The sequence below is a fragment of the Zingiber officinale genome, chromosome 1B (assembly GCF_018446385.1).
Source record: "Zingiber officinale cultivar Zhangliang chromosome 1B, Zo_v1.1, whole genome shotgun sequence".
NCBI classification, from domain to species: Eukaryota; Viridiplantae; Streptophyta; class Magnoliopsida; order Zingiberales; family Zingiberaceae; genus Zingiber; species Zingiber officinale.
Genome location: NC_055986.1, coordinates 122849926 through 122989365, shown reverse-complemented (window position 1 = coordinate 122989365; position 139440 = coordinate 122849926). Strand labels below are relative to the sequence as shown.

The 139440-nt window shown below is 40.0% G+C and overlaps 14 protein-coding genes, 2 long non-coding RNA genes, 2 other non-coding genes and 1 pseudogene across 29 annotated transcripts; 12 read left to right on the top strand and 7 right to left on the bottom strand.

The window, feature by feature from the left end:
- Positions 1-32191: 32191 nt before the first annotated feature.
- On the top strand, positions 32192-33750 carry LOC121976538. The gene is made up of 2 exons (XR_006110652.1): positions 32192-32384; positions 32487-33750. It is a non-coding gene; the product is annotated as an uncharacterized LOC121976538 (long non-coding RNA).
- LOC121995146 lies at positions 32637-32723 on the top strand. The gene has a single exon (XR_006115848.1). It is a non-coding gene; the product is annotated as a small nucleolar RNA U36a (small nucleolar RNA).
- Positions 32751-32844, top strand: LOC121994945. The gene has a single exon (XR_006115820.1). It is a non-coding gene; the product is annotated as a small nucleolar RNA Z223 (small nucleolar RNA).
- On the bottom strand, positions 33078-37323 carry LOC121976523 (digalactosyldiacylglycerol synthase 2, chloroplastic-like). 2 transcript variants are annotated; one of them, XM_042528723.1, is made up of 5 exons: positions 37126-37323; positions 35233-35611; positions 34665-34931; positions 33768-34117; positions 33078-33670 (listed from the first exon to the last, which is right to left on the bottom strand). In XM_042528723.1, exons 2-5 carry the CDS (start codon positions 35512-35514, stop codon positions 33157-33159), a joined length of 1413 nt encoding a protein of 470 aa, XP_042384657.1. In that variant the 5' UTR covers positions 35515-35611; positions 37126-37323; the 3' UTR covers positions 33078-33156. The 2 variants fall into 2 exon arrangements, with proteins under 2 accessions (XP_042384657.1, XP_042384650.1); XM_042528716.1 differs by having other exon boundaries at positions 35233-35543.
- Positions 37324-52575: 15252 nt separating this feature from the next.
- Positions 52576-57445, bottom strand: LOC121976515 (transcription termination/antitermination protein NusG). The gene is made up of 4 exons (XM_042528706.1): positions 56976-57445; positions 55912-56090; positions 53650-53977; positions 52576-53544 (listed from the first exon to the last, which is right to left on the bottom strand). The coding sequence occupies exons 1-4, from the start codon at positions 57390-57392 to the stop codon at positions 53464-53466; spliced, it is 1005 nt and encodes a 334-aa protein (XP_042384640.1). The 5' UTR covers positions 57393-57445; the 3' UTR covers positions 52576-53463.
- Positions 52735-53034, bottom strand: LOC122041656. The gene has a single exon (XM_042601421.1). It carries the CDS (start codon positions 53032-53034, stop codon positions 52735-52737), a length of 300 nt encoding a protein of 99 aa, XP_042457355.1.
- A 320-nt stretch (positions 57446-57765) lies between the features above and the next one.
- Positions 57766-65764, top strand: LOC121976495 (serine/threonine-protein kinase ATG1c-like). Of its 3 annotated transcripts, none has more exons than XM_042528693.1 (13): positions 57766-58183; positions 58781-58898; positions 59012-59070; positions 59407-59471; positions 60945-61038; positions 61124-61204; positions 61283-61388; positions 62715-62787; positions 62860-63179; positions 63246-63607; positions 64685-64967; positions 65061-65195; positions 65281-65412. In XM_042528693.1, exons 1-12 carry the CDS (start codon positions 57923-57925, stop codon positions 65165-65167), a joined length of 1929 nt encoding a protein of 642 aa, XP_042384627.1. In that variant the 5' UTR covers positions 57766-57922; the 3' UTR covers positions 65168-65195; positions 65281-65412. The 3 variants fall into 3 exon arrangements, with proteins under 3 accessions (XP_042384627.1, XP_042384612.1, XP_042384620.1); XM_042528678.1 differs by having other exon boundaries at positions 57769-58183; positions 65061-65131; positions 65314-65764; XM_042528686.1 differs by having other exon boundaries at positions 57771-58183; positions 63255-63607; positions 65061-65131; positions 65314-65764.
- Positions 65765-66397: 633 nt separating this feature from the next.
- LOC121994301 lies at positions 66398-67102 on the bottom strand. Its single transcript, XM_042548411.1, has 2 exons — positions 66680-67102; positions 66398-66593 (listed from the first exon to the last, which is right to left on the bottom strand). Exons 1-2 carry the CDS (start codon positions 66909-66911, stop codon positions 66466-66468), a joined length of 360 nt encoding a protein of 119 aa, XP_042404345.1. The 5' UTR covers positions 66912-67102; the 3' UTR covers positions 66398-66465.
- Positions 67103-69131: 2029 nt separating this feature from the next.
- On the top strand, positions 69132-74809 carry LOC121976484 (nuclear transcription factor Y subunit B-3-like). 2 transcript variants are annotated; one of them, XR_006110645.1, is made up of 7 exons: positions 69132-69335; positions 69423-69665; positions 69760-69889; positions 70033-70038; positions 70905-71003; positions 71100-71153; positions 74542-74809. XR_006110645.1 is itself a non-coding variant. In XM_042528663.1 (7 exons), the coding sequence occupies exons 2-7, from the start codon at positions 69433-69435 to the stop codon at positions 74542-74544; spliced, it is 522 nt and encodes a 173-aa protein (XP_042384597.1). In that variant the 5' UTR covers positions 69132-69335; positions 69423-69432; the 3' UTR covers positions 74545-74809. The 2 variants fall into 2 exon arrangements, 1 of the variants encoding a protein (XP_042384597.1); XM_042528663.1 differs by having other exon boundaries at positions 71103-71153.
- Positions 74810-75169: 360 nt separating this feature from the next.
- On the top strand, positions 75170-82009 carry LOC121976478 (enoyl-[acyl-carrier-protein] reductase, mitochondrial-like). The gene is made up of 10 exons (XM_042528651.1): positions 75170-75425; positions 75636-75733; positions 76576-76707; positions 76822-76965; positions 77053-77155; positions 78073-78172; positions 78823-78899; positions 79009-79087; positions 81494-81612; positions 81761-82009. The coding sequence occupies exons 1-10, from the start codon at positions 75253-75255 to the stop codon at positions 81852-81854; spliced, it is 1119 nt and encodes a 372-aa protein (XP_042384585.1). The 5' UTR covers positions 75170-75252; the 3' UTR covers positions 81855-82009.
- Positions 82010-85012: 3003 nt separating this feature from the next.
- LOC121976456 (exosome complex component RRP43-like) lies at positions 85013-89486 on the top strand. Of its 3 annotated transcripts, none has more exons than XM_042528641.1 (9): positions 85013-85254; positions 85335-85384; positions 85484-85553; positions 85627-85732; positions 86254-86320; positions 86901-86976; positions 88496-88794; positions 88999-89129; positions 89275-89486. In XM_042528641.1, the coding sequence occupies exons 1-8, from the start codon at positions 85065-85067 to the stop codon at positions 89080-89082; spliced, it is 942 nt and encodes a 313-aa protein (XP_042384575.1). In that variant the 5' UTR covers positions 85013-85064; the 3' UTR covers positions 89083-89129; positions 89275-89486. The 3 variants fall into 3 exon arrangements, with proteins under 3 accessions (XP_042384575.1, XP_042384568.1, XP_042384560.1); XM_042528634.1 differs by having other exon boundaries at positions 89272-89486; XM_042528626.1 differs by having other exon boundaries at positions 88999-89486.
- A 1553-nt stretch (positions 89487-91039) lies between these two features.
- On the bottom strand, positions 91040-96145 carry LOC121976446. 4 transcript variants are annotated; one of them, XR_006110634.1, is made up of 6 exons: positions 95997-96132; positions 95877-95899; positions 94717-94842; positions 94362-94465; positions 93965-94266; positions 91040-91866 (listed from the first exon to the last, which is right to left on the bottom strand). It is a non-coding gene; the product is annotated as an uncharacterized LOC121976446 (long non-coding RNA). The 4 variants fall into 4 exon arrangements; XR_006110627.1 differs by having other exon boundaries at positions 91131-91866; positions 94923-95899; positions 95997-96136; XR_006110633.1 differs by lacking the exon at positions 95877-95899 and having other exon boundaries at positions 95997-96145.
- Positions 91397-95449, top strand: LOC121976439 (putative respiratory burst oxidase homolog protein H). The gene is made up of 15 exons (XM_042528601.1): positions 91397-91784; positions 92154-92316; positions 92391-92439; positions 92537-92650; positions 92726-93142; positions 93229-93615; positions 93697-93792; positions 93887-94002; positions 94071-94173; positions 94257-94345; positions 94428-94578; positions 94654-94797; positions 94884-95012; positions 95088-95166; positions 95241-95449. Exons 1-15 carry the CDS (start codon positions 91397-91399, stop codon positions 95348-95350), a joined length of 2535 nt encoding a protein of 844 aa, XP_042384535.1. The 3' UTR covers positions 95351-95449.
- A 156-nt stretch (positions 96146-96301) lies between the features above and the next one.
- On the top strand, positions 96302-99306 carry LOC121994101. 2 transcript variants are annotated; one of them, XM_042548286.1, is made up of 4 exons: positions 96302-96519; positions 97385-97560; positions 98467-98656; positions 98847-99306. In XM_042548286.1, the coding sequence occupies exons 1-4, from the start codon at positions 96432-96434 to the stop codon at positions 99068-99070; spliced, it is 678 nt and encodes a 225-aa protein (XP_042404220.1). In that variant the 5' UTR covers positions 96302-96431; the 3' UTR covers positions 99071-99306. The 2 variants fall into 2 exon arrangements, with proteins under 2 accessions (XP_042404220.1, XP_042404263.1); XM_042548329.1 differs by having other exon boundaries at positions 96305-96519; positions 98850-99306.
- A 359-nt stretch (positions 99307-99665) lies between these two features.
- On the top strand, positions 99666-101027 carry LOC121993978 (annexin-like protein RJ4). The gene is made up of 6 exons (XM_042548214.1): positions 99666-99756; positions 99834-99979; positions 100059-100274; positions 100363-100581; positions 100647-100736; positions 100819-101027. Exons 1-6 carry the CDS (start codon positions 99681-99683, stop codon positions 101014-101016), a joined length of 945 nt encoding a protein of 314 aa, XP_042404148.1. The 5' UTR covers positions 99666-99680; the 3' UTR covers positions 101017-101027.
- Positions 101028-105084: 4057 nt separating this feature from the next.
- LOC121976427 (pre-mRNA-splicing factor CWC22 homolog) lies at positions 105085-113203 on the bottom strand. 2 transcript variants are annotated; one of them, XR_006110618.1, is made up of 10 exons: positions 111816-113203; positions 111603-111725; positions 111460-111526; positions 110770-110873; positions 110566-110668; positions 110179-110480; positions 108664-108969; positions 108230-108584; positions 105507-105612; positions 105085-105437 (listed from the first exon to the last, which is right to left on the bottom strand). XR_006110618.1 is itself a non-coding variant. In XM_042528586.1 (10 exons), exons 2-9 carry the CDS (start codon positions 112854-112856, stop codon positions 108240-108242), a joined length of 2391 nt encoding a protein of 796 aa, XP_042384520.1. In that variant the 5' UTR covers positions 112857-112886; positions 113010-113203; the 3' UTR covers positions 105085-105612; positions 108230-108239. The 2 variants fall into 2 exon arrangements, 1 of the variants encoding a protein (XP_042384520.1); XM_042528586.1 differs by having other exon boundaries at positions 105085-105612; positions 111816-112886; positions 113010-113203.
- A 6633-nt stretch (positions 113204-119836) lies between these two features.
- On the bottom strand, positions 119837-120400 carry LOC121976418. The gene has a single exon (XM_042528573.1). The coding sequence runs from the start codon at positions 120398-120400 to the stop codon at positions 119954-119956; it is 447 nt and encodes a 148-aa protein (XP_042384507.1). The 3' UTR covers positions 119837-119953.
- LOC121976409 (calcium-binding protein CBP-like) lies at positions 120351-124360 on the top strand. The gene is made up of 6 exons (XM_042528562.1): positions 120351-120493; positions 120869-121465; positions 123557-123603; positions 123685-123860; positions 123957-123975; positions 124063-124360. Exons 1-6 carry the CDS (start codon positions 120478-120480, stop codon positions 124165-124167), a joined length of 960 nt encoding a protein of 319 aa, XP_042384496.1. The 5' UTR covers positions 120351-120477; the 3' UTR covers positions 124168-124360.
- LOC121993491 lies at positions 123222-123399 on the top strand (annotated as a pseudogene).
- Positions 124361-139440: the final 15080 nt, after the last annotated feature.

The window sequence follows — 139440 nt, the reverse complement described above, 5'->3', positions numbered from 1 at the left end:
ACTTAAAGTGTATCAGTGTAATTTATTAGTTAAGATAAACTAATACTTAATTACACTACGACTATACTGATAGTTTGTTCCTTTCTATCTTAGTCGCGAGCAACTGTTTATAATTTATAGAGAACCGATAACATGATCTTCTAAGTGTGACACCACATTTCATGTTGTCTACTATATAAATTAATTGAACAATTACATTTAATAAATAAATGCAGATATTGACCAATGTGATTCTTTTATTTTAGCAAATAAATGTTTACAAAAGCTAGGCTTTTAGTATACACTCTAACAGGTACTCCTGTGAGGGATCATATCCTAAAGATGATAGCTTATCTGAACGAAATACAGATCCTTGGAGGAGAAATTGATGGGGAAACCCAGATCGATATGATCCTCCAAACGCTACCTAGAAGTTTTGAGCAGTTTCGCCTGAACTCTAATATGAATAAGAGGATATATTCATTAGCGGAACTACTGACAGAACTTCAAGCAGCAGAAGGATTATTTTGTCACAATTCTCAAATTCACTATGCTGAAAATGGTTCTACTTCTAAATCGAGAGGAAAGAAGAAGAAGAAACAAGCTGGCTCAGCAAAGAAAGTGAATAAATCTCAGAGTACAAGATTTAAAGCTGGAGTGAAGAAGCCGAAGGGCAAGTGCTTCACCTGCAAGCAGTCAGGACATTGGAAGGCGGACTGTCCTCGTAGGAACCAAAACAAAGGTATATCTCATGCTCTAGTTGTTGAAACATGTTTAGCGGTGTTATCTACCAGCACCTGGTGTGTAGATACGGGAGCCACTGATCATGTCTGTAATTCCTTGCAGGGTTCCAGGAAACCCGACGACTATCTGAAGGAGAGATTACCGTCTACATGGGCAATGCTACTAAGGTGGCAGCTGTTGCAGTGGGAGACATCTACTTATCTTTTAGTAGAAATAGAAATTTGGTTTTAAGAAATTGTCTTTATGTACCCAGTTTTAGAAAGAATTTAATTTCAGTTTCTAAACTGTTTTTAGATAGATATTCAGTTTCCTTTAGTAACGATGTAATTATTAAGAGAAATAAAGTGATTATCTGTTCTGGTGTATTAGTTGGCAATTTGTATACTTTAAATCCAATTTCTCCCACAAAGTAAAACATGGAAATTTATAACTCAACTTCTAACTCAAATAAGAGAAAAGAACCTTCGGAAATAAACCAAGCATATCTTTGGCATCTAAGGCTTGGTCATATTAACTTAAGTAGGATTCAGAGGCTTATAGCCGATGGACTTTTGGGTTCATTAGAGTTGGAAAATTTTCCAACTTGTGAATCTTGCTTGGAAGGTAAAATGACCAAGAGGTCGTTCAAGGCCAAGGGGTATAGAGCCAAAGAAGTGTTAGAATTAGTTCATTCTGATTTGTGTGGTCCTATGTCTGTCCAGGCAAGAGGTGGTTTTGAATATTTTGTCTCTTTTATAGATGATTATTCAAGATACGGATACATTTACCTAATGCACCGCAAGTCCGAGTGCTTTGATAAGTTCAAAGAATACAAGGCTGATGTGGAGAAATGACTAGGTAAAAGTATCAAGACACTACGGTCTAATCGTGGTGGCGAATACCTCTTAGGAGAGTTTAGGAATTACTTATCAGAGGTTGGGATTCAATCCCAATTGTCTGCACCTGGAACACCCCAACAGAATGGTGTAGCATAACGAAGGAATAGAACTCTTATGGAGATGGTTAGATCGATGATGAGTTATTCAGAATTACCAAATTCGTTTTGGGGATATGCTCTGGAAACAGCAGTATACGTTCTGAACTTAGTACCTTCTAAATCAGTTTCTTCTACTCCCACAGAATTGTGGAATGGGCAAAAACCCAGTCTAAGACATATTCGGATTTGGGGTAGTCCAGCACATGTGCTGAAACCAGATGCTGATAAGTTAGAATCTCGTACAGAAGTTCGCGTGTTTGTGGGATATCCTAGAGGAACGAAAGGTGGTTTATTTTATAGTCCTAAAGACCAAAAGGTCATTGTTAGCACCAATGTCCAGTTTTTAAAAGAAGACTATATAATGGATCACAAGCCCAGTAGTAAAGTTATTTTAGAAGAACTAAGAGAGGACACGTCTACTTTAGTACCAACAGTACAAGATGAAGTACCACAAGAGACTGCAACACGTGTCACACATGATACACAACCACAGACAGTGCCTCGTCATAGTGGGAGGGTTGTAAGGCAACCTGAGAGATTCATATTTTTGGGAGAGTCTTCGGACTTGATCCCGGGTAAACATGAACCTGATCCCCGGACATATGACGAAGCACTCCAAGATATAGATGCAGCATCTTGGCAAAAGGCGATGAATTCTGAAATAGAGTCTATGTACTCTAATAAGGTCTGGGAGCTTGTAGAACCACCTGATGGTGTAAAAGTCGTTGGATGCAAGTGGATCTACAAAAGGAAAAGAGGGACAGACGGGAAGGTAGAAACCTTCAAAGCTAGGCTTGTTGCGAAAGGGTATACTCAGAAAGAGGGAATCGATTATAAGGAAACCTTTTCACCGGTAGCCATGCTTAAGTCTATCCGGATACTCTTATCCATTGCTGCTCATATGGATTATGAGATTTGGCAAATGGATGTCAAGATAGCTTTCCTTAATGGAAGTCTTGAAGAGAACATCCATATGAAGCAACCAGAAGGGTTCATTGAAAAAGGTAAAGAGCATCTAGTGTGCAAACTCAATAGGTCCATTTATGGACTGAAGAAAGCTTCAAGATCTTAGAACATCCGGTTTAATGAAGCAATCCAGTCATATGGATTTATTCAGAGTCCGGATGAGTCTTGTGTATATAAGAAGTGTAACGGATACGTGGTGGTATTTCTTGTACTATACGTAGATGATATTTTATTAATTGGCAACAATGTCAAGGTATTATCAGACGTAAGGGTATGGTTGTCCAAACGATTTGATATGAAGGACTTAGGAGAGTGTGCACACATTATTGGGATCAAAGTAATAAGGGATGGCAAGAAAAGAATGTTGTGTCTGTCCCAAGCTTCATATATAGATACAATCCTTGCTCGTTTTAGCATGCAGGATTCCAAGAAAGGTTTCTTACCTTTTAGGCATGGAATAACTCTATCTAAAGAGATGTCTCCAAAGACAACAAAGGAGATAGAAGACATGAAAGCAGTTCCTTATGCTTCAGCTGTAGGAAGCCTTATGTATGCAATGCTATGTACGAGATCTGATATTTGTTTTGTCATGGGCATGGTCAGCAGATATCAGAGTAACCCTGGACAAGAACATTGGACTGCGGTAAAGCATATATTAAAGTACCTGAGAAAGAATAGAGATTATATGCTAGTTTACCAAGCAGACGATTTGCTCCCTGTGGGTTACACGGATTCAGATTTCCAATCAGATAGGGACAACAGTAAGTCTACATCAGGCTATGTGTTTACTTTAGGAGGTGGAGTCATTTCATGGAGGAGTGTTAAGAAGAAATGCGTTTCGGACTCAACCATGGAAGCTGAGTATGTAGCAGCCTCTGAGGCAGTTAAAGAAGCTTCTTAATGGACTTAGATGTGATTCTGGTTTGCTCAAAATCATCACAATTTATTGTGATAATAATGGTAAACTCGAAGGAACCACGAGCTCATAAGGCAAGTAAACATAGAGCGCAAGTACCACCTGATACGAGATATCATGAAGCAAGGAGAAGTTGTCATCGCCAAGATTGCATCAGCGGATAACCTGGCAGATCCTTTCACTAAGGTCCTTCCGGCGAAAGCTTTCGATCAGCATGTGGAGGGAATGGGAATCAGATGTATGGTAGAAGATATGGCAGCTTAGTCATTAGTATAAGTGGGAGATTATTGGAGTGTATACTGAAAGTCTAAGCTTTTGTAAACATTTATTTTGAATAAAGAATCACATTTGGTCAAATTATCTACATTTGTTTGTAGTTGTTCAATTAATTTATATTGTAGATAACATAGTATGTGGTGTCACATGCAGAAGATGATGTTATCAGTATCTTATAAATTATAAACAGTAGCTCACGACCAAAATGGAAAGGAACAAACCATTGGAAGGTCATAGTGTAATTAGGAATTAGTTTATCTTAACTATATAATTACACTAGTACACTTAGAGTGTATTGAGTAAGACCATTAGAGGTCGTTTCTTTTATACTGACTTTATAAAGAAACAAAGACCTCAGTTATTATGGAAGTGTGTGCTCTTAATCCTAATATAATAACAAGCACATATATTTGATATTTATTTCTTTAATTTATCAATGGGTGAGATTTAATTCGATGAATCAATAAGCCCGATAAGTTAGGAAATGATATCATTTATAGTGTGTGTTATTGATTATAGAAGGAAACTGTGTCCTAGAGATACTAGGTTGATAATGTCCCCAAGAGTAGCTCATAAGGATTGTCATGTTAAACCCTGCAGGTGGACTTAGTCCGACATGATGATAAGGTTGAGTGGTACTACTCTTGGACTAAGATATTAATTAAATGAGTTGTCAGTAACTCACTTAATTAGTGGACATTCGATATCTTAAACACAGGGAGACTAACACACTCATAATAAGAAGGAGCCCAAAAATGTAATTTGGGATTGGTGCGGTAGTTCAATAATAGTTTTCTAGTGGAATGAATTATTATTGATAAAATTAAGTTGTGTGTTCGGGGCGAACACAGGATGCTTAATTTTATCGGGAGACTAAAATCAATTCCTCCTATCGGTCCCTATCGTAGTCTCTTATTTATAGAGTACTATACCCACCTTTATACCCATGATAAGGGGGTCGGCCAAGCTAGCTTGTGGTTCAAGCTAGGGTCGGCCAAGCCTTGATTCATGGGTGGCCGGCCCTAGCTTGAACCCAAGCTTAGGTAGCCGACCCCCATTAAATTAAAAAAGAATTTTATTTTTATTTTTTCTTATGTGGAAGATTTAATTTATTGAAGAGAATTAAAATTAAAATATCTCTTTTAAAAGGATCTACAAAAGATTAAAGAAAGAGATTAGATCTCTTTCCTTATTTGTAGATTGGAAAGATTTTTTTTTTCTCTTTGTAAATTATTCACATGTTGAAAAATAAAATTATAGAAATTTCTTTTTATCAACCATGAAGGGATTTTTGAAGAGAAATTTTATTTTTTTTAATTTTCGGAAACAAATTAGGAAGTTTTAATTTGTTGATTGAAACTCTCCTAATTTGCCTTTTTGATAGTGGCCAGCCATTACAAGGTTAATTGGGAAATTTTATTTTATTTTTCTCAATTAATTCATGTCAAGGAAAATTAAGGAAATTTTATTATAAATAAATTTCCTAATTTACCAAGGCTAAGGAATATAAAAGAAGGGGTTGGGGTGCCTTCATGGGTAAACAACCTCTATTATTTTCTCCCTCTTTTCCTTGGTGTTGTGGCCGGCCATCCTCTCTCCCTCTCTTCCTCTTTGTGGTGGCTGAATCCTTCCTCTTGCTTGGAGCTCTTGTGGTGGACGGATACTACTTGGAGAAGAAGAAGAAGAAGGAGAGAAAGTTTGCATCCCTTGGAGCTTGGTTGGTGTTTTTCTTCATCCTTGGTGAAGCTTTTGTTTTGGCCGAACCTAGCAAGGAGGAGAAGAAGGTGCATTGGTGGTTTCTCATCTCGGAAGATCGTTGCCCACACAACGTCCGAGGTTAGAAGAGGAATACGGTAGAAGATCAAGAGGTCTTTCTAAAAGGTATAACTAGTATTTTTCCTTTCCGCATCATACTAGTTATTTTTGGAAATAATACCAAATACAAGAGGCTTACGATTCTAGTATTTCGAATTTATTTTCGATGTAGTGTTCTTATGTTTTCTTCTTTTCCTTGTGATTTGATTGTTCCTTTCGGTTAACCTAAAGTTATTTTAGGAAATTAAATATTAACTTTCCCTAAAAGGTTTTGTCTAGTCGGTGGTGGTTGTTCCCATATCCAAGAAGGTCATGTGCCTCGCCACGTCAGTACTGGGAACCAATTATGGAAATTAATATTTAATGGAATTAATAACTTAGGTGATTTGGATCGAACGTGTTAAGTTCCGCAGGAGATCCAAGTCTAAACCTAAAAGAACAAATAGATTAAGTTTTGGATCAAACGTGTTAAGTTCCGCAGGCGATCCAAAATTTAATTTAAAAGAACACATGGTAGCTAGGAAAAGGTTCAGACCTTTGTACAAAATTTTTGTACAGTGAAACCTCTAGGTTTTACGAGTAGCAACCAACAATATATACATGTATTTTGGAGATGTTATAGCGGTTGATGTATATCACATGAGAATGTGTAAAGAGAGTTGAGTGTTGGATGTTTGAATGAGTTTTTGAGTATATTATTTGTTCGTATTCTTCATGTTGATTACCCCAATGCACTCGTATTCTCTTTGAATTCCTTTGTTGTTTATCCTTCTTGTTCTATTGTTTACATGTAAGGTTTCATTATTCATGATAAGTCCTCTTGATTTATGTGTACTTATGTTTACATTAGTGGAGAATTAGAAAATAAGCAAGCATACGGAATAACACTACCACGCCACACAGCAAACGGAAGGAGTTGGGAACAAGTTGGGCGAGCAGGACGCGGAAGTAATTGCAAACTTTGGTTATGAAAGGGTGGACGGGAAACCGAAGACCGACCACGAACTAATCTCGAAAGAAACAAACTGTGTCGATCGGCGGATCATTAGGCCAATCGGACGGGGATGCTAGAACTATTTCATGGTCGGAAGGGATGTCAAAGGTGTTTATCAAACTCGCGGCATCGCCCGCGTTGAACCGAGTCTCTATTGTAGCATACCAGAGATTGGGAGCAGGGTCGGACGGCTGCGAGGAGCTCGCTATTGCCGAGAAACGAAAAGGTAGAGGGTTCGAGGGGAAAGATGGTCGGAAAACACAGAAAACTGAAAAATACGATGGCGGAAAAGGAGCAGCGGGAAAGCAGCAATGGAGGAGGAGGAGGGAAGCTTACGAGAGGAAGAGGACCACCGCCGGGAGCATGGAATCGCCGCAGCAAAGAGCCAAGGTTCGTCGGAGCAATCAAACGCACAATCGCTGGAGCACACAGCAGACGTAGGACGATGGAGCAGAAGTCGACACCATGGCTTTATAAAGAAGGGCTCGGTCGACCGGAGCCGTCCGATTTAGGGCATGGGGATCGGAACACACATCCGGCCGTTGAATTCAAACTGCCAAAAGTCACATCAGTAGCTGTCACCTCGGATGTGCGGCGGCTGCGGCCACAACACATGACACCCTCCTACAGGGCAGCATTTAATGGGTGTGGGCGCGTGCTCAGCCTTAATGGGGATAATTTATGCGTATCCCGAGGAGATTTGAGTGGTGTCAGCATCGATGGCCTGGCTCACGCCCCTCCGGGATCCATGAGGAAAAAATATCCAAGTACAAAGGCTTGAAGCGTCGATCGACAGAGAAAGATCAGTCTTACATAGGTCGATCGAGGTCCAACCTACCCATAGACCGATCAGCCAATCGGTCACCAGACTACTTGTCCAGTCAATCGGACTTGCAACCTCATTCGACTAGACTTGAGAGGGAGGCACATGATCTGGTGATAAGGTGGGGCTCGCCCGGCAGGAAGTCAAAGTGGTCAACGTCCAAGGCAAGCGTTCGATCGAGCGAACTACCTTCCCGATCAGCAGGAAGAGTAGCCAGTCCGACACTTCAACAGCTCGGTCAAACACCGAGCTTCCGACGCTCATAAAGCTCAAAGCAGGGAGGGACGAAGGCCGACCGGCCGCCCCGCTCGGCTAAGCAGTGGACGCAACCTCGACCCGGTAGACAGGGTTCCCTTGCTTGGCAGGGCGGAACCGAGTAGCAGGTCATCGACCGAGCGGACACTCGGCCCCGCCATTGTATCACCCAGACGACAAGCTGGTCGAGCGGCTCTCCCGCTCGGCCCAGTAACAGACAAGAGGAGTGGTTGGCGATATCTTCCTAGGGACCAGTGCCACCGACGGGCTGCATGGTCGGCGGCATGGTCGGGCAGAGAATCGTACGGTGGAAGCTTCCACTATCACGTCAGGGATATGCTGGGGTTGTTCGGGTATGTTGTCAGATACGTTTTTCTGACATGTCTTTTCCAGATATGTTTTGAGAAGCGCACGCCTCGGGGAAGCATGCACGCCTCGGGGAAGCGTGCACGCGTCTCCCGGTAGCCCTATATAAGGACCCCCAGGTTTTGACGGAGGTATGTTTACTACTGTAGTTATAGTTATGTTGTTGCTCCTTTTTCTCTACTTCATTCTTCATTCGCTTGCCGCCGGTGACTGACTTGAGCGGCAGAGGGTCATCGTCGGAAAACCCCTTCCTGGCTCGGCACTAACGACTTGTGGTTCCAGGCTCAGCTTGTCAGATATCCATGTCATCTTCAATCGACATCCAATCAATATAAGTACCATCTCCTAGCGCCCATCGACTCACTCTCGGACAGGTTCACACATCCAGGCACTCATTTTTGAAGCTCTTTGAATTTTTGTCCAAATAATTATGGGTTACCTTTTATCTCATCAATGACTTCTATTATCCATGACGAATTGGTGACGATCGATTGTCCTTAGAGAAAGGTCGAATTCTCGGAGAATAAAATTCTTCCTATCTAGAAAGATCGATGGGTTAGCATAATTTATTCCTTTTATTTTGCTATGGGGTCGATGATGAGTAATATTCAGAGTGAACAAGCCACCTTTTAACATAAGATGAAGTCTCGTTGATCATTGTCTTTTTATTTTTTTTAATGGATTTATGCTGAATTATATATCAAAGGTTTGATCATATAACAATTATCGAATAACATATAAATATTCAAATCAGGTATCAAAATTTTAAATTTACTAAATCAGTTACCTTATACCTAATTTACCCCTTTTCACTATTCCAAATAGATTGCAACAATGCAACAATTGATTCAAGATATCGTTCATTGATTATTTTTTTTTAAATGATCAATTTGTATTTAAAAAATCATTGTTCTCTATAGTATATTAAATTTATATTTTAGGATATGAATATGATCAGAAGAATTAGACGAAAATATAAGACCTTATTTCATGTTATTTTGAGCTCTCTAGGTCCATCAATCGGTATAGAGAGCTTGGAATAATATAAAACTAAATTATATGTGTTATCTCAATATAATATATCAAATTAATGTTTTAGAGTATAGATATAATCAGAAAAACTAAATGAATATATAATACATGATTTTATGTTATTTTAAGCTCATTAGGTCTATCAGTCAATCTAGAGAGCTCAGAATAATATAAAAATAGGGTTTATATATTCGACTAGTTCTTCTAATTATATTAATACTCTCAAATATCAATTTGACACGTTATATTAAAAACAATAATTTTAAATATAAATCGATCGTTTTTTTAAACAAATAATTGATTACTATATCATAACGATCTATTAAAGTACTGTTCATAATTATATAACTTTACTAAATCGATTGCTACACTGTAATAGTCAATTAAAAATTTTTATTTGTATTAAAAAAATTATTGTCAGTCGATTTCGATCAAAACTGGCTGATGAATTTAGATAGCTCAGAATAATATGGAACAAGATATTATGTTTTCATTTAGTTCTCGTAATTATATCGATGCTCTAAAAAAATTCAATTTGACACATATATTGATAACACTAATTTTTTTTAACAAAATTAATTATTTAAAAAAATTGACAATCGATTCAGTACAGTAACAAAAAGATTTAAATGGTAAAATTAAGACTACATAATTTGAGTATTTTAAAATTTAAGATATAATTTATTGATAATTATAATATTTTAATTTGGTAAATATATCATACAGTTAATTCTTTACAGTTTTTTTTATTGAACCACGCAGGTAAATTTTTGAAATTATCAAATCACATAAGGTAGTTTTAAAATTATCAAACCATATACCTATTTCTGATTTTATCTTTATCAGTATATTTTGAAACAGTCGAATCGATTCAACTCTATGTCGAAACGTCAGAATTTTAATCGAATTAGTACACATAAAATATAGTTTCATATTGATCCTGTCCGAACGCTGAATCAATGGACGCTGGGCACGTGGCACTCTTCGAGTTGCTGACGTAGATCTCCGACCGGTCGTACGGACCTCCGGCGAACCTGCAAGGAAGTCGGGCCGAGAAGGGGTTCCCAGCGACGAACCTCCGACGCTCAAGTCAGGTAAGCAGACAACAAAGAAGTGGCTCCAAATATCGTAGAATCCGTATCTCCGGTGAAGTGCGAGGCTCCTTATATAGAGCTGGGAAGGAGCTCATGCACACATACCGAGGCAAATACGTGTCCTCAGCCCATACCTCAGTAAGGGCTTGTCAGAAAGTTTACCTGACACCATACTGCTACAGTCCAAGCACGTCTTTGATGGGACAGCGGAACCCTCTGTCGTAAGGTTTGGAGTATGGCCTGGTCATAGATCATGCCCGCTGTTAGAAGATGTTCTTTGTCCTTTTCTCTTCTTACTCCATGCCGGGCGTCCGGCCGGTTGGCACTCACCTCACGTCCGGTCGGTCATATGTACTGGTCCACTTAGGAGATTCCCGGTAATGTGCTCTGTGGAGACTGTTCGCAGTATGCTTCTTTATGCCTTCGGCCGAACGAGCTATCCGCTCGGCCATATGACTCTGTTCAACCCGAGCGTCGGAATCCCTAGTCCCGTCGGGTCGTCTTTGGTTCAGCTGGGACCCCGTTCGACCGACCGGTCTCCCCTTCTCCGGTCGGACGTCTGGTACTTTGACCTCCACGTGGCGTTGACTCCCCAGAAAGGGGGTCCCCCCTTCTTACCGCCGGATCAGTTGCCTCCCCTTCAAGTCTAGTCGAAGGAGGCGATTAGTCCGACTGACTGGACCCTCGGTTGGGCCGAGCGGTGCCACCATCCACTCGGAAACAAAGGGGGTAGCCAAAACGCCAATCAACGCCAACATTCCTCAGCGTCTCTTCGAATTTTCCGCCAATCTCCATCATTAAGGTCGAGCACGCGCTCATTAAATGCATTCCAGTGGCTGAATGCCACATGGTGGTACTGCCGTCATCGTACGGCGACGGCGTGGGTTTTGACGGGATCGAGGCGGTTCGAAATGAACGACGCGATGCATGCTCCGATTCTCGCGACATGGATCCAACGGTGGAGGCCGCTCGGGCTCCCCCTATAAAGGCTTCTCTTCTTCCCTTCGCCTCACATATGCTGTCGCGTGCTCACCGCTTCTTCTCGTGTTTCAGCTTTCCCGCGATCTTGCATTTCTGTTTCCGGCGATCTCTGGTGCTCTTCCCTCGATCTTCTTCATTGTAAGGTTCTTCTCCCTTCTCCCTTTGGTTCTAGCATCTTCTTTGCACCTTTTTCCCAAGTTTTCGTCCTCGGAGTACTGTTTCGTTGCCATCTTCTTCCTTTTATACTCTTTCATTTTCTTTTGATTTCGCCCGTTCGGACCATGGCCCAATCTTCCCAACCCGAAGACGAAACCTTCGGCCCATGGTATACTACCATAGAGTCGCGCTTCGATTGGCGCGACGCCGATGTTCTGATTAACAGTTTCGACATCCCCTCCAACCTTGAAATCATCCTACCCACAGACTCCTCTCGGCCAAACAAACCGCCGCGCGGAGTTTTTTGTGTTTTCCGCGACCAGTTCACGGCCGGTCTGCGATTTCCACTTCATCTCTTTATCATTGATGTCTGTAATTTTTTCGACGTTCCGCTCGGAAGCCTAGTTCCCAACACCTTCCGCCTTCTATGCGGTATTGTCGTCCTGTTTAAAATCCATAACATTCCCCTCCGACCGGAGGTTTTCTACTATTTCTACTACCCTAAGCAGTCCGAGCCGGGCACTTACATGTTCCAAGCTCGGCCCGGCTTAGTTTTCTTCAATAAACTTCCTTCTTCCAATAAGCATTGGAAAGAATTCTATTTTTATATTCGCCTTCCCGAGCGGGCTCCCTTCCGAACCCAATGGCAGGTCGGAAATCCACTCTCCCCAGAACTCAAAAGATTCAAGACCCGACCAGATTATCTCCACGCCGCCTGTTGATTGCTACTCGGAAAACCTAGATGTTCCACTGTACAAAAATTTTGTACAAAGGTCTGAACCTTTTCCTAGCTACCATATGTTCTTTTAAATTAAATTTTGGATCGCCTGCGGAACTTAACACGTTTGATCCAAAACTTAATCTATTTGTTCTTTAAGGTTTAGACTTGGATCTCCTGCGGAACTTAACACGTTTGATCCAAATCACCTAAGTTATTAATTCCATTAAATATTAATTTCCATAATTGGTTCCCAGTACTGACGTGGCGAGGCACATGGCCTTCTTGGATATGGGAACAACCACCACCGACTAGACAAAACCTTTTATGGAAAGCTAATATTTAATTTCCTAAAATAACTTTAGGTCAACCAAAAGGAATAATCAAATCACAAGGAAAAGAAAAATAAAAGAACACAACTTCGAAAAACATATTCGAAATACTAGAATCGTAAGCCTCTTGTATTTGGTATTATTTCCATAAATAACTAGTATGATGCGGAAAGAAAAATTACTAGTTATACCTTATAGAAAACCTCTTGATCTTCTACCGTATTCCTCTTCTAACCTCGGACGTTGTGTGGGCAACGATCTTCCGAGATGAGAAACCACCAAAGCACCTTCTTCTCCTTTCTTCAAGTTTCGGCCAAGCACTATGCTTCCAAGAGATGAAGATCTTTTTCCATCAATCAAGCTCCAAGGGATGTAAGCTTTCTCTCCTTCTTCTCCAAGCTAAAATCCGGCCACCACTTGATCTTCAAGGAGGAAGAGAGGTCCGGCCACAAGATGGAGAGAAGAGAAAGGAAGGAGGCCGGCCACACCAAGGAAGAAAAGAGGGAGAAAATAATAGAGGTTGTTCACCCTTGAAGGCTCCTCTACCTCCTCTTTTATAATCCTTGGTCTTGGCAAATAAGGAAATTTTAATAAAACTTCCTTAATTCTTTTGCCATGAAAAGGAAAATTTTATTTAATTAAAATAATTTTTCTTCTCACTAAAACATAGCCGCCACTTATTTCCTCAAATCAAGGAGAGTTTTAATTAAACAAGAATTAAAACTTCCTAATTTGTTTCCGGAAATTTATAAAATTTCTCCAATAATTTTTATCCTTTCATGATTGGTTTATAAAAAGGAAATTTAATAAATTAAAATCTTTCTTTTAAACATGTGGATAAAAGAAAGTTATCTCTAAAAATTAAAATCTCTTTCAATCTACAAATAAGGAAAGATATCAAATCTTTTCTTAATCTTTGTAGAGACTTATAAAGAGAATATTTAATTTTAAACTCTCTTTAAATCATGAATATGTTTAAAAGGAAAGTTTTCTTAAAATTTAAAATCCTCCTTTAATCAACAAATAAGGAAAGATTTCAAATTTTAAACTCTCTTTTAAACATGTAGATGATTTACAAATAAGGAAAGTTTTTACTAAAAATTAAAACCATCCTTTTAAACTACAAATAAGGAAAGAGATTAATCTCTTCTCTTAATCTTTTGTAGAAAGCTATAAAAGGAAATTTTTAATTTTTAAACTCTCTTTTAAAAACATGATATCCACATAAGAAATAATTTTAATAAAAATCCTTTTTAATATTCTAGTGGTCGGCCACCTAAGCTTGGGACCCAAGCTTTGGCCGGCCACCTACATGGCTCATCCACTTGGTCTTGGCCGGCCCTAGCTTGGGTTCCAAGCTAGCTTGGCCGGCCCCATTGGATGGGTAAGAAGGTGGGTATGCGGTGAGTATAAATCTCTATATACTAGAGGCTACGATAGGGACCGAGAGGAGGAATTGGTTTTGGTCTCCCGATAAAATTAAGCATCCCGTGTTCGCCCCGAACACACAACTTAATTTTATCAATAATAATTCATTCCACTAGAGAACTATTATTGAACTACCGCACCAATCCCAAATTACATTTTGGGCTCCTTCTTATTATGAGTGTGTCAGTCTCCCTGTGTTTAAGATAACAAATGTCCACTAATTAAGTAAGTTACTGACAACTCACTTAATTAATATCTTAGTCCAAGAGTAGTACCACTCAACCTTATCATCATGTCGGACTAGGTCCACCGCAGGTTTAACATGACAATCCTTATGAGCTCCTCTTGAGGACATTATCAACCTAGTATCTCTAGGACACAGTTTCCTTCTATAATCAACAACACACACTATAAGTGATACCATTTCCCAACTTATCGGGCTTATTGATTCATCGAACTAAATCTCACCCATTGATAAATTAAAGAAATAAATATCAAATATATGTGCTTGTTATTATATTAGGATTAAGAGCACACACTTCCATAATAACCGAGGTCTTTGTTTCTTTATAAAATCAGTATAAAAGAAACGACCTCAAATGGTCCTACTCAATACACTCTAAGTGTACTAGTGTAATTATACAATCAAGATAAACCGATACCTAATTACACTACGACCTTCTAATGGTTTGTTCCTTTCCATTTTGGTCGTGAGCTACTGTTTATAAGGTACTGATAACATGATCCTCTGTGTGACACCACACACCATGTTATCTACAATATAAATTAATTGAACAACTACATTTATCACAAATGTAGACATTTGACCAATGTGATTCTTATTTCTAGATAAATGTTTATACCAAAAGCTAGGCTTTTAGTATACACTCTAACAATCTCCCACTTATACTAAAAGACTAAGCTGCCATATCTGCTGCCATACATCTGATTCCCATCCCTTCAACATGCCCATCAAAAGCTCTTGCCTTAAGGACCTTAGTGAAAGGATCTATAGGTCATCACCTGATGCAATCTAGGCGGCAACAACTTCTCCTCATTTATACGATTCCTCGTATTGGGTGGTACTTGCGCTCTATTGTGTTTACTTGCCTTATAGACTTATGGTTTCTTCGAGTTTGCTATTGCACCAACATTATTACAATAAATTGTAATAATTTTTGGACAAACTAGAAATCATATCTAAGTCTATCTTGAGGTTATTGAGTCATTCAGCTTTTATGGCTACCTCAGAGGCTTGCCATATGCTAAGCTTCTATGGTGGAGTCCAGAAAAACACCTATGCTTATCACTCTTCCATAGTTATGACTTTACCTCCTAAAGTAAACACAAAACCCCGTGGTTAACTTATTATTGTCCCTATCCGATTGGAAGTCAAAATCCTTGCAACCCACAGGACTAAATTAATCGCCTTGTAAGCTAGCATATAATCTCTAGTGCCTCTAAGGTACTTTAATATATGCTTTACTGCAGTCCAATGTCCTTGTGCAGGGTTACTTTGATATCTGCTAACTATGCCCTTGGCAAAACAGATTTCTAATCTCGTGCATAGCATACATTAGGCTTCCAACAGCCGTAGCATAAAGAACTGCCTTTATTTCCTTTATCTCCTTTGATGTCTACAGAGACATATCTTTAGATAAAGTTACTCCATCCTGAAAAGGTAAGAAACCTTTCTTGGAGTTTTGTATGCTTAAAACGAGCAAGGATTTTTCCGATGTATGAAGCTTGGGATAAGTAAAATATTCTTTTCTTGCGATCCCTTATTACTTTGATCTCAAGAATATATACATTCTCCCAAGTCCTTTATATCGAATTGTTTGGACAACCATACCCTTACTTCTGACAACATTTTGATATTGTTTCCAACTACCAAAAATGTTATCTAAGTATAGTACAAGAAATACCACCACGTTTCCATCACATCTTTTGTATACACAAGACTTATCCGATTACTAAATCCATAGATCTGGATTACTTTGATAAACCGGATGTTCCAAGACCTTGAAGCTTTGCCTCAGTCCATAGACTGATTGAGCTTACACACAAGATGCTCTTAGCCCTTTGCAATGAACCCTTCTGGTTGCTTTATATGGATGTTTTCTTCAAGACTTCCATTAAGGAACACTGTCTTGACATCCACTTGCCAAATAGATAAAAGAATCCGGATAAACTTAAGCATGACTACCAGTGAAAAGTTTCCTTTTTCATCAAGCCTTGCTTTGAAAGTTACTACCTTCCTGTCTATCCCTCTTTTCCTATTATAGACCTTTTTATACCCAACGGCTTTTACACCATTTGGTGATTCTACAAGCTTCCAGATTTTATTAGAATACATATATTCTAATTCTTTTATTCATTACTCTTTGCCAAGATGCATCTTTATCTTGGAGTGCTTCATCATATGGAGAAGGATTCATGCCCTCTAGAGATCGAGTCCAAAACTCTCCCAAAACATGAACCTATTTAGGTTGCATAACAACCCTCCCACTACAATAAGACACTTTCTGTAATTGTGTATCATTTGTGATACGAGTTGCAGCTTTCTTGTGGTATCTCATCTTGTACAGTTGGTACTAGGTTAGACATGTCCTTTATTATTTCCTTAAGAACAAATTTACTTATGAGCACGTGGTTCATTATATAGTCCTTTTCTAAAAATCAGTCATTTATGCTAACAATGACCTTCTGATTTTAAGACTATAAACCTACTTTTGTTTATCTAGGATATCTTACAAACAAGTGAACTCCTATCCAACTTATCATTATCTCTCTTTAACATATGTGCTGGATTACCCGAATCCGAATATGCTTCAAAATAGGCTTACACCTATTCAGCAATTCTATATGAGCAGAGAGTTATGACTTTGGAAAGTTCACTTCCGTTTCCAGAGCATATCCTTAAAACAAATTTGGTAATTTTCTGAATAACTCATCATCTATCTAATTATTCCATAAGAGTCCTATACCTTCTTTCTACTACACCATTCTGTTGGGGTGTTCCAGATGCAGTTAGTTGGGATTGAAATCCAACTTCTGATAAGTGACTCCTAAAATCTCTCAAGAGGTACTTGCCACTACGATTTTCCATAGTGACTTTTTACTTTAACATTTCTCCGCATCAGCCTTGTACTCTTTGAACTAATCAAAGCACTTAGTCTTGCGGTACATTAAGTAAATGTATTTGTATCTTGAATAGTTGTCTATAAAATAGACTAAATATTCGATACTACCTCTTGTCTGGATTGTCATAGGATCACACAAAACAGAATGAACCAATTCCAATATATCTTTGACTCCATTCCCCTTAGACTTAAAAGCTTCTTGGTTATTTTTCCTTTCAAGTAAGACTCGTAGGTTGGAAAGATTTCCACTACTAATGAACACAAAAGTTCATCAGCTACCAATGAATCCTACTTAAGTTAATATAACCTAGCTTTAGATGCCAAAGATATAATTGGTTCATTTCCGAAGGTTGCTTTCTCTTAAAATTAGAAGATGTGTGACTAATTTCCATTTGTTGCATCGTGGGAGTTATTGGATTATAAATTGTCAACCATCATACCAGAATAGATAACTTTCCTATTTTTCTTGATAACAACTTTGTTATCAAAATAGACACAATATCTATAATAGTTTAGAAACTGAAATCAGGTTCTTTCTAAACTTGGTATGTAAAGACAATTACTTAAAATCCATATTTTATTCTTATCAAAGGATAAACATCTCCCACAGCAACAGCTACCACTTTTACAGTAGTGCCCATGTGGACGGTGATTTACATTTCATTTAGTTATTGGGTTTCCTGGAACCCTGCAATGAATTGCAGACATGATTAATGGCATCTTGTATCTATACACCAGGTACCGGTAGATAACTCCACTAAACATGTATCAACTAATGAATAAAATACACCTATATTGTTCTTAGTTCTAAGAGAACAGTCTACCTTAATGTCCAAATTCTATTTCCAATCAATTATAATTGGGACCACTAAGTCTATCCTAAAGTATATCAGCTAGGGTTTGACCATCTTCCTAAGAATCATAAAAATATTTGGTTAAGACCAACTCCTTAAAAAATCCCCATGAATTTTGTATGCCACGTTAGTGTGGACGTATACAAATTCAAAGAGGAAATTTTATCATTTAATTTTATTATCTCGTCAACCTTACTTTATGACGAATAAAATTAATAGTTGGTCTATCTTTAATCAAATATTTGGTCAAGACTCTAAATTTAAAATAATATTGATTCCTCTAACAATACTATTTAAATTTACCAACACCTCAAAACACCGTGAATTTTGCATGCCACGTTAGTGTGGGCGTATACAAAATCAACATTTGTAAGAGGAGGGTTTTACCCATTAACTATCTTGTCAACGTAACTTTATGACAAATAAAATTATCTCAAACACCGTTAATTTTGTATGCCACGTTCGTGTGAACGATACAAAATCAATCATTTGTAAGAGGGTTTTAACCCTTTAATTTTATTATCTTGTCAACCTAGTTTTATGACAAATTAATAGTTGGTTTCATTTGGTCACACAAATAATAGCAGTGACTCCGATGGGAGGATACTATTAGATGTGTCTAAGTGTATACCATTACTTGACACTAAGTCCATTAATAAGATTATGCCCTTCGTTGGGGAAGATCACACGCTCTTAATTAACTTCCTATAGTCATCCAAAATGGAAGTCTTCTAGTGATCCGCAAATAAGCTCATCCGTTATGGAGGAAGGCACTCGAGCCAACGCAAGCTTGTTTGCATCACTTACAAACCAAGATAATGGAGACCATGAGATTTACTTAAAATCCCTCTCCCACTTAGTTATTTATTAATGAGGAATTTTAACTATGCTAGCCTACTAAACTTGTAAACTAACATGCACACAAGACAATATAAAAGCAATAAATAGAAAATCTAATTTTCAACTATTATGGCTTTTATCTCTAGTTGTCCTCCGTGTGTTGTCATCCCAAGCTGCTGCCATATTTGGCCACCGCCACCGGGTCTAGCTGTCGCATCCATCTTGCTCCTAGTTCGCTACGCCTCTGGTCCTTAGAAGGTTCCACGCTTTGCAAGATTCGATCCGCGACATAAATAGAATTTTACAATTTTGATCCTATATTCCATAAAAGGAATGTACATGTATCTAGATCAAAAATAAAATCCTAATAAAACTAAATACAGCTCCTGCTGTATTTTATAATACAATCATGCACACATATAAATGCCCTTGACATGTCCAAGGGTCCAATCACACACATAAAACTATAAGCCATAATAGTTGGATCCTGCATCCACAAAGTTAGCACATCCTACTATTATCCTGCCTAAATTATGTATGACATGTGCATAATTAAACTAATACCAAATACACAGAGGCAAAACCCTAGCTCTGATACCAATTGTTGGTTGCTACTCGGAAAACCTAATGGTTCCACCGTACAAAAATTTTGTACAAAGGTCCGAACATTTTCCTAGCTACCATGTGTTCTTTTAAATTAAATTTGGATCGCCTGCGGAACTTAACACGTTTGATCCAAAACTTAATCTATTTGTTCTTTAAGGTTTAGACTTGGATCTCCTGCGGAACTTAACACGTTTGATCCAAATCACCTAAGTTATTAATTCCATTAAATATTAATTTCCATAATTGGTTCCCAGTACTGACGTGGCGAGGCACATGGCCTTCTTGGATATGGGAACAACCACCACCGACTAGACAAAACCTTTTATGGAAAGCTAATATTTAATTTCCTAAAATAACTTTAGGTCAACCAAAAGGAACAATCAAATCACAAGGAAAAGAAAAATAAAAGAACACAACTTCGAAAAACATATTCGAAATACTAGAATCGTAAGCCTCTTGTATTTGGTATTATTTCCATAAATAACTAGTATGATGCGGAAAGAAAAATTACTAGTTATACCTTATAGAAAAACCTCTTGATCTTCTACCGTATTCCTCTTCTAACCTCGGACGTTGTGTGGGCAACGATCTTCCGAGATGAGAAACCACCAAAGCACCTTCTTCTCCTTTCTTCAAGTTTCGGCCAAGCACTATGCTTCCAAGAGATGAAGATCTTTTTCCATCAATCAAGCTCCAAGGGATGTAAGCTTTCTCTCCTTCTTCTCCAAGCTAAAATCCGGCCACCACTTGATCTTCAAGGAGGAAGAGAGGAAGAGAAAAGATGGAGAAGAGGAGAAGGGCCGGCCACACCAAGGAAGAAAAGAGAGGAGAAAATAATAGAGTTGTTCACTCTTGAAGGCTCCTCTACCTCCTCTTTTATAATCCTTGGTCTTGGCAAATAAGGAAATTTTAATAAAAACTTCCTTAATTCTTTTGCCATGAAAAGGAAAATTTATTTTAATTAAAATAATTTTCTTCTCACTAAAACATGGTCGGCCACTTATTTCCTCAAATCAAGGAGAGTTTTAATTAAACAAGAATTAAAACTTCCTAATTTGTTTCGAAATTTATAAAAATTTCTCCAATAATTTTTCCCTTCATGATTGGTTTATAAAAGGAAATTTAATAAATTAAAATCTTTCTTTTAAACATGTGGATAAAAAGAAAGTTATCTCTAAAAATTAAAATCTCTTTCAATCTACAAATAAGGAAAGATATCAAATCTTTTCTTAATCTTTTGTAGAGACTTATAAAAGAGAATATTTAATTTTTAAACTCTCTTTTAAATCATGAACATGTTTAAAAAGGAAAGTTTTCTTAAAATTTAAAATCCTCCTTTAATCAACAAATAAGGAAAGATTTCAAATTTTAAACTCTCTTTAATCATGTAGATGATTTACAAATAAGGAAAGTTTTTACCAAAATTAAAACCATCCTTTTAAACTACAAATAAGGAAAGAGATTAATCTCTTCTCTTAATCTTTTGTAGAAAGTTATAAAAGGAAATTTTAATTTTTTAACTCTCTTTAAAACATGATATCCACATAAGAAATAATTTTAATAAAAATCCTTTTAATATTCTAGTGGCGGCCACCCAAGCTTGGGACCCAAGCTTTGGCGACCACCTTCATGGCTCATCCACTTGGTCTTGGCGGCCTAGCTTGGGTTCCAAGCTAGCTTGGCCGCCCCATTGGATGGGTAAGAAGGTGGGTATCGGTGAGTATAAATCTCTATATACTAGAGGCTACGATAGGGACCGAGAGGAGGAATTGGTTTTGGTCTCCCGATAAAATTAAGCATCCCGTGTCGCCTGAACACACAACTTAATTTTATCAATAATAATTCATTCCACTAGAGAACTATTATTGAACTACGCACCAATCCCAAATTACATTTTGGGCTCCTTCTTATTATGAGTGTGTTAGTCTCCCTGTGTTTAAGATAACAAATGTCCACTAATTAAGTAAGTTACTGACAACTCACTTAATTAATATCTTAGTCCAAGAGTAGTACCACTCAACCTTATCATCATGTCGGACTAGGTCCACCTGCAGGGTTTAACATGACAATCCTTATGAGCTCCTCTTGAGGACATTATCAACCTAGTATCTCTAGGACACAGTTTCCTTCTATAATCAACAACACACACTATAAGTGATACCATTTCCCAACTTATCGGGCTTATTGATTCATCGAACTAAATCTCACCCATTGATAAATTAAAGAAATAAATATCAAATATATGTGCTTGTTATTATATTAGGATTAAGAGCACACACTTCCATAATAACCGAGGTCTTTGTTTCTTTATAAAATCAGTATAAAAGAAACGACCTCAAATGGTCCTACTCAATACACTCTAAGTGTACTAGTGTAATTATACAGTCAAGATAAACTGATACCTAATTACACTACGACCTTCTAATGGTTTGTTCCTTTCCATTTTGGTCGTGAGCTACTGTTTATAATTTATAAGGTACTGATAACATGATCCTCTGTGTGTGACACCACACACCATGTTATCTACAATATAAATTAATTGAACAACTACATTTATCACAAATGTAGACATTTGACCAATGTGATTCTTATTTCTAGATAAATGTTTATACCAAAAGCTAGACTTTTAGTATACACTCTAACACCGCCAACATGCTGTCCGGTCTGTGGTTTGACATTAACAAGTTCCTTCCAGAAGGGGTCATGTACATATTCGGCCTGAGTCCGATCAGAACCCCACTCCCAGCGGCTTCGGTAAGAATTCCACTTGGTAAATTCATTTTAATTGCTAACTGATTTTCTCTGTTTTCCTTTGCATCGAACACCGTCATGGAGTCGGTGATGGCTGGCATCCTGAAGAGAAAGGTGGCGGCGCTCGAAGCCGCGGCAGCCAAGGAGATGGAAGCGCTCGGCATCCAGCCGGTCGGCTCGCATGAAGAGGAGAGCGGGACTCATGAAGAGTCGGCCACTCAGGCTTCTCATCAGAATGAGGCAAGAGAAGCCACCCCCAGCAGAGGACCAACTATCCAAGAGGAAGGTTCCGCTCGGGAGGAGGAGCAACCTCGACAAAAGAGGCGCCGAGTAGAGACTCCCCTTCGATCGGCTACGTCCGCGGTCCAACCATCCGAGCGGGTTACTGCAACCGCTCGCGGCAAGGCTCCAGAGGTCGAGGCTATTTCCTCCGACCGAACCCCCTCTCAATTGGACGCGCCGGCGGACCCCCTTGAGGTCGTTCCAATCAGCGTCCTTCCGCCTGCTCCCCGTCAAGTCCAACGCTCAACCATTTTATCCCAATTTTCGGCGCCTGCCTCCGATCCTCTCCCATCATCCGCTCGGACGACCCCTGGTCATGGCCGCACTGTCCGGGTTACACTTCACCTTCCGACTGAAGAATTGCTACCCGAGGCTGATCGCCCAACCGCGCCCGAGCACACGATCACCCTGAAAGGGCCCCTAGCCGAGATGTGGGCCGACGCTCGGGCGCGCGTCGCGATGATCCCCCTCCGCAATTTGGCCAACAACCACATGCAAGAACCCACGGGGGTAAGTTCATTTTCTTCCAAGTTTTGTATGCGTTCTTTCCGATCGGCCACTAACAACTTCTATTTTCTTTCTTTTTCGTCAAAGATGGATGGAGGAGATAGCTGTCTCCAACCGCCTGGCGATGGTGGACGAGGAATTGAGACAACTGAAGGCTGCAAGCGGTCCGTCCGGCTCACAAGGCCCCTCGTATGCTGAGTTACAGAAAGAGCTGAAGAAGGCTCAAGATTTGTTGGTGGCCGAGCAGAAGAAGACGGCCGATCAGGCCCACGCTTTGGCCGAGCTCGAGTGGCAAGTCAAGTCGCTTGACCAAAAAATAACCCTGGCCACCACTCGGAAAAACACGGCCATCTCCGATCTGGAGAAAAAGAATGTCGAGGCTCGGGGATTGGAGCAGAAAGTAAAGGAGTTGATGGAGCAGCTCGATGGAGAGAAGGCGGGCCGCTTGGCCGACGCAATCAAGCATAAGGACGAGCTGAAAACTCTGTAGGAATCCCTCGCCGCCTCCCAAGCGGCCTTCAAAGAATATCAAGAGGCCGAGCCAAACCGGGTCGCCGCCCTGAGACAGAATTACATCCGCTCGCCTGAATTTTTGGAGAAGGTTTGCGAGCGGATGTATACTGCGTTTGACCTTGCTATGACCGCCACGATGACATATTTAAAGTCCAAGGGGCAACTTCCCGAGTCCGCCGTCATCCCGGCCGCAGATCAAGTGGCTCTTCTCGACAATATCCCGAAGGATCTGTACGATTATCTTGAATAAGAAATTTATATGTAATTCGGCCGCTCGGGCAAAGACTACCCTTTTTGTAATTTGGCCGCTCGGCCTTAGTTTCTTTAATATAATCTCCTTTTGCTTGCTTTGTCCTTTTGCTAGTCAATATGTATGTTGTCCACTCGCCTCTTATCATACCTCTCGTGTTCGAAAGGGATTTTTACGAAGTATTTTGAGTAAGTATTCCGCTCGGCTGAATATGTCCTGCTTCGACAAAAGATGTTGTTTGCGGATATTGAAGTACCTTTGGGTACTGGGCCGAGCGGAATGTAGAGGTGGTCGAACGATTATCGATGGCGAATACCCTTGGATACTTGTTCGCAAAGTCTTTTTTATTGCCTTCTTCTGCTCGGAGGATTTATAGTCACCGGCTCGACTCCCGATATTTAACGTCGGTGATCGACGATCTTCCGCTCGGAGGGTTTATAGACACCGGCTCGTCTCTCGATATTTAACGTCGGAGCTCGACGGTCTTCTGCTCGGAGGGTTTATAGTCGTCGGCTCGACTCTCGATTTTTAACGTCGGAGCTCGACGGTCTTCCGCTCGGAGGGTTTATAGATGCCGGCTCGTCTCTCGATATTTAACGTCGGAGCTCGAAGGTCTTCCGCTCGGAGGGTTTATAGATGTCGGCTCGTCTCTCGATATTTAACGTCGGAGCTCGACGGTCTTTCGCTCGGAGGGTTTATAGATGTCGGCTCGTCTTTCGATATTTAACGTCGGAGCTCGACGGTCTTCCGCTCGGAGGGTTTATAGACGCCGGCTCGTCTCTCGATATTTAACATCGAATCTTGACGGTCTTTCGCTCGGATGATTTATAGACGCCGGCTCGTCTCTCTATTTTTAACGTCGGAGCTCGACGGCCTTTCGCTCGAAGGGTTTATAGACGCCGGCTCGTCTCTCGATATTTAACGTCGGAGCTCGACGGTCTTCCGCTCGGAGGGTTTATAGACGCCAGCTCGTCTCTCGATATTTAACGTCGGAGCTCGACGGTCTTCCGCTCGGAGGGTTTATATTTGCTTTGTCCTTTTGCTAGTCAATATGTGTGTTATCCGCTCGCCTCTTATCATACCTCTCGTGTTCGAAAGGGATTTTTACGAAGTATTTTGAGTAAGTATTCCGCTCGGTTGAATATGTCCTACTTCGACAAAAGATGTTGTTTGCGGATATTGAAGTACCTTTGGGTACTGGGCCGAGCGGAATGTAGAGGCGGTCGAATGATTATCGATGGCGAATACCCTTGGATACTTGTTCGCAAGTCTTTTATATTGCCTTCTTCCGCTCAGAGGATTTATAGCCGCCGGGTCGACTCCTGATATTTAACGTCGATGCTCGACGGTCTTCCGCTCAGAGGGTCTATAGACGCCGGCTCGTCCCTCGATATTTAACGTCGGAGCTCGACGGTCTTCCGCTCGGAGGGTTTATAGACGCTGGCTCGTCTCTCGATTTTTAATGTCGGAGCTCGACGGTCTTCCGCTCGGAGGGTTTATAGATGTCGGCTCGTCTCTCGATATTTAACGTCGGAGCTCGACGGTCTTCCTCTCGGAGGGTTTATAGATGCCGGCTCGTCTCTCGATATTTAACGTCGGAGCTCGACGGTCTTCCGCTCGAAGGGTTTATAGATGCTGGCTCGTCTCTCGATATTTAACATCGAAGCTCGACGGTCTTCCGCTCGGATGATTTATAGACGCCGGCTCGTCTCTCGATTTTTAACGTCGGAGCTCGACGGCCTTTCGCTCGGAGGGTTTATAGACACCGGCTCGTCTCTCGATATTTAACGTCGGAGCTCGACGGTCTTCCGCTCGGAGGGTTTACAGACGCCGGCTCGTCTCTCGATATTTAACGTCGGAGCTCGACGGTCTTCCGCTCGGAGGGTTTATAGACGCCGGCTCTCTCTCGATATTTAACGTCGGAGCTCGACGGTCTTCCGCTCGGATGATTTATAGACGCCGGCACGTCTCTCGATTTTTAACGTCGGAGCTCGACGGTCTTTCACTCGGAGGGTTTATAGACGTCGGCTCGTCTCTTGATATTTAACGTCGGAGCTCGACGGCCTTCCGCTCGGAGGGTTTATAGACGCCGGCTCGTCTCTTGATATTTAACGTCGGAGCTCAACAGTCTTCCGCTCGGAGGGTTTATAGACGCCGGCTCGTCTCTCGGTATTTAATGTCGGAGCTCGACAGCTTTTAAGGCTAATTTTAACACCGTCATTCGGCGAAGATATTTGCCATCTTTATCATTTTGCTTCCTGCATTACAAGGACATAGGCGACCGAAATATATACAAAATGAGTTACATCAGTGCACCTTTCACCCAGCTCGGTACGGCTGGAGATGATTCACGCTCCATGGTCGATCTAGCCGCCGTCCATCTTCATCTTCCAAATAATAAGCACCCGAGCGGAGCTTTTCGATGACTTTGAAGGGACCCGCCCAAGGAGCCTCCAGTTTGCCAACGTCACCGACCGGCTTTACTTTCTTCCAAACCAGGTCGCCAACTTGGAATGCTCTGGGGATCACGCGCCGGTTATAATTTTGCTTCATCCGCTGTCGATACGCCATCAGCCGGACGGCCGCCTTGTCCCGGTCTTCATCGATCAAGTCCAGTTCCATGTTCCTCCGCTCGGCGTTGTCATTGTCATAGTTCTAGATCCGGACGGACTCGACGCCGACTTCAATCGGGATAACTGCTTCACCGCCATACACCAGATGAAAAGGCGTAACGCCTGTTCCTTCCTTTGGGGTCGTGCGGAGAGCCCATAAAACGCCTGGCAACTCGTCCACCCAGCTTCCTCCCATGTGGTCAAGTCGAGCCCGAAGAACTCTAAGGATTTCTCTGTTGGTTACTTCCGCTTGGCCGTTGCTTTGAGGATACGTCACGGAAGTAAAGTGTTATTCGATGTCATAACTGTTGCACCAGTCTTCGAGCTGCTTCCCGACGAACTGTCGCCCGTTGTCAGATACTAGCCGGCGAGGGATGCCGAACCGACAAATTATATGTTGCCAAATAAATTTTTTGACCATCTGCTCGGTGATCTTGGATAGCGGCTCGGCCTCCACCCATTTGGAAAAATAATCGACCGCCACCAGTAGAAACTTCCACTGATCGGTCGCCATAGGAAATGGACCCACAATATCCATTCCCCACTGGTCGAACGGACAAGATACGATAGCTGCTTTCATTTTCTCTGCCGGTCAATGGGAGAAGTTGTGATACTTCTGGCAGGAAAGGCACGTCGCGACTGTCCGAGCGGCGTCTGCTTGCAGGGTTGGCCCGAATTATCCGGCCAGCAGGATCTTCTTAACCAGCGATCGTCCGCCCGGATGCCCTCTGCACGCTCCTTGATGCACTTCCTGGAGGATGTACGCCGCGTCTTCCGAGCTCACACATTTCAACAACGGGCGGGAGAAAGCCTTCTTGTAGAGCTGGTCTCCAATAAGTGTGAACCGACCGGCTCTTCTTCTTAATAGTTGTGTAGCTTCCCGATCAGACGGTGTCACACCCGAGCGTAGAAACTCTATGATGGGTGTCCTCCAATCGCTCGGAAATGCGAGACCCTCCATCCGGTTGACGTGCGCCACCAAAGACACTTGCTCAATTGGCTGCTGGATGACGACCGGGGATATTGAACTTACAAGTTTGGCTAACTCATCTGCTGCCTGGTTCTCCGCTCGGGGTATCTTCTGGATAATGACCTCTCTAAAGTTGGCTTTGAGCTTTTCAAAGGCTTCAGCGTAGAGTTTGAGCGGAGCGTTGTTAATTTCAAAAGTGCCCGAGAGCTGCTGAGCGGCTAGCTGGGAATCTGAATGGAGCGTCACCCGACCGGCCCCCACATGCGGGGCGGCCTACAAGCCGGCTATGAGCGCCTCATACTCCACTTCATTATTCGTGGCTCTATAATCTAGTCGGACGGATAAGTGCATCCTTTCTTCTTGAGGAGAGAGTAATAACACGCCAATCCCGTTCCCGAGCCGAGTGGACGATCCATCAACAAATATTTTCCACATGGCTTCGGGCTCTGGCATTTGTACTTCTGTGACAAAATCTGCCAAGGACTGCGCCTTTATCGCCGAGCGGGGTTGATATTGAATGTCAAATTCACTCAACTCCGTGGTCCATTTGATGAGCCGTCCGAACGCTTCTGGGTTCAACAGCACTCTTCCCAAAGGGCTATTCGTCCGAACGATGATAGTATGCGCCAACAAATAGGGGCGAAGTCTCTGAGCGGCGAGGACCAAAGCAAGAGCCAACTTCTCGAGTCCAGTGTAGCGAGATTCAGCATCTTTTAAAATATGGCTTAGAAAATATACAGGCTCTTCTCCGCTCGCCCTTACTAGTGTCGAACCGACAGCATGCTCTGTTGAAGATAAGTAAATACAAAGCGGCTCACTTACGGCTGGCTTGGCTAGCATAGGCAGAGAGTTCAAATACGTCTTCAGTTCTTCAAAAGCCCGATCGCATTCTTCATCCCAATGAAACTTGGTAGCCTTGCGCAAGATTTTGAAGAATGGGAGACTCCGATCGGCCGTCTTCGAGATGAATCTGGACAGTGCTGTTATCCGACCGGTCAAGCGCTGGACTTCCCTCAGATTTCTTGGGGGCAGCATCTCTTGTAGAGCTTTCACCTTGCTGGGATTTGCCTCGATGACCCGCTCGGTCACTATGTATCCCAAGAAACGGCCGCCTTTTGCTCCGAACAGACACTTCTGAGGGTTCAGCTTAACTCCATACTGCCTCAGCGTTCGGAAAGTCTCCTCCATGTCTTTTAAGAGATCGGCCGCTCGGACGGACTTGATGAGAATATCATCCACGTATACTTCCAAATTTCGTCCGATCTGCTCCTTGAACACTTTGTTCATCAAACGCTGGTAAGTTGCTCAAGCGTTCTTCAGTCCGAACGGCATCACATTGTAGCAGTAAGTACCGTCGGCTGTAACGAAGCTAACTTTCTCCTGATCTTCTTGGGCGAGCGGCACTTGATGATAACCCTGATAAGCGTCGAGCATGCATATCAACTCGCAGCCAGCTGTGGAGTCCACCAGTTGATCGATCCGAGGCAGAGGATAAAAATCCTTCGGGCATGCTTTGTTGAGATCCCGAAAATCTATGCACACTCTCAACTTGTTGCCCGGTTTAGAGACTAATACGACGTTCGCCAGCCAGCTTGGGAACTGGACCTCACGTATATGTCCGGCCTCTAGGAGCTTCTCAACCTCCGCTCGGATGATGGCATTCTGTTGAGCGTTGAAATCCCTTTTTCTTTGCTTCACCGGCCGAGCGTCCGGTCGGACATGGAGCTCATGCTGCGCTATACTCGGCGAAATTCCGAGCAGCTCATGGGTCGACCAGACGAAAACATCACGATTTCTCTGGAGGCATTTGATCACTTCCTCTTTCTGGGTCGCCTCCAGATCGGCCGCAATGAACGTGGTGGCCTCCGGTCGGGTCGGGTGAATCTGCACTTCCTCTTTTTCTTCATACACCAAAGAGGGTGGTTTCTCGGTTATGGCGTTTACCTCGATCCAAGGCGCTTTCCGAGCGGAATTGGCTTCAGCTCGGACCATCTCGACGTAGCATCGCCAAGCTGCTAGCTGGTCTCCTCGTACTTCTCCCACTTTATCTTCCACAGGGAACTTGATTTTCTGGTGGAAGGTGGAGACGGCCGCTCGGAACTCGCTGAGCGCCGGTCGCCCCAAAATGACGTTGTATGCTGAGGGACAGTTGACCACGACGAAGTTTGCTGTCCGCGTTCTTCTGAGCGGCTCTTCTCCCAGCGAAATAGCCAGTCGGACCTGTCTGACCGGCAGAACTTCATTGCCTATAAACCCGTAGAGGGGGGTTGTCATGGGCAGCAGCTCGGCTCGATCAATTTGTAGTTGGTCGAAGGCCTTTTTGAATATGATGTTGACCGAGCTTCCTGTATCAATAAAAATGCGGTGAATAGTGTAGTTGACTATTACCGCTTTGATGAGGAGAGCGTCGTCGTGTGGCACTTCGACTCCCTCCAAGTCTCTGGGCCTGAAGTTGATTTCGGGTCCGCTCGCCCTTTCCTGGCTGCAGCCGACCGCATGGATCTGCAGTTGTCTGACGCTCGCCTTCCTTGCCCTATTGGAGTCGCCTCCGGTCGGCCCGCCAGCAATAATGTTGATTTCACCTCGGGAGGTGTTGTTTCTATTTTCTTCTTCCCGAGCGGACGGTCTAGGCTGCTCCCTAGACATCCGGGGATTCTCATGCCTCGGAGTATGATGCCGCTCGGGAGTCTGTCTTTGTTGCATGTCGGAAATCATCCGATCGGCTTCTCAAGGTCTCTGTCGCCTGTCAGATGATGGCGATCGACGACCACCACTCCTGGGCACAGGGTGAGCGATCAGGAGAAGGCTCCGACAATCTCTTGTATTGTGCGTGTCCGTCCGGTGAAATGAGCAGAACATAGGGGTCCATTTCTTTTTAGGCTTGGGCCGCTCGGCAGACACTTCTTGAATGGCATGGGATCTTACATGTTGCAGGGGGCGAGCTGCTTCAACTCGCGGTCCTCGGGGCTGCTGATGAGCAGTGTGCTGCTTCCGCTCGGCAATGGGCGCCCGCTCGGTTGGAGTTTCCTTCCTTCGGGCCGCTTGGGCTTCCTCCACATTGATGTATTCGTTGGCCCGGTGTAGCATATGGTCGTAGTCTCGGGGCGGCTTCCGAATGAGCGAGCGGAAGAAATCCCCGTCCACCAGGCCTTGCGTAAATGCGTTCATCATTGTCTCGGAGGTAGCCGTTGGAATGTCCATGGCCACCTGGTTGAATCGCTGGATATAAGCTCTGAGCGACTCTCTAGGCTCTTGCTTCATGGCGAATAAGCTGACGCTAGTCTTCTGATATCACCGACTGCTTGCAAAATGGTGGAGGATGGTCGTGCGGAAATCTTTAAAACTTGCGATGGATCTGTTCGGCAGCCTCCGAAACCACCGTTGGGCCGATCCCGAGAGGGTGGTAAGGAAAACACAACACTTCACTCCATCTGTGTATTGATGAAGAGTAGCGGTGTTGTCGAACTTACCCAAATGATCGTCCGGGTTAGTGGTTCCGTTGTATTCACCGATCGCTGGGGGCACATAGTGCTTTGGTAGAGGATCCCGCAGAATGGCCTCTGAGAATTGACGGTTGATCCTCTCGGGCGAGGCGTCCGCTCGGGGGGCTTTGCCTTTTCTGCTGTCTCGTCTTGGTACTTCATCTAATGAAGACCCTCGATCACGATTTACTACTGCGGCTTCAGGAGGAGTGCGGAATAGGGCCCGATGAAATGGAACCGTGGCCTGCAGTGCTTCCGCTCGGCCTTCTGATGCTGATGTTGCTTGCTGCTCACTCCGCTCGGCTTGCGACTTCTGCCTTTGTTCCACAAGCTGAGCTGCTCGTGTCTCAATCAGAGCGTCGAGCTCCTCTGTAGAGAGCATCACCGAGTGCTGTCGTCCAACTTCGTCCATTGAACGCTGAATCAACGGACGCTGGGCACGTGGCGCTCTCCGAGTTGCTGACGTAGATCTCCAACCGGTCGTACGGACTTCCGGCGAACCTGCAAGGAAGTCGGGCTGCGAAGGGGTTCCCGGCGACGAACCTCCGACGCTCAAGTCAGGTAAGCAGACAACAAAGAAGTGGCTCCAAATATCGTAGAATCCGTACCTCCGGTGAAGTGCGAGGCTCCTTATATAGAGCTAGGAAGGAGCTCATGCACACATACCGAGGCAAATACGTGTCTTCAGCCCACACCTCAGTAAGGGTTTGTCAGAAAGCTTACCTGACACCATACTGCTACAGTCCAAGCACGTCTTTGATGGGACAGCGGAAGCCTCTGTCGTAAGGTTTGGAGTATGGCCTGGTCATAGATCATGCCCGCTGTCAGAAGATGTTCCTTGTCCTTTTCTCTTCTTACTCCATGCCGGGCGTTCGGCCGGTTGGCACTCACCTCACGTCCGGCCGGTCATATGTACTGGTCCACTTAGAAGATTCCCGGTAATGTGCTCTGTGGAGACTGTTCGCAGTATGCTTCTTTATGCCTTCGGTCGAACGGGCTATCCGCTCGGCCATATGACTCTGTTCAACCCGAGCGTCGGAATCCCTAGTCCCGTCGGGTCGTCTTTGGTTCAGCTGGGACCCCGTTCGGCCGACCGGTCTCCCCTTCTCCGGTCGGACGTCTGGTACTTTGACCTCTACATGGTGTTGACTCCTCAGAAAGGGGGTCTCCCGTTCTTACCGCCGGATCACATATCATTTCAAGTTTTCTCTTATGTACTCGCAAGTTCTCCTAATTATATTTGTGCTCCCAACAAAATAAATTTGACACATATTCAGAATAATAATTTTTTTAACAAAATTAATTATTTTTTTAAAAATAATTGATTATTATAGTATAACAATCAATTCGATATAGTAAAAAAAATTAAAATGGATATTAAATATGTAATTTGATAATTTTAAAATTTAGAATAAACAATTTGAGTATTTTAAAATTTTAGATATATGATTTGATAATTTATCAATAATTATAATATTTGAATTTGGTAAATATATCAACCAATTAATTCTTTACGATTAAACCGGGTCTAACTCGAACTGCGGCTGGGCCGCTCTCTCTTCACAAGCCTTGTTGTCCGACCAACAGCGGCGCCGTTTCGCGATTAGGGTTTGCCAACTGGCTCCGAATTGCATCCTTCTGCTCGCTATATAGAGATCGCATGGCGTGCTCCAAACTAGTTTTCCGCTGCTAGGGGCGTTGGTAGATCCGCAGCCTCGATCTGGTATTCTCTGTTGCGTTTCAAGTTGTTTCGTCTATTTCGCTTTATGAACAATCTTGCCTCTCCTCACCTTCTGATCTTTGGGAATTTTCTTTTTGCCCAAAGAGCTCAGTCATGGAGGCGCAGATTTACTCCGCCGGGTTAACGTGGAGGCTGTTCTTCTACGAATCTGTCTCTAAAATCGCTCGCTACATCTCTTCCACGATTTTTATCTTTCGATCTCGTTCATAGAATGAAGTGTCTTCGATGTGAGTTGGGCGATGATTATACCTTACCCGCGCTTCTGACATTAAATCATGAAGCATACGGGGGAAAAATGGTTGAATTTCTTGATATGAGCCCGCGGTTGTATATTATTGTTTTGGTTTCAGTTGGCGATGATGACTAACATTACAGTTTCAACTAGCCAGTTCTGCTTCAGACAAATAATGATCGATGAAACTGTTCGAAACCTGAGCCTTTTCTGTTGTTTTCCTCCTTCGTTTCTAAAGCCCTCTGACGCAAAATTATATCTTTTTTTTTCTCGATTTTCGTCGGCATTTCTCCTTTGAGATATATTATTTTGAATTTGTTGTTGCAACAAGCACTGGAGTTGATGAACTGGGAGATTAGCAGCTGTTGTCATCTTCGTCTCTCATAGACGATACCATGATTCCATCGAGAAACAATGCGGTTGATATCAGCAGCCCATCGAAAGAAGAAAAAGTAATTAAAAGCATTGACTTGATTCGACGAGTAAACAAGGATGAAATAAGACAGTAATTAGTAGCTTGCATCAGCGCTTGCGCTTTTTCTTCTCAGGCAGAACCAAGCCAAGCTCCCTGCATTGCTGCTCATCAGGTTTCAGGCTCTTTGGTATCGCACCGAATGCCCGCCTTGCCACCTCAATTCCAGACATTTTCTGATGTATGTATGCAGAGGCATTTTCCATGTTCCTCTTCAGTTTCTTGGGCTTCAAAGAAGATGAAAACGAACGCTTAGGGGTAGGAGTTCTATCTGCATCATCAATCTGGTCCAACTCTGCAGCAGCTAGAAATCTCTGCGTGGCTGCTTCCCAAGATAACTCATGCCTCAGTTCATCTGATAAAGGAGAAGGCTCTTCGGCTAATGCTTTGAGAGTTAGCTTGACAAATTCCTCACCATCATTGTAAATGTAGCAATTAGGAAACTGCTTGAAGAAATCATTGGAAGGGTGGTTGGCACAAACAACAATCTTTCCCATCGCAAGGGCCTCTGCTGTGGTGGTACAAACCACATCTGTCGTACTAGGATTAATAAACACCTTATAACTGTCCAAAGAGAAATTAAAATCACTGTCATCATTGTCACTAGTAGTAAAAATGCAAATACAGTAATCTAATTTCTAGTTTGATAACTTCAACTTACTCATGGAACGTAGGGTCTGCGTGATCACGTCCTGGGTTAACTGTTACTGCAAAACTTAAATTTTTAGCAGCTTGTTGAACTTCCTCAGAATCTTCTCCGCTGCCATATAAATCGACTTGAATGCCAGAAAATTTATTTTGGTACCAAGTGAGTAAATTAAGAAGCTCCTTGTAGCCTTTGCTCCACACCATCTTTCCTATGTAATAGGCACCCTTGGTGAAGGCTGGCTCACCGCTTTGTAATTGTGCATACTTTGCTTTGCCTACATCAAGAAACTTTGGGTTGACACCATGTACATTGCAGACTATGGATCGTGGGTAATCTTGGGTAGCAGCTGACAATCGGATAACCTATAATTTCACTGAGTCATGTTAATAAAGAAACAAAGTAAAATTAATAATTGCAAAACAAATCCAGCAAAAAAAAACACAAATTAGTAATCCTTATCCAAATTACAATATGCAATTCTGAAGGCTTTTGCAAATTTGGGATAAATGAATTACTCATGAAAAAGCACCAAAAACAAAAGAACAGTGAAGTAGGCCTATAGTAAACCACAAGGCAGTAAACATTAATGCAAGAATAATCAATTTACTTACGAGTAGTTTACATGGAACGAGTGAAAATAATTTCATTTTCCACTTATCACTAGACAATGCATCAAGGGAGCACAAAATATGCAAACGAGAATTTGAATGAATATCAAGATTAAGCAGAAAAAGAGCAATGAACTTTACGTCCTAACTATCAGATATATCATCACTATCAGTTGTACTAACTATTTGGGTTTGCTAGCTACATGAATTTTCTTTCCTAACTACTTTAATTTGGCTTTGGCAGTAGAAGCAACACCAAAAACAGAAGGAAAAAAAAAATCATATTTATCCATAAAATTACCCTGTGGCAGTAGATACGAGTGACCCAACTGTTAGCATATTTTAAGACCAAGGATAGCAATTGTCCATTCTTCTCGCGCTTGACATACTCCAGATAGTTTGTATGAATAATACCAATTACTTTACGAAATTTGGATTTCCAGCGACGACCATGGTGGTACCAATTGAGATGCTCAGGCTCCTCAAGTACAGCAACATCTGCTTCATCGTCAGGAATAGTAATTGTTATATCTCCAACAGGTAGAATGCTCCTTTTATCTCTTGAGAACTATAGGATGGCAACAACAACCTGTGAGTTTCGCAAAGTTGATATAGAATTTTAAAATTAAAGAAATACGGTAATAAATGATCCTAAGTTAGCAGGATTGACAAGCTATTATGATGGGCGTATAAATGAAAAAGGGAACTCAGATATATGCATATATTTTTCATGATTTCAAGCACTATCATGCGCATTTAAAGAATGAATAGTCTACATAAAAACACAAAGACGAAATTAGATTCTCTCTCTATATATATAGCAACATGATTGACGACCAAATTCAGGAATGCCAATCAAACTGTGTTACCTTTGCTGGGTAGAATTTCAAATTGAACATTGATAGAAAATCAATCCTTGTATCAATCCAATGACGTATATAGCCTTCATGTTCTTGTGATGAACTGAAGGTGATATTGTTCGGGTAAACTAATTTTTGATCATCGAGAGAAAGCCAAGGGACAACCAATGTAACTTCTCTATCACCATCCTTTGTAAGATAAGCAGCACGAAATAAAGGATTTACAGCAGTTCCAGTCATCCATGGAAGGCTTGCAGTTGTGAATATTGCAATATGCTGCTTCCTAGACATTATATCATGAATTCATGGGAGAGTGAATCCTGCAGTGATTTCCAACACTCGAGTCATGGAATTATTAAAATTGGAGACCCATAAGATAATTGCTGATCTGAAATAGTTTAAAGAGAGAATGATTAAAATTGCATTAAAATATTAAATATAACCAGATACGAGTATAGGAACCTAAACAAAGTTCTTTAAATTTTCCGAAAACAAGAAGATACAAGTGAGGGCTAGCAAAATGTTGTTTTGGAAAAGAATTGTAGCAAGCTTGATGTTAGTAAATTACTCACTCTTTCAAGAAGGGATGATTAGGATATTGTCATGTGTCCATATGTTTATGGCTGATATTTAGTGAGGGTAACATGGATCAATTTGTGTGTTTAGGCAGCAAGAAAGAAGAAGTGACACGTCTGGTCAAGCCAATCAAATGTCAAAGTTCAAGGGATGGACAAGCTGGATCTGTCTAAAAACTCTGGCAAAGTCAAGCTTTTTCATTGGATGGACACTCACTTTGAGGCCTATAAAATGGGGTCAAGTGTTATGCTGTGGAGGACTTACCCTCAACCTGCTACATGAAACTCAGAGGTTCAAGGCAATTACAAACAACAACTTGTCACCTATGCCATTTCAACTTAAGCTTTGCCCATCTCATTCAAAATTGATCCATCCCGGCCAAGCCACATCTAATTCGACCAAGCTATGCTGCCCAGTCAAACAAATCCAATTTTCTTTCCCAACTCTCGACCAGGCGAATCCACCTCAACCTCTCTCCAATAAACTTCCCTCAGTAAGGAGAGCCACTCTAAGTAGTTGGCAGACTTCTTTATCTATTGTGATTTTACATAACAAAACTATTTGTATAAAGAGTTTATAAAAAAAAAATGTCTGCATGTGTTGTTGATTAAATTTGTGCCACTCAACTTCTCCCAAATAGAATCTTTAATAGTCTTCACAATTGATATTCCATAGAACTTGAAATATAAATTAAAGTTAGCTCAAAAGACCATGACAGAGTTTAAGCGTGGTATGAGATAAATGGATGTTAAAGGGGATGCAAAATGAAAACAACCCAAAACATCATGCTAGGACTAGTCAGTTGAAAGAATTAAGAGCTTGATATGCCAGAAATGGAAATTAGGGTGGAGATAGTGATGGCATATTAAATGAGAATGTTGACAGAATGGGAAAACAGGTCGTATACATAGTTCATAACGAAAATGATAAGTGTAACAATTTTAGTAACAAATTAATGCGGATACTGCAGAGATTGAAGTTGTAAAAACGGATGAATATGGGTAGACCTCTCTACTCTAAAGAAACTTAGCCATTTCAAGCCTCTCAACAAATAAAATCAGACTCGATGAGAAACAAAATTTCAATTCCAACATCCAACCACAATACCTTTTCGAGGAATTCCATGGAAAGGATAGATCTAAACACGAAAAGCAAAAAAAAAAAAAAAAACTTGATTTTATAAGGACGATAACGTGAAGAAACAGGCTCCAGAAAGATTCTTTTCAGCTAATTCAACATCTCAAGCTAGAAGCAACCAAAACAGAGACAATAGGAAATCAACAAAAAGATTAGGAATTTGGGATAGATGCGGATAACCAACCATACCTCAATTGAACAAACATGAAAGACAGTAAACGCCTCGATCACTTCTAACTCGCGGAGGGAAAAGGACCGAGAAGGGCAAGAACGAGGGAAGCGACGCCAACCCACCTCCTGCCGGCACGACCGCACGAGGCGCGGAGAAGGAGACGCACCGGTAGGGAACAAGGGCAGTGGGCACGAGCACGAATCCAAAGTACATGAAGGTTTTAATTTATACACAAAAATAGTCACGGATTTTTTTATTTTTTATTTTGGGGCCTTTTACGCTTGTCCGTTCGCGCATTATTTTGCAAAGGTCCTCATAGTTTCCTAATTTTTCATCATTTGACCCCCAATAATTTGACAGTCCACATTATCCTGAATTAATTATAAAAAATATTTTTAGTATAGAATTAATTATAATTAGGTTGGCGTTGCTTTTTCTCGAAATATCATACTTTTCAAATTATTAATTCAGAATTTGAATTGAATCGAATTTTAATTTTATAAAAAATTTACGAATCTAAAAGTTCATCGATTTTGATATTAGTAAATAAATTATATATGTGATATTTTGAATCTAATATTAAATTTGTATCTGATTTTAAAAAGGTTTGAAATACATTTAAGTTAATTAATAATATTCAAAAATTTATATCTGCAGTGAGTATGAAATAATCTACTTAAAATGTTATTTTGAAAAAGTGAAAAATAATAGTGTGGATGATTAAAAACTTACATTAGAAAAATCTTAGAATTTATACTCCTTTTTGTTAAAAAAAAAAATATATATGGATGTATTTAGTTTAGAATTAAAAAAAGTGTTATTTTTATTGGAATGGTCAAAGAACACTCTTTTATTTATTATCAAAATAATATCTCATTTTATCTCAATTTATTTTCAAAAATACCCTTGATAGATGTTGTTGTAAAAGTTATTATTAATAACTATGAACCATAATTACTACCGCATCAATAATTCATTTTTAGTTAATATTAATCAATATTATATTATAATTATAACTGCCTAGTAACTATAAGATCATCACTATTACAAATTATAGAGTAGTTATTATCTCATAATTATTATAATTATATGAAAATAAAAAAATATTTTTAAAAATAAAAATGAGATATTATTTTGATAATAAATGAAAAATAAAATACACTTTTGATTTTTATTCAATTTTAAAATAATAAAATAGTAAAAAAACATTAGAAAAAGAAAATTTCTTTTTTAAAATTTTTTTGAAATGTCAAAGTATTATGGGCCAAAGTGTAAAGTACCAAGGTAAAAATGGAAATTTTGTCAAAATTTTTTTGACAATCTACTAAAAGATGTACATAGGTTTTTAAATTTATCAAAAGATGTACTTTTTTTATACTATTTTCTTTATTTTACTCTCTTGATAATTTAATTATTTTTTTTATTTTCTCTATCATTTCTCTCTTTTTTATCTTTCCTCATATGCATTCAACATCTATTCTTTTTCCTCTTATCTTTTGTCTCTCTTTTTTTACACGTCAATTCTTCTAAAAATATTTTAATACCCCTGTAAGTAAAAAAAAAATAATGGATAACATATTTGAACTCCTTGCAACCCCAGGAATTCATAGGAACTGAAATGGGTGCAATCGGAGCTCTCTAGGTCCTTCATTGAGTTTTGAACAAAACTCACTTATGGACTTAGAGAGCTCTGATTGCACTCATTTAAGTTCATGTGGATTTTGGGGGTTTCAAGGAGTTCAAATAAGCTATTCATTATTCATTTTAGTTTCACAGAGGTGTTAAAATATAATAAGAAAGAATCGTCAAAATTCTCCACGTTGGGCCTGATATGGAATCATATTAGGTCCAACGTGGAGAATTTTGATGATTCATCCTTATTACATTTTAACACCTCTGTGAAGCTAAAATAAACAATGAATAACATATTTAAACTCCTTGCAACTTCAGAAATCCACAGGAATTTAAATGTTTAAGTGAGTGCAATCGGAGCTCTCTAGGTTCATCGGTAGGGTTACAAGGAGTTCAAATATGTTATCTATTATTCATTTCGACTTCGCAGAGGTGTTAAAATGTAATAAGGAACTTCTTGCAACCCCAGAAATCCACAGGAACTTAAATGAGTGCAATCAAATCTTTTTAGGTTCATCAATAGATTTTCGTCAAAATCTACTGATGGATCTAGAGAGTTCCAATTGCACCCATTTCAATTCTTGTGGATTTCTGATGTTCCAAAGAGTTCAAATATACTATCTATTATTTATTTTGACTTCTCAGGGATGTTAAAATATTTTTAGAAGAATCAGCGTGTAAAAAAAAGAAAAAAATAATAATAATAGATGTTGCATGCATAGAAGGAAAGAGAAAATAAAAATAAAAATAATTAAATTTGTTAGGAGGATATAATAAGAAAAGTACTATAGAAAGATATGCCCTTAAATAATAAAGTAGTGTAGCCTATGCTTTTTAATAAATTTAAAAATTCATGTGCATCTTTAGGTGAATTGTCGAAATTTGTTTGAGGCCAACAATAAAGTAGAGATTCCTTTGCCAGGGAGAAATGTTTACTTAAATTGTTTGTTTTTGTAACTTTCTTTTCCCCCTCTCTCCTAACCGGACAACTTTTTTTAATTGACGTTATATCAAGTTTATGCATGATTAATCATGCAAATGATCGATCTGAAAATTTTTATTGATTATCAGATAAATCACAAAGCTCAGTAACGCAGATAATTCATTAATCCATCATTTTTAATCAATTGTCCATTAAAACAAAGTCATTTGTTAATTCACTAAGACTAATTCTTCATCATTATATAGAAAGTATGAAGATGACAAGTTAAAGATGTAACTGTCGCGCTGATTGGATATAAACTCTGCTTCACTCTGCAATATAAGGTGGTGTTTGGTTTAGAGGTTTGGGAATGAGAGAATGAATTCATTCCCAAACCTTGTGTTTGGTTGATGGGAATGAAATCAAGATTTTGGAATGAAACCCAAAAAATTTGGGTATGGATGAAACTCACCCCCTCCCTTGGGTTTTGATGGAATGGGAATAAAAATTAAGATGGTGTAATTGGTTCTCTCCTAGGAATCGGAATGGGAATGAGTATCATAGTATTGTGGAATGAGAATGAGTATGAGCTTGGGTATCATTCCTAAAAATAATGTTTGGTTAGTTAAATATTTTCAATCAGAATGAACTTAAATTTCTTTTTTTACCCTTAGAAGAAAATAAGAGAAAAAATTAGATGGAAGATAAAGTTGAATGTGAGAGAAACATTGATGAGAGAGAATGATGAGAGAGAAAATGTGATGAGAGAGAAAGTGTGATGAGAGAAAATAAGGAGAGAGTGGTATATGAGAGATTGAGAAGAGAAAAAATATGATGAGAGAGAAAGAGTGATGGGAAAAAATGAAGAGAGAAAAAGTGTGATGAGAGAAAATGAGGAGAGAGAGTGTGATGATAGAGAATGAAGAGAGAGAAAATATGATGAGGGACAATATGGAGAGAGAGAGTATGGTAAGAGAGATTGAGGAGAAAGTAAATATGATGAGAGAGAAAGTATGATGAAAAAATTAGGAGAGAATGATGAGAGAGAAAATAATGAGCGAGAGTGTATGTGATGAGAGAGAATACAGAGAGAAAAATGGTAGAGAATGTGTAATGAGAGCGAATGAGGAGAGAGAGTGTGATGAAAGATGGAAGAGAATGAAGAGAGAGAAAGTGTGATGAGATAAAATATGGAGAGAGAGTATGGTAAGAGAAAAAGAATGATGAGAGAGAAAATATGATGAAAAAATGAGGAGAAAATGAAGAGAGAGAAAATATGAGAGAGTGTGTGTGATGAGAGAGAATACAAAGAAAAAATGGTATAAAATGTGTGATGAGAGAGAATAAGGAGAGAGAAAGTATGTTGAGAGAGAAAATGTGATGATAGAATGAGAGAGAAAGTATGATGAGAGAGAACAAGGAGAGAGAGTGAAATGAAAGAAAAATTGAACAAATATACTAAGGGGTCCTTAGCGTTGGTCCTCCGACGTTCAAGTCAGTCACCGGAGAAAGGAAAAAAAAATGGCGTAATAGTAGACGCAGACATGAATAGTGAATAAAGCGTACATCTGTCGGTGCATGAATCCCCTTTATATAGTGCCCTGGTGTGGGACGTGCACACTTCTCTCGAGAGATGTGACACGTTTTCCAATTGGTTGTGGACATGTTCTCCAATTGATACTATGAAAGAACATGTCGGAAAAGTGTCTCTGACACCATACCTTAACAGGACATACATATCCCTGACAAGACAGTAGAAGCTTTCATCGTACTATATTTCAGAAGGATATTGAGAGATATGACAGTAATCTCATTGCTCTACTGAGCGAGGAAGCCGCTCGGTTGGGACTGCTCAGCTCGGTCGACCTTGGTTGTTCTTCCGTATGATTACTGGGTATAGTAGCTTATCTTCTTCCGCTCGGACATCCGCTTCTATGATCTTAACATTCTGTCGATCTGCAATGAGTGTCTAGTGATCTTGTCCTATTGCTTCGAGCTAGACGAGGATCGGTTTGGACAAACCTCTTGTCGATCGGACACTGTTCGTACCGATCGATCATCATAGTCGACCTATGCTCAATCACCATAGATGAGTTTTTTTGACATACTGACATTGATAATTTTAATTTTAACTTTCTCGTCGACTGTTATCTTTAATTTTAACTTTCTCGTCGATCTTGTCCTATTCCTTTGCTCCAAACTTGTAGTCCGAGCGGAAAGATACCTAAACATCCGACCGGACATCCGCAGTGGTTTACTTGTACTTTGTGGAGACTAACAAACAGGGGTGCTTTATGACTGTGATCGGTCAAAAGGTCAGCTCGGTCCATGACCTTTTTAACTGAGCGTCGGAACCCCGATTTGACAGGGTGCCTACCAACTATAAGTGCAAACCGGCCGGACCCTTCCGGGTACTCGATTCCATCGGCCGGCCGGCAGTCCAGTCGGACCGGCCATCTATGGCCGTCCGTCCGGTCGGACCACACTCTCCTCTGTTCCGGTGACTTCCACTTGGCGTTGACTTTGCAAGAGAAGGGGGGGGCCCGCTCTTACTACCGGATCACTTGCCTTCCCTTCAAGTCTAGTCGAAGGAGGCGCATAGTCCGACTGACTGGACTGTGAGTCTAGCCGAACGGCTCTTCCATGCTAATACTCTCCGCCCGGTCAGCGACAGAGATATCCTTGAATGAATCAATGATGGCTTTCGCCGGATCTCCTCGCGTTCTGCGCCAATCTTCGACATCAATGTCGATCATACCTTCATTAAATGCTCCGAATGATTGACTGCCACGTGGAGCAATGCCATCAGAGTACGGAGGCGGTTGCATGATATTTGGATGTGACCGAAGCAATTCGAAATAAACGGCTAGATGTATGCATTGATTCCCGTGACCTGGATCCGACGGTGGAGGCCGACCGGCCCTCACCCTATAAATTCTTCGTTTCCTTCTCGCCTTCACACGCCTCCGTTACCTCTACTGTTGCTCTCTGCGCTGTGGAGCTCCGGCGATCTTGTTGCTGCCTTCTGACGCTCTCCGGCGCCTTTCCTCGATTCATCTCCCCTCAGTAAGGTTTTAGATCTCTCCTCCTTCCTTTCCGGTATCTAATCCGTATTTCTTCCCCTAGCTCGAGTCTTTGAAATTCCATTCCTTCGTCTTTGGAACTTCCTTTTGGATTTCTCTATGGCCAGTTCTTCTCATCCCAAGAACAATCCTTAGCCCATGGTATACTACCATCGATCTCGTTTCAACAACGGATTTTGATATTTTGGTGACAATTTCAAATCCCGAGGATATCGTTCGCCTTCCGCTCGGCCGCACAACCACCGCGCGGCGGTTTTGTGTCTTCGCGACCAATTTACCACCGGTCTGCGGTTCCCGTCCATCCTTTTATAGCGACGTCTGCAATTATTTGGCGTGCCGCTCGGAAGTTTAGTACCAAACACCTTCCGCCTCCTCTGCGGCGTTGTCGTTTTGTTCAAGATTCACAACATTCCCTCCGACCGGAGGTCTTCTTTATTTCTATTATCCTAAGCAGCCGAGCCGGACACCTTTATGTTCCAAGCTCGGCCCGGTTTGGTCTTCTTCAATAAACTACCCACTTCCAATAAACATTGGAAAGAGAACTACTTCTTTCTTCGTCTTCCCGGGCAGATCCCCTTTCGTACCAAATGGCAGGTCGGACCGCCTACCTCACCCGAGCTCAAGAAATTCAAGACCCGACCGGACTACCTCCAAGCAGCAAATATACTAGCCGGTCTGAAGCTCGACATCAACAAGCTCCTTCCTGAAGGAGTGATGTACATATTTGGTTTGAGTCCGAGCAGGACCCCACTACCGAGCAGCTTTGGTAAGAACTTAACTTATACATTTACCTTGAGTTCTAACTGATTTTCAACTCCTTTCCTTGCAGCGAACATCGTAATGGAGTCGGTGCTGTTCGGGATTCTCAAAAGGAAAGCGGTCGCGCTTGAGGCGGCGGCGGCTAAGGAAATGGAGCAGCTGGGTATTGCTCCGGTCGGCTCTCACGAGGATGAGAGCGCAGACAACGCAGGGGAGTCGGCCGCTCCAGCCCCGCCTACTGAAGCAGTGGGTGGCGCTACCTCCAGGAACCAACGGCCCCGAGGAAGGGTCCGATTCGGGAGGAGGATCAACCACGCAAAGAGACGCCGAGTGGAGACCGCCACGCTCGGCTACCTCCTGTCCAACCCTCGGACCGCCGCCTCATGCGAAGGGAAGGCGCCGGTGCACGAGACCATTTCATCGACCGACGCCTTCGATCGACGAGCCGATCGCCCGGTCGAGGCCACTCCGGTCGACACTCTCCCCCCTGCTCAGTCCAACGTTCGACCATCCATTCGCGGTCTTCTGCGCTTCTGATCCCGGTCGGGCGATCCCTGGTCACGGCCGCACAATACGGGTTACTCTTCATCTTCCGACTGAAGAGTTGCTGCCAGAAGCTGACCGGACGACCGTGCCCGAGCACACTGTTACTTTGAAAGGGCCCCTCGCCGAGATGTGGGCCGACGCTCGGGCGCGCGTAGCACTGATCCCTCTCCAGAACTTAGCCAATAGCCACATGCAAGCGGCTACGGGGGTAAGTTCTTCGTTGTTTTTTGTTTTTTGTTTTACCTAAAATATTTCCGCTCGGCTTCTAACAACTGCGCCTTCTCGTTTCAGAGGTGGGTGGAAGAGATAGCAGTTTCCAACCGTCTGGCTATGGCGGACGAGGAGATAAGGCAACTGCGGGCGGCAGGTGGTCCGAGCGGCTCCCAAGGACCTTCCTACTCCGAGTTGCAAAAAGAGCTGAAGAAAACTCAAACTCTGCTAGCTGCTGAGCAGAAGAAAACAGCTGATCAGGCCCACGCCCTAGCCGAGTCCGAGCGACAGGTCAAGTCGCTTGACACAAAGATAACTCTGGCCACCACTCGGAAGAACACAGCCATCTCCGATCTGGAGAAGAAAAACGTGGAGGCCCGGGGCCTGGAGTTGAAGATAAAGGAGCTGACGGAGCAGCTCGATCGGGAGAAGGCAGGCCGCTCGGCCGATGCGGAGAAGATTGAACGTCTGAATGAGGCCCTGACAAGCTCCCAGGCAACCTTCAAGGAATACCAGGATGCCGAGCCGAGCCGAGTCGCCGCTCTCCGACAAAGTTACATCCGATCGCCCGAGTTCTCGGAGAAAATTTGCGAGCGGATGTACTCGGCTTTCGACCTGGCAATTACGGCCACTATGACCTATCTGAAGTCGAAGGGCCTTCTTCCGGAGTCCACCAATATTCCAGCCGGCGATCAAGTGGAGCTCCTGAGCAACATTCCGAGGGACCTCTACGACTACATCGAGTAATTTTTGTAATTTCGCCACTCGGCTGAACATGCACCTTTTTGTACTTAGGCCACTCGACCTAAGGTTCTAATTTTAATGAAATGCTTTCCTTTCGTGTACCCTATCTTTTTGCCCTGTTCCCTGGCTAACACTTGTACGGTCCGCTCGTCTTCTATCACATCATACCTTGGGCATTCGAGGTGCATTCTTCCAGAATGAAGTGTTTTCCCCAGCTCTTCCGTCCGGCCGAATATCAATCTGGGCTGCTAGCCAGAATCGCTCGCTATAAGCCGATCCGAACCTTTTATACCTCGAGTCCGATCGGAAAATAGCTTCGGTCTGAATCGGCGGGGAATACGAATAATCGCAGTGTCGACGATATTCCGCTCGGATTATTTATACGCCTGCTCGTCTCTTGATTTTTAACGACGGAGCTCGTCGCGGATATTTATAGCGGTCGGCGCGGCTCTCGATCTTTAACGACGGAGCTCGTCGGGCGGATATTTATAGCCGGTCGCGGCTCTCGATCTTTAACGACTGAGCTCGTCGGTATTCCGCCTGAGGGTTTATAGCGCCTGCCTCTTGATTTTTAACGCGGTGTTCGTCGGTAGCGGATATTTATAGCCGGTCGGCGGCTCTCGATCTTTAACGACGGAGCTCGTCGGTATTCCGGCCGGAGGGTTTATAGGCGCGCCTCTTGATTTTTAACGACGGGCTCGTCGGCATTCCGCTCGGGGTTTATAGACGCCGACTCGTCTCTTGATTTTTAACGACGGTGCTCGTGGTATTCGCTCGGAGGGTTTATAGACGGCTCGTCTCTTGATTTTAACGACGGTGCTCGCCGGCGCGGAAAATTATAGCCGGTCGGCGCGGCTCTCGATCTTTAACGACGGAGCTCGCCGGTATTCCGCCGGAGGGTTTATAGAGCTCGTCTCTTGATTTTTAACGACGGTGCTCGTCGGCGCGGATATTTATAGCCGGTCGGTAGCGGCTCTCGATCTTTAACGACGGAGCTCGTCGGTATTCCGCCGGAGGGTTTATAGACGGCTCGTCTCTTGATTTTAACGACGGTACTCGTCGGCGCGATATTTATAGCCGGTCGGCCCTCGATCTTTAACGACGGAGCTCGTCGGTATTCCGCTCGGAGGGTTTATAGACGCCGCTCGTCTCTTGATTTTTAACGGCGGTGTTCGAGGCCACGCCGGTCGGGCCTGAATGTTTAATATTTGTAGTTTCCGCGGTTTCTTACTCTGATATGTTTATAGGCGCGGCTCTTGATTTTAACGACGGTGCTCGTCGGCGCGGATATTTATAGCCGATCGGCGCGGGCTAGACGGCCGTCAAGGCTAATTTTGACACTTCCATTCGGCGTTGCTCTTCGCCTTTCCCCCAGCTTGGATAATGCCCTCCTGGCCGCACGGCTCAGGATCTACTTCATCGAGTATTTTGGCTCGGATAATATACCTCCGTTCGAAGGGTACGGGGCCTTCGATCTAGCGTTTGGCATGACCAATTTAATTCCGGCCGAACGGCACGGGTTATTTGCTTACAAGTCTAACCACATAAACCTCCCGGCCGATCGGCCTGGGGGCCTTCGCGCTACGATGATAATGCCTTATATTCGCTCCTTTGACTTTTCATCTCTGCATTTCAAGTATTTAGTCGAAAAATGAAATACACAGGGTGATTTACAGTGATACACCTTTCACCTATCTAGCTGCCGTCCGTCTTCATCCTCCGGATAATACGCGCCCGAGCGGAGCTTCTCGATGATTTTGAAAGGGCCTGCCCATGGCGCTTCAAGCTTGCCGACGTCGCCGACCGGCTTGACTTTCTTCCAGACGAGATCGCCGACTTGGAACGACCTGGGAATTACGCGCCGGTTGTAGTTTTGCTTCATCCGCTGACGGTACGCCATCAGCCGAACGGACGCCTTTGCCCTCTCCTCTTCTACCAAGTCCAGCTCTATGTTTCTTCGTTCGGTGTTGTCATCATCATAGTTCTGGATCCTGGCTGACTCAACGCCTACTTCGACCGGTATGACAGCCTCACCGCCATATACCAAATGGAACGGTGTGACTCCCGTCCCTTCTTTTGGCGTCGTTCGGATAGCCCACAAGACGCTCGGCACCTCGTCCGGCCAACTCCCTCCCAAATGGTCGAGCCGAGCGCGCAGAATACGAAGAATTTCCCGGTTGGCGACTTCAGCTTGACCGTTGCTCTGAGGATAGGCCACGGATGTGAAATGTTGCTCAATGCCGTAGCTTTGGCACCAATCCTCCAACATCTTCCCTGTGAACTGCCGCCCGTTGTCGGACACCAATCGGCGAGGGATGCCGAACCGACAAATGATGTGCTGCCAGATGAATTTTTTAACCATTTGCTCAGTGATCTTTGCCAGCGGCTCGGCCTCCACCCAATAATCTACCGCCACTAGTAAAAATTTCCTCTGCCCGGTCGCCATCGGAAATGGACCCACAATATCCATTCCCCACTGATCGAACGGACATGAGATGGTTGATGCCTTCATCTCCTCTGCCGGTCGGTGGGAGAAGTTGTGATACTTCTGGCATGAAAGGCAGGTAGATACTGTCCGAGCGGCATCTGCTTGTAAAGTTGGCCAAAAGTATCCGGCCAAGAGGATCTTCTTGGCTAACGAGCGTCCGCCCGGATGACCTCCACATGATCCTTGATGTACTTCCTGGAGGATGTAAGCTGAGTCCTCCGAGCCTACACATTTTAGCAGAGGACGCGAGAAAGCTTTCTTGTAAAGCTGATCTCCGATGAGTGTAAACCGACCGGCTCTTCTTCTGAGGAGCCGGGCTGCATATTCATCGGATGGTGTGGTGCCCGAACGGAGGAATTCTATAATAGGTGTCCTCCAGTCACTTGGAAACGCGAAGCCTTGCATCCGGTCGACATGCGCCACCATCAGCGTTTTTTCAATTGGTTGCTGAATGGCGACCGGCGTTATTGAGCTCGCGAGTTTGGCCAACTCATCGGCCGCCTGGTTCTCCGTTCGGGGAATTTTCTGAATAAGCACTTCTCGGAAAGTAGCTTTGAGTTTTTCAAAGGCCTCAGCGTAGAGTTTAAGCCGCACACAGTTGATTTCAAAGGTGCCGGAAAGTTGCTGAGCGGCCAACTGTGAATCCGAATAGAGAGTCACCCGACCAGCTCCCACATGACGTGCTGCCTGTAATCCGGCTATAAGGGCCTCATACTCTGCCTCATTGTTGGTGGCCTTGTAGTCCAGCCGGACGGATAGGTGCATCTTTTCTTCTTGCGGTGAGATAAGCAATATCCCAATCCCGCTTCCGAGTCGAGTGGAAGACCCATCCACATATATCCTCCACAGAGCTTCCGGCTCTGGCCTCTGCACTTCGGTCACAAAATCAGCCAAGGATTGGGCTTTGATCGCCGGGCTGGTACTGGATGTCAAACTCGCTTAATTCATCGTCCACTTGATAAGCCGTCCGGACGCTTCGATTCAACAGGACTCTTCCGAGTGGACTGCTCGTCCGACAATGATTGTGTGGGCCAAGAAATACGCGTCGAGCGGCTAGAACCAATGCAAAGGCCAACTTCTCGAGCCCGGTGTGGCGAGATTCAGCATCTTTCAAAATATGGCTCGGAAAATACACTTGCTCTTCGCGTTCGCCTCACAAGTCTTGAGCCTACGGATGCTCGATTGACGACAAATACATATCTGTGACTCGCCTCCGATCGGCTTGGCCAGTACAGGCAGGGAATTCAGATATGTTTTCAACTCTTCAAATGCTCGGTCACACTCTTCGTTCCATGGAACTTAGTAGCTTAGGATCTTAAAGAATGGCGAGCTCGGCCGGCGGTTTGGAGATGAATCGACAAAGCTTATCCGACCGTTGCACTTCCCTTGTGTTTCGGGAGGAAGCATGTCTTGCAGAGCTTTCACCTTGTTGGGATTTGCTTGATCCCCGCTCGGTCACTATATACCCCAAGAAACGCCCTCCTTTAGCTCCGAACAGGCATTTCGGGATTTAGCTTGACTCCATATTTGCGCAGTGTTCGGAAGGTTTCTTCCATATCCTTGAAAAGATCGGCCGCTCGGACGGATTTGATAAGAATGTCGTCCACGTAAACTTCCAGGTTCCGCCCGATCTGCTCCTTGAATACCTTGTTCATCAAGCGCTGATAGGTGGCCCCGGCATTCTTCAATCCGAACGGCATCACATTGTAGCAATATGTGCCGTCGGACGTTACGAAGCTCACCTTTTCTTGATCTTCGCGGGCGAGCGGTACTTGGTGATAGCCCTGGTAGGCGTCGAGCATGCAAATTAACTCACAGCCGGCCGTAGAGTCCACCAGCTGATCTATCCGGGGCAGAGGATAAAAATCTTTGGGACATGCTTTGTTTAAGTCCCGAAAGTCAATGCAAACTCGCCACTTGCCGCCCGGCTTGGAGACCAATACCACGTTGGCTAGCCAGCTCGGGAATTGCCGGCCTCCAGAAGTTTCTCTACTTCCGCCGGATTATGGCATTCTGCTCGGCGCTAAAATCTTTTTTTCTGCTTTACTGGCCGAGCGTCAGGTCGGACATGCAACTCATGTTGCGCTAGGCTAGGCGAAATTCCGGGCAACTCGTGTGTCGACCAAACAAAGACATCATGATTTTGCTGGAGGCATTGGATCAGCTTCTTCTTCTGTTTTTCCTCTAGATCTGAGGCGATGAAAGTGGTGGCCTCCGATCGGGTCGGATGGATCTGAACTTTCTCCTTTTCATCATAAATTAAAGCAGGAGGTTTCTCGGTTATGGCGTGTACCTCGATTCGGGGGACCTTCCGAGCGGAAGAAGCTTCTGCTCGGATCATCTCTATATAGCAACGCCGAGCTGCTAGTTGATCTCCCCGCACTTCTCCAACTTTGTCCTCCACGGGAAATTTTATCTTCTGGTGGAAGGTTGAGACAACCGCTCGGAATTCGCCGAGCGCCGGTCGTCCCAAAATGACGTTGTAGGATGAGGGAGAGTCAACCACCACGAAGTTTGTTGTCCTGGTCCTCCTGAGCGGCTCTTCTCCCAGCGAGGTGGCCAACCGGATTTGTCCGACCGGCTGAACTTCCCGTAAACCCGTAGAGCGGGTCGTCATTGAAGCAGCTCGGCTCGATCAATTTGCAGTTGATCGAACGCCTTCTTGAATAGTATGTTGACCGAGCTCCCTGTGTCAACAAATATGCGATGAATGGTGTAATTTGCTATTACCGCTTTAATGAACAGAGCGTCGGGGGTACTTCACTCCTTCCAAGTCTCCGGCCCGAAAGTGATTTCCGTCCACTTGCCCGCTCTTGGCTACTGACCAGTATGGACGCCCGCCTTTCTTGCTCGGTTGGAGTCTCCTCCGGTCGGCCCACCAGCAATAACGTTGATTTCGCCGGAAGTATTGCTCCTGTTTTCTTCCTCCCGAGTGGATGGTCGGGACCGTTCCCTGGACGTCCGGCGACTCTCCTGTCTTGGGGATCTATGCCGATCGGACGTATGGTGATGTCGCCTCTCTATGCGGGTCCGGTCGGCTTCCTGGGTCCTTTGCCTCGTGTTGAGGGGAGGAGACCGTCGTTCGGCTCTCCGGGGAACAGGATTGGACACAAAGGGAAGGCTTCGGCAATCCCTCGTGTTGTGCGTATCCGTTTGGGGAATTTGCAGAACATTGGGGTCCACCTCTTCTTTGGCTTGGACCGAGCGGCAGCCACTTCTTGTGTGGGCTTCGACCCTCGGTCCTCTAGGTGGTTGCTGAGCGGAGTGCTGCCCGCTCGGCATGAACAAGTGCACGCTCGGTTGGAGCTTCTTTTTCCGAAGCGGCTTGCGCTTCTTCCACGCTTATGTATTCGTTGGTCCGATGTAGCATGTGATCATAGTCTCGGGCGGCTTTCGGATGAGCGACCGAAGAAGTCCCCATCAACAAGGCCTTGTGTGAAGGCGTTCATCATCGTTTCCGATGTGTTGGGATGTCCATCGCCACTTGGTTGAATCACCGGATGTAAGCTCGAAGCGATTCTTTTGGTTCTTGTTGATGGCGAACAAGCTAACGCTTGTTTTCTGATAACGACTGATGGCGAAGTGGTGGAGGAAGGCCGCTCGAAGTCAAGCTTGTGATGGATCCGTCCGGCATCCTACGGAACCACCGCTGAGCCGATCCCGAGAGCGTGGTAAGGAAGACTCGGACTTCACTCCATCGATGTATTGGTGGAGCGTGGCAGTATTATCAAACTTACCCAAATGATCATCCGGTCCGTTGTTCCATTATACTCGCCGATCGTAGGGGGCACGTAGTGCTTGGGCAGAGGATCTCGCAGAATGGCTTCCGAAAATTGGCGGTTGGTCCGCTCGGGAGATGAGTCCGTCCGGGAGCTTTCCCCTGTCATCCCGCCTTGGCATTTCATCCGAGGAAGATCCTATATCTCTTCGGGTGCTTCTGGGTGCGAAATAAGGCCCGGTGGAATGCGACGGTGGTCGGAGGCTCGGCCCCCCGACGCGGACGTTGCTTGTTGCTCCGCCTCGGCGGATGCTTTTTGCTTTGCTCCACGAGTTGGCGGCCCTTATCTCGACCAGCGCCGAGTTCCTCCCTTGAAAGCGCCACTGCAGGCCGCCGCCCTCGCCCATTGTCTCGCCGGATGCGGGAGCTGCTCCCAGCACGGCGCCATTTGATCCTCGTCCGAACCGAAGTCAGCACGTGACGCCCAAGGCTCTTGATGTAGGTCTCCAACTAGTGTCGAGATGCTCCGGTTATCCTGCACAGAAGTCGAGCCGGGAGGGTTTCGACGACCTCCGACGCTCAAGTCGGTAAATCACGATGAACAAGGTGGCTCCAGAAGTCTCAGAGTACATACCATAATCCTCTGTCGATGAAACCTGAGGTTCTTTATATAGAGCTGTGAAAGGTTTGGGCACGCGTACCAAGGTGCATAAGTGTCCCCTGTCCTATCCTAGGTATGCGGCTGTCAGAAAGCTTACCTGTCCTTTATCGCTACAGTCAAAGCATGCCCTCGATGGGACAGCAGAATCCCCTGTCACAAGATTTGGAGCATGACACACACGTGAAACCTACAGGTTGTCAGAGAAAGAAATCCTCTGGCCCTTTCCTTTGCTCCAAACTTGTAGTCCGAGCGGAAAGATACCTAAACATCCGACCGGACATCCGCAGTGGTTTACTTGTGCTTTGTGGAGACTAACAAACAGGGGTGCTTTATGACTGTGATCGGTCAAAAGGTCAGCTCGGTCCATGACCTTTTTAACTGAGCGTCGGAATCCCGATTTGACAGGGTGCCTACCAACTATAAGTGCAAACCGGCCGGACCCTTCCGGGTACTCGATTCCATCGGCCGGCCGGCAGTCCAGTCGGACCGGCCATCTATGGCCGTCCGTCCGGTCGGACCACACTCTCCTCTGGGTGGGCGGCTGTTCCGGTGACTTCCACTTGGCGTTGACTTTGCAAGAGAAGGGGGGGGCCCGCTCTTACTACCGGATCATTGACTATTAATCGATGCAAATTAATTTAATTAGGTAAACTATCGGTGACAGTATATGCAGGATAAATTAATTTAGGGCAATTAAGACGCGATTAAAAATATATGATAATTAACCTTTTCGAGTTGGAATCACAAGTAACATAACATAGAAGGAGCAGGAGGAAGAGAATGCAGTAGCAGAAGCTCCCCCGCAGCAACAGCGCCACAGAGGGACAATATAGACTTGCAAATGGGAGGAAATTAATAGATCATCAGTTCTTAGCGAACAGACCTCCGAAGCCGCCGAACTTCTTCTTGGGGACGGCGACGGAGGTGGTGCCGGAGGATTTCCTGGAGCCGGTGGCGGTGGTGGAGGTTGCCTTCTCCGCGACCTTCTTGAGGATGGGGTCGGTCTCCACCAGCTGGTCCTCCTTCTGTAGGCCTCCCAGAATCCAGTCAAACAGCCCTTTCTCCCCCCCGGCGCCGCCGCTCCCAGCTCCTTTGGCTGCCGCCGTCGCAGCGAACATTCTCGCGCCGGCTGATCCGGCCAACGCCATGCTCAGGGATGCCATCTCGGTTAGCTCTGTGCAGCTGCAGGTGGATGGTAAGAAACTTGCGGGTCGCGTGGCAAGAAACTTGCGGGGCTACGTATATACGTGCTTATGCGACCCGGGTGGATGGGTTAACGTAGTCCACACGTTTGCCATCGTCGGGTGCTTGGAGCACGCGGTGGAATGGCGTCGCAGTGCTCTCCACAAGCCTCTTATCCGGACCAAACATCCAAACCGGATCGGACCGGACTGGTGCGTTCAATCAATTGGATCCGCAAGCTTAAGCTAAATTAGCCTAAGCTTACGGGTCAACTAGACAGGGCCCATCGGTGTCAGAATTACGGACAATCCGATCCGTTTAACACCTATGTATTTGCATTGGAAAAATATAATAAATGTTTGCCGATCAATAGTAATGTATAATGTTTAAAAAAGGAACAGCATTCTATCTCATGAGGCTTCTAAAACGAGTTGATCGACCTCCAAATCCACAGTGGTGGCTGTGCCAAACAACTGCAAGTTCACAGAAACCTGCGTGAAAGAATTAAGAACATATAATCAATTGGTAAAATTAACTTCTGGCTTTAACTATACTGACATTCCATTATTGAGGTCATACAACAGCACACCACATACCTTTCCAGTTTGCTGATTCAGCTCCTTGATGCAGCCAGTGAATTCAGACAAAGGTCCAGACAGAATGCGAACAGTTGCACCAGGAGAAAGAGATTTGGGACCCTCTAAACCCACCGGACTATTATCGAAGTTCTCTTCGACTTTCTTCGGCTCGCCAAGCTTAGTGTTCACAGCAGATTCTGTATTGCCTCCAGAATCATTGTCTACGGTGAGATCTTGTTCATCTTTCGATTCTTTATCAGCATTATCCTGCTCCTCTTTAGCTTTTTCAAATATAGCCTCCATTTCTTCTTGTGGAACAGGTTTCGGCTTGTTTATCTGCCGCTTGCTGGAAAAAAAACAATAAAGAAAATAGCAGGTTAGGAGTATATCTGGTAGAAGAAATATGATTTCTTTTGTGATCTCATCTAGCTTTCTAACAATCCAGTTGTAACTACTACTAACTAAAAAACAGTTGAAAGGCAAACAGATACCAGGCAACTTTCACTGCATATAGAAGTTATAAGCTATATATCTATATATTTACGAAGCTCCATAAAGATAGAGAGTAACTTTCTTTCTGGTTTATAACTATAGGCAACAGAGTAGCTCAAAACCTTCTAAGAATCCAGTTGTCACAACTACTAACCTTGAAGTAACTGAAATGGAATCAGTTACCTTGCAACTTCCATACAAAACGAAGTTATGAGCTAGAATACACATGTCCATATCTTATAGGAAGCTCCATAAAAGTTAGAATGACAATAATTTTCTTTCTCAACTGTCCTTACTGCATTTCAAAATATAATATGCTAGAAAGAGAAAACCAAGGACTCCGTAGTCTGATTAAGGTTCTTATTATAATATGTTTTATTTCTATTAGCTCTATTTTTTAACCAATAAAATGAACAAAATTCCACATCTATTATAAGGTGAATAAGATAACATCTAGAGAGGTGATCTAAAACTGGTTGGAAAAAGAAGAAGAAAACAGAGACTAGAAGAATAGAAAAAGTTGGGAGAAGTGAATCTGGAGGTGGGGATTAAGTAGAATAGAGAAAGAAGGCTAGAGTTTTCCATTTAGATACAGTTTCTTACTAAATGGTACCAAAGGACCCCCTTTACATAATTACATGTAAACTCAAGTAAAGTCTCAAGATTTGCATTTACTCAAATTATAATTACATCAACCTGCATACATAACTTACTCAAACAGGACATTCCATCAAGTGAAGGTTACTGGATAATTATTCAATGAAACAAAAATTCACACACATTCCCTCTAGTTCGTGATCTGTACAAAGTTATCAAAATCTTTATAATGAAACTCAAGTCAAGTCTCAAGATTTGCATTTACTCAAATTATAATTACATCAACCTGCATACATAACTTACTCAAACAGGACATTCCATCAAGTGAAGGTTACTGGATAATTATTCAATGAAACAAAAATTCACACACATTCCCTCTAGTTCGTGATCTGTACAAAGTTATCAAAATCTTGGCTTGATTATGCAGTCTTATGCTCATAAGAAACAAGCTCTTTACATATCTCAATCTCTCATCATACTGATAAAAAAAGCTTAGACTTAGGCTGATTAAATCTAGAAAGCATGGATATTTGAGTAGAGTAAGGTAGTCATGTTTAATATTTGGTTGTTACCATACACCAGCATTGACTAGGTGCAACCTTATACCCAGTCATTGTCATTGTTTAAATACTTTAAATTGTAGAAAATCTTGCTAGTTCAGTTTAGAAGCATAAAATGAATAAACATTCAGAAAAAAAAAGACTAAATTTTGTCCACTGGCCCACATATGAAAGAAATGTTTGCTATTTTATATTCATAAAACACATAAGAGAAAAATGGAAGTGCCCAGTTTCACATTATTAAAGAGGCATGATTATAGCTGTTAGCACAAAGGGTAGCTTAGAGAAATTTAACCTGGAACCTAGTACTTTTTGAGAGCTGAAGCACTAATAAAAAATATTCATATTGTGGTTAAATACTCAATTGAGTACACGCAAAAAACTAACACGAAGTATAGGCGGCATTATGTGAAACTGATTTAACTAAACTTTGATGTCATGATCAATTGAGCATGTTTTCAGCATAAATATTATCCATAAATATAAGCTTACCAGCATATAGTGCCGTAATTGCAGTGCAAAACCTCCAACAGGAATCCAGTTACAATTTCCTACTACTAATGACAGAAATAAAATAGAGAAAAAAGAGACTATTTAAAAAACACTTCTCGGTGAATAAAATACCACGTACGTGTTTCCAACTTTGGATCCCACAAAGCCACCAACACCATCAACTTCTCTAATGAAGTCATGGATCTCCTTGTTCAAAATACAATTCAGGAAGACACAACCAGGAAAAAGGGGTTTGAGTTTCACAGATTCAGATCCAATTTTACTTTTCCTTTTCAGTCGGACAGCTGGAAAATAAACCTGCAGTTTCAATGTTTGCATGCCAAGTCAAGGTACCTCCATCTAATTTTCAGCAATGACTGAATCAGCATAAAACAAGCATCAAAAAGACAAAAGAAGAATAATTTAGCGGATACAAATGGTAGTTTAACAATGACCTGCAACATAATCATCTAAAACCTGACATTCATAATAGTGTATAATTCCACACAAATAGAAAGATACCTACATTATTTAACTTAGCCAGACATAAGTTTAAGTGAAACATATAATAACAAAATGCTTAGACATACATTGAACAGCTAAAGTAGTTAAAACCATATATGCTAAAGTTGTTAATGTCAAGAGACATGTATGCCAAACATGTTGATATCATAAGTGCCTCTTACATCACTAGATAGGGATTGGAGACAGCTCCGCTTGTTACATCACACCACATCAAAATATATATTTCAGAACCAAAATGCAGTGGGAATTCCATATATATTTTTGTTAGATTATAGTAGAATCCCTTCTCCTTCGTTGAAATCATGGGTTTGCTCGAATTCATCTTTTTTGTTGATTATTCCGTTTTCCTAGTTTTCCGACACCCTCCTTCACATTTGATTTCATCATATAGGGGATTACAAGGAGGTATCAAGTCTAACCAAGAAGATTAGAAAAGAAGAGTAGGCGTTCAGAAATAACCGAGACATCAAGGGAAAATGTTTTCCTTTCTATTTTCATGCCAAACAAACTGAAATGAACTCATTGTTCGATTAAAATAACATCGCTAGTCTATACACAGAAAATATATACTCGGATTCCTTTATTCTGTTATTTGAATCAGCCAACAATTGTACTCTTTCTCATGGCTCGAACAGCATAAGATACTTTAATCAAAATCAAGGAATGAGAAGCGGAGACCTTGAACTCCAACGAGGGGTAGCTCCTGGAGAGCCGGCGCGCGAGGCGGTCCGCGGTCTCGTGCCCATTGACGCGAGCGACACGGATCACCCACCACTGGGGGCCGAGGCGGGCGAGGTGGTCGAGGTTGAGCTCCTCAGTCCAGGAGGCAGGTTTCCGCTTGCTTTTGGATTTGTGTAGAAGCCGCTCCTCCACCTCCTCCCGCCAGCCGACGCCGCCGGCCCTGCTCTCCCTCTTTTCGTTCTTCAGCTGCCGCCTCTCCCGAGCGGTCAGCTCGCTGCCCCCGGAGGCTGACGCCGACGAGACTACGACCGATTTCCGCGCGGCGAGATCAAAGCGAGAAAATTTGGCGGTCGGGGACGGAAGGACAAATGGCGGAGGATGGGAGGCGCTCGGAAGCAGCAGGCCCCCAATCATATTCTCTTCGCCCTCAAAATCGAATGGGCCGGATAGGTTCTTACCGGCTTACCCTTTTGTTTTTCCTTTTAGAAAATTATCAAAAAGCTTCCAAAGTTTTTTAGTTCTTGCATAACGCCCTCTAAAATTTCGTTAATTTGCTACTGGACGTCCTTTATAGATCGAATATATCTATTTATATTCTTTTAAATTACAGTTTATAATATTTATTTATAAATATTAACTTTAAAATATATATTAAAAGTTTTTTTATTTAACTTAATGAGTTATTAAATTTACTCATTCAATTGAAATCGAATAACCAGGAAAGCTTTAAAAACTAGGGATCAATCTGCAATTTGATCAAATTGAAGCGTCAGCGACGGAGAAACCTTTTCTTTATCTGACCTCAATTTCATGAACGCGGCGTTTCGGGATCTCTCTGCTCCAACGCGATACTTTCTCGATTCCTTATCCTTGTGGGCACAGATACGATTAACCAGGGAGAGTGCCAAAATTCCTTGCCTTCTTCTCCCAGGGTTCGTCCCGCGATGGGCAGCACCAGCGAAGGCCGCGGCTTCCCGAGATTCGGCCGCGTCGTCGGCGACTACATGATCGGGCAGCAGATCGGGTCGGGTGCCTTCTCCACCGTTTGGCGAGCGCGGCACCGAGTGCGGGGGACGGAGGTGGCCGTCAAAGAGATTGCCATGGATCGACTCTCCAAGAAGCTGCAGGAAAACCTCCTCTCCGAGGTCTTTATCCTCCGGCGAATCAACCACCCCAACATCATCGCCCTCTATGACTTCATCCAGGTCTTGTCTTCTCTTCTCTCTGTCTCTCTCTTATTTTCTCTTTCTCTCCTCCTTTGGATTTCTTTTCCTCGCTTTCGTACTCGTCACGGATGTTACGTGCTGGAATTGAGTGATTGGAACCCATGAATTGCGGTTGCTTGGAGTTGTTTTATATTTTTTTCGTTACCTGCTGATATGAACTTAAATTCTCAGAACTGAGTGTCCTGTTGTGAACAACCTTCTAGAGCGAATTATGACGTATTCTGTTACATTTGAGTGTATGTGCATTCCCTCACATCATTCTTAAATCTTCAATGTGATCGTGAGGCGTATATTAAGTTTGAGTTTAAAACAATTAGTTCCTTTCTGTTTTGAGTTCAAAAGCGTACTGCTAGCATGACAGCAGACATTGATCATATGACTTGTTGGAGGTCAAGTACTACAGGCTCTTACACGAAAGAGAAGCTCTTCAACTAATTTTTACCACACCTAGCGTAATGGAAAGAAGAATATTAGATGACCAGTGCAGGATTGTTAAAAACATAGACATTTAAGATTCAGTTGCTGAGTTTGCTTATAAATTTAAGATTCATACTTCGTGCATATCATTTGTATCAGACATCTGGAAGGATCTATCTTGTATTGGAGTACTGCAAAGGTGGTGATTTATCCGTATTCATTCAGAACCATGGGAGAATTCCAGAAAATATTGCAAAGCATTTTATGAAACAGCTAGGTATCAATAATTTGTCCATTGGAAATACAGTGTTAAATGTTTTATATTCTCCCTGGCAAGATTCATATGGAATTTCTGTAAGAGTGATGAAATAATTTTTTTTCTTTATACAGCTTCTGGTTTGCAGGTGCTACGTGACAACAATGTTATCCATCGGGACTTAAAGCCGCAGGTTTTTTTGTTTTTCCTTGTCATACTTTCTTTTCTATATGGGAACTTTTCACATTATTTAAACTTGATAAATATAATCATTGTATATCATTATGGTAGATTGTAGCTATGATTTAGTTGTTTTGCAGATAATGAAGGCCCATTGAGAACTTTTGCTTGCAGTTATTTATTGGAAACTTGATCATGGAGACATTCTCTTTAGCTTATATAATTTTGTTTTTAATGATTTCTGGCAGTCTCAATTGGTTTTGCTTTGCCTAGTTAAAATAATTATAAATTTCTTAGTAAAATAACCTGCTCTGATTACTTTTTTAATAGTTTCCTCCATTTTTGTTAGAATCTTCTCCTCTCAACATATGAAGAAAATTCTGTCTTGAAAATAGCTGACTTTGGCTTTGCAAGGTGAGTTTTCTACATCTGATGATCAAATGATTCCTGCACTATATTAATATTTATTTATTCTTAAAAAAACATGATTTCTAGATGTAGTCTAATGCCTCGTTATAGTAACAACATATCCTTGTGTTGCAAGTACTGAATAGATATTATATTTGTATATTGTTGTTGAATAATTAGCCATCTAGTATGGTATATTAACTGTACTTGTAAATCTTTCTTCCTAAGATATTTATCTCTGATTGGTTGGTTATGTTGTTAACTTCCTCAACATGTTAACCATGGATCTTTGGTCTTTACAGTAGTGAATGTGCCCTTTTCTATTGATTGAATTTTGTGTTGATTTTTAATTTTATTCTGCAGTAATGTTTGCAAAATTGCCGACCCTACCTAGTGGGATAAGTCTTGGTTGTTGTTGTTGTAGTAGTAGTTATGTTTGCAAAATGTGTTAATCTAGGTTCTTTGTTCTATATGCTCTGATCGAGAAGATCTTTATCCAAGGATTTTCTCAGTTTTTCTGCAAATGGTTGTTTCTCGCAGTGAAAATATCCAGTGTTTGGTATCAATACCATATCATTCATACCCTGAAAGAGATTATGCCAATCTCACTCTTTGTTTCACTTAGTGAAGTATGAAATTAATCGTGCCATTCTCCAGCTGACATTGACATGTAAGAATTTATAGGTTTTTTTTATCTAATAGTGGAGCACCTCTGCTAGATGCCTTATTTCTCTAAGTTTGTGTCAACTATGCTGCTCATATACCTATATATTTTGCCTCACGAAGCTGTGATTGCCCCAATTTTTATCCCTCAATGGAAATAAGGTTAAGATTCAATTTGATAGGTTTTTGAAAACTTTAACGTTGGATGTCTAATGCAACCTTCAGTTGTTCCCGTTCATGCTTGACACTGGCATTGTCGGTTTTATTGAAACCTTTCTTCTATCAAGCGCCCTTTTTTAGAGTGGCAGCTGTCCTTCAAGGAAGTGAATGAAAGAGTATATATAGTATGTTAAAAGAAAAGGATAATGAGGTAGAAGACAGGAGCAAAAAACTATAGTAATTCTTAAAGAGAAATTTTATTATGTTAAAAATTTATCTATGTCTAGCGATCACATTTGTGTATAGACTTTTGAGCCCTTCTTTAATACAACCTCCTTGGAGTTGTCTGTCTTAATGAGATTATGTTGGATTTGCCGAGTTTGAAAATTTATCGGCTTCTTATTTGTCATTTGGGCTTCATCCTTCTAGAGTTATGAAAAGGAACTTAACCTGCATAAAATTTTTCATCATTTATTCATTGTACTTATTATTATTTTATTGTCCTGTGAAAATTTATGATTTTTTTATGAAATATTTTTCACTTTCTTTTTTCCCCCTAATAGTCTTTTTCAGATTTCAGTTTCTTGTTGGATTTTGTTGAGGAAAATATTGTGATATGGTGCTTGTTTCTAACTTTCTTCTTAACTCATTTGGCAGATCTCTAGCACCTCGTGGCCTTGCTGAGACTCTTTGCGGTTCTCCTCTTTACATGGCTCCAGAAGTAATGCAGTTTCAGAAGTATGATGCAAAGGTTTGAGTTAATAAGGCTTATCACATTATAATTACCATGCATATTTGGAGCAATCTTGTATGATGCCATTCTACTTAACTAATAGGCAGATCTTTGGAGTGTTGGCATTATTCTCTACCAACTTGTGACTGGAAGAACACCTTTTACTGGGAATAGTCAAATACAGGTAGGCCTATACATTTCTTCTGGTGTTTTTATATGCAAGAAATTGGCTTCTTCAATAACAAAAGCCTTTCTTATACAGTTGCTTCAGAATATACTCAAAACAAATGAGTTCTGTTTCCCTTTGGACTGTAATTTGAGTGGTGAATGTGTTGATTTGTGCCAAAAATTGTTGCGCCGAAATGCGGGTATGTTCTGCTTGTTTTCATTTCATAAATTACTTGTGCACACATTTTTGTACCCTATAGATGGGCCAAAATTTTTGCTTCTATTTGCAAGGGTAAATGCAGAATATTATTTGATGGATGGAAGGACCATATTACTTGTTTCTTTAATTTTATGGAATCAAATAGGGAAGTTCATGAATACTTAAAAATTGAAAAGAAAGGAATTTTTTTTCTAAGAAAAACTCTTATCTTGATAGACTTCAATAGAACTCACTTCAGGGCTTGTTCATTTGTAATAGTTGATTTTTGTATTTTGTATTCCTAATTCCTTCCATATTGCTTTAATGATTGCACATCTTGTGCAAACGCCTGCTCAGTGAGTTATCTAAGGATGAAATTACTAGTTTGATATGACCAGGAAAGATAGATATCCTTGTCATGTATTGGCCCTCTGACGGGAGGTGCAATGATAAGAGAGCTAGATCAAGGGCTGGGGCTCTCATAGGGTTTGAATAGGTATCTCATAGAGCTTCTCTGTGCATTCATATTGCGGTATAGTGTTTTTCCATGTAGATATCCATAATAGAATGGTAGGGCCTAGTAGAGCTAAGGATAGACAGAAAGAATGGGCCGAGTGATGATGTCTCGGCAACATGACTAGTCTTGCAATGTTCATTATTCTCATTCCTCATATAAGGACTATTAGCGAGCTGGCAAACCAGATTGACTTTCTTTAGTTTACTAGATCAGCATAAGTCGTCCTTAACTGCTTGCCTGAATCTTGCATTAGCTTCTCTCTTCTTTTAGAACTTACTGGCTGTGTTATACAAGACATCACCTTTTAGGATTTTTCTTTTTGTGAATGAATTCAGCTTAATTTTGCTCAGGTGTTCCAATGCTTTAGTCTATTATGAAGTACATTTATAGGATTGGGCAAACATCATAAAGGCAACACACATTTATTATGAGGTGCATTTTAATGATTGAGTCATCCTAAGTTGAATATTTTAAGTTCTGGGTTTTATAATGTCCTATATATACAATGTAATATGTGTCTCTTTATTGGAATAGCTGTTGCATTATTTTCCCCAATTAATGACCTAATCAAATTTATTTGGCAACGGAACAAAGTGCCATTTGAATCCTCTCAGTATATTGCAGAGAGCCTCAAATAAGGATTCAATACAGGTGCAGTTCTTAGGTTACCAAAAGAACAAATCAAGTTTTTAACTGAATTTTCTGGATACTGATCACTTCATCATTTAACAAGTTGTCATCGTACTTTTTTTGGGGGTCAGAATCTTGTTATATGGTTCCAGTTTTTGATAATATGACAGTTCATTCCAGTTGAACGATTGACATTTGAGGAGTTCTTCAATCATCAATTTCTTTCGGAGCAACCAACCATTGACACAGCAAGGTGATAACAGTAGTGCATATTCTTCAATGATCACCAAGTGCCATCAGAGAAATTGATATTGTACATTTGCAGGATTAAATCTGAAATAAGAGATGACATTACACTTGAATGTAGTCAAAAGAGGTTATCAGGAGAAATTTCACATGATGACAGTCTGCCTTTCCCTTTAGATGAGGAAACTAATGTGCAGGAAACAAGTATTCCTGATCCCCAGAACACGGGTTCAGTGAGACGTACTACTGGGTTTACTATTGGTTCCGAACATAAAAATCTATCTTGTAGTCCATTAAAAGATGTTGCTGTTCCTTCCAGATGTAGGGGTCAGACACATGATTTTAGCATGTCTCCTCCACGAATTGCTAAAGAACAGAAGCCTTCTAATTACTCCAATGGTCTCATCTAATTTCACACTTGCTTACTATTTAATATTTAGATCTACTGCTAATCTGTCATATTAGATTCTGCAGTTGTGGATTCCTTGGAATTTGTTGATCAAGATTACGTGATTGTTCCTAGACCCCCGTTGGATATGTCACCCAATTCAGTAAGCCCCAGTCCAAGCAATTCACCTCGCAAATCAGAAAATTCACCCGTTGCACCTTCTAAAGTTAATGGACTAAGTGCACCAGTGCCAATAATTGGTGCAGCAGGTGGTAATAGCCATGCCATTGGAACCCCGGGAAGTGGTTCTGCATCATTAACTTCACAGGGTTCCATGGACGTGATTGATGCTATAGAGCAGCCATTGGGTCATTCCATGGTGAGGATTAGATCATTGCAGCAGTTTGCATCTGTCATAACAGACATTGTTAAAGAAAAGGTAAATTTTTTGAAATTGTCAGCTCGTTTTCATTCTTGTTCAGGAGCATAATCTTTTTGAATGATTAGATTTCTTCAAATCATTCTGAATTTGTCCAAGGAAGGACATTGATTCTTGTCACTGATAGTTATCTTTTTGTTTATAAATGATTGGAAATAGAATATATATTTTAACATACTGGGTAGTACGCTGGATTTATCATGCATCAGTGACAACAACTTTGGTTTATCTATGGTTACCTTTTTACAGTCATACTGGGTAGTGGGTAGTACAAGTCATGCTCTACTATGCCCACCCAATTTTGGTTCCCAGCTGGTACATGGAGTTATTTCAGTGAAGGCTTTAGTTACTACTGTTAAAAAATTAAAAGAGTAATGCTATGATTAGTTCATGGAACTGGGTTGACAGGGCGTCGAATAGAAATATATATTCTTTAGTTCATGGAATAAAATAAAAGACAATTACCCTAGGATACCCCTAATAATCTTAATTCCTAAAAGAGTTCATGGAGTTATTTTAGTGAAGGCTTCAGATTGCAATTGCCTTCCCAAAAATACCTCCATGGGGAATTGTAATTGCATGGGAATTGGTATTCCAAGTTACTTTTTAACCAAAATACTGATTCCATGGGAAATAGTTATTCCATTGAACCAAGCAATCGAGAACTGTCTTCTTATATTCTGCTGCTCCTGTTTTCTACTGAAGAACAATTATGATGATTAACATTTTTCTAAAAAAGAGAGCGATGTTTACCAGAGAACCACTTTATGAGCAAAAAATCTTGTTCTCTTTCAGTATAAGATACAGCCTTTTTAGGTTTCTCTTGACTTCAATTCACTTTTGCAAAAAACTGGAACGTGTCTATGGGAATTACTAAAACATTGACATGGTTCTCCTATGTCTCATCTGATACTCCCACAATATTGCAACTTATGCTGTATTTTTGTTTACCTGCTTCCTTCATCCTATAGACTGTTCTGCTGTAATTTTTTTGTTTTTTCCCTATTTTTTTTTTTAACTCATGTGTGGATTAACTTGCTATCTTTCTGTTTTGCATTTTGCTGATCCTACCTAAAGATTGCAAATGGTCAACAACATGAAGCATTCTCAGTCCAGCTATTGGTTCTTGCTATCTGGAAGCAAACACTGCACATTTGCCATGCAGAGGCTTCATCCACACCAGATGTCAGTCCATTTCGAGAACTAAAAAGCCTAAAGACCTGCATTTCCAACACTGCTGAATATTTGAATTGCATAGACTCTCAAGTGTCAAATTCAGTTTGTTCTGAGATCGAGAGGAATTTCCTCCTTGGCGTTGAGTATGCCGAAGAACTTGCCTTAGACATCAAACAGAAGACTGGTACAATACTACAATTGAGAAATTTTTTCGTGATTCATATTTAAATGGAAATGTGAAATGCTGTTTCTGATGCTTAAATTCACGATCACGCAGTACCTACTGAACTGCCGGATGCAATTGAGATAATATTCCAATCGGCCCTTACATTGGGCAGACAGGGTGGTGTAAGTAAAATATCTTACCTCTGGCGATCTCTCTAATAATTACATTGAACTTTTGTCGATATAGTGAAGTTTTAACTTTTCGTGAGGCCTGTTTTCTGAGGACACCTCAATGAAAATACTGAAGCAGAATCACTTTTATCCTATCTTCTAACACTAAACCATTGCCCTCTTAAAACGACCAGGTTGATGAGATGATGGGGAACATGGAGAGGGCATCATGTCAGTATTCAAAAGCAGTAAGCTTGTTGTGTTTTCTTCTAGTGGAAGCTCCAACTCTAGCGCTCAGCCCACCGTTTTCGCCCACCAATTCAGACCGCTATCGTCTACGTACGTACATCGATGTGCTCCACAATAGACGAGGCCAGTCCTCGTTCCAAAGGAAGGGTGATGATCGAGGAAGTCCTTAAACATTCTAGATCATGCAGTTCCAATTGTTTGTACTGATTCTTTAGGCTGATGTGTAGAAGATGTCATTATTATCAATGCATCCGTCCAAACTGTGAAGTAATTAGTTGGTGCAGAAACGCAGTCATCCAAATGTTGATAAACCGTATGGCTCAGTGAAAGAGAGCAACTTTGATTGTGCTAACTAATTAATTAATTAGTTTTTTCTTGACGCTTCTAGATTGATAATGATCTCCGTGTAGACCCTGCCTGTCTCGTTTCATCTGCATTTATAAATTGTTTTATTCCCACGCCACAGCTGCTTTTGTTGAATGAAAAGGCACCACCTCCACCAGCAATATTCGATTTTTTTTCTAGCATCTTGTCGGATGCACGCCTCTCCAGCAATTATCCAATATATTAGGCAGAGAAATGCCCGTTGATATGGTGTACGTTTTTTTTTTAATATTGTAATTACGGTCAGATTGTAATCACAATTTGATCATAATTAATTACGATTGATTTTCCTATTAAAATTATAATCGGATATGAATGAATAATCTCTAGAGGTTATTCTCATTTGATATCCGACAACCTGGCTATTCACCGTCGATGATCTATTCTGACCTAAAATATAATTTGAGTGGAAAGATGAATCAGAAAAGAATCTCTATAAAAAAATTGAATAAGAGGATCCTCTTTGGTTGATTATCGAGGATAAATTCTTTTACTTAATAGTATAAAAATTACTAAAATAATAAATTATTTATTTTTATTGCATTTGTGTTTTATCTCCTCGTACGCAATGATTACTTCGTCAATCATTTAGAATCGAAGATTAAATATATTCAGAGATCTTCAAGCGATTCAGCGTGAATCCGGTGAAAAGGAATGATCAGCAGTACTATTGCCAGAATATACAGAAGATTTAAAATTCGCCTAAAAAAAAATCACAAGTATTTGAAAGGATGGCACTCTAGTTTGGCACAAGGCGATTCCCAATCGCTCCGGCATTCACCTCTCGCCCCGTCGCAGCACCTGCACGACATTCCCAGCGATTCCAACACTCTGATATTCCCTGCAACAATCCAAAATCGATCCAATCAACAACCGACAGCTAATAAAAATATAAAAAACACATCACAGGCCAATGTGCTCCCTTACTTTCTTCCTTTCCCGACGGCAGTGTCCTCGCCTCTGCGTTCCCGCAGCCATGGACATGGACGGAAACCAGAAACACCAGCACAGTGAAGAACCGAACCCTTCCCCGAACATCCATCACTAGGGAGAAAATCGATTTGGACACAACCTGAAACCAGCGATACATATAGCGACTGGGTATTTGGACGACGACAAATAAACCTGGCCACTTTTTCCGCCCCCTCGACAGCTGCATGCGTTCTAGAACTGCTGCCTATATCTCTGCTTGTGCATGATTGATTCTCGAGTCGTCGATCGAGTCTACGTCGTCGGGTCTTCGCTCAGGGACATGCCAATGAAGGTGCGCATTAACTGTACGCACACAGAACCTTAACGACTAAATAATATCGACGAAGGAAATCACGGATCGTGGTAACTGGTGTGAACGAGAGAATTTAAGAGTTATCTGATTGGGGCGTCTGGTTTACGGCTTGTTGGTGACGTCGCGAGAATATAATTCTGTAAAGAAATTGGCGTTCATACTCGCCGTCTAGAACATGAGAAAAGTAAAATTATTAATTCCTTAGCAAAAGGCCACACCGTTAACATTCCAACGAAGCAATGCCCACACGTTAACATTCCAACAAAGCAATGCGATGGATTGGAATGACGAAATCGATCGAAATTATTTGTCCAAGCGTTTGCAAAGGGAGAAGTTGATAGGTAGATAAAAGGATTCACATGCCTTAACTTGCTTCGTTTGGATTGAGGGAGGAAAAGGAGAAAGAAAAGAAAAAGTTAGCCTTGAATATCTTGCGGGCACGTGCAAGTAGAGGTAGAGCTCTCGAGCCGTTAACAACCTGTCATCTGATGGGATGGGATGGGATGGGATGGGATGGGCTGGCCCGTTATACTGACGGACTATAAAGTCTGATGGATGGGCTGGCCTAGTTGGGCGACGGATTAGAATTCTCTCACCCGCCCCCCTTTTTTCCCCCCAAAGCCCTAGCTTCTCAAAAGACCTAAATGCCCCTCTACTTTCTCCTATCTCCTTTTCTGCCCCTTACACAACCGGATCAATAATATTTTAATTTCAAGAAGAATTATTTATCCTACCTTTAATTTTATCCTAATCAACTTAATCTTTTCTTATCATGCATACCTTATAATATGGATTAGACAAGTTAATTTAACCCAAAAAAAAAAATTTCTTATAAATCATTAAATTTAATAATTTCGGAAAAAACCTTCTTAGAGGCCTATTTCTGTTTTGATTTTTTTTTTTTTTATCATTTTCTTCTCAACTTGCCGGGCAACTCGAGAGCATGTCGCATCTTGCAACATTATTTTATGTCCATTTTTTAAATGAATTAATAAAATTTTAATTTAATCTATTTAAATTATTTGAAAGGCAGGACCAATACGATACCTAAATTGATGTCTTTGTGAACAAACTCTATGCCCAATGAGATCACGATTGAGGCCACCCTGTAAACACCCAAGATTATGAGCTAACTCGTGCCCTCATTTATAGCTGTAACTATAAATGAATTAAACATTCATGAACAAATTTGATGTTCGATTTGATAAAAATTTATTTATATTCATTCAATATACACAAAATTAATTAAATAAATAAGTTTGGACAGTTTGTTGAACTAAATAAATAAGTTTGAACAATATGTGTTCAGCTCGTTAATATTCATGAACAATATTTATAAATAATATTCATGATATTCATTAATAAAATTCTTTTCAATATATTAAAAAATAAATAAATAAATTTTAATTATCAAATTTAATAACCAATTAATCATAAATAAATCAAACTAAGTTTGAATAATCATTCCAAAGGTGTGGATCATTTTAAATTCGACTCAGCTTAACTTAGATAATTATCTTATCAAATAAACTTGAACACTCTAAAATTTAATTTAACTCGATTCATTTACCGCCTTAGAGGTTGATATCGTTGGAAAAGATTTGTGATAGATTTTTTTTTAACAAAGAGGAAGACAAGTTTGTTAACTTTGATTTCAACGGATGATTTTTTTTTAAAAAAAAAATTAGTGAACTTTTATAATATATGATAGATAAAAAACAATTCAATTTTTGCAAACATTTTCACTGTTATTTTGTTATTAGTATTTTTTATTTTCGGCGTCCCAAATCAAATAATTTCAATTTATAGTCAATAAGCGAAGCGGAATTCAATTTCTTTTTTTTTTTTCAAAAAATAGAAAATAAATTCTTATTTTAATGATTATGATCAGGTAACTTTTGAATTCTTAAAATAGTTTAAAGCAAAATGGTAATTTTCCAGAATTTCCAGGAGCATTTTGATGAATGAAAATTTGATTTAAAATAAAATTTATTTATTTTAAAAAAAGAAGAAATTAGATAAGTAAATTACGCTTTCTACTATCCGCTTTGAGTGGGGAGGGTGGGGCCCGTCCTATGTCACGTTAAAGTAGGGGCGACGGACGGTGCAGATACCCAATTATCGTATTCGAGCTCCGATCCCAGTCGTCTCCTCCGCCGCCTACTCTCCAGCGTCCGATCTCCTCTCTTCCCCCCTCCCACAGCCCATCGCCGCCGCCGCCTGCTCCTCCTCTTCTCCCTCCCTAGGCGCGCCTCGATTACAAAATCCTCCCTCCCTCTCTTTCCCTCTCTTTCTCAGGTATCATCTTCCTCCCTTTTCCTCCGATCTAGGGTTTCGTACTTTGACTGTGGCTTTGACTCTCGGCCTCGGCCATGGCTCGCGCAGTATCGCGCCCATGTCGGAAGTCCCGGCAAGTCCTACCGGCGGGGCCGGTGGTGGCGGTAGTCACGAGAGCGGCGGCGACCAGAGCCCCCGATCCAGCGTCCGGGAGCAGGACCGCTTTCTCCCCATCGCTAACATCAGCAGGATCATGAAAAAGGCGCTTCCTGCCAACGCCAAGATCGCCAAGGACGCCAAGGAGATCATCCAGGAGTGCGTCTCTGAATTCATCAGCTTCGTCACCAGCGAGTTCGAGCCCGCCTCTTAATTTCGCCTTTTTATTACTCTTATTGTCGGCTAAGTTAGCTAAGAGGTCAGGATGTTCGGATGCTTTGCGCTGTAGGGCTAGTGACAAATGCCAGAGGGAGAAAAGGAAGACCATTAATGGCGACGATCTGCTCTGGGCGATGGCCACGCTGGGATTCGAGGATTATATTGAGCCACTGAAATTGTATTTGCAGAAGTACAGAGAGGTCAGCTTCTCCCTCTTTCATTGTTGTCCACTTGATAACTCAGAGCGAGTCTGAAATGCTACGCTTCAGAATATAATGATAGCAAAATGACGTTTTTCCCTGTTTCTTCTTCATGTACTCTGCTGCGGCTAATGCTGGTCCAGATGGAGGTAAGGAGCCTTCTTTTTAGTTCCTTAAATAATTCATTGGTGCTGTCTATTCTTATCTCTGTTCCAGATATTGAAAGCCAGGAGACCTTTAGTCTATGCTACTGCTTAAATTGTCTTACATTATTATTTTGGTTTAGGTAATCAATTCAAATTTTCACGTGGTTTTTATCAATCCTAAAAATTTAATCACAAAAGAAAACAGTTTTTTTTTGCCCTTTTCCCTTTTTGTCAATAAGGTCGCCTTTAGAAGGTGGATGCTTTATAAAGACAGGCTGGGGTGATGCTTAATGGATGCAAGCATATACGCATTTTCTCTTAAATTGGGAACATAATATTTAGCAGACAAATTATAAACAAAACAAAGTGTGTCAATACCTCTCAAGTATTTAGCCTTGGATGAAGCTCAAAGATATTTTCATCTTTCAAATCAGCTGTTGGAAACAAGTAAATTTTGAGTTGCTCACTGCTAAAGCAGTTAATACCTCGTCAAATCTGTGAAAACCCACATGACATGGGCAGATGTTCACTAATTGACCTCATGACAATTATGTGAGAACAACATAGGTTTTCAGCTCCTCACTTAAGGTTCCAACAAGAGGCGCACTAAGTTTTTAGAGGGCAAATGAGTCTTTCTCATTTGAGTTGCCTTTTGAGTAAAGGACAAGAATCATGGGTCTCACTCCTGGAATACCCCGACAGGCCTGTGGGCCACATTCAGAAACTGACCTCATCAGGTTGTTTTTCGACACTTTCATTCCTAGTTAAAGTTTTACTCGTATTGTGCTAGAGACATTGGGATAAAAGGCTTGTTAAATGCTAAACAATGATTTTCTATTTTTCATTATACTTTTGAGTATGTTGAACAGGGTGACAGTAAGGTGTCTGCCAAAGGTGGAGACAACTCTGTTAAGCAAGATACAACGAGTTCTCACGGTGGAGTTCAGCCTGGTTCAGTCTCTCAAGGGGTAATACTGACCTCATTTTTCTGCTAATCAACTACAATTTTAGTGTTTTATCCCTAACATTTATAATACAACTTAACTACTCCTAAATGAAATTAGTAGATAGGTCATCAAGGATCTTTTACACAAGGCATGGGCTATTTGCAACCTCAGGTACCATTCTTTTTACTTGATTTTTGATATACCATTCCTTTTTACTTGATTACAACTTGACTACTCATGGCTTAATTGTTCACTTAAGTTCAGAAATACCATTCTTGTTGTTTGGTTTTAAGACTGATGTGCTTACATGCAATTCCATAAGTTTTGAATACTTAGGAAGAGATACATTATAATTTGGCAGCTTATCGTTGTAAAAGCATAAATATGATAACTTTTCAGTACGTTCAAATTAGAGAAATATTTTCTTGCACGTTAATTTATTGTCATTCTTTCAAAACTGTTGATGTGGGCCTCATATGCATATGCAGACTCATTATGTATGCTTTACAACGATAAAATTAGAGATTATGTGGGTTATATTGTGCTTATGTGGTCATATTTTAGGTTGATCTTTAATTTATTCATCTAGACCAAGCTAATTTTTCAGTTTGAACCAAGCTACTATGTGCGAGAAAAGATTAAATGCAAATATTTATTTTTTGTTCAATTTAATATAAATCTAAAGAGCCAATTATTTGAGATTAGAAGTGTTGTTTAGAGCTTGTATTGAATAATTTATATTTTTTACAAGTTTGCTCCTTAACTTTTGAAGTTTATTTATAGTCTATTTTGCTTATTGGTACCTTGGGAAGTTTGTACTCATGCTGTCATTCATAGCATATGCGCAATACAGTGAGAAGCATGCTGCTTGCATACACTTTTCAAGACCTTTGTATTACTCTCTGGAAATGATTGATGTTTCATTGACTCTTTTTCTTGCTTGAATATCTTCTTGAAAATTGCTTACTTACCTATAGATTTTTTTTTTTGTTTGGTTTCATTAATTTGCCTTTTTCCTTGATTTGAAGGGAGACATTTTTCCTTAGTTTAGGAATATTGTTAAAATTATTTTTCCTTGATTTCAGAATATTGTAAAACTTTTATGATTTTTCACCTAACCTTAGGATTAATTTTACGATGCAATTGCTGTTTCTTTCAAGAATATTAACATTCCTTGGCTTGATAATCCTTGAATTTAACTAGTTTTCAAATACAGTAGCAAGGAGTATGCTGAGTGATGCAAGAGTGATGCAGTATTTTTTGAGCTTTTGCTTACCTTTATTGTTTCTTTCTCTCCAGATATTTTGTAGGAATATAGCAGGCAGTAGAGAAATTTCATCTTATATTAATCACATAGATTGCCCCAATCTTAGATTGTGTAGTTTAAGTGTAACTGATCTGGCATTTTATGACATTAAATCAGTTGGTGTTCACATTAAAAAAAAATGTGGTTTTGTTTCATATGTGATTCTGAATAAAGTCGACATTTTTGCAAGGATGATGATTATAGACATCTCAAGAGTTGCCAAACAGAGAGGATTACACGATTCTCGCTCGGCATACCTAGAGACTGCTTGGCTTCATGTTGTGCACATTGTGTTGGTTGGTGTGCCAAGCTCAATTTGGCTAGTACCTGGGTTGTGCTTAGGATGACTCTTGCTAGGCTTGACCCACAAGCTGGGTTAGGCATGGTCCTCTAACTGGGCTAGGTCCAACATGTGTCTTGAACAAGAACCAATCCTATCGTCTAACTTCTTTTCCCATAAATTGCCTAAAATACCCCAAATATAAATAATAAGAGCATTTTAGTCATTGTATTATCAAAATAATTAAAATTCCTAAAAAACTCTCATAAATGCCGTCCATCCATCAATCTAAATCCTCATCTCTTCATTCTCATATTTTTCTCACATCTCTTCCTTGTGCTCCTCTCATTTTCAGTTTATACCCTCACTTTATCTCTAAAATTCCTAGTTTCTATTTTTTTTTTTTTTTTGCTGTTTAGTAGGAGCTAAATCAACATTGTGCGAGGATGATGAAGGATTGTGGTCATGTGGAGGCTATACACTATGGCTATAATGAAGCATATAGTTGCGCCACTTTTGTGTTATAATCCTCAAATCTCAAGCATATCGTGGGTAATATACCCAAGTCTTTAGCTCAGTACATATTCTTTTGCCATCTCTTTGAGCTGAACTGTGGATGTCCTATTTAGATGGTGGCTAAATGAGGACAATGTATTCGAAAATCTCAATCAGGGACATGCTTGTTCTTTGTTGTTGGCTAGTTGAACCAATGATGTTTAAGCCCTTTACAGGATGTTGAAGGATATTAAATCATCGATCAATCATTCCCAATGGATTAACATCAGATTCCATAGACCATGGGCATCCAAGGTTGTAAAAACATATATTCATCACTTGGCAACATATAATGGATAGGAGTTAGACAATTGCAAATTAGAATGTATATCCATTTATTCATGTGTTTGTGTTCATTTGAATTGTCTAAATCTGTGCAATTTTTATATCATGTGATTCTTTATATTAATGTATATTTTTAATATTTAGTTTTTTTCGACACGACTGATTGAGACCCCTAGATATCCATCCTGTATCAACAATGCAAGTGAAGGTGCCAAGTTATTGAGTTGGTAATAACCTAAGAAGTTATTGTCAAGGTTTTGGTTCAACATCCAGCTTTACTGAAATCGGGGTTTGTGTATACATAGACAAGGGGAAAAAATGGGAAATGAAGGGATCAACCAGTGTCATAGACTTAGATAGTGTTTAAGTAGACTGAAGAAGGGGTCTATCACATGTAGAAAATATGACATTAGACATGTCAGCTGAGGTTCTAAATACCATGCTCATATCTAATAAAAATAGAGTATAATTAGAACATAGATTTTCATGACCTTAATATAACGAAATAACTACTACAAGAGAAAAAGAAATTCCAAGGTGCCGAATAGAAAAAATGGTTCCCTGGATATGCAAGAGGAGAAGACATTGTAACATTAAGAATAGGCAAGTAAACACTATTTGCAAGATAACAAGATGTGACTCCACCACAACTATCTACAGTGTATATAATATTAGTGAACAGATAAATCATGCATAGCGCAGAATGTTTTTCGTTCCATTGTCCTTAGATGGAAAATAAGAGAGAGAGAGAGAGAGAGAGAGAGGGAAAAAAAAACTTGCAAAATTATACATGGAGCTCATTTTTTGTTACTTTCCTCTTCTCCCTCGTACTGAATTGTAGGTAGAATTAAGAAAGCTGGGCATTTGGTTTACAAGGAGTTTTGTTTATCAAAGCTTGGAAATCATCTTACAATTGTATTCACGTTGTTTGGAAGATTCACCATTGTCTTTTGCTGATCCTTTACGCACGCTATGGCACATGTTAAACCATTTATGTTTTATGCATTTTCTTTTTTTCATTTTAAATATCCCTCATTATGTTTTCTGCTAAGAGATGTTCATGGGCAATTCAAATTTGGCTTTCTGTTAATGAGAAGGCGAAATTTTCTGATTGCTATTTTTCTGTGGCGCAGTGACTGGATCTGAACCTCGTAACATCTGGAAGTGTGACTTTTAGGCGGAAAAGCTTCGTTGCTTCATGTTATCACTAAGCTTTGTATTTGATGCTTTAGATTGTAAAGTAGTATGAGTTGTATCAGTCTAAGTTGGGTACGAAATTCATCTTTGTTATACTTGCTGAATTTTAGGTGGCAACACATTGCTTTGTATGAGCCTGTTTCATTCTTACTTATCTATACACTGATAAGTGGGCTGACTCACCACTTTTTATTCGTATTGCAATTATAGCTTGATTCCCCAGGTCGATTGTGTTGAAATGTTATCAACTGATTTCATTGTAGCTCGACTCTGCATTTTATCGTCACTTGATACATACACGGATGATGGAATCATCAGTTCTACATGTCTGACTTATAAGTATCCTTATCAGTTTTTTTTTATAATATTTCTAAAATTTAAAATAAATTATTTATTTTATTAAATTTAGATAACTATTTTTTACTTACATAATACCTTCTTAATTTTTTTATTATTATTTTCTTTCGATATATTATCTATGTTTTATTATTCAATTTATTTTTATTATTTTTTTCTTAAATTAAATGATATATATATATATATATATATCATGTCGGTGTCAAGGGGGGAAGGCAACCCACTGCAGGCGACAGCCACCGATCTCTCCTTCGTTCGCAGCGAACGAGTGCCTAAACGGTCGCCCATAAATGGTGATTCCCAGGCTGTTTGTAGGATCGCTCAACTCATCCCCGCTTCGTTCCCAGTGCTACCGCCTCTCGCGCCTCGCGTCGAGCAGCTTCCGAGCATTCGCCACTAAGTTATCCCCGCCGTCAAAGGCCATCGTCTACGAGCAGCACGGGCCGCCGGATCAAGTCACCAGGTCATTTGCGCAGTCCTCTGTCTCTTGATTATAGAATTTTAATGTCGTAGACTTCTGTGGATAATCTGGTGGCAAGCTACTGACTTCGTTCCCATGCTCTTCAAATCGCTTGTTCTCATTGTTGACGGGGTGATTAGGGGCGTTGCTTAGAGATATACAATGCCTTTTTTTCCCCTTTTGGGCGTTGAGACAAGATTGCTATGTTTTCAGGTTGATTGATCTACCACCAGTGGAACTGAAAGCAAATGATGTGTGTGTCAAGATGCTCGCGGCTCCAATCAATCCTTCGGACATCAATAGGATAGAAGGTTCGAGTTTTATAAAAAGTTCTAGTTTCTGGATCTACAACGAATCTATGAGCAGCATTATGCAATGCAAAACAATTTTATCTTGCCAATTTTCCCCTTTGCTCTTATATCGAAGGAAGCTTGGTTACTTGCAAATATGTTTTCTGTGTCACATGAATTTTATTTTATTTTTCTTAGTGAAATGCATTTGTTTTTAATATCTCCTCTAATAGGCTAGAAGGTTGTTTGTGATTAACATGGAAATGGAATGCCTATTTGCCTTATATCCAATTGGTTATTTGATATAGTTGATGCATCCCTCATGCTTGTGTATGTTAATTTGTTATAGTCAATAGGTATACCTGTTTTATGCTTTGAGAAGAAGCAGGTAGCTGAGCAAGAGGCTGAGAATTCCAAGTTCTTTGTTAATGTTACGTGCACGAGCAGTATTATCACGCTGCTGTAATCCATGTCAAGGGTGAAATTGAGGCTGCCTCCTGCCTTAAATCACTACCACCCTCTTGCCTTGTCAAGATATTTTTGTAAGCGAATTCTTGTCTTGGCTTAGGTCCATTGGACAAACCCACCATGACAAAGAAGGAAAACCCAATGCATGAAACTCTAGTCAATATGGTTAATTGGCTATCCTAAATGTTCATTATCATTCAGAGACCAGTTCATTGCACTGTTAATTTGGTTGATGCAAAGTAATATGCAGTATGATATTGTCCTCATATTGCATTTGTATTATTCGCCACCATGTTAAACTCATCTTCTTTTCTTGATTTCATAGTAAGGGTTATTTTACCTTTTTGATTATGTTTCATATATGGATTTTCTGATTATTTGATACATACTTTTAGGTGTTTACCCTGTTAGGCCTCCAGTACCTGCAATTGGTGGATATGAGGGGGTTGGGGAAGTGTACTCAATTGGATCTGGAGTGAGTAACTTCTCAGTGGGTGATTGGGTCATACCATCTCCTCCATCCTTTGGTAATTAATTCTTGCTTTGTATTATAGATTCATCTCTTCGAATTCGAGTATAAATGCTCTTACAGTTTGTGACATTTTTTCTTCACGAATGAATAATTTTATTATGCTCCTCAGGAACATGGCAGACTTATGTTGTGAAAGAAGAGAATGTTTGGCACAACATAGATAAGGGTGTTCCTATGGAGTATGCTGCCACTGTTACTGTAAATCCTTTGTCTGCTTTGCGTATGCTGGAAGATTTCATTAAGCTAACCCCTGGTACTTTCTCATTATCTTGTTACATTACAATGAGTCTTGAGTTCTATTCTTTTTTTTAATATCCTCTTGGTCACTAAATGCAATCAGGTGATACAATTGTGCAAAATGGTGCTACTAGTATTGTGGGACAATGCATCATTCAGCTTGCTAAAAACCAGGGTGTTCATAGTGTGAATATTGTGAGGGACAGGTGCATGTGAACTTTTATCTGTGTTTTCCTGGATTGTATACATGAATTATCACACAACTACTAGTCTAATTTTATGAAAATGTGTTGCATGCTAATGTATTTTATGTTACCATTTCAATCGAAGACCTTATATTGAACTATAGGGTCATTTTAAACCAAGGCTTTCCAACTAAACTAAATTTATTATGATACCCACACATTATATCTGTTTTGATAGAGTGATTTTGTACTTTGACATGCCATCATGATCTCCAATTATTTGAGTGAGACTGTTTTAATATGGTACTAAATAAAGATGTGATTTTCAAATTTGTTTTTGCTTGCTTCATATTTGTACATCCTGTCTTTATGTAAACCCAACATCTACCTTTATTTTGATTGTGTAAAAATGAAACGAAGTTTCTGCAAGATCACATATATTATGTTACAGAGTTCAAGTAAACTTTAAATACCAAATATCTATAAACCTGGATTAGCTTTACAATAAAGCTCTGTGCCTTACAATTGAAACTGATCATAGTACCAAGTCATAGGCATAATACAGTGGTAGGTTGGCTTGCACAAAAAACTCACTGAAATGTTAATTAATTTATGAGGATATTGTTTATTTGCTGTGATGTGGTTAAGAAATTGTATTTTTTTGTGTCTTGTATTTGTTTGTATATTCCTTGTAAATTGGTCAAGGACTCACTATTTCATGTCATCAAGAGGTATATTTTCTTTGAAACTTGCATCAAATCAATTGTTGATGTGCTAGTTTCTGAATATTCTGGTAGCTAAAATATTATTTACTGCATTATATGTGCTGTGCGTATATTCTGTTGTTTCAGATATACTTTTATATGTTCTCAATGTTTGTTTTCATAACTATGCACTGATTACATTACTTTTCTACCTTTTATTTTGTACATATGAAGAGTTGGAGCAGAGGAAATTAAAGAAAAACTTCAGAATCTTGGGGCAGATAAGGTTTTCACTGAAAGCCAATTAGAAGTGAAGAATGTTAAGAGTCTCCTGGTAAAATAATGATCTTTAAGCTAGTTACTAACTAAGTTGTTTAAGATTGCATAGGTAGCTCTTCTCATTTGCAATGGCAAATTTCTCAAAGGGTGTACCTAAAGTTGGGAATTTAACGTGTGGCCCAAGTTTTCATTTCTTCTCAGAAGGCACACTTTCTCTTCCCAAAGTTGGGAATTTACCATGGGTGGTGCAAGTTTTTTTTCTCAAAATGTTCTTGATGTTGATGCTGTGAATTTTAATTTTTGTTCTTTTATATTTTCTTTGTGAGATTGTATTCGTGTTGGTGTTATGATACATTGATTCCAGTTTACATGATGACATGTTTTAGGTACATCAAGGTGGGTTAGGTCAAATCACCTAGATGTTTCATGTGCAAAACAGACGTGGAATTAAGGGGTATTTTAGGAATTTCATAAAGGGGAAGTCTGCCCTTTGGGGAGAAACAAAACTTGAGGTGCTCTATGAGAATTCTAACTTTGGACCTTTCCTTTGAAAAATTTGCCTTCGATAATTAGTTTGGAATGATCATGTTGTTTTTTTTGGACTTGCCATTGTCAATTCATTTTCTTCGGAAGATAAAAATCATTGAATTCTTTTTGTTTGTTTAATTACTTTGTACTAATCTTAGCTCAATCATCATTTACTAGGGTGATTTGCCAGAACCTGCCTTAGGATTCAATTGTGTTGGGGGAAATGCTGCCTCACTGGTCCTGAGGTTCTTGAGGTGATCCAATAGAAGAGTGCAATGCATGATAGAACAGTCACTTGTATTTGTTATGATTTATATTGTTACATCTTATTAAACATGTGGAAAATTTAATTTTCTTCTCCAGGCATGGAGGCACTATGGTAACTTATGGAGGCATGTCAAAGAAACCTGTTACTGTTTCTACTTCATCATTTATTTTTAAGGTTTGTTTTCCTAATCACTGTCCTGACAGATAATTTTATTTCTTTCAATTGCGTGATATTATACATGTTGACTAAAGAAACGTTATGCTCATTTGACTTGCCTGTGACAAATGACATCTTGGAACTCCTATTGCATAAGGTTCACACCAATCCTAAGCCATTAAAGACTGTGAATATACATCTTTTCCTTGCATAACTAGCAAGGTAATGGTGTTTGCTCTTCCAAAGCTTATCAAGGCAATTTTATTCTTATCCCTAGCCCACTTGATGATAAATGATCATGCAAAGTTACTTCATTTACAATGATTTATTGCACTTATGGAGTGAGTGCTATATTTGCAATGCTTCAGGAAGAAAAAACACTGTCATTATATCTTATGTTTAGCTACCTAACAGTGCATTTTAGTAATCAAGACCTTGTTTACTTGGGAAATGGAGAGGGAGAGAAGGGAAAGGCTAAGGTAGAATGATAGTATTATTTTATTCTTTTTGTTTGGAAGGATGGAAAGAAGAGGGGAAGGGAATGCCTCCATCTACCTCTAACTCTGATTTCGATTTCTCTTCCTTACCTTGAAGTGCTCCACCAAGTGTGCCCTAGTGACTATCTCTTCGACAAAGCCTTGCTCCTTGATCCTGTCCAAAAATTGTAAAGAAGGTTGACTGGGGATGTGGCTTCTGGGTTGACCGCTTGTAGACCTCTCTCTGCTCTGCAATACAAGAAACGTCAATGTCGAGCCAGGGAAGGGGTCCCCAACGTTGGGCCTCCGATGCTCAAGTTAGTTATCGGAAAAATGGAAGGAAGCAGAGCAACAGTAAGCATAGGCGTGAATAGTGAATAACGCGTACCTTCGTCGATGCATGGACCCCCTTTATATAGCGTCCCAGCGGGCGACGTGCATGCTCCTCAAGGCGTGGGCATGTTTTCCAAATTGTCCTATGAAAGGACATGTCAGAAAAGTGGCTCTGACACCATACCTTAACAGAATACGCAAATCCAGTAGAAGCTTCCGTCTTACGATCCACCTGTTGACCATGCCTCGTTATCCCCCAAAGGGATATCAATGGATATGAGAGGGGTCCCACTGCTTGGCTGAGCGGGGGAGCCGCTCGGTTGGGGATCCCCACTCGGTAGACTTTTGCTGCTTCCCTACAATGACTTGGTTCGGTAGATTATTTCTGCCCGATCGGGCGAGTGCTCCGGTCACCTTAACATTCCTCCGCTCCGTGATGAGCACCTGATGTTCTTGCCGTAGTGCTCTTGGTTGTACGAGCATTCTGCTTGGACCAGCCATTCGTTGATTGGACACTTAATGCTCGATCGACAACTACAGTAGACCTTCGCTCGGCCCACCTTTGGTGAGCCCATTGGTTTTCTGGCTTTGACCATCCTAATTTTGACCTCCACGTTGGCTGTAATCTCCGCCTTTGACCCTCCTTGGTGGGCCCCTCTTTTATCACCGCATCACTCTTCTAACTCCACCTTTTCCCCAACAACATCAACTGAAACTGGGTGGAAGTTACAACAGCAGCAGAGGCCACGAAGCTCATGTGGATTGGCACAGTAGTCGAGTTGATGACCTTGTGGTCACCATAGAACCAGACTTTGGTCATTCTCGTCAGACAACATTATTGTGCACCATGTGGAGTTGATTTTGGAGTCTTCTCGCACTTAGTGAGGAATTTTGTGTGAGGAGCAGTGACTATTTAACAAGCGCGTGGTTGCCATGTTGGTGCTTGTGTTTAGTACGATAGCCAACTGCATGTTTCTGGTTCAGATCAGGTATAAGAGGGTATGATTTGATTCGCACAATTCCCAATTTAGTGAGTAGTAGGCACGACTTGGATGGGAACAATGAGCGTAAGAACAGAAAGTGTCACAGCTCTTGCATGCTATCAAGCACCCACCACCATCTAGCATGTGCTTGGGTATTCACAAACACCCAATAAAGCACTAGTTTCTTCCCTGAAGCGGACCAAGCATTGAGAGCTTGTCACGTCCATGTTTGCTCTCTTATTCTCCCACTTTGGCGTAAAGATGATGTCACAATCTTCTTCCCTTCCCTCTCCTCTTCTTGCAAAGTAAATTGGAGATTTGTATTTTTCATTCCCCTTCCTCTCCCTTCCTTTGCATACACTCTCCATTTCTTCCTTCAAAGTAAGTATGCTGTTATTGTCATATGCTATTTGTTTGTTTTTTGACATTTTAAATAATTTATGGTGCTTACTTTGGGGAGTATGTCACAAGCCCTTGATTACTGAATTTACCTAGAAAAAATTTAGTCATTGCAACATTACTGAACCCAAATTCAAATATTACTGGGTCTTGAACTTTTAAAGTTCGAATATGACTATTTGAACGATTATTTCTGTCAGTAACATTTACTTTTTGAAATGCATATGCATTAGGATCTTTCCCTGCGGGGATTCTGGTTACAGAAGTGGATGAATTCAGAGAATGCAAAAGAATGTAGAACAATGATCGACTACATTTTGCGCTTGGTGAAGAGTGGCAGTTTCAAATACGAGTATGTTCCATATATTCTAATCTAATATTTTCTTTGAACTTTCCTCTTGCCAGCAGACGCCCCTTCTTTGTCTCTTGTACTGGCATCAAGCCTCCTTATTTTACCAGTTGGAACTCTGGACTGATATCAGGTTCTATTTGTTTCTCAGAATGGAGCTGGTTCCTTTTGACGATTTCAATATTGCCTTGGACAAGGCACTTGGGAAATTAGGCAGCCATCCCAAACAAGTTATCAAGTTCTAATTTTCAGAATGCAAACAAGTTCCTCTATTTCAGCGCTCCAAGTGTTAGTCAGAACACTAAGCATCTTGATATTTCACCACTTCAGAAGTTGAAAACGTTGTAGCATCAATATTCAAGGTTGTTTCAATTCTAATCTAAATTTTTATTGTTCTTAATTTTATGGTCCTTTGTCATTAATTTTCTTCACTCCTTATAGTCCGTTCTCAAGTTATATGAAAGGAGATAAATCACTGGGTCAGTTTATATCAAACCGCCAAATCAGCCAAGGGGTGAGAGGATTTTTTTTCTCCGAGTGCATGTTTCCATCGGAAATTGATCTCTTATCTCATTATAACTAGTTTGTCACCCTCTATTCAACTGAGTATTCCGTGGGGACGTCATTACTTTTCTTTCCATTGTTTACATGTGATTTGTATCAAATTATAATTGAAATTTGAGCATAGAGCAGGGATATGAAATTGTAATTGGGGATGGGCTGTGAAGGATATGAGGTGAACGTAATTATCTTTTCCTAGAGAAAAAAATAAGAAATTGAGTACCCTAATAGCTCTCGGAATCAATTATCAGTGGATGCAAAGTGCTTTGCTGGGTATTTAATTTTTCCCATTTAAAAGACCACTGTGCTAGGCAAATGTTCTCGGTAATTTGCTCCCTTTTAAAGATTGTGGGATCATCTTAAAGGAGCAATTAATATGATGATTTCACTTTTTGTCCTGTAGAAATAAGGAGAGAAGATTTTCTGGTCCACAAAAAAGTGGATCAGGGGATGGTTTATTGCGGTCAGATTGTAATTATGATCCAGTCGTAATTGGTTGTAATCCCTTCATGAGTTCACCGTTCCTATCATGTTATAGTTTGGGTCGAAGTAGGGGTCAGATGCCACCGGAAGTGGGCAAGTGTTCAGGTTGCAAGGCGCTGAGCAAGGGGCGGCTTCCGATCGTCCGCTCCGACCCAAATTATAATCTGGTGAGAACGATGAACCTATGAAGAAATCACAACTAATTACGGTCGAAACACAATTACGATTTAGTCGTAATTAGGAGCGGACCATTCCCTGGTCCATTTTTTGTGGACCAGGAGATCTGGTGTCAAGAATAAGAAATTGAGCATTTTCTCAATTTAATTTTTCAGCCGACCTATTATATTTATTTTTTAAAACACTTTTTTCTCAATGTTCTAAATTAAAATAAAAGCCCTCTGGCGTAGCAGAGATGGTGAGCACATGACATCTCTGGCGTAATGATCAGGGGTCGATTCTCAGGAACTAACGATCTGAAGTTGATCCCACTATACGCCTATGACTTGTGTACTTATATTTATGTCTCTTCCATCGATACTAGGGGGTCGCTAAGATAGCAGATCTATTTTTTTTTTCTAAATTAAAATAAAAAATTATTATTTATTTAAATTGAATAATCTAATCACGAAAAAATTTGAAATTTAAATATAAAAGTTATTAATAATATTAAAAATTCATTTTTTTTAAAAAAAATACTCATTAAAAATAATGATGTACTCAATTTATTTATGTTTTTAATTTTGAAACTTTAAAAAAATTTAAAAATATAAATGATTAATAAAAAATTAAATAATAAAATTCATGATGATCTCTTAATTTTATAATAAAAAATAAATATTTTATATTTGTTATTAATATGTTTTTGCATTTTAATTTTTTTTAAATAAAGCTCTAAAATTAAAAATAAGTTCAGTGTCATTTAAAAAAAATTAATGAATTTTCTGATAAATTAATAATATTTTTTTCATTTTTAATTCGGTTTAAATAGTAATAATAATTTTGTTTTATTTTCGATGATCCAAATATCTAGTTATTTAAATTGATTAATTCTAAAAATAATCATTTTTACAAAATTTTATCCACCATTAGAATAAATTAAGAATATTGATCGTCTTAGAATTATTATTCTAGCGGAGAAAAATATCATCAAAACTTCGCAGTTGAGTTTTCAATCCTTCGACGCATTAACCGTTCAAAGGGTCTTGTATTTTAAATTAAAATATGATCAGCACTTTGGGAAATCCAAAAAAAAACTGAGGGGGCGTTTGATTTTTTTCTAGGAATAGGAATTCGAATGAGAATCATTGTATTGTGGAATGGGAATGAGTATGAGCATGGATATCACTATTAAAAGTAATGTTTAGTTAGTTGCATATTTTCTATCGGAATAAATCAAAATTTCCTTTTTTACCTTTAAAGAAAAATAAGAGAAAAAATTAGATGGGAGAGAAAGATGAATATGAGAGAAAAATATGATGAAAGAGAATGATGAGAGAGAAAGTGTGATGAGAGATAATGAAGAGAGAGAAAGTGTAATGAGAGAAAATGAGAAAAGAAAGTGTGATAGGAGAGAGCATGATGAGAGAATATGAGAGAGAAAATATGATGTGAGAGGATAAAGAGAGAAAAAATGTAATGAGAAAAAAATGAGGAAAGAGAGTGTGTGATGAGATAGAATGAGGAGAGAGAAAGTATGGTGAGAAAGAAAATATGATAAGAGAAAAAGTTTGATGAGAAAAAAAGAGAACAGTGAATATGATGGGAGAGATTGAGGAGAGAGAAATTATGATGAGGGAGAAAGTATGATGAGAGAGAAAATGTGTTGAGGAAAAAAAAGGAGGGAGTGTGACAAGAGAGATTGAGAAGAGCGAAAATGTGATGAGAAAAAAAAGAGAAAAGAGAGTGTGGTGAGAGAGATTGAGGAGAGAGAACGTATGATAAGAGAGAAAGTATGCTGAGAAAAAAAGAAGGAAGAGAGTGTGATGAAAGAAAGAAAAAGTATGATGAGAGAAAGTGTAATAAGAAAAAAAAGAGGAAATAAAGCGTGATAGGAGAGATTAAGAAGAGAGAAAGTGTGTGATAAAATGACGAGAGAGAACCAGGAGAGAAGTGATATAAAAGAAAAAATAAATAAATATATTTTGATATTTAATATTAAAGGAGAAAATTTTAATTTTAGGTCAAAGATATTTTTAGAATAAGGAAATATTTTGATTGATGAAAATAGGGTAAACTCATTGAAGGGGAGATATATTTGTATTCCTATTCCTATAATATAAATATTAACAATGACAATCTTATTCCCCATTCCTATTCCCCTAAATCAAACGCATTTTAATAAATTTAAAGGACAATGGTCGAGTGTTGTTTGGTTTTAGGGTTTTAGGTTTTCCGCTTCGTTTACATTACGTATGGCAGCAGCGACGTCAACGGCTTTTGGCGGCGGCGAGACTGGCGGCGGCGGTCTGGCGGCAGGGGAGATGGAGGTGGAAGCTTACCGCCGCCTCTTCCCCCTTGCTTTCTACGAGCGCCACCTCCGCGATTCCGTCCGCCCCGACGCCCGTCCCCTCCATCGCGCCAGGGATACTTCCATCGCCCTTGGTTGCCCTCTTTCTCTCTTCCTCCGTTCGACAACTCTGTATTGCGCATTAGCTAATTCTGTCTTTCTATCATCTCAAAAGGCCCTGTTGCTTCTGCCGATGGTTCCGCCTTGGTTAAGATTGGCGATACGGTGTGCCTTCTCTTTCTTCCTATTGCTTTCTTGTTGTTTGCTTACGGTTCCTTTTTACGTCTATCGCCAGTTTGGTGAAATGCTTCTGCTTTTTGGCAGACGATGCTGGCAGCTATCAAACTTGAAGTTATGACCCCAGCTACTGACGCGCCTGATGAAGGCTCCTTAGGTCTAACTTGCCGCTCTTTCAGAGGATCCATTGTTTTCTTTTTGTAGCAGCCTCTAATTTGGACGTTATGCAGCTATTGAGTTCTACATGCCTCCGATATGTTCACCGACTGTTAGGCCTGGGAGGCCTGCTGAGGTAGCACCTGTTATTTCAAAACAGTTATCAGATACTATAATTAGGTAATTTCCATTTCCTTCATTGTGTGATTGTTTTTCTTTATGACAAAACAGCACCTTTTGCAACTATTTGTATTGTATGGGACTGTTTGTGTGGATTAGTACCAGACTGGGTGATGTTTTCTTGTTGAATGGAGTTTCAAGTGTTTTCTGCTTGATTACTCATTGCAATGTGTTATTTATCAACAATGAACATTATTAGCTTTTAGAAGAATAAAACTTTTACATTGTCAATAATTTATTATGTCAACTGCGAGGGAAATTTTTTTGTGTTGTTCAATAACGATGATACACTAAATACATCATGTATTACTTAACTAATAACACAACTATGTTTACTCCAAAACTATCATTTTATTAACCACTATAGCTATGAAGATCCATATGCAACCATCTTAATCTCTTTTTAAACCAATGCTTATACATTGGAAGGGCCAATATACTATCATTTTATAATTTTTTTTTCCTTTTCTTTAATTTGCTTATGTATTTGTGTGGTTTGTTTAAGTTTTGAATTGTTGCAGTTCTCAGATGATAAACTTAAAAGAACTATCTTTGGTTAGTGGCAAAGCTTCATGGATGTCCTATCTGGTATGAAGATTTAATATGAGATTTCTGTCTTGATTTGCATGATTATTTTTAATGCCTTTTGGAATTGTTTGAAATTTCCAAATATGGTGAAAGAATATTGTTAAATGTAGTGGTTAAATATGTGTCTGGCCATGGTTTTTAAATTGTACTTAGTTGGTATGCAATCCATCCATTGCATAGTGCATATGTGTTCTATATAAAAAAATAATTAAATAATAATAATAAGACAACAGTATCATATATGTATACGGAAGAGTATTATTTAATCTAATATATTCATAATTTCTCAAAAGATTATGTCAATACATAACTAGTATAATTGAAAATCACTATTAATCAACATAAGCAATTTATACATGCCTTCGGATTAATGTGTACACCTAGTGGGATAAAGCTTAGTTGATGTTGTCAGAATAATGTGTACACGTCCATGCATAGGTGGTGCACCAGTTTCATTGGCGGATCTCTTTTATAAATATGCAACCGCTTATTGCCAAAATCATTTTAAAACATAGAATGGTAATGGTGCTTTTTCTCTTCTTTGAACATAGTAATAGGAGCATCTTCTTTCCTTTTGCAGGACATTTATTGTCTCAATGCTGATGGTGCTCTTTTTGATGCTGCATTACTCTCAGCAATTGCTGCATTTTCTCACTGTAAGTCACAACATTTTATTTCACAAGCAAAATGTTTACTGGCTTATTATCAACAAAATTCCTGTGGTTAAAATGATCGAATAAAATGTTTACAGCCTTGCTACATAGACCAACAAAATCTAGTTGTCGAAATGCCTATTTCCTCCTAGCCCGCCCCTTTAGTGCTATGTTTGCTTTTCCACAAAGATCATCTTGTTGTCCTTAATTATTAGTTGCTAGAAATATAGTTATCAGTAAGTTCTGTATTTACTTGTCAGATTGGTGGTGGATCAATCTGTCAGACCTCTTGCATTAACTATTTGGAACTCCATTGCTGATAATGCAACATCATACATACACTAACAACAAGGTCTTGTCATGAGCGATGACTCACAAATTCAAAGTACAAGCTTATACTGCTCTTAGGAAAAGGTGCTAAAGTATCTCAGTTTGAGTCTGAGTAACACCATCCTACCAAAACATATCAATAATCATCTAAAAGGATACAATGCAAAACTATAACGTATCCAAATCTGGATTTCAATTCTTCAATAAGTCTCCTTTCATTGATATCTTATTACTTAAGAAAGTTAGATATTTTGTACACGAGTACATCATGACAAGGGATCCCCAAAGTTAAATGCTTATATAGCTAGCCTCTAGAAACAAAGTTTTCTGGAAAAAAAAACTGTTTTTGATAAATCTAGATCAGATACTCCTCTTCTCCTCTTTATGTTTCTTGGATGAGTTCATTGGTTCATATTCTCCATTGCGATTCTCATAAAATCAGTCTAGGCTCCTAATCTACTCTGTTGTTTTCCAACATACTCTTTATTCAATCACCAATTATAGGTTCTTGAACTGTTGTCCTTCCCCTACTAGTGTTATTGCTTTGATAACGATTCTCTTACTGTTTTTATGGTTGATTTGGAAGCTAAAGAGGAAGAAAATTACTGAAGGGTGTTTCAGGATTCAAAACACTTTCTTTGAATGGTAGAAAGAATTTTAAGGTGGACTTTACCTTCATCTAGTTGATTAGTACTGCCTTTCTTTAGACTTCTCATTGTTTTGTATCGCTATACCATTTATAATTTAGTCTCAACTTTGCCTTGACAAACATGCCTATTATTAATATACTGCCAAAGTGGTTGAGGTGGCATTTCCATCTTTGTCAAATACTCATGGTTATTCCTTTTATCATGAACAACTATGCAAATTTCCTGTTCGTCGTGGACATTTTTTTTTTCAATAATAATAATCATTAGTTAGTCTTCTTTCTCTATTTTAAGGTGCTGATGCACTTAAGACATGTATTGTGCCACTCTTTTGATTGGGATCCCACAATATTTTTATTGACTTGAAACTTTCCTTTTATATTATCTGTAACTTTTAATGACTCATAGTCTATTTGATTTGTAAGATAATAATCAGTATAGAATATTTTCTACAACCATTAATCATCTAGCTTAGAAGATATAAAAATATTAATGTTTAAGTTCCAATTGTGGATCTTTCATGATATAATTGTGTTATTGGTCAGTGCAAATCCCTCTTGTTTCTCTCAATGATGATGGCAAAGTAATTACTGTTTCTGAGGAGCTACTTGAAGGAAAACCATCGGTTGAGTTGGTTAATAAAGAAAAGAGAAAGCTTCCGCTTCAAAGGATCCCGTTTTCTTTGACATGCTTGCTCCATGAAAAGTACATCTTGGCGGACCCAACTGCAGAGGAAGAGTCCGTTATGGAAACTTTTGTAACTGTAGTACTTGATTCATTAGGGCAACTGGTGTCAATCTATAAACCTGGTGGGGCAGTCCTCGCTCGCAGATCGACTGTTAAGGTTTGCCACATTATCCTTTTTCTTCATAATCTTCCATGCAGTACCTAATTTCTTTCTGAGCTACTATTGAAAATGAAGAAATTGAATTGAACCAAGTTGTAGGCAACTTATTCCTCATAGAACAGTTAGAAACCTTGTATGAAGTATTGAACTTGGAGCCTTTTTTTCCTTGTAATGCAATGAACACACTATTTTTTACTGTAGGAGTGCATCCGTCTCACAAAGCAAAGAATCGACGAGCTTAAGAATATATTAGATGAATCAGCATCCGCAATGGAAGTGGCCTAGTTCTGGTTTGGCAAGCTGTCATTTGATATCCATGGGACGTCATTCAGGTAAAACTGCTCCAGTTCATCTTCATGTTTTTTGTCTCGATTTCTACGTTATTTGAAGGCTAGGATTAAAAGCCGAAGCTAGTTATTCTTGCACTAATGTTTCCCCGGCACAATTATTATGAACTCCATTCATTGAGTTTAGCAGGTTAAAATTAGACAATGTTAAAATACACACTGAAATCATCGGGAAGAGGGGCGACCGGAAAGGGGACACCGGGACAGATGACGAAGGCATATCGGAAATAATACATCACTTGAAGTGTATTTTTGTTAAATAATTGAAAGGGTGCCTCTTTAAAAATTGGTAAAATTAAGACAAATAAAAAAAACAAATTTCTTTGGAATGCCTTTTATTCACGAGTTTAGTGTTTTTTCCCTTTTTTTCTTGCAATTTAATGGCTCGATTCAAATTTGAAGGGCTCTTAAAACTGCTCACGATGTGGATAGAGCATTTGCTAGGAACAAATAAAATTCAAGAGCATTTAATAATTAATATAAATTGGAGTGCTCTTTGATGGCATATTTAGCTAGTTGCCAATATTTGGCATGTTTGTGGTTGGAAACCAAACCATTATCTTGCGGTGCACGGGTAGGTCCACATGCGTATAGATTCTCAGACTCCCTTGATAAGCATTTAATCTTACTTAAGTGGCAGTGGTAAATTTCCGTAGAACAGGCTGTTATCCGGCCGGTCATCTCAGGTTTGATATTATTTAGTCTGATTAATTATATTTTAAAATTTTTATGGGGCAATGGGGCCGTCCATTGTTCTAGATTGGGTATTATTCATCATTTTTTTTATTAACGATTATGTTCTAATTCCATTTCCAACAAACCACTCAATCTCAATCAATGGCGACCTTCTAATGCGCGTCGCCTAACTCATACTTAAATAAGCATATGCATGAATCACGCCTTTAATATTTTTCAATATTCTTGTTTGGGCAAATGTTGTTTTTTTTTTCTTTCTGTTTTTTAAAGGATCATTTTGCTATATTCTTTTCCAAGATGGCCCTGTTTCAATTCCACGTGATTTATAAATAAAAAAAAATAGTTTGACTGTTTAATTTTAGATACAGGCCATTTTATAAAAACAATTTACATAGTTGGAAATTACACACAATCGTCTGCATAATACTTGGATGAAGATTAAACATCAAGTTCCTTTTAACCAAATTAAGAGGTCGCTAATGGGTTAATTATGCACAGATTGGCATAAATTTGTATGAATAAATGAACGTAATGTTTCAGCAAACATTGCAGATGGACGATAGGTGAGACGACACTTCAATCCATCTCTCGATGATAAGCACTCATCACCAAACACATGCTCAAGTCGTATCTGCCATTTAAATTTAAATTATTATTATTATTTAATAATTCAGATATCTAATTCTTTAAGTAGCTTAATTTTAAAGATGATCAATTCCATTTTATAAATTTTTTTTACCGATTATCAAAGCAAATAAAAAAATATTCATGAAAATTCATCTTAGCAACTAGCGTTTTAGGACTGTTATCTCACTGTATCTCAATTAAAATTTAACTCTTAAACATCTAATTAACTACTTGATAGCTTAACCACTATACCATTATTCAGGGCAAATTTAAAATATCATTGCTCTATCAACTAAGTCCATGCAAAAGGATAAATGCAATTTGATAATCTGTGGCAATGAATACCTTTATATGATAACAATGACAAATGAATATTCTACAGAGGATTATTATAAAAATAAATATTAATTTAAATTAATAATTAAAAAAAAACTTACGGTAACACTTGCCGTGCAACTGATGCATTTCTGTTATTTTTTTAATGAGGGTACCCAACCGTTCAGGCAAACTAATACGATCGGTTCGGTCGTATGAAAGTAAATCCGAAAGTATTTCCGATAAATTCGAAAGTCTGGAGGGTTTAAAAGTCCAGTATTCCGTCGCAGGGACCATCTCTTGAACAATTATTGTGGACAGCAAAGCGAAGTTGAGCTATCAACATCATGAGCGCACCACATGTTATACTGCTATTAGACACACCGCTCCACAATACGATAGCATCCACTCAGATATCTCCAAGCGCTGCCAACGCACAAAATCATAATTAACACTGACAGTAATGCTAGGCATTTCCATATACCAATCTTCATCTCTACTTTCGATTGTAACTTGTAATGCACCACGGTTATCCTACGTGCTCAATCCATTCTGCAAGACTTAAATAGCAGCTAGGGTACAGCACGCTGCATCAGGATATCTTTCATCCAGAGATGGAATCGCCGCATCAACCTGTGGATGTTCCAGAGATCGATAATTCTGCACACCAGCTCCATGCTACTAGTTCTCATGGAGAACCAGACCAATCAGCTCCAGCACAGCAGCTTGTGCTTGAACCTGACGTTGAGCTGCAGGACATCACCCCGAAGCATGGCCAGCATCTTGTGCTTGAACCTGACGTTAAGCTGCAGGATATCACCCCGAAGCCTGGCACTGAAAAGCATCAACATCGTAGGACGAGAGGGTTTATATCCGGTGCTCAGATCAAGTTCCTCGACAAGACTTTGGCAGGGAAGGGAGGCTGGCATACGATCGAGAAGCGATTTGAAAAATCTGCAGTGGGCGGCAGACTTCAGAAGGAGAATTTTGGACCTTGCATTGGTAACTGACTCTTTGTTTAATTCTTCATGCATGTGTTGCTTTTACTTGCAAAATCAGTTCTATTTGGGAATACGGCAATTTCCTGCACAGAAGTAACCACAAAATATGAGTATTTCAAGTTATCTCAGCACGTAAATCAGAGAAGATCAACACACTCTATAAACTTTTTGAGGAATAAATCATCAATATTTTTACAAAGTCTCTTCTTGCAAATCATTTTATGGTACAGGTTGAAGATTTTACCTAGTTAAGTACATTGGTAGGCTGATTTTACTATACTGCAGCAAAGCAAAAGAAGCTAGAATTAGAGGTGACATTAGAATGTACAACACATGCATTAGTTTATAAGCCTAATTTGATGATTGTTAGGTATGGCTGATTCAAAGGAGTTTTCTGGGAAGCTATACGATGCCCTTGCAAGACGAAGGAATTTGGATCCTGCATCTGGAGTAACTAAAGAAGAGCTAAATGAATTCTGGAAAGAAATGACAGACAAAAACTTCGACTCTCGACTACGGATATTCTTTGACATGTACTATACTAATTTCTAGCTAATGATATCGTAACATCCATTTGACATAGTTTTATCTCTTCTTATGGCCTAAGGGTTGACAACAATGGAGATGGACAACTCACTGAAGATGAGGTCAAAGAGGTAGGAGGTAGTTTCTAATTAACCGGCAGACTTCATGTCCTAGAATGCTTCTTTGCTTAAATGTGACACCAGATTATACAATTGATGCCATTGACAGGTGATCATCCTGAGTGCCGCAACAAACAAACTTTCGAAACTCAAAGCACATGCTGCGACCTATGCAGCTCTTGTCATGAAGGAACTTGACCCTTACAACCATGGCTATATTGAGGTAACATAATGGAAATCTAAAGAACCATACAGATCTAGTAGACGACGCAGAGTAATGTACAAACTTCTATAACAGATTTCGCAGCTGGAAACTTTGATTCAAGGCCTCGTTAGCTCCCAAGGATCTGAGAGAACATTCAGACGGTCACATGGGCTTGCAAAATCAATGATGCCAAAGATATACAAAAGAGATAACAAATTTGTGAGAAGGGCCACAGATTTTATGTACGAAAATTGGAAGAGGATTTGGGTTCTTTCGCTATGGATAATCGTGAATCTAGCACTAGCAGCTTGGAAATTTGAACAGTACAGAAGGAGGTCAGCTTTCCAAGTAATGGGCTACTGTGTTTGCATAGCCAAGGCAGCGGCAGAAACCCTGAAGTTGAACATGGCTCTCATTCTCATCCCTGTTTGCAGAAACACACTTACAAGACTCAGAAAAACTGCTCTTGGTTCGATTTTCCCATTTGACGACAACATCAATTTCCACAAGGTATTAGAGGCATTTTCACTAGCCAATGCCCTTCAGCTTTGCTTATTTATAGCTCATGCTTTATGCTAAGCAAAAAACCTCTACAGATCATTGCGACGGCTATAGCTATAGGGGCAGCAGTGCATACTCTTGCACATGTAACATGCGACTTCCCAAGACTGATAACTTGTCCAAAACCAAAGTTCATGACGACATTGGGACCATATTTCGACTACAAGCAACCAACCTATCCATCTCTACTGGCCAGCATTCCAGGAGTCACTGGTATCCTCATGATTATCATAATGGCCTTTTCTTTCACACTGGCAACACATTCCTTCAGAAGAAGTGTCGTAAAGTTGCCATCACCACTCCATAATTTAGCGGGATTCAACTCATTTTGGTATGCCCACCATCTTCTTGCACTGGTGTATATTCTTCTCGTACTTCATTCCTACTTCATTTTCCTCACCAAGAAATGGTACAAAAGGACGGTATGTCATTTCTCCTTCTGATTGAAGTTATTTTAGCTCCAGAAATAATTGTAATAATAATTGGTACTTCCTATTATGCAGACATGGATGTATCTAACAATTCCTATCCTCTTTTATGCCTGCGAGAGACTTACTCGAAAAATTCGTGAAAACAACTTCCGGGTGGATGTCATCAAGGTAAGCTATTCATCATATACAACTAAAGATTTAGAGAAGAATAAATCTGATGAGTCAGTCATGAAAAAAAAAACTCCTTCCATGTGATATACAGGCAGCAATATATCCAGGTAATGTACTTTCGATCCATATGACAAAGCCACCAGGATTCGAGTATCATAGTGGAATGTACCTGTTCATCAAGTGTCCAGATATATCACCATTCGAATGGTACGTCTGATCTCATATTCACAGAGAAACTGTGACCTTTTATTTAACTTTTGTTTTGATTCTACTAGGCATCCCTTCTCGATCACGTCAGCACCAGGAGATGACTACTTGAGTGTTCACATCCGCTCCTTGGGAGACTGGACAACTGCTCTCAGAAATTGTTTTGGAAAGGTTTGATTTGAAGATTGATGTGTTCTCTCTTTTCCTCAAAATCTATATCCACATTTCAAGAATAACATGACACTTTGAAACAGGCTTGTGAGGCTGAAGTTAAGTCCAAAAAGGCAAATTTAGTTAGGTTGGAAACAACCATCGTAGCAGATATTGAACTTCAAGATACACGGTATAAAATTGCTCACCAGTTATCTCTACAAGATTTTCCGAAGTAACCAAACTCTGAAGATGAATTACATTTGTCATGCAAGATTTCCAAAGATCTTCATCGATGGGCCTTATGGTGCACCTGCTCAAGATTACAAAAAGTATGACATTCTTTTGCTTGTTGGACTGGGAATTGGGGCAACCCCGTTTATCAGCATATTAAGGGATATTTTAAACAACACACAATCAAACAAAGTAAATTTCCAGCCAAAGTGGTTTTGGAAACTTCTTTTACATGAACCAGCATTCATAACCTCTATATTAATGCAGGAAATGGAAAGTAAAACTTCACAGAATGAAACCAACAATGGAGATGGTCCAGGAAGGGCTTACTTCTATTGGGTGACCCGGGAACAAGGTTCCTTTGAATGGTTTAAAGGTGTCATGAATGAGGTTGCAGAAAGTGACCACAATGTATGTCCAAACCCTTTGTTGCTTCTTTTCTTACTCGTTAATTTTCTGAGGAAGAAAAAAACTGATGAGAGTAAGTGCATTATCAGAATATCATCGAAATGCATAACTACTTGACAAGTGTTTACGAAGAAGGCGATGTTCGATCGGCGATTATTGCAATGGTTCAGTCACTTCAATACGCAAAAAGCGGAATTGATATTGTATCTGGAAGTCAGGTAATTGCCCTCTGTTAGGAAAGTTCAAACAATAGAAACTATATGCCCATTTTGACTGATGCATGAAATTGACAGATAAGAACACACTTCGCGAGACCAAACTGGAGGAAAGTATTCTCCAACTTAGCAAGCACTCACAAGGCCTGTTCAATAGGTTAGCTCTCTGCAACTAAACCGATACTACGATATTCCTATTGCTTACGCATTTTTACATATTTGGAACTACAGGTGTTTTCTACTGTGGACCCTCAAACCTCGCAAAACAACTGAGAGATCTTTCAATGGAATTCAGCCATGACACAACGACCCGCTTTGATTTCCACAAGGAGAACTTCTAGCAAAGGACTCTAGAAATACGAGATTGTATGATAATTCAAAGAGTGAAAAACTCAGATGTTTTAAAAGAATCCATAATAAAGTTGTGATTGTTGTAAGTACATCTAGCAATTGGCCTGCATAGAAGGAAAAGGAAGAAACTTATTGAGTTGGCTGGAAAATATCTCAGATGTTAAGTTGTGATTGATTTGAATATTACTAGTTATTAAACCCAACATATATCTCAAAAGATAGATAGATTCCGTAACCAATCTCAAATAAGTATTAGGTGGGAAATGTAGACTAGCCTTTTTAGATTGCCTAATTCTTAGCAACAATTTACAAAACAATTTGATAATTTTTTCATAAGAAGGACATATCTCAATACAATTAAATGATTTAAACAAGTTGTGACTAAGCAAACGATTATAGTTTTTTAGGTCTAGTTTGAAGAGGAGAAACGATCTTCAAGTCAAAGAGGAACTAAATAACAATGATGAACACATCTAATGCAGAATCCGTTGTTCCCCAAGACGAGGTCATACTTACAGTATTTACAGCAAAGAAGGAGACTGCCGGGCTCGGAGGATATTTTCCAACAAATCAGACTTGCTAAAGATGAGACTCAAAGTCCCAAATCAACCAACAAATACAGCGAATTCATCTCACCAGGAAAGTAGATGGCTAGGGAAGCTCGACTGGATGCGGACGGGCGCGGCGCCAGACGGAGTACCGAAGACGGGGAGGCAGTCGGCGACGGTGGCTCCGGAAGGAGATTCGATCGGCCGGGATATGACCGTACCAAGATGGCATTTCTTAAAATTGTGAGGGCAAAATAGACAGACGCTAATTAAAGGGTCATTTCGTAACATTACCAATCTCATTGGGCATTAAATCCATTTTTTTAAATAGCAAGGGGCAAAAATCAAAATGGCGCCCTGAAAAGTTCCTAACCACACATGGGGTCCACCTCGTCTCCGTCATTTGGAATTACTTCTGCTCCCTTCTTCCTCAATATGTGGATCTTCGCTTTGTTCTTCATTCCCTGCGTCGCGATCTTGCAATCCCATTTTTTGTTCTCTTTCAACTCGTTAATTGATACGTATGAAGACACGACGGTATCTGCTTCTTTCCGCTGTCTCGCTAGGGAATGTTCTTCTCATTGCATCTCTCATTTTTTGCTCCATCCCAGGTAGAGTAGTCTCTCAAATCGTGCTCAATGAATGAATTTATCTCATGGTGTGGCTAGATGGCTGGATTTACCATCGAGACGTGTCATTTATTTTCCAAGATCATTGTGCAGTACAATAATTTGCCTTTGATGCTGGCCATCCGTGCCCCCGGATCTTTCTTTGCATGCGCCTTTGATAGTTAAATTTTGGGCCAGACTGTAATGCTGATAGTTAATGAACCTAGTGTTTTACTTGCTGGTTGAGATTATGATTAGATATATCAAACAAAGAGATGCAACTTGTTTTTCCATTTTTCTTTTCTGGAGAATGGAAGCCAAAAGTGGGGTGGAATATTAATCTGGATGATTAATGATAAATGTGGTTTATCTACACCATGTGAACTAGAAAACAGAATTAGATGTTAATTCTTCTGGAAAAAATTCTCCCAAATCAGTAGCTAATTGGACTATCGGAATGGCTTGGACAAATCATTATTTATTTTGATTTAGTGCTATTATTGAATTAGGTTTAAGCCCTTTTCCAAGGCATGGTAAGGCTTTAGAGAGGGTTGCCCTCAGATACCAACGATTAGGGATGATTCTAAACTATGAATTAAAGTTTGTATCTTGACTATTATGATCAACTATTAAATGGGGGGAGATTGTAACACCCCAATTAACTCTCATATAATGAATTGCAAGCCAATAGAGAGTCTTTATAAGTTTAGATGAGATAGTTATTATTAACTTGGGCTTAAGTGTGTGCTTTGTGCAAAGCTATATCACTAGTAATAAACTAATCCATTAAGTCATTTTGATTATATGGTTAATGTTTTCCTGATCTTCCTTTGCTTTTCAACTTCGTTTTGTTTCTTTTTGTTTGCAGGTAGTTTCTCAACCAGGGCTATTATACTCAGATCAATTCAGATCTACAACACTCATGAGTTTCTTGCTCCACACCCAACAATCTACTTCTTTTGCAAAGGAGAGAACAAAACAATTTTGCCTGATGTAAAGGAGAGACATTTTTTCTATAATTTCAAAGGCAAAGAATCCTGGCAGGTCAGCATTTTTTTTTCTTTCTTAAATTGTCAATCTCCGGTATATCTTACTTATGGATCTTCTTGGATATTGGTCAATTCTTATATTTATAAGCTATTATGTTCATCTTATCCGATATATTAAAAGGCGCTATGTTTGCAATCTTGAAAGACAAAACAGCTTTACTTCTACAGGTTGAAGCACGAGAAAGTAATTAAGTATGAAAATACAACTGCAATCATTGGTCTATTCTTTATTTCTTCAAAGTTTTGCATGGTTGTAATTAGGAGTAAGTGCCACTCAGTGTCTTAGTCGATAAAAATGATTTTAAAATATGAATTATTTAGAAGTTTTGCAGTTTGAAGATATAATTGGTAGTGTTCTTTCATGATGGGCTAATTTAATGTAGCTTGTCTACCTTTAGAGGTTCATTTTGTCTTGCATTTTGTATAGGAGCCAATTTATAGGTATCCAAACTGTTGTCATCCTTAGTGAGATATCCTTATGGATGGTCCATTCGACAATGTTTGATAGTTCAGTGAAAATTAAGATTTAATGTTTCATTGTCTGCTAGGATTTGGTCCCCGGATGAAATGGTAAAGTTTCATTAGCCTATTCGCTCTCAGCTTGCCTTGCCATACATAGAAGTAGAGGTAAGAAAAAAATTAGGGAAAAGAAAAAACAAAGGAGCACTGTGTTTTTTATATCATACAAGAGGCGCCCTTTTTCTTAAAAACGTCAAAAGGGTGCTCTAACCGAAGTGTTCTTCTATAAATGCCTTCAAACTTACCAAAATCCATCACCCGCTCGTCTAAAAGATCCAAATTGATTGTCTAACCAGCTAATGCGCACGTCTAAAGAGACCTATGTAGCAGTTTTGTTTATCTTTCTTTGAAGTAGTAACTCTAGTATATACTTTTGTTTCAGCCGTTGACGGTGCTGTCACATAACAAGTGCAAGAGATGCGGTTTGTATGAGTCCGACAGATTAAAATCAGATGATGTGTTTGACGAATGGGAGCTTTGCCCAGATGATTTTCTTACTGGAATATCCATACATTATAAGTCAAAAGAATTCAATGCCACACTGGAATGTGATGAATGCAAAACTACCCACGGTAAGAATCCTGCTCCTCAATATATACAAGGAATACTTATTCTCACAATTAGCATAATGATATTTCTGTTTTGTGAAATATTGTTCTTTGTCGATTACTCGCGCTACTGTAGAATTCATTCATACTTTTTACCACAGCTAAATTGTTTCTGATCTTATTTGTGTCTTTCCATATTGATTTTTCCCCTTAGTAGATCCTGCTCAACCCCCCAAAGCAAGTGGAGTCCCTTACAACAAAAAACTGGTTGCTGGTATAGTCATAATCACTGTATTTATCTGCATCATGTCCACTCTTATAGTAGTATCTGCATACAAATATTGGCAAAGGAGAAAAAGAGAACGAGACCAAGCGCGATTTCTGAAACTATTCGAAGATGGCGACGACATCGAAGATGAACTTGGTCTGGGACTTTAAAAACACACAGCTGTTGCTCCGCCAGAGCCATTCTCGGAGGACAAGCGCCATTGTATCGTGCGACAAAAGCTTCCGAGGACACCTACATCTGAGGAGAACATTGCTAGAACTACTCAGGGGTTGTGAAGAAGGAAGGAAAATTCTCTTGAATTTGCTAGGCAGGGAAATCAATATTAGCCTGTGTTTTTTTTGTAAACATGGTTTATTTGCATCCTTAAATATCTTTTTTCCCTCCACTCTGCCTGCCGTATCCTCATAATTATCTAATGAAGTTCAAAACTTGAAATTCAGGAACGTTTTTAGAACAATAGCCATCATTGAATCTCAGACTAAAGAAAAATGAATTAAATGAATGAAACGGACAAATGACAGTAAACGACAACACTCGGACAGTTCCCAAATTAATCATGCTAATTAAGCAAGAGAACAGGCAAAGCATTAACACATAGCTTTCTGTTTAATCCAATTGCCAGCAAAAAAGTTTCCGTAACGTATCCGTTTCCTGGCATTTTCTTGCCAGTCCTCAAATGTTCAGTTAAGTCAGTCGATGCATCATCCTCTATAAATTCTCATCAGAATTCTGTAGAAAGAAACACCAAGAGGTAGATCAATGGCAACTTTCACGCTTCCTGATCCTGTTCCTTCTCCACATGAAGACGCCGAGCACATCTGGAAGGCTTGCCATGGTAGTTCTCGTCAGTCAGTGATTTCCATTTTTTTTTTTTTATTTTACTTAATCTCGATCTTGCTCATGATTCTTTAGGATGGGGAACTGATGAGAAAGCAATAATCGACGTATTAGCACATAGAAATGCAGCTCAAAGGAACCAAATACGATTGGCTTTCGAGGAGCAGCACAACGAGAATCTCATCAAACGACTTGAATCAGAATTAACAGGGGACTTCGAAGTACCCATCTACATAGCCTTTCATACTTTTTCTTTGCATATCTTGATCGACTCCCATTAATTCTCGGCATTCCTTTTAGAGAGCTGTATATCGATGGATATTCGAGCCGATCGAACGGGAGGCTATGATGGCAAAGATTGCACTGAAGAAGAAACTCAACTATCAAGTGATCATCGAAATCGCATGTGTGAATTCCCCCAAGGAACTCTTGGCAGTCAAGGACGCCTACCAGGCTCGTTACAAACATTGCTTGGAAGAAGATGTGGCAGCTCATACTGCTGAGGATTTTCGTCAAGTAGGAGTTTTTTTTGTTTCTTTCGATATTAATTTGATTTGGATGAGCACAAATAAACTAAAGTGTTCATATCAACAATTGCTTGCAGCTCTTGGTTGCACTAGTGAGCACATACAGATACGATGGAGAGGAGATCGACATGGGCTTAGCGCATTCGGAAGCTAAAACAATCCAAAGGGCCATCGAGGAGGGCGTCGGCAGCTTCAACCACAGTGAAATCATCAGAATTTTGAGTACTCGAAGCAAGGCACAACTTCGTGCTACGTTTAACCATTACAAAGATGAATATGGTGTTTCTATTACAAAGGTAATAACAGTCATTTATTCTGTTTTTGAAGGATGAACTGGGTAGTGATCGTAAAAATTGATTAGGCTTTCGCTGCTGATCCTACAAATGAGTTTGCACACGCACTGCGAACGGCGATACGATGTATCGTCTCGCCGTATAAGTACTTTGTAAAGGTGAGTAGGAAGAAACATGAAAAACAATATTGATTGAAGTCCATTTTGGGGTGTTAATTAGATGATGAATTTTGATTTGTAGGTTCTTCGAGGAGCAGTCTCCGGCAAAAACACTGATGAGGATGCGCTCACTCGGATAGTTGTGATGCATGCAGAGAAGGATTTGAAGTTGATCAAAGAGAAGTTCTATGAGAGGACCAATGTCACACTGGAAGATGCAGTTGGCAACGAGACTTCAGGGGACTACAGGGCCTTTCTGCTTGCCTTAATAGGGAATTAAATATGAATGTCTAGTTAATTACTTTATCAGAAATCTTGCTATTAATAGTGTCGGAAAAAGTGAAGAAGAATTGAGAGTCATGATGTGTGATCGTGTTAGTTGGGTTATGGTACAATGAGTACGTGACAAGTTCTTCCTATCTTAATTAGTATTACTAGTTTCTTTGTTTTTTAATCAAAATAATATTATATTGATTCTGTCAATAGTTTCTATGTTCTTAGGAGAACCTTAATATGTCCTCTTGGTTAGCACATAAGGTATTACCATCAATAAAGTATGGGGTTCAAATCTTGGTAAAGTCGAGATAAATGTCTCCCTTATATGCTAGTCATTATTCCAAAGGCTAGTAGTCACCCGTGAATTACCTCCTCCATGTTGATTCTGGGACGGGTTGACGGGGGCGCTGGGGGCGAACGTATTCGTCTTTTACCACCATTGGGAGAACCCTAATATTAACATACCTTGATGGATGCTAAAGATGGAGGTGATGAGTTTTGTCTACCAAGACATACAAACAAAGCGATGGATCCATCTAGCAAACTATACGAGCGAAGAGATGGACAAGGAGGTTTCTATTCGACACAATCGATCTTGTCAAAAGGATTTTACAGAATGTAAGGTCTACCTAAAGTAGTGGGACAATCTTAGTGATCAGGTCTATGTTAAGTGGGGAAAAAATCTCCAGAGTGCAAATCCTGACCATAGGAGATGGTTGGATTTTTCGTCCATTCTACTGTCTACTTGGAATAATTCTCAAGGGACGGATTCAGTGAACACGGGCACAGATAGTAGGGCAAGGTTCGGATTCAGTGAACAAGGGCACAGAAAGTAGTGCTGAACCAAATATTCATGGATAAATTTGATGTAGGATTCAATAAGAGTTAATAAGAATTTATTTATATTCGTTTAATATATACCTTATCAAATAAATAAATAAATAAATAAATGATATAGAGTGTTATGGGTGACCTTGAAAGTAAAATGAGGTCAATGGTTAAGGTGAGATGACAATTAAAATTAAGATGAGTTGACGGTTAAAGTCAAGGTGAGATGATAGTTAAAGTTAAGGAAGTGGTCAGGATATACGTAGCTGGACAGGCTACTCATCTTATGGGACTTAGCCCCCTATTTCTCATATGCAACCTCATTCCAGAGCTCAGTTTTTCATTCCTCAGGGGCAAGGCTTCCCTGGCCGGTCGGCCCAAAGTGTCAGTCATACCTCCGGGACTCGGTTTTTCACTCTTCTAGGGCAAGGCCCCCCACATATAGTCGGTCGGCCAAAGAGTCGATCGAACCTTCCGGGACTCAGCTTTCCACTCTTCAAAGGCAAGTCTCACAGCATATGGCCGGTGAGCCAAAAGTGTTGGTTGGACCTTCCGAGACTTAGCTCCCCACTCTTCAGGGGCAAGTCTCACATCATATGGTCAATCGCCCAAAAGTGTTGGTCAGACCTTCCGGGACTTAATACTTCACTCTTAAGGGGCAAGGCCGCATATGGTCAGTTGGCCAAAAGAGCCGATCGAACCTTCCAGGACTTAACTTCTCACTCTTCAAGGGCAAGTCTTACAGCATATGGTTGGTCAACCAAAAGTGTCAGTCGAACCTTCCAGGTCTCAACTCCCCACTCTTCAAGGGCAAGTGTTACAGCATATGGTCAATCGGCCAAAAGTGTCGGTTGGACTTTCCTGGACTTAGTTCTTCACTCTTAAGCGACAAGGTCGCATATCGTCAGTCGACCAAAAGAGTCGATCGAACCTTTCGGGACTTAGCTTCCCACTCTTCAAGGGCAAGTCTCACAGCATTTGGCTGGTCAACCAAAAGTGTCGGTCAGATCTTCTGGGACTCAGTTCTTCACTTTTTAAGGGCAAGTGGTTGGTCGGCCCAAAGAACCATTTGGAGCTTCTGAAACTTAGCTCCTCATTCTTCAAGGGCAAGTTTCACAGCATATGGTCGGTCGACCCAAAGTGCCAGTCAAATCTTTCAAGACTCAGCCCCCCACTTTTAGTGTTAGAAAATCATAACAACTTATTATAGAATTACAATCATTCATCAGGGAATATTCTGCTACCCTGACATATGCATGTAATGGAACCTTCCTCTAAAGGTAATTGTACCTTTGCTTTTATTCAATATATTATGATACCAGACATTCTCTGACGTCTCATTATTGTAAAGGTTATGACGGTCAGTATAAAAAGAGGGCTCTCTCCGTTTGTTAGGTATGCTCACTTACGCTTACTTACGTTAAAACACACGCACTCACACGCATTTATTGTTCTATTATTCATCTTCTTCTCCAGTTTTTGCCACAGTTCTGACTTAGCTTGATCATTGGAGTGTCTATGCCAGAGACCCCTCCCTGGTTCTCGTTCTAATGTTTATATTTGCTCTCTCTGCGGTGTGCGTAGAAAGAATTGTTCTACGTCATCCCTAGCCAACTCAGAGTCTTCTCACGGTCAACAGTGGAGCCACCTACCTAGCACTCCATCTTTCTCGATTTCAAATAGGATCAATAAGCTTAAACAATTCATTGAATTAAGCAAACAAACTTGAACACCTATATGCTCAGCTTGTTAATATTCATAAACAATGTTCGTAAACAACATTCATGAATAATGTTCACGAATCATGTTCATCAATAAAACTCTTAATGCACTAAATAAACAAAGAAGTATTTAAAATGAACAAATAAAATTGAATTATCAAGCTCAATAACTAATCAAAAAAGTAAATCTTTTAAATAATCAAATAAACTTGCATTGAGTGCTCAATAACAAAACTCAAATTCATAAAAAATAAACTAAATCAAATTTGAACCATCATTAAAATGACTTGATTTATTTTAGAGTCAGCTAGACTTGACTCGATTATCCGTCAAACAAGCTTGGCAATCTCAAATCTTAACTCAACTTGACTTATTTACCGTCCTAGAATCAAGACCAAAGTTCTAGATAAAAGTCGTGGAAGAATATATTCTCAGTGAGCAAATAACCTTCCTACCCCAGTTAAGTTAGAAAGATTACTACAAACTGTTTAACCAATATGTAAAACAAAATAACTTCTCTTGGCACTAACAAGCAAGCTAAGCTAGATCTTTCATTTTGATTCTGATTCTTTACATGAGCTGCAGTTATCTCATATATTACAAACATCGATAGGTTTTGTTATGATTTTCCAGCTCTCTTCCATTGCAAATTGCAACTATAATGGATTTATGTTTTACCCATATCTGTAATATAGCCTACATACTCGCTTGCTACAATAGTTACATGGATACAATTATTAGGCAAAATTACAGGTACATGATATACTAATTGTATGTCCTTTAACAGTTAGCATATAGCCCCAGGGTTATGGTGTAGCGGTAGAGTATTTAGGTTGTCACCCAGGTATTTGTGGTTCGAGCCTCAGCTATAACGAATTTATAAGAATTTTTCCTCCAAATGGGGCACACAATTAAAGGATGCTAGGCTCCTGGTCTGCGAGCGCTTCCCGATTAATCCTGGTGACCGATGATGTTACCTGATTAATTATTTTTTTAACAGTTTGCATATATTAAAGGATACAAATTTATTATAATAGGGAAATAATTAATTTTTGATTGACGCAAATGAAGTCCCACTTCTAATCATTTGGCGGATATAAATTAATCTAATAATTTATCTCCCTTCGTATAATCTAAGGACGGATGGTATAAAGAGCATCTGGAAGGAACATAATCAATTTTTTTTTACTATAATTTAAAAGTTTTCATATCCATGTGGAACCGTCACATCAACAGCCCCGCTAATCCCAAGTAATGACACCCCAAGGACACGAAATCATCCCCCCAGATGTGCTACGCCATAGGGACAAAAAAAAAAAAAAAAAAAATATCATATTCATTATCATATATATGTGCGTTTTAAACTTTTCTCATTCCAATGCCTTACAACTTTTTTCTCTCTGAAAGAAAGATCGTAAAATTTTCATTTAAAAATATCTTTCTTTTTCAGATAAAAATATCTTCACTATGAGATCCTGAAACTCGTTCAGAACATCGGAGAATTCTGCAAGAACAAGGAGAAATCACAAGAACACATTTTGCTGTGCGACTTATAGCGAATCAACCAAACGCCTAGGCCAATATCCAAATTCTCTAGTATGAAAATTACAATGGTCATTTCCTGGGACGAATTTGAAGCATATGTAACCCTACAAGCAAGTTGCTGATTCTGAAATCCCTCCGATCAGAAAATAATATCACAACACGATCATACCTCAGCAAGGCATCTTTAAAACAAACAGCATATTAAACTTTGAGGGGTAATTTGAGGTCAACGCTCCGTTGAGAGATGACAAAATCTGATGCATCGACTTTTCTTGGAGAATCCTTCTCTAACTGTAATCCTCACTTGAGCAGTTCAAGCGTCCTCTTCTTCCTTTATGGAAGAATTTGTCAGAAAATCAGATAACCGACTGAAATTTCCAGTTACTAAGATATAACATACTATCAATAATATCTGGAGAACACCCCCTCTTGACTCATCGCTCGCATCCATCTTCCCACGACTTCACAAAAAGATATATAAGCTTCTCCACTCCATTTTCAGTTATCTGATCAAAAAGGTATGGATGAATTTATTAAAGGAATGTAGATGCATTGTTCAAGTATCAAATTCTAAGAGAACTGATCGTTACATGTATAACAGAACTTGCTATATTCAGCATTTCAAGCAACCATTACGAATGGACTTGAGCAAATTAAATGACAGCTACAAACTATGGTAAGTGACAGCAAAAGTTGACAATACAATGGCTGTGAAAACAACTTGATAATTCATACCAAAAAACAAAAAATCCATCAGAATGGATGATACTGTTTTTTTTTCCTTAGATCAAGAAATCAAAAGATCACAGTCAAGATCACATCCACCACTACACAATCAAGGTAGATACATGCCCCAGAAATCAGTAAAGATCAGCCAATCTTGATCCAATTTGGTCAATCTGTATCAGGATCGGGTAAGTTTGCCAACTATGGTGAATAAACAACATAGTGTTGCCTCTGGTGTAGTGGAGACAAAAAGGTGTGAAACGAAATCTCAATAAAATTCAAGAGAAAATAGTGGTGAGTGGTGACGATTGAAACTTCGAATATTCAAGAAGAAAGATGCACTTGAAAAACTTAAGGATAATTTATCACCTAAAGACAAGATATAAAGAAAGCAAGTGCACCTACATACAGATGGCCGAGGACAATATATGTTTGAGAAAAGAGAATAGAGAAAGAAACTTATAAAAATTGTAATATTTTCATATTACAATTTCATTGAATTAGAAAAAACTTATAATAATCTCAAGAAAAATTATATAGAGGATTGAGGTGGAAGCATAGCATATATTAAAAAGATGTGTTAGTGTAGCATATATTAAACTAATTAAAGATATATATGAGGATGTAACAATTAGAGTGAAAACTTCAGATGAAATAATGAAGCATTTCTAATAAAGATAGAGTTATATCAAGAATAAGATCTAAGTTCCTAACTTTTTACAATATTCATGAACGAACCCACATTCAACACATAGTCTGTGTGCATGTTATTTGTACATGATATTATTTTGATAGATGAGACGTGTGAATAAGTAAATACTAAACTAGAATTTTGACAGGAAAAGGTGAAAGGTTTTAAGTTTAATAGAGTAAAGACAATATATGAAATTTAAATTTAACAACATTAAACGTAATGAGACAAAAAAAAGACAGCAGCACGTGTGTCGCCCAGGGCATAAGGGGCATGATGACTTGACGTCATCCTCACCTTCCTCCGGCTTATCACCGGCAGTCTGTTCAGGGTTCCAAACTCAATGGTGGCAACTAAACACGAGGGTTGCACTCGTTGCGGGGTCTCAGGTAAGGATCCATTGTACGCAGCCTTACCTTACTTTTTGCAAGAGGCTGTTTCCAGGATTCGGACCCGTGACCTTTTAGTCACATGGCAACAACTTTACCGTTGTGTCAAGACTCCCCTTCATTAAACGTAATGAGACAATTGGTAACATAGAAGATGACGAGTTAAGTATTTAGAATCATTTTTTGCAAAATGCAGGAATTGAGCGAGATGTCTTACATAGAATACAAGCATGATAATTGAAATAGACATTAGCGTCAAGTATTTTATGTGATCGTAAAATACCTCTAAGGAAAATTCTACAAAACAACGATTAGACCTGTTATATTATATGGCGTTGAATATTGAGCTTTGACTTGAGCACATAAGCAAAAGATGAAAGTTGTAGAGATGAGGATGTTAAAATGGATGTGTGGAGATACGAAGATAGACAGAACAAAAAATGAGAACATTAGAGAGAAAAACGGAGTTGCATCTATTGAAAAAAAACTTTGAGAAACGTGTTTAATATAGTATGGACATATACTTAAACGACCAATAAATGCCCCAATTAGGCAATGTGAAATGACAAATACGTACATCAAATCAGGAAAACTAAAAAAAGACTTGGTTAACAACAATAAAATAAGATAAAATTTATTTAAATATAAATAATATAATAGGGAATAGAGCGTAAGGATCTATATAGTCGACCCATTTAGTGGGATAAGGCTTGGTTATTGTTGTAAAATTTGATTTAAGATTTCTAAGATGTTTTACAATATGGCTTGGTAAGAAAATGTTAAAAAATAGTACATACCTGCAAAACATTTGCCATGACCACTAACAAACAAGCTTAATCATATCTTTAAACCGCATTATTATTCATGGAATATGATGCTCAGTGGTATTTAAGATATCCAAAATAAAAGTCACATGAAGATTGAGAATGATAATGAAGTTATGCTCAATGGGAGCACTTGTTGGAAAAATCATAAACCTCGTATTTACATGTTTGATCTAATAGCATTTTGTCATGTTGGTATATGCTCAAATGATGGTTCTAAGATACCAACTTAATAGGCAAGGTAATTTGCATTTTGTTGAACACCGTTAAACATGGAATCAAAAAATAAATATGGGTTTTCCCAAATAATAATCAAATTAACAAACAAATTAAACTCAGTTATTCTAGAGACAAAAGATTTACTAAAGCACTACAGCTAATGCCATCAAGACAAACTAACACATTTTTAAAAAAAAAAAGTAAAAATAACCTAGTTATAGCTATATTTTACAAATTACAAAGAATGTGTAAGAACAGGAAATAGTTTGTTCACCAGATATAATTCAGTTCCTGTTCTGCTTCTTGGAGCGTCTCCTATTTCTTTCACTTTCATCTGAACTAGATCCCGACTCAGAATCTGACTGGGAGCTTGAGTCGCTAGAATTTTCAGGTTCATCTTCAGAATCAGTTACTGATTTTTGTTGTTGCATAATTAGTCTTGGCATGTTCTTCAAATATTCTCTCAGGTTTTCAGTGATACCACCCAACCCAATCGATGTGAAAAAGTTGATGGAAAATCTTGTATTTTTAGGGTTATCCTTGGGAAATATAGACTCAAATGAATCTTGCATAGTAGTATCATTGAGTCTCTCATTAAGTAAACGAATTCCTAAATGCTCAGACAATTCCTGCAATGAAAATTTTATGACTAAATACTGAAGATTCAACTAGATACCACAAACTTATTACACTGAAATTTACACATACCTGAAAGAGAATCTTAATGAAGATTCGAGAAGAGGAAGTTGTGTCTTCCTCAGTCAACCGTATATAAGCAAGCACATGCCAAGGAAGTGCATCCGTTCCAAGCAAGTGAGCAAAGAATTTTGCTACATTGCGCAACTTATTAGTTTCAAGACGATGTATCATAGAATATTGCTGAACAAAGCATTTCTCAAAATTTTCTTGATGAACTTTGTTAATCATGCAAAATCTCTGCCCAAGAAGACCATAATATCGTAGGTATGTTCTCTCTTGGCTGCAGCATTCCAGCAACATAATACATAATTCCATCTGTGCATAAACAAAATAAAATAATAAGTCCATTTATTTTAAGAACTCTTAAAAGGATGTCAAACAAAAATGATATGAGATATATTATATGGAAACAAGTTAAAAGAGATGCCATGAAAAAGGTATCACATGAGAAAACATTTAGCAGCCATATGATCATGAACTTAACTTTCCAGAGACAAGAGGAAAGATCAAATTTTGACACACCTCCCTACAGCTAATACAGCAAACAATACTAAAAGCATGTACAGGAAGCAAATTCAATTAAGAAACTGACAAAAGAAGAAAAACTATGCGAAACAGAAAATGCAAAGTATTGTGTTGTCGTCATTGTAAATACTAAATACCATGGTTGAAACAAAATGCACCATTTTCCACTTCCCCTTGTATATCTTGTTCAAGATCATTAATGAGTTTTGAGAACCTAAAGAAGCTTTGAAATGTCCGTCCACATTTTGCATCAATGCTGAAATCTTGACAAAAGTTTTTGTGTTGATGAAGAATAGCTCATGGCATTGTCGCTTCATGATATCTTTCACCAAATGATGAATGGCCAAAGAAACTTTTAGCAGAATTTTCCATGAGTATAACTTCAAATCTTAGCTAGTATTATTGTGATATTAAATGGAACCACATGGACTGCTTTCTAAGACATGGCCTTACTTTGAGGGTCTATTTACTTCCTGACAGGAGCAGTTTGCTGAATAAATGGGCACAAACTACATACACAATTTCTTTCTCAATTTAAATAAAATGTGGATCACAATTAACAAAATGGTTTATAAACTACAAAGGTAATTTTGTACTTGCCATTCCACATCGACTGAGTGAAGCTAGTATTTCTTTCCCAATACTTTCGTAAAACACTAACATTAGCATTCTAGAACTTGATAATTGAAGCATAATTAGGTCTATATTATACCATAAAAAATATGTATTAGATTAGTAAACCAATTGAAGCAATCAATACTTCAAAATGGAAATACTAGTTCATTCAATTGCATACAATACTTGTCAGAGAAGAGTACTATTATAAATGAAATATGCTAAAGGCATCAAGCTTCACTGTACAACCAACCAATAAATGCACAAAAACAGCCTCCTATCATGAAAACGTAATGATTAAAAATTTTAGTCACTGAGTGAATTTCAAGGATAACCATGGCGATATATGATAGATCAAAAGAATATCCAGCACTAAATACTTACCTCCTGACCAGGCTCAAGTTTGATTTTTAACAATTTATGTCCAGCCTCCTCAAAATCAACACTTGACATGATTGTAAGATATATAGTTCTTCGCAAATTGACAAGATTTGTCTCGGTTTCATCTTTTATCTTCATCATCTCATCATCCTCTTCCTCAGATTCTTCTTCATCTTCATCTTCATCCTCTGAAGCTGCATCAGAATCTTCTTCATCATCAGAAGACTCATCCCCAAGAATGGTTTTCTTCAGATTCTCATATGCCTTCTCGTCTTCAAGAAAATTAGGATTTGCCTTAAAAACATCTGCACAGATAGAGAAAGAATTATGAGAGCTTCATTTATAAATGTGAAATGATCTTCGGAAAGGATTTCAATCCAACACTATTACCAAGATTAGTCTCCGGATCAATCTCTTCATCAAGTGATATCTCATGAGTAAATTGGTCCTCTTGCTCAACAAGATCCAGTTCTGGACGAATAGCAGGAAATCCCTGAACAACAATTTGATCAAATGAAATACTTCAGCCACTAGCATATATCAAGGTTGGCCAACAAATATGCACATTCAAGCATCTAGGTTGACAAACTCTACCTGAAATTTTGCTTTTCGTATAGCAAAAAGGCCTTCAATCAGAAACTGGACCCTTTTATCAATTTCTCCTTCATGAAGTATACCACGAAAACGTTCAAAGATACCTGCATTAACATGTAAAACTTGTGATGGTAAGAACAGCACTGACTAGAACAACTGACCCAAAATATGATTGCAGGCAACCATATTTTGCCAGAAGCATTTAGTAAAATGGAATGTGACACTTCAAAAGCAATTAATATACAGATAATGGATAAAAAGCAGAATGTTGTAGTTTGAGAAAGCATATGTTTAATAGTCATATGACAAGGAAAATGAGTATTATTATAACACGCCAAAGGAGTTAAGAAGCTGGAAATATTGACAGGTTTAATCTCAGCAAATTGCAATATGATCTAATGCGCTAATCCAAAAACCTTCTCCAAATTTGAAATTATAATACATTATAAGCATTCCCCATATCTGAAAACTATTTATACTCAAATTTTAGTAACATTTATTCATGATAATATTTATTTATTTAATTGCCTTTCTTTCTCAGGTAACATCCTAACTAGTTCACCTTTAAGATCGAGTACAAATATACTTCCTAATGACCAAAAGACCAATCACTAAAAATAGTGCAAAAAGTACCAACATGCAACAATTAACTAAATCTACAATTTTTTTAGTAGAAGAAGAGTAACTTACCATGGAGTCCTTGAGGCGAAATATCTTGAAGTAATGCACCACATTCCTTGATAAATCCAACAGCTACCTGAACAAGAATTAACCAAACAATAAGATTAATTCAAGAAAAGCACAAAATATGTCAAATAACATGCTATATTTACCTCTACACTGTCATCTGTAGGGTTTTCCAATAATATAGTGAGAAGCTCCAGAGCAATGATCTCATGTGCCACCAGTTGATTCACAAGATGGGCAATGAACTTAGTCGCAGCAAGTAGTTGAGGCTGCAAAGGAATAACATCAAAATAATATAAGAACTGTTTTAAATCTGATCAAAACACAAGAGAACTAAACGATCAAAGATAAGTTCTTACCTTGTCATTCCTTTTATAAGCCCTCTTGAGTTGCAAGACAATTCTCACCACAAGAAGCCTACCAATCTCTGGAAATTTAGTATTAACGACGGCAACCAATGCAGAAAATACATCAGTAAATCCAGGAGAAGCCATTTGAGACTTCATGCATGATCGGCAGAAAAGCCCCCTTCCACGAATTAAATTCTCAGAGAAGAGCTCAGGAATAATGTTCTTGATATTGGTAGCATTGACTTTATTCACCAAACCATTGATACTTTTTCTGAGAGCGTCCCAGCTCAGTCGCTGGTAAGCTTCACTACTCTTATCCTGCACTTCTCGCATCAATTGCGCCATTCTGTGAGGAGGGATGTAAATACCCCCCGTCCTTCCCATGTTAGAATCTGACATAGGTGGAGGCTGACTATCTAGCTTCTTTATCTCCTGGTTAGGTAACTTATCTCCCTCTGCAGGTTTTTCTTCATGGCGTTCATTGCGTTCCTTGTGATTTTCCCGTCTTCGTGTACCTTTTTCCTTATCCGACCAATCACTTTCTCCTTCACTGTCTTCACGCCGAGGGGTACCCTTTCGTACTCTTGAGCGGGCATCTCGTCTCCGAGGTGGACTATCCTCTCTCTTCTCCCTGCGGCGGTCATCTCTATCACGGACTCTGCCACCATCTTCATGCTTACGTCTCCGCGGACTCCTGTCTACATTCTCAGAGCGCCTTCTTGCCCTCTTTCCCTCCTCTTTGTCTTCTTCACTTCCACGCCGTCTCCTGTCCCTCTTATCAACGCCATTGTCCTCATCATCTGCAACGCGCCGCATCCCTTCCCTCTTCATCTCGCCGTCGCTCTCGCTATCTCTAGCACTCCGCCTTCTTTTCCGTCTCCTCTCATGATCACTTTCTTCTTTTCCGTCAGATCTTTGGCGGAAGGGTTTTGAAACCCTAGCAACCGGTGGACTGTAGCCGTTCCGACGGTCATAACCCGCGGCGACAGCTCCGTGACTTCGATGGCTGCTTCTGCTATCATAGGAATCCTCGGAGTAACCGGCCGCCATGGTATAGGAACCCGCGGACGAATATAAACCCTTTTTTATATAAACGAGAGATTAACTGCCTCAGGATTCAGGCGAACCACTTTAAAGATTCGGATGAGAGGATGTTGGATCTTTCCCAGATGTAAAAGCAAACTTAAAAACGAAATCTCGTACCGTAGTTGGAACGAGAAGGGACGCCGACGGACCGGAATATGCACAAAGTGAAGGCAAGAAATCGATCGGAGGTGTGAGAGGTACCTTGGAGGCGACGAGAAGGAAGAGATGAAAAAAAACCCTAACGCAAGCGACGGCGCGAGGAGGAATCAAGAAAAAGCTTCGTGAAGGTTTGGAGAGATTTTTTTCAGGCGATAATGACTGAACCGGCCGGACGCAACGTCAAATTATAGGCCGTGAGCCGGTGTCTCTGAGCCGGACCGGTTCGCGAGGGTTAGTATATGGTTGTGTCGGATAGACTTGTGTGATTATTCATTATGACATAACATAAACCTTCCACTCTTTATTAGGAAACATATATAAAATTCGGTAAAAATCAAGGGCCTTTTTTAAAAATATACATCCTTTTTTAAAATATATTTTAATATATTTTTTCCCTAAAATATTTTTATTTTAATTTATTATACCATCTATCAAAATATACTAGTATTGTGTAATATAATACATTAAAATCACATTGACCATTTATAATTAAATTATATTAATTAAAGTATTTTAGTATTAAAATATTAAAGAATTATTTGGGTCTTTGAAAATCCGAATTGTTTGGATTTTCGAGTGTCACCCATACGGTTTTCCTATAAAAAAAATTAATTTAATTTAATATTATACTTATCTTAGTAAAAAAACTAAGAAAAGTATATTTTTAACATTATCGGCCTAAAATATTTATAAAAATTTTTTTATCATAGTATTTTCAATTCTAATATGTAAGACTAAAGAAAACTATATTTTTTTATATAAAACAACCAGAGAAAATTAATGATAAAAAAATTCATAATAATATAAAAATTCATAATATTTTTTTATCTTGAACTCTAGATCATTGATTACTTCACTTGTGGAATTACTAATAAACCTTGGAATTATTTTTAGTGTGAATAGAAAAAACGGATATATATTAACGTAAATTTATTTTATGTTTCATCAAAGTTAATTAGTAAAGGGAGAAAATTTTTAATAAAATAGTAAGAAGTAAGATTTTACATTCGCTGCTAATAAAATAATTTTCTAATTAAAAATCTACATTATTCCACTAAAAATTTAAAAACAAACTTAATTAACTCGATAAAAATTCTAACCTATTTTTTACTCCCGCCTATTTCAGAAATATCAATTTAAATTAATGCATTTATGAAAGTGTGCGAGTATTATATTATTCCCTTGACGATTGAGATAATCTTACTATCTTACTATTTTATTAAAAATCTCTCCTAATTTTGGTGAAGCCTAAAATAAATTTACGTTAATGTCCTATTTTCTATTCACACTAAAAATAATTCCAAAATTTATTAGTAATTTCACAAGCGAAACAATCAGTGATCTAGAGTTCGAGACTTAGCTACGACATATTATTATGAATTTTTCTCATCATTAATTTTCTCTGGTTGTTTTATATAAAAAAATATATAGTTTTCTTTAGTCTCACATCTTATAATTGACAACACTATGATAAAAAAAAGCTTTTATAAATTTTTAGACCGACGATGTTAAAAAATATATTTTTCTTAATTTTTTACTAAGATAAGTATAGTATTAAATTAAATTAATTTTTTTTATAGGGAAACCCGTTATATGGGTCTGAGAAATTTTACCCGAATAATTAATTTTTTATTCTTGAAATTATATTTAATGTCGATCACTAGTTTATTATTATATAAAGTGTTAGGGTCAAAATTTAATGTGTCCGAACGTATTTTCTTTCATGCCTTATTATTTTTTCATTACAAAATATCTCATACCAAAATTCTTATTTAAAATTTAGAATTAAAAAATATTTTATTAAATTTAAATATCTATTTTTATTATACAATACATCAACTTATTTATAATTTACCATAATTATTATTATTTTTTTCTCTTATCTATAAAATGAAAAATAATATTTTAGTATTTAAAAAATGAATTTCATTCTTTCAATTTAAATACAGAGTATGCAAATATTTTCACATAGATGCTCTAATATAAAGATTAACACGAAGATGACGGCGCTTGGATTTCGATCTGTGCTCTCTATTATCGAAGGGTTTCGAAACCCTAGCAACCGGTGGACTGTGGTCGTTCCGACGGTCATAATTCGTGACGACAGCTCTGTGACTTCTTCTTTCACGATGGCGGCTTCTACTGTCGTGGGAATCGTCAGAGTCATCAGCCGCCATGGTATCACTGACTATCTCCCGCTTTGGATCTTACAATCAGGGTTTGAGATCATGAAAGAGGAACGACGTGGACGAATACAGACTCGGCTCCTAATCTAATAAGCCCTTTTTATATATATAAATTTTACATTTGCTACTACTAAATTAATTTTCTAACAAAAATGTACATTATTCCACTAAAATTTTTTTTTAAAAAAAAAAAAACTTAATTAACTCCATAAAAATTCTAACATATGTTTTACTGCCCGCTTATTTCAAAAATATGAATTTAAATTAATGCATTTCTATATAAAATCTAGGAGTCAAAATTTAATGCGTCTGATCATATCTTCTTTCATGCTTTGACTATCTTTTGTACTACAACTAGGGGTGATAATTCGGTTGATTCGGTTCATAAATTAACCGAATTAACCGAAAATCGATTTAATGTTAGTTAACCGAATCAAATCAAAATTTTATTAAAACTGAATTAACCGAATTGGTTATTTCAGTTAGTACTTAATTAACTAAATTTATTTAAAATAATAATAAAAAAAATTATATAAAATTAATATCAAATTAAGCGAATACTCATCCCTAACTAAAAGAGTATCTCATACCAAATTTCTTATTTAAAATTTATAATTAAAGAAAGAATTATTTTATTAAATTTAAATATTCATTTTTAGTATACAATACATCAATTTATTTATAATTTACCACATTTTTTATTATTTTTTTCTCTCATATATAAAATGAAAATAATATTTTAATATTTCAAGAATGAATTTCATTCTTACTATTTTATTAAAAATATCCCCTAATTTTGGTAAAGCCTAAAATGAATTTACGTTAATGTCCTTTTTTTCTATCCACACTAAAAATAATTCTAAGGTTTATTAGTAATTCCACAAGTGAAACAATCAGTGATCTAAAATTCGAGACATAGCTACGGCGTATTATTATGAATTTTTCTCATCATTAATTTTTTTCTGATTATTTTATATAAAAATATATAGTTTTATTTAGTCTCACATCTTATAATTGACAACACTATTATCAAAAAAGTTTGTATAAATATTTTAGGCAAACGATGTTAAAAAATATATTTTTCTTAATTTTTTACTAAAATAAGTATAATATTAAATTAAATTTATTTTTTGCATAGGAAAGCCCGTTACATTTGTTGCTGGAATTCTCTAGCGTCACTCTTACATTATTGTACTATTGCATGGGTCTAACGAAATTATATTATATGCCGATTACTAGTTTATTATTATATAAAGTGTTAGGAACATATTTTCTTTCATGCCTTATAATTTTTTATTACAAAAGTATCTCATATCAAATTTCTTATTTAAAATTTAGAATTAAAAAACTATTTTATTAAATTTAAATATCCATTTTTATTATACAATGCATAACTTATTTATAATTTACCATAATTATTTTTTTTCTCTTATCTATAAAATGAAAAATAATATTTTAGTATTTAAAGAATGAATTTCATTCTTTCAATTTAAATACAGATTATGCAAATATTTTCACGTAGATGCTCTAATATAAAGATTAACACGAAGATGACGGCACTCGGATTTCTATCTGTGCTCTCTACTATCGAAGGGTTTCGAAACCCTAGCAACCGGTGGACTGTGGTCGTTCCGACGATCATAACCCGTGGCAACAGCTCCGTGACTTCTTCTTTCACGATAGCGGCTTCTACTGTCGTGGGAATCGTCAGAGTCACCGGCCGCCATGGTATCGCTGACTGTCTCCCGCTTCGGATCTTACAATCAAGGTTTGAGATCATGAAAGAGGAATGATGTGGACGAATACACACCCGACTCCTAATCTGATAAACCTTTTTTATATATATATAAATTTTACATTTGCTACTACTAAATTAATTTTCTAACAAAAATGTACATTATTCCACTAAAATTAATAATGTATATGGTATCAGCATATATATATGGTATGGCTCCCGCCTATATTTTATATATATATATATATGTTTTACTCTCCGTCTATTTAAAAAATATGAATCTAAATTAATGCATTTATATATAAAATCTAGGGGTCAAAATTTAATGTGTCCGATCATATCTTCTTTCATGCTTTGACTATCTTTTGTACTACAACTAGGGGTGATCATTCGGTTAATTCGGTCCATAAATTTATCGTCGTTGTCCTCATCATCTACAACGTGCCGCATCCCTTCCCTCTTCATCTCGTCGTCGCTCTCGCTATCTCTAGCGCTCCGCCTTCTTTTCCGTCTCCTCTCATGATCGCTTTCTTCGTTGTCAATCTCTCGCCTCCCGTCAGATCTGCGGCTCCTTAATCTTTCCTCAAGATGACGGCGCAAGGGTTTCGAAACCCTAGCAACAACTCCGTGATGTCGGCTTCTGCTGTCGTAGGAATCATCGGAGTCACGCCCATGGTATCAGGGTTTGAGATCATGAAAGAGAACCACGCGGACGAATACACAGCTCCTAACCTAATAAACCCTTTTTTATATAAATTTTACATTAGCTACTAATAAAAAAAAATTCTAGTTAAAAATCTACATTATTCCACTAAAAAAAAACTTAATTAACTTGATAAAAATTCTAACATATTTTTTACTCCCCACCTATTTCAGAAATATCAATTTAAATTAATGTATTTCTGGAAGTGTGCGAGTATTATATTATTCCGATTGAGATATAATCTTACTATCTTACTATTTTATTAAAAATCTCCCCCTTTAATAGTTAATTTTGATGAAGTCTAAAATAAATTTACATTAATGTCCTTTTTTCTATTCACACTAAAAATAATTTCAAGATTTATTAATAATTTCACAAGTGAAACAATCAGTGATTTAGAGTTCGAAACTTAGCTACGACGTATTATTATGAAATTTTCTTATCATTAATTTTCTCTGGTTGTTTTATATAAAAAAAATATAGTTTTCTTTAGTCCCACATCTATAATATTAAATTAAATTAAATTAATTTTTTGCATAGGAAAGTCCGTTACAGTAGTTTATTGCTGGAATTTTCTGGTGTCACGCTTACATTATTATACTATTGCATGATTTGACGAATCTTATCCGAATAATTAATTTTTTGTTCTTGAAATTATATTATGTGTCGATCATTAATTTATTATTATATTATATAAAGTGTTAGGAAAACTTACTGTCCGAACATATTTTCTTTCCTGTCTTATTATTTTTTTATTACAAAAGTATCTTATATTAAATTTCTTATTTAAAATTTAGAATTAAAATACTATTTTATTAAATTTAAATATCCATTTTTATTAAACAATACATCAACTTATTTATAAATTTACCATAATTATTATTATTATTTTCTCTTATCTATAAAATGAAAAATAATATTTTAGTATTTCAAGAATGAATTTCATTCTTCCAATTTAAATACAGATAATAGAAGTTATGCAAATATTTTCACATAGATGCTATAATATAAAGATTAACATGAAGATGACGGCGCTCGGATTTCGATCTGTGCTCTCTACTATCGAAGGGTTTCGAATCCCTAGCAACCGGTGGACTGTGGTCGTTCCGACGGTCATAACCCGCGGCGATAGCTCCGTGACTTCTTCTTTCACGATGACGGCTTCTACTATCGTGGGAATTGTCGAAGTCACCGGGCGCCATGGTATCGCTGACTGTCTCCCGCTTCGGATCTTACAATCGGGGTTTGAGATCATGAAAGAGGAACAACGCGGACGAATACACACCCGGCTCCTAATCTAATAAACTCTTTTTTTATATATAAATTTTACATTTGCTACTACTAAATTAATTTTCTAACAAAAATGTACATTATTCCACTAAAACTTTTTTTAAAAAAAAAACTTAATTAACTCGATCAAAATTCTAACATGTTTTACTCCCTGCCTATTTAAAAAATATGAATTTAAATTAATGCATTTCTATATAAAATCTAGGGGTCAAAATTTAATGCGTCCGATCATATCTTCTTTCATGCTTTGACTATCTTTTGTACTACAACTAAGGGTGATCATTCGATTAATTCGGTTCATAAATTAATCAAAAACCGATTTAGTGTTAGCTAATCGAATCAAATCAAAATTTTACTAAAATCGAATTAACCGAATTGGTTATTTCGATTAACACTTAAATAACTAAATTTGTTTAAAATAATAATAAAAAAATTATACAAAATTAATATCAAATTAACCGAATACTCATCCCTAACTAAAAGAGTATCTCATACCAAATTTCTTATTTAAAATTTAGAATGAAAGAAAGAATTATTCTATTAAATTTAAATATTCATTTTTCAGTATACAATACATCAATTTATTTATAATTTATTATATTTTTTATTATTTTTTTTCTCTCATATATAAAATGAAAAACAATATTTTAATATTTCAAGAATGAATTTCATTCTTTCAATCTAAATATAAAAAATGGAAGCATGCAAATATTTTGACATGTATACTTTTCGGTTTTAATATGTTTGATAGTTGAAAAGATACAAGACAACCCTCAAGCTCAATATAATGACAAAGCGATTGGTCCATTTTTCTATTTAAGTGTATTTGGATTAAACCTATCTTTTTAAAATTAAATAAATAAATTATAAATGCTAAAAATATAACGAGTTTACTTTTTATTTCATCGCTTAATTAGGTTACAATTTAAGGGAGCACGAGGAAGATCGAATTAGAATCAGCAGAAACCACTTGAGAGCTTCAACTACTTCAGCTCCCCCCCGTTCGCCCCTCATCGGCCCTCACCTCCTCCTCCTCCTCCTCCTCCTTCCCAACCGCCGCCGCCGCCTCCTCCGTCGCCCGATCCGCCTCCAGGAACCGGAAAGTTCCGAACTTGGGCGTCGTCTCGATCGGCGACTGCCCCTTCGCGTCGAAGAAGAATGAGAACTCGCCTCGGACCGCCCCGCTCGACTGACCCTCCTCCTCCACCGCTGCCGCAGCCACCGCGGACGAGGCCGCTGTCTCGAGCGCCGTCGGGCAGGTCCGCCGCCGCTTCGATTCTCTAGGGCAGTCTTCGCTATCCGCGGCCTCCTCATTCCTCTCGATCCTTCTCTCCTCTTCGAGGACGCGTCGCGCCTCCGAATCTGGGCGGGGATCTGGGGGATCGATCGGAGTGGCGGCGGAGACCGGTGGCGCGTCCCCCGCTTTAGCCGCCATGGGGAAGGAGAAGAAGAAGGAAAGCGGATGGAAAGAGGGACAACACAGAGAGCGGCACTAACTAAAAGAGAGCAGAGATGCCTTTCGCCAGTGGTAACAATCCACTTATAATTATGTGCAGCGAAATTGCAAATATGATCTGTGCATGAATTTGACATTGTCTTGACTTTTCAAAAGTATTTTTTTTAATTATATTATTCAAAACAAAATATTATTTAATAAAGGGTCATCCCGAGGGGCGAGGGGACAATTTTGTTTTTGTAAAGGGTTGAATTGAAGATGAATGTTGAGGATAATAAGGGTTTATTAGTTTATTCTCTTAATAAGGGTTTCAACGGCAACGGGCCCTGCTTTTCTATATGTGATCCTCATTATTTTCCTTTTTTACAGAAAAAGATAATAATTTTTGGAGAACCCACTTTTTTGTTTTGGGGAATTTGAAGGGACCATTTTGAATTTTGGCCATAGAACGAGCGATCGTAGGAGAGCTACGTGTCCACACTCGACAGGCGCACGCGGTTTCCCATCTACCGAACCCGAACAACTCGTATTGCAAAATACGCGGAGTCTCCGTCGACTCATCGGCGATCTGGTTCCAGATGGCTGGCTATCCTCCCGGCTCCGGTTACCCTCCTTACGGCGCTCCTCCGGCGGGACAACCCTACGCCTACGGCAGCCCTTACGGCGCCCCCCCGCCTCCCCACGGATCCTCCGCACCTTCAGCGCCTCCGGCGGGCGCGAAGCCGCCTAAGGAGGGCAAGGCCCAGAGCTACGGACAGCCCGGGTACTACGGCCACTCCGCTCTCCCGGTAGCGTCCGCCCCGCCTCATCCTTATCCGGCACCGTATGGCGCCGACCCGTTTGCGTCGCTCCTTCCGTCGGTGTTTCCGCCGGGGACGGACCCCAACTTGGTGGCGTGCTTTCAGGCCGCGGATCGCGACGGAAGCGGGATCATCGATGATAAGGAGCTGCAGCAGGCGCTTTCGTCCTACAACCAGAGCTTCAGCATGAGGACCGTCCATCTCCTTATGTACTTATTCACCTCCACCAACGTCCGGAAGATCGGTGAGTTTCCTTCTTTCTCCACCTTCCTGATCGAAATTTTCTTCTAAGTTGTTTCCTCATCGCAAAATCGGCCTACATCTTTAGTTAAAACGCTGTATTTTCTTTTGTTCTCCCTCTCCGAACTGTCGTGTTCTGAACCCTAATTCTGGCGGTTCATGTTTTCTTTTTCTCTTACCTGATTGTTGCGTGCCTAGAAACCAGTCGATTCTTGAAACCTCTACCCATTGAACTTTTTGCCGAATTTGAACAATTACAAGATGAGCAAAGCTTAAATGATCTAATTGGCTCACGAGGGAACAGTAGCTGAAGAAGGCCTTTAGGAGTTGAGTGCCGTAGTCATTCTTCAGACAAACTAAGCTATCACTACGTTTATCAAGTTACCGAACTCGATATGTATATCTGATTTGATCAAAATTATGTCTGTAAACGAACTCTCACAAGTTTCCCTTCCAAAAAAATGATAAGTAACCCATCAAGCCCGATGAAGCATTCATCCCTCACTGTTTGCATTATCCTTCAATGTTATGACAATCCAAACCTTTGAAAATTGCACTGATAAATTTTTTTTGTACGATTAAATAAATATATATAATTTTATTTTAGAGGTTGGATGGCTACTGATTAGGGTTTGGTCTGAGAAAGAGGAAGAAGAAGGGAGGAAGAGGGAGGAGAATGGGGAAATGGGGGAATTTGGGAGGAAAAACATGTGAGCCTTTTTAATTCCCTTTAGCCTCTGTTTGGATGGGGTGAGGTAAGATTCATTAATGGAAGGGGATGGAAGGGGAAGGGAGGGAAAGGAAAGGAAAGTAATATATTTTTCTTACCCTTATTTGGAAGGGAGGGAAAGTTTATATGAGAGGAAAGGGATGGAATGAAGGTTAAATATACAAATTTACAAAAATATCCTCTTATTTTTTTAATAAATCTGCATGTGAAAAAATAAATAAGGATATAATTGTAATAATTTCTCCTTACCCTTCCTTACACCCCAATTTGGGGTGTAAGGAATTTCGCTTATTCCCGAGCATGCAAGGGGAGGCTTTACCCTTCTCTCCCCTTCCCCTTCATAGCTCACTCTCTCCCAAACAAGGGTAAAAATTCATTTTACCCATGTTTACCTTTCCCTCCCCTTTACTCACCTCCTCCCAAACAGAGGGTTAGTGGAATGACGTTTAGTGGGGGTATTAAAAAAAAAAGTTCATAAATCAATTTTTTTTTTTAAAAAAAAAAACTCTTCTTCTCTGGCAACCCACAGTCATAATAACCATATTAGACGGTTTTGAGGGACTCATGGGGGCTAAAGCCCCGCCTCCCATGTATAGTTCCGCCATTGTCTATTTTTTGATATGTTGTTGACTTTGCACTGAGCTTTCTGTGCTTGAAACTGGCAATGATAATACTCACCCTTTGTCAAATATATTAATTTTCAACCATGGGATCTACTTTGTAGATCTTAGACTTTGAAATTCATTGCTCCTTCCTCATAAGCATATTTGTCTTTCCCTATAGGCAGAAGTGTTCTTATCTGGATCTTGGACTCTTTAATAATTAATTTTAGTAAAATTCAAAATTAAATTATGTTAATGTCTTTTTGTCTTTTCATACTGAAAATAAATTTAAGACTTATTAATAATTTTTTCTGTTTTTTCTAATATAAAAAATATGTATCATGGTTCTCTTTAGTCTCACATTTTAGGATTAACAACACTGTTCGAGAAGCTTCTATAAATATCTTGGGTCGGTAACATTAGAAAGCATACTTTTCTCGGCCTTTTGGCTAAGATAAAATGTAATATCTGTTTTATCAGTTTAATATTTGATATAAACAATAAAATTAATTTTTTATGATGGAGAGTCCGTTACAGTAGTTTACTGTAGGAGTTCTCGAGTGTTGTTCTTGCGTTACACTACTGTATAGGCTTGGCATACCCTTACCTAATCCAATTTATAGATCTGAGGCACTAATTTACGTATATTCATATATTACATTGCACTGCGCGATGGATGTTAAGTTTTAAAGTGAGAAAAAGTATATCAATTTTCTCTCTTGATCAAACTAAATTTACATCATTTCTGATTCTCTGCACACAGGGCCAAAAGAGTTCGCATCTGTCTTCTACAGCCTTCAGAGCTGGAGGGTATAAAAGCCAATGATTTAACTTTGTTTGTTAGTTGGCTCTTAAAGAAAAAACTTGTATTGATGATTTTTTTTTTCCCAGGCTATCTTTGAGAGGTTCGATCGTGACCGCAGTGGCAGGATTGACACTACAGAGCTCCGTGAAGCCCTTCTGAGTCTGGGCTTCTCTGTTTCCCCATCAATTCTCGATTTGCTCGTTTCCAAGTTTGACAAATCCGGAGGCAAAAGCAAAGCCATTGAATATGACAACTTCATCGAGTAAGTGATACTTAAATTTAAGATTAGTTTTGTTGTTAGCAGAATTAATAACAATTGTGAAATTGTTTGCCCATGTTTGTTTTGGTGGTGATGCAGGTGCTGTCTCACAGTTAAGGTGATACGTCGTCCAGATGCTTTTACAAATCTTCTTCTTCATTTCTTCATTTTCCTTCTGAATGAATTAACAACTGGTTTTGTTCAGGGCTTGACAGAGAAATTCAAGGAGAAGGACACCAAGTATTCAGGTTCAGCAACTTTCACTTATGAATCTTTCATGTTAACCGTGTTGCCCTTTCTCATTGCGTAATTGCAATTGCCTTTAGTTACCGATTGGCAAAAGCTCTACTACTTTTTTTTTATATGTTGGTTGTTAGCTGTTTGTGAGCATCTTCCAGGTAGCAAGTGAAAAGTGTTGCTTTTGATTGGCATGTGCTTGTGTGCTAGTTCTGAAATTATAGTAATAATTGCAAAAATATATGAATCCTAAACCATGGTTGCCATGTGTGTATCTTGACTTGTGAATGTAGATTATGTACACATCATCAAGTCTTAAGCATCATACCATGAGATTCATCTCTGACTTCATCTTTGGGGGTAAAGGAACAGGCACATAATGTACAGATACAAGATAAGTTACTTGAACCAGAACATCTAAAAGCCTTCTGATTACTGCCAGGCCAGTGGTGGCGGCAGCGGCGGTAATCTTGGAAAAGGTGGTTGGTCTCCATAATTTAATCCTTCTGATGCTCGAAGAAAACCATACTGATCTCCAGCAGTTGGGTAGGGTGGAAAACCAACCATCTGGTAGTTTGGAAAAGAGGGTGCAGGGGCATATCCATAAACACTTGCTGTAGTTAAATCAGTGAGGGGTGTGAATGCAGGTGCTAATGGCGCTACTAGAGGTGGTGGTGCAGGTGGCGGTGGAAATGGTGTTGGCGGTGGCGGCTCTACACTTTGGGTAGGTAACAAGTGCAGGTAGCAGCTGCAGTGAAGGCTGATTCAATGTATCAGGATGCAGTGGTGGAAAAGGCAGTTGGAGCTGTGGTTGAGATGGAAATGATGGTGGCTCATTCCCTAGTTTCAATCTTTTATTATTCAACAGAAGGTCCTCAATTGTGCGCCCGACAATGTCATCCTGACAATGACTGAGCATAGCTTCTTATCTGAGCATAGATTGTTGAGGCTGCAAGCCGTGGCTCACCTGAAGCAGCTTCCAAAGTTGAGGATGTTGAAGCTGCAAGCTGTGGCAGAGTTGAGGATGTTGAAGTCTCTGCCTTCTGGCTCCCTTCTACATGGTCAAAAACATAATTGTTTGAAAAGCCAGGAGGTCCATGACCGGGCGATTCCAGAAGTCTTGGATCTGGTGAGATATCGATATTAAATTGCTTGCATAGGTTGACAGATACTCGATACCCACATTGAGCCGCCTGGTTAACAATTAAGAAAACAGGTTATGAAGAAATCTACAAACTTAGCTGTAAAACATTAGCTTTTATAGAAGTGTCAATCGCTGTAAAAATCTAGTGTAGTCATAAATAACACAAGAGGCTTTGCCAAAAAACTACACCAAAGCTTACTATATAAAACCATCACATTAATGTGCAAATGAGATACCTTTAGGTGTCGGCAAACTTAGCTTTTCTTCGTTTCCTGTCGACAAATCAATTGAGAAATATTTAGTACTTACGGAATAAGCAACAAAACATGAGCAAAGCATTCAAAAGTATGTACTAGCACATGACCTGCTCAACAAGCACCTCTCTTAAGCAGGCAACAAGAGTTGCCCTTGCCCAGCATCATAGAAGTTCCCTGTTAATCCAATATAAGAATAAAAAGACAATATACGAGTCCAATACGTGAGAAGGATGCGAGAACAAGTCGTGAGGCCTAGGATGGAAAAGAACATGGTTTGTGATGTATTGCGAACTAAATTTCGCACATTATGGGATTCATGTTGCTACCGAATACTAAGACAAATAGACAAAGCGCAGACCAGATATTTAAAATTTAACAGAGAAGAGCATGGAGTTGGATTACCTTCACTCGTAGCATGTAGGCCGAGAAAACCACTTGCTACAAGTGAACTGCAGCTAATACAAAGCACTATAGCTGCAAATCCAAATGTGATGAGAAACACGGCCAAAGCAAAGATAGAAACTGAATATGCCAGCACGAAAACTTAATTTTGGGAATCAAAAAGAACAAAAATAAAAAGAATGTATATTGCTTCAGTTTTATTTGAACTAGTATTAGCTACCAAGGACAATAGGCTTTTACTACTAATAGAAGATATATCGTTGTAGTTTTAAGTCTATCAAATCCCTTTGTAATCAGTTGTAGTCTCACCGTCCTTTTATCAAAATTTTACCACGATTATAAAAGTATATTAGAAAACAAACGACAGAAAACATTAAAGCTGAGAGGCTAAAGTAAGTTTTATTTCCTAAAATAAGTTTAATTCGGAACAAGAAGTCAATTTGGCTCCTAAAATTGTCAGGTATCTAGCACTTTTTTGCCAAATTGTTACTGCCTTATCAATCATGCAAGCCGCTGCCAACCATGTCCACCATAGTTGTGAATGACCTTAGATAATGATAATTATTTTGGAATATCAGGGGCCAGATTAATACATCATGGACTGAATTGATACTCATTTGATAGCCAAAATGGAGACAGGCAAAACCGATATAATTAACTAACAAGTCGATTGAGATTTTTCTCTTTTTCTTAGTTTTTGAAACTTCATGAACCAAATAGGAAATTGCCCAAACTAGAAATTGTAAATAGTATACATTACATCAGATTAATGACTCTGTTCACCCAAACAAAAGGCTCCAACATTATCAGCATCATAATTGTGTTTAACTTGCATATGTACAAAAATACAAAAGAAATAAAAAACTAAATTTCTTCATGTAATCTGAGATATTTAAGAAAAATGCCAATTTGGTTATGGTTATGTTGATTATCATTCAATAAATTTACCAGAATTAGCTAAATCAGAAACTTAATTATCATTCAATAAATTTATGGGAATTATCTAAATTAGAAACTTACTTTGTCTCCAAGTGTCCTTCTCAAGCCTCTCAATAAAGCTGATGGCAGCTTGACAATTCTAAGGAAAATCCAGATACATCACCATACGCTGAAACTAGTTTCTGTAGCTGCTCGTCACCTGGTTGTTTCTGCAAATGAATAAACAACATGTCGGTGCATATATCCTTGATGAAATGGTTATGGCATATGAAGGTCACCATTGCACAAGTGTGACTATGCAAGGGGAAATGATTTAGTGTTAGTACTTTACCAGTTTGTATGAGATTCCCTTTTTGTTTCTATTTCTACTATCGATTTTTTTTGTCAATATATCTTGTTTCAAGGATTCACAAGAGCCAAAGACTTTGCGTTGTTCCCATCTATCGATCTGAGATTATTTAGAAGAAACAAAGGATGTCAAATGTTCAGTAAATAAATGAATGAGTATAAAATAACATATCTCCCAACAGTCCAATTAAACTTGATCAGTGTAAATCTTATAAACCCAAGCCTACAACACAAGGCTACAACTAATATCAAGTCCAGGGAATCATCAACTTAAGTAGCCTTACAGCAAACAAAAAGGCATCTGGATGAAAATTTTAAGTGGCAGCAGACAAGGCAATAAAGAAATGATGAAAAGAACACAGCATCATTGATCAGGACATTCTTAATATTTTGCAGATAGAGACTGGAAGAAACTTTTTTGATTCAAGTGTTGTCAAAATGCTATGGGAACTTTGTCTGCCTTTTAATTATATGAAGCAAATGAAGCAATGCCTTCTGTCTAAACCTCTCTGGTCTTTTCTTGAGCTTTCATCCACTTCAACGTAGCAAAGTGAGCCAAGCCACATTTTTTTAGGAAGAAAATTTGAAGAATCAATCATGATCTTATGGTTTTCAATCTAAAGCTAGCAATACAAGAGACAAATCAAGAAGAAGACACATCCCTACTTGAAATCTTAAAAAGAGAAATTCATTTTAAAAGCTTTAAAAACATTTTATGTGATATAACTTAATTCTTTCCTTAGAGAGAGTATACACAATTTTTAAAAATGCAATCAGTTTTATGTTATTTTATATAGCTTTATATCAACACAATTAACACGATACAACAAAAATTGTCACCCTTATTTCAAGCATACATACAAACACTCCTCAGGTCCCAAGTTTCTTCACAAAACAACCCCTACGCTTGACCAACTCTCAAATTACTTGTTGAAACTCCAATTTGTTCCCTCATTTGACTAGGATTTTGTGAAGAATGAGATGGGACTCTGGACAATCATAAGTTTTAAGTTGCATAATGTTTATAATTTTACCTTTTTGTTAGCATAATCCAGCTTGTTTAAGTAAATTCTTGGTAATTTACTTCTATGACATCTTGATATGCAGTAAAATGCATGAAATTTGTTGGAACACATATGAATAGTACATGATATCCTAAGACCTGAAAAAAAAACTACTTATTAATTCAAATAAATGCTCCTTGCAGCCCTAGTTACTCATCTTTGTTTTTATCACTTCTTCACGAAGCAATTATATAGTTCCTAATGAAATTAAGAAAGGATGAATAGGGCCCATATCCTCACACCCTAACTTCTCTAATCAATTTGAGATACCTTAAAGTAAGCTTACATAGGATAGGAAGTGCCATAAACCAAGAAGAGCCTCTGAATAATTTCTTTAGCAAAAATCTCAATGAGACTTCACTTGAACAAACTTGGGGGGAAAAATCAAATAAAATCATACACCATGATTGACCAAGATTGTCAAATTGAGGCTTGCATCGCAGATTGATTCATTGAATTTTCAAATTGAGAATTGAAAGGATCAACTAAGTAAATTCCTACCTTACTTTAAATGAACAAGTAAAATAAGGTGATATCCTATTCTAATGCATAAAGCATTATTGAAGCAAGCTGGTCTTAACCCCTATATATATATATAGATCGAGACCCCGTGAACACTTAATGTGATTTTTTTGTTTGAAATTTTTTTTATGCTTAATACTAAACCCTAATTGGCTAAACCGTAAGCTAAAAAAAAACACTTAATGTGATATGTTCCACATTGTTGATAATATAATTGATGCTTGTTATGAGTTTTACATTGCATGGTTGCACTAGTGAGTTCAATAAAAAAAAAGATATTTGATTTATTGTGAAGGCTTTGGAATCTTAGTAAGTCCTAGTATCCCATGATAAATAGCAAGTAACTTCCTTTTTACAAGTTTACAAACATGTAAGATCCATTTGCATGTTTGGCATGGTCGACTCAATAAGACTCAACTTTCATTTAAGTCATTAGGTCAATTTACTTCATCAAAGAGAAGGGAAAGCATGATAGAACAACTCCTTCCCTCCATTCACTTCTAGTGGAATTGAGCAAAAGTAAGAGATTTAAGACTCTCATAAACTCAATTTGCCTATGATTTGCTTTCACCCTGCAAAGGGAAGGTGAGCTGAAATAAAAGAACCACTTTACCCTCAAAAGTATTCCCAAGACATTCCGCCTCTAAACCACCTTCGTGAGTTCTCAACTTGTCAACTGGCATCTCTCCACTAGAGGAAGCAAGCACAATAGAGCAATCACCAACATCGACAAGTGCATTCTAGTTAATTTCGTAAATGTCAAACAAGTTTGTGAACTTGCTAAGAATGGAAATGGGGTTATGTCACAAGTCAAGGAGTTCAATTGCTGGCATCCTCACATCTATAGTCACACCCTATTCTCTAGCCCCATCTTTGTCGACTAAATTCGAGGCACAAATGACATCCAAAGCCCTAGCGCGGACACACTCGCCTCCATAGGATTATTCCTTCATTATGCTTTTACAAGTCGTTCTCCCACTCCTCCATTAGTTGTTTTAGATTGTATGGTTACATTAGTTAGCATAATAAACAATTGACTTAATTGTTCAAGTAATATACCTTATATACTTGGGCCAAACACATCTTAATAAGGATAATGCTCACAATGTATGGTTACACATATTTTTCTTAAAGTATTATTGATTAGATGATGTTGAACATTACACTTTTCCGCATATATATATATATATATATATATATATATATATATAGCAGGCATTGATCATTATATATTTTCGATTTTTTCGATATGGACCTCCTCATTTTGTGTCCATTTAACACATGCATTGTGCAATAACCAGATATGATAACGTCTTTGGAATTCAAAATCTTATAAGACCTAGTATCTTATGATAATGACAAACATTTAAGATCCATTTGCATGTTTGCAAGATCATTTTCATAAGACAACTTTCATCTCACTCATTGGATCAATTTAATTCGACAAGGCAATTCTTGTTTGCAAAAATAGGAGAGAAAGCATGATAGACAATTCCTCCTCTTTGTTTACTTTAAGTGGAAGTGAACAAGAGATGAAGATTGAAGATTTCCATAAACTCAGTTTGTCAATGATTTGCTTTTGCCAACAAAGAGAACAAAAAATAAAACAAAATAATCGAGGTATCCTCAAAGTATACCCAAGTCATTCCACCACTGTGAGCACCTTTGTCAAGCTCTCAACTTGGCATCTCTCGCAACAGGAAACAAGGACAATAGTGCAACCAACAAGTTTACTAAACTCATTTTTTTTCATTCGCCAATTTTGTACAAGTCTACGAACTTACTGAGAATGGAAACAAGGTTATAGTCACAGTCGAGGAGCTCAGCTTGATGATGAGGTCATTGATGATGCCCTCACCTTCCACTGCATCCTTCTTCTCTAGCCTCATTTTGCCACTAAACTAAAGAGACCAATGACATTGGAAACCCTATAGCAAACATGCACACTTCATATTGTAAGTTCAAATAAGTGAAACTATCATGTAAACTTGGTACCTCTCCCATTAAATTGTAGTTGAACTTGAGTTCACAAGCCCCCTAATTTCACCCTAAGCTAGCCAAAATGAGCTCATCACATCTCAAAAGAATGCCAAATTGACTAACCATAGAACCAAAAATCAACCTCTTCTTTAAATTGCAGCACCAATTCTTGCAATTTAAAATGCTCAAAAAAATATTTTTAAATTTTAGAGACTCCATGTGATTCTCTAAAAAGCAGAAACTTTGAATAAAAGAAGTTACTTTTCACAAAAAGAATTTTGAGATGAATGAGATCTAACACACTGATGATACTTCTTCCTTCATGTTGTCTGATAGCAATTTTCACCTGAAAGTTGATTTACACTTACTAAAACTAGCACGTTCTTAGATAAAGTAAGAACCATGACTCAACTATCACAAGGCTTGGAAAACAAATATGAGATGTTAAATTTCCATTGCACAAGACAATAAAAGAAAGTGCAAAAGAGTGTGAATACAAATTTAGAATGATTTACAAAATTGTAGCATCTTAAAATATGAACACTAAGGTAACTTTTCAGGGATAGGAAAAAAAAAGAGAGAGAGAAATCTCTTATCTTCACTTACCAATCTATCGACAATGTGTTTTTCAACATCATCTCCAGTTTCAAGAATACTGTTGAGGACATTGGGAAGAACCTTCCAATATTCCTCGATATATTCTAAACCCTTCCTCCGGCTATTTTGAAGAATATCATTCGCTATAAAGAGAAAAGATATTCTCTGATCTCTTGAAGCCAAATAAAATTGAAGTAGCCACATTTCCACAACCTGCTTTGCTTTGTTTCTATGGGAGATACACCAATGTGACAAAGCTATTAAAGTTAAGCCAATTCAACAAGTCCTACGATGGATGAGTAATTTTAATACAGATGTGATTTTTGATATAAAGGCGATGCAAATGATAATGCTCTCAACAAGTAGAAACAGACAGAACATGAAAAAAAAAAGAGTCAATGCTAATCAGTATTGTCATGATAATGCACAAATGAGAAAAAGTAATCAAGAACTTGCAATCACAATTGAAGCAAGACTGTATTGTTTCTATTACATGCTGAATAATAGTTTTTTTCTATAATAAAGGCTTCAAGTAAAAGTGAAGAGTGAGGGCCACTTACCATATATACAGAATAAATCTTTGCTAGCATTTTTCTTAATTGGCTTGCTCATAATATCTTCTGCGATCTAGAAGAAAATGAGCAACCTATTCAAACATAAACGAAGTAATGCAAATATTGGAACCCAATAGTGTGACAAAATTATAGATATATACAAACAACTGCCTAAAAAAGCATCAAGAAAAAAAATCATACAAAAAGAAAGTTGAATTAGATATCTGTTTGATATGAACCCTAAAGGAAGTCACACATAGATACAGCTTTCCCAACTGGTGGTCCTGAAGCCAACCTAGACAGAATGCTGATGATCCTGTCCGAATCAGGAGTCAAGGGACGCTGGGCACGTGGCGCTTCCTGCGGAGTCCTCGAATGCTCCGGTGAACCTGCAACAAAACCGAGCCGGGAGGGGTGTCCCGGCGACGGTCCTCCGACGCTCAAGTCAGGCGAGGAATAACAAAAAGGTGGCTCCCGAATCAAGATTTCGCTTACCTCTGGTGGAGAAATGGAGGCCTTATATAGACCTCTGGAGGAAACCTGGGTGCTCCAGTCAAAGCAACCACATGCCTTTGACCATGCTCAAGTATGGGTCTGTCAGAAGGGCCATGCCTGAATCATGGATCTGTCAGGAAGACGTCCATGAGAACATACTGTTACTGCGCCAACCTTCCCATGATGTGACAGCAAGATCTTCCATCGTGCGATTTTGTGCAAGGCATAATCATCGGACGTGCTCCTGCTGACATCCCATAACCCATGCCGAGCGCATAGGCCGCTCGGCCACCTTTGTACCCTCGCCTCTATCCTGGCCGAATGGACCACCCGATCGGCCCTTCGGTCCCAGCCGAGCGGACTTCCGCTCGGCCCTTCGATCTTCTTGCCTTGGCGTCGGAAACCCAAGCCCACGGATGGGTTATCTCTAGCTCCGCTCGGACCATTACCCTCTTGGCCAGCCTTCCATCCGTCCTTAGGTTGGGACCCTTCAGAAGGTGGGCCCCCCATTCTTACCGCCGGATCACTTGCCTTCCCTTCAAGTCTAGTCGAAGGAGGAAATGAGTCCGACTGACTGGACCATATGTGTACGAGCGGGCGGTCGCCGTCTTTCTGTAGCTTGTAATATCCATGGGGCCGTTCGGCCCTTCTACCAGATTCAGCCGCTCGGCTCTTTATTTTGGTTGTCTTGTCGTTCCCTGTTGATGTTCACTTGTCTAGATCTCCTCGAAAATTGTGCAAATCCTCTCCATTAAGTGGGAGCATGCGCGACGCGGGCGCATTAATTGCATTCGGTGACAGAGCGCCACGTGTCGATCTTTGTGTGGCGGCGACGTTACTTACGATGGGATGCGCTCGTTTGAAATGGACGGCCCGATGGCATCCTTGTTTCTTGTAACCTGGATCGGACGGTGGAGGCTAACCGGCCTCGGCTGTATAAAGCCTCCGTCCCTTTCTCGGCCGCACGCTCGCTCGTGCTTCCTCCTTCTGCCTCCTCTGCCTCTGCAGCCTTCGGCGATCCAGTCCCACTTTCCGGCTGCTACCTCTTCCCCGGTGATCTTTTCCGCCCGTTTCCTCCTCAGTGAGTCTTCTTCCGCCCCTTTCGTTTCCCTTCCTTCGCTTTCTTGCTATTCTTTCGCCTCTCCGAGATGGCAAGCTCCTCCGAACCCGCGGTTGGTGTTCAGGGCCCTTGGTACCTGACCATGGAGAGCCGATTTGATGAGGAGGGTGCTCGGCGCCTGGTTCGGACATATGAGCTTCCTGATGACCACGAAATAATCATAGCCGACCCGACCGACCGGCCACATGACCCGCCGACCGGCTCTATTTGTTTCTTTTTAGACCAATTCCAGGGCGGCCTCAGATTTCCTACTCATCCCTTCATTTTGGAAGTTTGTAACTATTTCCGCATCCCGCTCGGCCAGCTTGTGCCGAATTCCTTTAGGTTGCTGAGCGGGATGGTCGTCCTCTTTAAGTTGCACAGTATCCCCCTCGACCCTAAGATATTCCATTTCTTCTTCTACCCCAAGCAATCCGAACCGGGCACTTTTATCTTCCAAAGCAGAATAGGCTTTAAATTTTTTGATAACATGCCGACCTCCAACAAGCACTGGAAGGAGTTTTTCTTCTATCTTCGACTTCCCGATCGGCCAGCCTTCCGAACCCAATGGCAGACCGCCGTGCCGGCCCAGCCGGAGCTCGGCAAGTTCAGAAGTAACCCAGCCTATCTTCATGCGGCGAACTGGTTGTCCGGTCAGCGATACAAGATCGACAAATTGCTCTTGCAGGGGGTGCTATATATTTTCGGATTATCTCCCGTTCGGGCGAATCTTCCTTCCGCATGAGTAAGGACTCTTTACTCTCTTAGTCTTTTTTGTCTAACTGATTTTAATTTCTTTCACTGCAGCTGACGTCATGTGGCGATCCAAGGCTACCACTCACTTGAAATTGAAGTCTGTAGAAATTGAATCGGCCACCAAGAAGGAGCTCGCCGCGCGGGGTTTAATCCCTAGCCGCCCGGCAGGTACAGGAGAGGGAGGGGCACAGTCCGCCCCTGAAACAGAAGCTGCCTCGTCCGATTCTGCGGCGGTTGAGGCGGAAATCGATCCTGTTTCCTCGGCTCCCGCCGAGCTGGGCGTTCCGCATGTCGAGGATCCCCCATTGGAGGTGCGGCGGAAACGTCGAAGAGACCCGAACCCTCCGCCGACCCAGGAGGAGGGACCACAGGCGCCGATCGGCGTGACTTCGCCCGACCGCACGCCATCACAGATCGGGACCCCTATGGCGTCGCCACCGGCACAGCTTTCTGGTTCTCCTCCCCGGACTCGTCGTCGCCTGCGACGGTTCGGCGAAACTTCCACTATAGGGGAGTCTTCGAGCCAGGCTACTGCAGCTGCAGAAGCGGCGTCCGGCCATCCGACCATCAAGACCACCCTCCGATTCCCATCGGAGGAATATTTGCTATCGGCCGATCGGCCGTCGAGCCCTGTCCACGAAATAACCTTGACGGGTCCGCTCGCCAAGCTCTTCGAGGACGCCCAGATTCAGGCGGCCCTCATGACGCCCAAGCAGCTCGGCGATAACAATATGCAGCAGGCGACTCAGGTAAACCCATCTTCATTCCCGTGTCATGCTATTGTTTGATTCCTGACATTATTATTTCCCTTACAGCGCTGGGCCGAACAAATTGCCACTAGCCGTCGGCTAGCCGAGTTAGAGGGCCTTCTGGAAAAACTCCAAGTGTCGGAAGGTTCCACGGCCGAGCGGGAGAAACAGGCTCTCGAGGCCGAACAGAAGAAGGCTGCCGACCTGGCTGCTGAGGTAGCTCGGCTAGGGGGCTTGGTGAAGAAACGCGATAAAGAGGTGAAGCGCGCCGGTAGCCGTAAGAGGCAGGCGATCGCTGACCTGGACAGAATGAAAGTGGATGTCCATGCGCTAGGTCAGCGATCCAAGGATCTGGAGGCCCAGCTGAACGCCGAACGGGAGGTCCGTTCGGCCGAACGCACAAAGGCTGAAGCAAACTTGAAGGCCCTCCAAGATTCCTTAATTGCTTCCCGGGCGCTGCTCAAAAAATACCAGGAGGGAGAGCCGAGTCGCCTAGCTGCAGCGCGCCAAGAATACATCCGCTCAGAACGATTTGGCGAAAAGTTTGGCGGCAACGTCTCCTCAACCTTCCTCGAGGCAGTCAAGGTCACCACAGCGTACTTCAAGAAGGGGGGGCATCTTCCTGCTGACCTTAGCATCCCATCTCCCGAACTGACGGCCATGCTCGACGACATCCCGGACACCTTTTTTAATTTTGAGGATCCGGAGTGATGTGTGTTATTTAAGTACTTTTTTGTACTTCCTCCGCTCGGCGGATGTGAACTTTTTGTATGTGCCGTACGGCATAATTTTTCTTCTATGGAAACGTTCTCACTCCTTGTCCATGATATTCTCTGGTTTGCTTAACATCAATGCTTGTAAAATTTTCGCCAGCCGTGCTCTTAAGCTTTCTCCCTCACGCGTCCGATCGGCTCGGCTCGTGTCCCGCTTGCGTGGAGTCAGCAGACGCCGAGTGTCGGAGGACCAACCTCCCTTCGGGCCTGACTGTTTTAATATTCATAGTTTCCGTAGTTTCTTACTCTGATATTCGTTCCGCTTGTTATATTCATAGCCGGTCGGCGCGGCTCTCGATTTTTAACGACGGTGCTCGTTGACGCGGTTTTTATAGCCGGTCGGCGCGGCTTTGCGGTTTAACGTCTGGGCTAGACGGCTCGTTCGCGCGGACTATTTATAGGCGCCGGCTCGTCTCTCGATATTTATCGTCGGAGCTCGACGGCGCGGTTTTTATAGCCGGTCGGCGCGGCTCTCGATTTTTAACGACGGTGCTCGTCGGCGCGGTTTTTATAGCCGGTCGGCGCGGCTTTGCGGTTTAACGTCTGGGCTAGACGGCTCGTTCGCGCGGACTATTTATAGGCGCCGGCTCGTCTCTCGATATTTATCGTCGGAGCTCGACGGCGCGGTTTTTATAGCCGGTCGGCGCGGCTTTGCGGTTTAACGTCTGGGCTAGACGGCTCGTTCGCGCGGACTATTTATAGGCGCCGGCTCGTCTCTCGATATTTATCGTCGGAGCTCGACGGCGCGGTTTTTATAGCCGGTCGGCGCGGCTTTGCGGTTTAACGTCTGGGCTAGACGGCTCGTTCGCGCGGACTATTTATAGACGCCGGCTCGTCTCTCGATATTTATCGTCGGAGCTCGACGGCGCGGTTTTTATAGCCGGTCGGCGCGGCTTTCGATTTTTAACGAGGTGCTCGTCGGCGCGGTTTTTATAGCCGGTCGGCTCTACGGTTTAACGTCTGGCTAGACGGCGCGGACTATTATAGGCGCCGGCTCGTCTCGATATTTATCGTCGGAGCTCGACGGCGGTGTTTTTCCGGTCGGCGCGGCTTTGCGGTTTAACGTCTGGGCTAGGCGGCTCGTTCGCTGGCTATTTATAGACGCCGGCTCGTCTCGATATTTATCGTCGGAGCTCGACGGGTTTCCGAGTCGGCGCGGCTCTCGATTTTAACGACGGTGCTCGTCGGCTGTCCGTTAGTCGGCGCGGCTCTCGATTTTAACGACGGTGCTCGTCGTAGCGGTTTATAGTCGCCGGTGCGGCTCTCGATTTTAACGCGGTGCTCGTGGTAGCGGTTTTATAGCCGGTAGCGGCTCTCAATTTTAACGACGGTGCTCGTCGGGCGTTTTATAGCGGTCGGCGCGGCTCTCGATTTTAACGACGGTGCTCGTCGGCGCGGTTTTATAGCCGGTCGGGCGGCTCTCGATTTTCGGCGGTGCTCGTCGGCGCGGTTTTATCGGCCCGGCTCTCGATTTCTAACGGCGGTGCTCGTCGGCGCGGTTTTATAGCCGGTCGGTGCGGCTCTCGATTTCTAACGGTGCTCGTCGCGGTTTTAGCGGTCGGTAGCGGCTCTCGATTTTAACGACGGTGCTCGTCGGTAGCGCGTTTATCGGCGCGGCTCTCGATTTTAACGACGGTGCTCGTCGGCGCGGTTTTATAGCCGGTCGGGCGGCTCTCGATTTTAACGACGGTGCTCGTCGGTAGCGGTTTTATAGCCGGTCGGTAGCGGCTCTCGATTTTAACCAGCGGTGCTCGTCGCGGTTTTATAGCCGGCGCGGCTCTCGATTTTTAACGACGGTGCTCGTCGGCGCGGTTTTTATAGCCGGTCGGCGCGGCTCTCGATTTCTAACGACGGTGCTCGTCGGCGCGGTTTTTATAGCCGGTCGGCGCGGCTCTCGATTTCTAACGACGGTGCTCGTCGGCGCGGGCTTTAGAGCCGGTCCGCGATTTCTAACGACGGTGCTCGTCGGCGCGGTTTTTATAGCCGGTCGGCGCGGCTCTCGATTTTTAACGACGGTGCTCGTCGGCGCGGTTTTTATAGCCGGTCGGCGCGGCTCTCGATTTTTAACGACGGTGCTCGTCGGTCTCCAAGTGAGACTATATACCCAGCCGAACGACTCGGGCCTTCACATCGAGCGCTTGGCTCGCAAATAACCCTCTTCGAGGTAGTCTCGGCTATAATGTACCTGGTCGAGCGGCTCAGGCCTTCGCTCCTAGGCAATAACCTCCCTCTATCATCCTGATCAGCGCAGGGTTTTGGTTTCTCATCCTGCCATAATAGTATGCAGCCCGGCCGAACGGCTCGGGGTCTTCGTGTTTGAGCCTGTGGCTCGGATATAAACCTCCCGTCCGAACGGCTCGGGGGCCTTCGGCTCTTAATGATCAAGCCTTATTTTCGCTCTTCTGACTTTCCATTTCTGCATTTTCAGTAATCGGTCGGAAAATGTACACGTGGTGATTTACAGTGATACCCCATTCACCCCGCCCTATAAGGCTGGAGGTGGTTCGCGCTCCACGGCCTATCTAGCTGCCGACCGTCTTCATCCTCCAGATAATATGCGCCCGAACGGAGCTTTTCGATGATTTTGAAAGGACCTGCCCATGGAGCTTCCAGCTTACCGACGTCGCCAACCGGCTTGACCTTCTTCCAGACAAGATCGCCGACTTGGAATGATCTGGGAATGACGCGTCGGTTGTAGTTCTGTTTCATCCGCTGACGATATGCCATCAGCCGGACGGACGCCTTTGCCCTCTCCTCTTCGACCATATCTAGCTCCATATTTCTCCGCTCGGCATTGCCTTCATCATAGCACTGGATCCGAGCGGACTCGACGCCGACTTCAACCGGAATGACGGCCTCACCTCCGTATACCAAATGGAACGGGGTGACTCCTGTCCCTTCTTTTGGCGTCGTCCGGATGGCCCACAAGACGCTTGGCACTTCATCTGGCCAACTCCCTCCCACATGGTCGAGCCGAGCGCGCAGAATACGAAGAATTTCCCGGTTGGCGACTTCAGCTTGGCCATTGCTCTGAGGATAGGCCACGGATGTGAAATGTTGCTCAATGCCGTAGCTATTGCACCAATCTTCTAACATCTTCCCTGTGAACTGCCGCCCGTTGTCGGACACTAGTCGGCGAGGGATGCCGAACCGACAAATGATGTGTTGCCAGATGAATTTTTTCACCATTTGTTCAGTAATCTTTGCGAGCGGCTCGGCCTCCACCCACTTGGAGAAGTAATCTACCGCCACTAGTAAAAATTTCCTTTGCCCGGTCGCCATCGGAAATGGACCTACAATATCCATTCCCCACTGATCGAACGGGCATGAGATGGTTGATGCCTTCATCTCCTCTGCCGGTCGGTGGGAGAAGTTGTGATACTTCTGACATGAAAGGCAGGTAGATACTGTCCGAGCGGCGTCTGCTTGTAATGTTGGCCAAAAGTACCCGGCCAAAAGGATCTTCTTGGCCAACGAGCGTCCTCCCGGATGACCGCCGCATGATCCTTGGTGTACTTCCTGAAGGATGTACGCTGAGTCCTCTGAGCTTACACATTTCAACAAAGGGCGCGAGAAAGCTTTCTTGTACAGCTGATCTCCAATGAGTGTAAACCGCCCGGCCCTTCTCCTGAGCAGCTGGGCTTCGTCCCGGTCGGCAGGTATTTTT

Bases quoted from the DNA above. Each gene is read 5' to 3' on its own strand.
- LOC121976523 (XM_042528723.1), bottom strand. From the start codon at position 35,514: ATGTCTAGGAAGCAGCATATTGCAATATTCACAACTGCAAGCCTTCCA. The intron at 34,932-35,232 runs GTAACACAGTTT...GCCATCCTATAG, and splicing joins TGAAATTCTACCCAGCAAAG to TTCTCAAGAGATAAAAGGAG. The intron at 34,118-34,664 runs GTAATTTTATGG...GTGAAATTATAG, and splicing joins CTCGTATCTACTGCCACAGG to GTTATCCGATTGTCAGCTGC.
- LOC122041656 (XM_042601421.1), bottom strand. From the start codon at position 53,034: ATGGCATCCCTGAGCATGGCGTTGGCCGGATCAGCCGGCGCGAGAATG.
- LOC121976515 (XM_042528706.1), bottom strand. From the start codon at position 57,392: ATGATTGGGGGCCTGCTGCTTCCGAGCGCCTCCCATCCTCCGCCATTT. The intron at 56,091-56,975 runs GTCTCCGCTTCT...TTGAAACTGCAG, and splicing joins ACCCCTCGTTGGAGTTCAAG to GTTTATTTTCCAGCTGTCCG. The intron at 53,545-53,649 runs GTATGTGGTGTG...TCTTTCACGCAG, and splicing joins TGAATCAGCAAACTGGAAAG to GTTTCTGTGAACTTGCAGTT.
- LOC121976495 (XM_042528678.1), top strand. From the start codon at position 57,923: ATGGGCAGCACCAGCGAAGGCCGCGGCTTCCCGAGATTCGGCCGCGTC. The intron at 58,184-58,780 runs GTCTTGTCTTCT...CATTTGTATCAG, and splicing joins CCCTCTATGACTTCATCCAG to ACATCTGGAAGGATCTATCT. The intron at 59,472-60,944 runs GTGAGTTTTCTA...CTCATTTGGCAG, and splicing joins GCTGACTTTGGCTTTGCAAG to ATCTCTAGCACCTCGTGGCC.
- LOC121994301 (XM_042548411.1), bottom strand. From the start codon at position 66,911: ATGCAGCTGTCGAGGGGGCGGAAAAAGTGGCCAGGTTTATTTGTCGTC. The intron at 66,594-66,679 runs GTAAGGGAGCAC...GGATTGTTGCAG, and splicing joins GCCGTCGGGAAAGGAAGAAA to GGAATATCAGAGTGTTGGAA.
- LOC121976484 (XM_042528663.1), top strand. From the start codon at position 69,433: ATGTCGGAAGTCCCGGCAAGTCCTACCGGCGGGGCCGGTGGTGGCGGT. The intron at 69,666-69,759 runs GTTCGAGCCCGC...TTTGCGCTGTAG, and splicing joins ATCAGCTTCGTCACCAGCGA to GGCTAGTGACAAATGCCAGA. The intron at 71,004-71,102 runs GTAATACTGACC...TGAAATTAGTAG, and splicing joins CTGGTTCAGTCTCTCAAGGG to ATAGGTCATCAAGGATCTTT.
- LOC121976478 (XM_042528651.1), top strand. From the start codon at position 75,253: ATGGTGATTCCCAGGCTGTTTGTAGGATCGCTCAACTCATCCCCGCTT. The intron at 75,734-76,575 runs GTTCGAGTTTTA...ACATACTTTTAG, and splicing joins GGACATCAATAGGATAGAAG to GTGTTTACCCTGTTAGGCCT. The intron at 78,900-79,008 runs GTGATCCAATAG...TTTCTTCTCCAG, and splicing joins CTGGTCCTGAGGTTCTTGAG to GCATGGAGGCACTATGGTAA.
- LOC121976456 (XM_042528641.1), top strand. From the start codon at position 85,065: ATGGCAGCAGCGACGTCAACGGCTTTTGGCGGCGGCGAGACTGGCGGC. The intron at 86,321-86,900 runs GTATGAAGATTT...TTCCTTTTGCAG, and splicing joins CTTCATGGATGTCCTATCTG to GACATTTATTGTCTCAATGC. The intron at 86,977-88,495 runs GTAAGTCACAAC...GTTATTGGTCAG, and splicing joins AATTGCTGCATTTTCTCACT to TGCAAATCCCTCTTGTTTCT.
- LOC121976439 (XM_042528601.1), top strand. From the start codon at position 91,397: ATGGAATCGCCGCATCAACCTGTGGATGTTCCAGAGATCGATAATTCT. The intron at 91,785-92,153 runs GTAACTGACTCT...GATGATTGTTAG, and splicing joins GAATTTTGGACCTTGCATTG to GTATGGCTGATTCAAAGGAG. The intron at 94,798-94,883 runs GTATGTCCAAAC...GTGCATTATCAG, and splicing joins TTGCAGAAAGTGACCACAAT to AATATCATCGAAATGCATAA.
- LOC121994101 (XM_042548286.1), top strand. From the start codon at position 96,432: ATGAAGACACGACGGTATCTGCTTCTTTCCGCTGTCTCGCTAGGGAAT. The intron at 96,520-97,384 runs GTAGAGTAGTCT...TTTTGTTTGCAG, and splicing joins CATTTTTTGCTCCATCCCAG to GTAGTTTCTCAACCAGGGCT. The intron at 97,561-98,466 runs GTCAGCATTTTT...CTTTTGTTTCAG, and splicing joins AAGGCAAAGAATCCTGGCAG to CCGTTGACGGTGCTGTCACA.
- LOC121993978 (XM_042548214.1), top strand. From the start codon at position 99,681: ATGGCAACTTTCACGCTTCCTGATCCTGTTCCTTCTCCACATGAAGAC. The intron at 100,582-100,646 runs GTAATAACAGTC...AAAATTGATTAG, and splicing joins ATGGTGTTTCTATTACAAAG to GCTTTCGCTGCTGATCCTAC. The intron at 100,737-100,818 runs GTGAGTAGGAAG...TTTGATTTGTAG, and splicing joins CGTATAAGTACTTTGTAAAG to GTTCTTCGAGGAGCAGTCTC.
- LOC121976427 (XM_042528586.1), bottom strand. From the start codon at position 112,856: ATGGCGGCCGGTTACTCCGAGGATTCCTATGATAGCAGAAGCAGCCAT. The intron at 111,527-111,602 runs GTAAATATAGCA...ATTCTTGTTCAG, and splicing joins CTACAGATGACAGTGTAGAG to GTAGCTGTTGGATTTATCAA. The intron at 110,481-110,565 runs GTAATAGTGTTG...CTATCTGTGCAG, and splicing joins TGATCCGGAGACTAATCTTG to ATGTTTTTAAGGCAAATCCT.
- LOC121976418 (XM_042528573.1), bottom strand. From the start codon at position 120,400: ATGGCGGCTAAAGCGGGGGACGCGCCACCGGTCTCCGCCGCCACTCCG.
- LOC121976409 (XM_042528562.1), top strand. The intron at 121,466-123,556 runs GTGAGTTTCCTT...CTCTGCACACAG, and splicing joins CACCAACGTCCGGAAGATCG to GGCCAAAAGAGTTCGCATCT. The intron at 123,604-123,684 runs GTATAAAAGCCA...TTTTTTTCCCAG, and splicing joins ACAGCCTTCAGAGCTGGAGG to GCTATCTTTGAGAGGTTCGA.